General features: G+C 43.7%; 6 protein-coding genes across 8 annotated transcripts; 5 read left to right on the forward strand and 1 right to left on the reverse strand.

The window, feature by feature from the left end:
* Nucleotides 1–21,635: 21,635 nt before the first annotated feature.
* si:dkey-246i14.3 (ephrin A4) lies at nucleotides 21,636–55,071 on the forward strand. The gene is made up of 5 exons (XM_061081164.1): nucleotides 21,636–22,150; nucleotides 41,599–41,897; nucleotides 45,793–45,861; nucleotides 52,372–52,398; nucleotides 53,104–55,071. The coding sequence occupies exons 1-5, from the start codon at nucleotides 22,032–22,034 to the stop codon at nucleotides 53,187–53,189; spliced, it is 600 nt and encodes a 199-aa protein (XP_060937147.1). The 5' UTR covers nucleotides 21,636–22,031; the 3' UTR covers nucleotides 53,190–55,071.
* Nucleotides 55,072–65,145: 10,074 nt separating this feature from the next.
* On the reverse strand, nucleotides 65,146–74,953 carry flad1 (flavin adenine dinucleotide synthetase 1). The gene is made up of 11 exons (XM_061081507.1): nucleotides 74,667–74,953; nucleotides 73,351–73,424; nucleotides 72,969–73,131; nucleotides 72,121–72,498; nucleotides 69,741–69,854; nucleotides 69,024–69,291; nucleotides 68,543–68,690; nucleotides 68,135–68,233; nucleotides 67,759–67,948; nucleotides 65,598–65,671; nucleotides 65,146–65,513 (listed from the first exon to the last, which is right to left on the reverse strand). Exons 2-11 carry the CDS (start codon nucleotides 73,356–73,358, stop codon nucleotides 65,378–65,380), a joined length of 1,578 nt encoding a protein of 525 aa, XP_060937490.1. The 5' UTR covers nucleotides 73,359–73,424; nucleotides 74,667–74,953; the 3' UTR covers nucleotides 65,146–65,377.
* A 1,919-nt stretch (nucleotides 74,954–76,872) lies between these two features.
* On the forward strand, nucleotides 76,873–97,106 carry shc1 (SHC (Src homology 2 domain containing) transforming protein 1). 2 transcript variants are annotated; one of them, XM_061081188.1, is made up of 13 exons: nucleotides 76,873–77,047; nucleotides 88,980–89,144; nucleotides 89,355–89,425; nucleotides 90,024–90,087; nucleotides 91,156–91,275; nucleotides 92,468–92,521; nucleotides 92,896–92,947; nucleotides 93,961–94,087; nucleotides 94,192–94,339; nucleotides 94,587–94,644; nucleotides 95,080–95,196; nucleotides 95,984–96,240; nucleotides 96,363–97,106. In XM_061081188.1, the coding sequence occupies exons 2-13, from the start codon at nucleotides 88,983–88,985 to the stop codon at nucleotides 96,489–96,491; spliced, it is 1,359 nt and encodes a 452-aa protein (XP_060937171.1). In that variant the 5' UTR covers nucleotides 76,873–77,047; nucleotides 88,980–88,982; the 3' UTR covers nucleotides 96,492–97,106. The 2 variants fall into 2 exon arrangements, with proteins under 2 accessions (XP_060937171.1, XP_060937170.1); XM_061081187.1 differs by lacking the exon at nucleotides 76,873–77,047 and having other exon boundaries at nucleotides 88,462–89,144.
* A 3,171-nt stretch (nucleotides 97,107–100,277) lies between these two features.
* Nucleotides 100,278–100,472, forward strand: lenep (lens epithelial protein). The gene has a single exon (XM_061080475.1). The coding sequence runs from the start codon at nucleotides 100,278–100,280 to the stop codon at nucleotides 100,470–100,472; it is 195 nt and encodes a 64-aa protein (XP_060936458.1).
* A 1,733-nt stretch (nucleotides 100,473–102,205) lies between these two features.
* Nucleotides 102,206–111,199, forward strand: pbxip1b (pre-B-cell leukemia homeobox interacting protein 1b). Of its 2 annotated transcripts, XM_061081278.1 has the most exons (11): nucleotides 102,206–102,279; nucleotides 103,859–103,935; nucleotides 104,127–104,202; nucleotides 104,494–104,567; nucleotides 105,100–105,526; nucleotides 106,487–106,726; nucleotides 106,896–106,919; nucleotides 107,495–107,547; nucleotides 107,863–107,976; nucleotides 108,121–108,226; nucleotides 108,540–111,199. In XM_061081278.1, the coding sequence occupies exons 2-11, from the start codon at nucleotides 103,885–103,887 to the stop codon at nucleotides 110,042–110,044; spliced, it is 2,670 nt and encodes an 889-aa protein (XP_060937261.1). In that variant the 5' UTR covers nucleotides 102,206–102,279; nucleotides 103,859–103,884; the 3' UTR covers nucleotides 110,045–111,199. The 2 variants fall into 2 exon arrangements, with proteins under 2 accessions (XP_060937261.1, XP_060937262.1); XM_061081279.1 differs by lacking the exon at nucleotides 106,896–106,919.
* A 5,044-nt stretch (nucleotides 111,200–116,243) lies between these two features.
* On the forward strand, nucleotides 116,244–121,593 carry si:ch211-105c13.3 (uncharacterized protein LOC325758 homolog). Its single transcript, XM_061081320.1, has 3 exons — nucleotides 116,244–116,398; nucleotides 120,869–120,990; nucleotides 121,111–121,593. Exons 2-3 carry the CDS (start codon nucleotides 120,871–120,873, stop codon nucleotides 121,252–121,254), a joined length of 264 nt encoding a protein of 87 aa, XP_060937303.1. The 5' UTR covers nucleotides 116,244–116,398; nucleotides 120,869–120,870; the 3' UTR covers nucleotides 121,255–121,593.
* Nucleotides 121,594–123,551: the final 1,958 nt, after the last annotated feature.

Raw genomic sequence — 123,551 nt, forward strand, 5'->3', positions numbered from 1 at the left:
GAGCCGACTCGGGGCGGGTGGGGGCTGGCTGGGGACGGTTGGGTGGTGGAGATGGAGCTGAGTATAGGGCAGAGCATTGGAGGAGGAAGAGGAGGAGGAGGAGGAGGGGGGGAAAGAGAGACTGGAGGATGAGGAGGAGAGGTGCCACTAAGATTGGATGGGAGGAAGAGAACGGCGAAGAGATGGGGGAAGGTGGGGAGGGGGATGAAAAGAAAAAGAAAAAAACCCAAAGAGGTGCAAAAAGAGAGAACAGGGCTTTCTGTGTGTTTTCGTGGAAGAGCAATCCGAGGGGGAAAGAGAAGGAGGCGAGAGGGGTTAAGGGAAGGAGAAGAGGAGCTGATACTTTCGAACAGTCACGCAAACTGAGCCATGCAGAGGGGAAGGGAGGAGAGAGAGAGAGAGAGAGAGAGGAAAGGAGGGGAGTGGGGGATGGAAAAAGGAAATGAAAGGGTGGAAGAGAGTGTAAGTCAGGTTTGGGAGAAAGAGTTAGATGGGGCACAGAACATTAGGAGTGCAATGAGATATAGAGACGGGGGGGGGGGTGGAGAGAGATTTATAGAGGTACAGAAGGAGGGAGAGGACAGCAAGAGTGATGTGTGGAGAGAGGGTTTTTTTTATAAAAGAAGACGGGAGGAATGGAGGAAGAGAGGGCGTATATATGTAGAAAGAGAAAGAGAGAGAGAGAGGGAAAGAGAGAGAGAGAGAGAGAGAGAGAGAGAGAGAGAGAGAGAGAGAGAGAGAGAGAGAGAGAGAGAGAGAGAGAGAGCTCAGAATAGATATGCTCTCAACACCATGAAATATTGAACGAAGGAGACTGAACACAAGGAGGGGCAAGGAAAATGGAGGGACTGATAAAGACAAATACAATCATTTTGTGTGTGTGTGTGTGAGAGAGAGAGAGAGAGAGAGAGAGAGAGAGAGAGAGAGAGAGAGAGAGAGTCAGAAGATGATGAGAGGGAAGAAGAGTAGGTGACAAGAATATGAAGAATAGTTGCTAGTGGCTGGAGAGCACTCACACACACAAGCCTGCGCTGACGCTGCTTTGAGTTGAGATTACTCCCATGTGTGGGGGAGATGGTGCGGAATTTGGTGGTGTTGAAAATACCACACTGCAGAAAAAAACGTTTCATCACACACACACACGCACACACAGACACACACACACACACACACACACACACACACACACACACATAAGCATGCCCTTTGATCTTGCCGCTCACTGATCTCCTCTCCTTCCATGTCAAATATTTAGGCTACGTTTGGCAGGTTTGATGAAAATTAGCATGAAGAAATCATTTTATTTATTTAACTTCCACATCCAATATCAGTAGCTCCGAGAGGATGAACCCGAAATTCAACGAGAGGAAACCGGCACGGATCCCAAAACCCTGGAATCTGCTGAGTTGCCAATTTCATTGCATTACTTTGAACAGAAGGAATCCCCTTTTTAAGAAAAGTAAATGGGAAAAAAGTATGAGGAAGTTTAGATGGTTTAAGGAGATGCCACACTCTCTCTACCTCTGTCATTTGGTATTATAGTGTCATGGCGATATTTTAATGTCTCTTATTTGTGGAAATAAATGTATTTTTAAAAATTAATTCAGACTGTGCATCCCTGAAGGGAATTTTTAATCTCCAGCCCAGCTTGAGGCCTATCATTCATCCAGAGCACCGCTAGAAAGATCCGACTAGAGTCAGACACAAAGAACGACGATATAGAAAATCTCTTTTATCAAATCTCTCTTTTACCCTTCCCTCTCTCTGTCACTATCACAGACACACACACACACACACACACACACACACACACAAAACACACACACACACACACAGACAGACCTGTATTCACTTAGTCTGCATTTTTATCCCATGATCCTGACATAAATCAGACGGAGTGAATCAGTGAACAGATACATTTGTTTCTAGCAGCTGGAGGAAAAAGAAGACAAAGGGGAGAAGAAGAGCTGCAGTGATGATGTGCTGGGCTGTACACACGAAAATGACTTACATGACTTCTGGATGGCCATAAGTCATTTATACCTTCTTTATTTTCTGTGGATAAATACAAAATTGTGGAAAGATCAAAGTTATGTATTTTAAAATACCTAGAGAAATGTGTTCTCTTTTTTTCTTTCAGAGATATCCTCTCATTTGAGTTAGGCCCAATCCCATTTCACCCCTCGGCCCTACCCCTTCGTTTTGTGATAGATCAAATTATTTTCAGCAGCAGTTCACAAACCAATTTATGGGGCATGGTGAAGTTACTACTTTGTGGGACCATCCCAAAAATGTGTCAAAGCTCCCTGGGTCCAGACTAGGGATGCAAAATTCCATGAATATTCAAACTTGGAAACTTTCCATGGGAATTAACGGGAATTAACGGGAATATACGGGAATTAACTGGAATTAACTGGAAATGTTGTGGGTATTTTATACTAACTGTATTTACCTTGTCATATACAGACATAAATATAAACATTTTGTTTTGTCATAGGCTGATTTGAGCCCTGAGGAACCTTTGGGCACTTGACTATATGCTTCTGCATCGTTGTGTCATTCTTAACATAGGTCTTTGCACAGTATTTGCAAATGTACACAGCCTTTCCTTTTACATTGGATGGGGTGAAATGCCTCCACACATGAGATAGTGCACGTGGCATTGTTCTGTAGAATAAGATGAGAAAAGTTTGTAACAACACTAATGCAATGCCAGAGATATAAATAGTTAGCCAAACAATTGGAATCGTCTGTAAAAATATTTTATAATTGATGGATAAATGTATGGAAGTAGGCTAGATGAACAGATGAACAATCCTCAATCAGCATGCTAATATATTTTCCCCAGTATTATCATCAAAACTTACCGGACTAGTCCTGCACACTACAGCAGGCTTCAATAGCCCTGCTGTAGTGTGAAGGATGCTGGGAGTTATCTGTGCATGTGATGGAAGAATGCACAGTGGAGGGTTGAAATTCAACGTGCAGCGTGTGCTGCATTCCATACATCTTTAAAATAGAGTTTTGAATGATGTTTTTATTGCTCAGCGTTCAATTTGCTCATTTTTTTTTTTTCTTTTCAAAATTCCCAAAATTCCCGAGCTTAACTTCCCATGGAAAGTTTCGGGAAAGTTTCCAGAAATTTACCGGAAACTTTCCGCCCCTTTACAACCCTAGTCCAGACGTGGTGACTGTGATGACCGTAGAATTGTATTCTCATTAAGTCTAAACTCATCAAGCATTTCAGTGACCCCCCCACGCAGTGCAGGTGAGAGGTTAGGCACTCTAGAATAAATCACCTTCCCAAATTGTTTCACCAAAGAATGAATTCAGACCTTTAAGTCACTGTATATTTATTAAAAAACATTTTTCAGCCTTTTTAATGCATCATAGGAGAGGATGTGATTAATTAATTTGGTTATCATCCATTACACTTGCATTAAGGCATCTTTGTTGTGTTTTCCACTTATTCATTTGAGTGTTTGTCGTCCGTCCCTACATTGCAAGGACCTGGTGAGAAAATACAGAGTTTAATCCCCTAAATCCCCTTGTGTGTGTAGTTGTGTACTTTTGAGCGCACACATGCATGTGCACTGGTTGTGTCTAAGAGTAGTTGGTATTTTGAGGCTATTTAGACAAATGTTCTTGATGCCTCATATATCACAAGTCTCAGCACTGTATCATCCCCCCTGAGTGTACTCCTGCATGCAGACGGCAGAGAAACCCTGTAGACAGCCAGCGCGCACACACAGACAGACAAGCGCGCACACAACAACAAACACACACATGTACACACATGGATAGAGAACAGGTGCAGGTTGAAAAAGCCAGCTGCCAGCCGTTCTTTGTAACATCTACATTTCATCAGCAGCAGCAGCAGCACAGGTGACGCTGAGCCCAGTGGGCTCCCAGATTAGGGGGGTGGGAGGAGGTTTAACTTACGCTGTTATCTAAGGTCAGATTTGCATTTTCCTTTTATTGTTAAAGGTTAGGTATTCCAGTGACTACGCTGATCTGACATCAGTACCCAGAGCCACCTTGCAGCACCCCGCAGCTCCAGATGGTGACATCATATCTGTAACGGGAACTTAAAAGAGCAGTGGGGAGATTTTTTTGCCGTTTTGGACGATCGTGATTTGGTCGACAGTCGGTGTCATCTGCGTCTGCATCTCTGCAGGTCGACCTCTTTCTTCTTTCTCTCCCTCTGTCTGTTTCTTTCTCTCTTGCCCGTAGCTCCCTCCTTCTCATTCTATCGCAATCCCCTTATTTCTGTCTCCGCTGCTATCTCTGTCACCCTATTGCTCCTGGCTTCCTCCTCCCTCGCTCTATCTCTATTTGCCCGCCGCTGCCGGCCTCCCTCTCTTCCCTCGGCTCAGATGCTGTGAGGGAATGCTGTCAGGTGAAAACCAGGCAGATTAACCTCTGACCCCTGGCAGGAGGTGGGGACAGATTGGCTTGTAATTGCTATCAATGTAGCGTGTGTGTTGGTGCGGGTTCAGCATTTGTGTGCCTTTTCTCCATCTGGGCAGTGGGATGGCAATCTGACCCGGCACAGGCAGCCATCAAATTTCAAGGATGAAATGCATTCTGGGTTGTGATGGTGCATTATGGGTGTAAGTGGGTGTTTGGTGTCAATACCAAAGAGGACGAGGGTGGAAAAAAACCCATTACTGCTGTTCTCAGCAAACTGCAGCTTACTGGTGTGTCCAGAACATCAGTACACGGACGTGTTAACACACACACACGCACAAATGCACAGACAGACACACACATATACAAATGAAATTTACTTTTTTGACTTTTGAAAGGCAACTGATTTGTGCAGCAGCGTGTGTTAAGGGAACTCTACCGCAGCTTATCTCATTGGGTTTGTGTGCATGGGTGCCCATGTGTGCAGAATATTTGCGTACGCATGTGTGCAAGTGCGTGTGTGTGTGTGCGTGTCTGTGTGTGTCTGTTTGCTGTGAGACAGAGGCTCTGACTCCCAGCAGTCCTTTGTCACTCTGACTGAAAGGCTGAAAGCAGGGAAGCCATTTCAGATTGTGTGGCTAAATGATGGCAGGTACTGGGATCCATCCGCCGCTCGCTCCAATAACACAACAGCCCCGTCATCTCCATCCATAAATGCATTTCACGCAGTCCCCTCCATCTCTCCTCCTCCTCCTCCTCCTCCTCCTCCTCCTTCTCCTCGTCTGCCTGCCATTCAAACCCTTGTGTAAGTGCTCCCTAAATCCAGGTGGATTTAAGGGTTTAAGCTGAAGTAGAGCCAGATTCAGTGAAAGCATTTTTTGTCCCTTGTCTCCTTGTTTGCTGTCTTCATGTCGTCCTCAAATTGTTTTTGAGTTATTGCAGAATGTATAAGCTAGTGGTTTTTGGTGGTGGTGTGAGGACTGTGCCACTTGGCTTGGATGTATGACTCACTCGGAGTCGCCATGTATTCCTGGTGATGTCGCTGCCACTTTTGAGCCCACTGATGAAATTAATGAGCAGGGCGGCTAAATGGGGCGTCACAATACTCAGCGCTGGAGACTCACAGGGGCGTGCGAGCTCTCTCACCGGCCGAGGAGCTGCCAGAGAGACGGAGAACAAGAAGTGAAAACAAGAGGACTGCCGAATTTTCTCAAGGTGAGTCAGGAAAGGAGGAAGCAGATGGAGAGATGCATCAGATAGCAGGAGAAAGCACTGAGAAGAAAAGGATGGAGAGAAAGGAAAGGGGAGTAAAGGCGAGGGGAAGGGAGGGAAGGAGAGATAGTGAGTGAGTAAAAGCAGGTCTGGTCCAGGTGGGGTTCACACAGTCAGTATGTTATTTTAGGAGGGAGAGAGAGAGAGAGGGAGGGAAGGAGGGTGAGAGAAAGCGATGGATGGAGGGAGGGGAAGATGAATGTAGTTAATTAAGATGAGCAGGCGGAGGAGACAGTGTGGAATTACACAAACACTAATTAGAGTCTTCGTTAGGGGGCACAAAATGAGAGCAGCGCATCCATCATCTCAACCCTCCATCCCTCTTTTCTTCCTCCTTCTACACCTCTATTCTGTGCCACCCTTACGTTCACGTGGCAACCGTATTTCCTCTCGCGGTCCTCCTCGCTGCCCTGGCCATCTCCACTCCTCCTCTGCCACTCTTCTTCTTCCCACACCTTCTCTCCACCTGCTTCATTTTCTCCATTGATCATATATCAGCAGTTAGGTGCAATTTAACATCTGGAATCATAATCGCCCTGCACACCTTTCCTCTTTTCCTCTCTCTCTCTCTCCTTTCCAATTTGATGTCTCTTTTTTGTTTTCACATCATTCCTTCTTCTTTTTTAATCACTGCTCCAGGAAGGATTTTTATTTCCCTCTCCCACTTCCCCTGGTTACATGCTGACAAACACACACACTCGCACACATATTAAATGTACTATGTCAGCACTATTTTTATTGTCAGTCCTGCCGCTCCTCTTTTACTTCTCCTACATACAGTAAACACTGCAAAGCACTTACCTCTTCCCATCACACTTTCCCTCCCTTTGTCTCTCTTTTTAGCACCACTCTCTTTATCATTTCACTGTCCTCCTCCGGCTCATCCCTCATTCTCGGCTCGAACCGGGGAGCAGCTCTGCCTCTCATTGTAGTCGCCTGGGTCCCTCTCACCTCACGAGGCCGTGGGGAATAATGAGGGATAAGGTTGGATGGAGCTCAGGGTGGTCCGTGCCAGTTCTCGTGTTCTAGCACTTGATTACACAACATAACACCATGTCGTCACAATACAACTGATTGCAATTATGTACTTGAGTGGACTATTTACTGACTTTACATGTTCTAGCCGATTATCTGCACATTTGTTTTGATCACGTACGTGCTCACACCGAGTTGCTTCCTCTCACGGAGCTGTTGGTTCCAGTATTTAGTAAATCATTTCCATATTGTATAAATAAATCAACTTATAGACATTAAACTTGCAGGAATCAATCACAATGATCATTTATTGAACCTATTTCTATGTTATCAAAACACGTTTCACATTTTCACCTCTTGTCAGTCTGTCAGTTGAGGTGCCTGATTATATTAAACCTATTTTTATCACAATTTATTCACACATTTTTTTCTTGCCATATAATGAATTTTGGAGTTGAGAAACAGTCGAGGAATAAAATGCAAAAAAAGGTTCAAGGCCAGATGTTGTATTTCTTTAAAAAAATGTTTGTCTTTCTTTTCTCCCTATAATCTTGTCACAGACGATCGATTTCAAAGATCCTATCCAGGCACACTTTAAGACATAAAAATACTAATTGCACGTCTGATGCAAGTCCAATTCTTAAAGGATAAGCAGTAAAGATAATGGATGGAAATATAAAAGTCCATTCTCAATGTTAAATATGTGCACTGAAGGTTTCAAGTTTCAATAATAAACGTGTAAGTTGCAGACGAGACCATAACTGGCATTTTTAAGTTGAAACATTGTGACCTCCTTCAGCTGACCTACTGGAAATCCGCCTTGTATTGTCAAACTCTGTGCACGCACACACACACAATTATGAAATAACAACCAGCAAAACAAAATATTTGTGTGATTTTCCTGCATTGTCCCACAGAGCAGAGTCCACAGTGACAAGCTGCTGCTGGTGATTTGTATTTATGAAGATCTCATTATATCGAGTAGAGAAACACAAACACACACTCACGTTATTCAGCACCATGCTGTCATGACTCAACAAGGGATCTGAATGTGAGCCAGAGAAGCTTTTTGGTGTTTTACTAAAGTTATTGTCTGCATTTGTTTAGCCAAAAGGAGTGGTGAGCTAATAGCAGTCAACAAAGCACGTCCAAATATAAATATTGTAAAATGTTGTTCAACAACCTTGTTTCTTCTCTTCGGGGCTCCCTGAGTGAACAATTATTATTTACTTCTCGCTCCCTGACCTCTGACCCAGACCTGGTCTTTGTAGGAGCGTCTTGCTGCAGGGTCACAGACAGACAGGGGGGGACAGACAGGAGGAGTACGGGCTGTCTTGTGTCAAAGGTCACGGCCCGCTTGCTGCTGTAGCCTACTAACAAGCTGCTGTCCACCTGACCATCATGTCCAGGCGACTCCCATGAACACCCACAGCATGGCAATGCAGCAGGTGAACCATTAACACAAAACAACTACACACAGATTATCCATGTAGACTGGTGAAGAAAGAGCAGTGGTGTGAAACCTGTGGAGCTGTGACGTAAAAAAGCCAAATGTATATTCATAAGGAAAGATAAACTTTATTAATCCCATGCTAGGGAAATGCACTGCAGTACATCATCATACATAATAGTTTTTCTGCCATGTTAGTGCTATGGGAGACTGCTGATCCACCACGCTAAATATCTCAACCACTTTTGGATGGATTGTCATCAAATTCTGTGTTGACATCCATGTTTCCCAGATGATGAATCCTACTTACTCTGGTGAGCCCCACTTTTCCTCTAGCGCCACCACAGGGTCGCCATTTCAGTTTTTTGATTTAAAAATTTGATGCAGACATTAACAGTTCCCGGATGATTTGTTATGACTTGAATCCTCTGACCTCACAGATAACTAGCGCCATCATCGGGTTTATGAACAAAACTAAGAATGCAAATAAGAGCATTCCCATCAGCCTTGGTTGTGCTCATTAGTGATAATTCGCGGGTGTTAGCATGCTAATAGTCAACATGTTAAACAAACCCGCTAAACACGAGTAGGGTAACATTGTTATTTGCATTCTGCTGTGAGATTTTAGCTCAAAGCACCGCTCTGCCTAATTACAAAGCCGCTAGCATAGCGGCAGATTCTTAGTCTTGTTTCTAAACAGCTTATAAAATATTTGCATTTGTATGATGATAAATGTGAATTACAGTTTTAGGATATTGTTCCCATCTGAAGGCCCAATCACTGCAACAGATCATGTTGTAAAACTAAAAGCTTGCTGTAATGGGTGGATCTCAAATCTTCATCTCACCCCACTTACATTATTGCTCTATATTTCCTTGTTCCTATGCCCTTAAAGGATATTTACTTTATGATTCATATTCCTCCATCTTGGACTAAAAAATTTCTCCAGCTGTCCACAGTCAGCAAGGCGTCTTGTAGCACATCACTCAGTAAGACCTGTACCCTGAGCCTCACCTTGTCATCAGTAACCACTGTGGTACATTGATAATTCCTCCTGGCCAGCACAACGGCAGCATGCAAATGTAGTGTGAAACGCACCGTGGTGTGTCCCATCACTGCACCTCCTGTAATCCCTGCAGGTGAGAGGGAGAGAGGCAGAAATGGATTCTTGAGTATTTGATTGAGCAGCGCACGAGATGAATAATTGATATGTAGGTTCTCCATGCCAATGAATAAATACGCACAGATGCACAAACAGCAACTGTCTTACAGACCATGCTTTCACCACTCTCTCAGGCTAAGCTAATCCTCCAGGAAATGTAATACGTGATTCAATTAGTAGCAGCGTATCGTGGCAGCTACCTTCTGTGTGCGACATGGCAGCGTGTGTTGAAGTACAGAGCTAAGTCCATACTTAATGTAAATCCATTTATTTATATATGGTGCTTGCCCACATCTGTTTCAGATCCTTGATCGCGAAGACTTAAATATGTTCATGATGAGGAAAGAAGAACGGATATACATGTGGTAAAATGTAACTTTGGAGGCTAACAAGTAAATTGAGATTCTGAAAATATTGAAACAAACTGTGTGATTTTGCTTTGGAATCGGCCGAAAATACAAGCTCACGAATCGACAGTACGGCAAACAATAGCCTAAGCCTGCAGTCTCGAGCTAATGCTCCCTCCAAATGATCTCTGTTTGCTTCTCCATTATTCATCGTCTTGTTTTCATGCACTCAGTTTCTTTCTCTCCTCCCTCTTACAACAGCAGGATGATGCCACTGTCTGTTAAATCCATTTCGAAAGGGTCAACTCCCGTCTCAGACCCTGGAGTTGAAACCAAGGGCAAGACCGGGGAAAATAAGTAATAGACGATTCCTTGACATTTGAATTGCTCTGTATTTCAAAAATGCTGATTCCTCCTTTTTACTGAGTGAAAAAGATTAAAAATAACATTTCTCTTTGAGATAACAATAGTTTAGGTACAGGTGGTATAGTTATTTTCTGATATACCTTTGATTAGTCACCGAATTGAGTGTTTCATTCTAGAGAAGACAGGGTTAGGGTTAGGGTTAGAAGACAGTACTACAGATCATTTAATCATCACAATAATCATATATCAGCTACAAGTTGGGAGCAGAAATTATTTTTCTGTTATTAAAGGAGAAGAAATGTCAAATCTGTGAGTCCTCGTCGGAAGTTTCCCTTGCACAATAGTCTTGGCTCCATCCATGATACATTGTTTGGATCACTTACTCGTTTTTTTTACAACGGTGCCATAAATTAGCTCTCATTTGGGTGATTCCTAAACTCTATATTTTTTTATTATCAAGTCAGATCTTCACAGTAAAAAATAAAAGACTGCTTTTAAAACACGGCCCTCCGTGGACGCTTGTTAAAGATTAGATAATTACTCTCGGATTTGGCAAATAACAATTGCTTTCTTCTTGAAATGCACGTGGTGAAACTGAGCCCATCTCATGGTCCAGTGGGGGAAAAGATGGAGGAGAGAAATCAACGGTGTTATTGCTCCATCTCTCTTTCACGCTCCCCGAATCTCTCTATTACCCTGCAAGTCTCCTGAATCTCTAAAAGTGCACACACAAGCACAGTGTCCATATGTGAAAACTACAGAGTATACAGCATGTGGAAGGGAATAATGAGTGTGTGTGTGTGCTTTTCACTGTGTATTTGTGTGTCTCTGAGTTATGATTGATGTCTCTCTTCTCACATTAGGCATTTAAAGACGAATGGGGTAAAGGAAGGGAGCCTGGGATGAAGGAGGGAAGAAAAAACAGCCACTTAAGAGGGTCTGAACCATTTAACCACTTAACCTCGGAGCCCTCTCAATGTCACGCTCAAACTGCCCCCCCCCCCCCCCCCCCCCCGTCTCCTCTGCACTGCCCCTGTCTCACACCCAGAGTTGCTTTATGGCCACGATCATCATTGATTAAGTCAATTATTGCCACAAAGTGTCGTACAAGGTTAAGAATGTGCACTGAGGAGAATTTGATTTGAAATGTATGTAAAGACAACCATAGTACACTAGGTGCTGTATTAATCATTGTATGCTGCTTAAAAGTGAGATGTTACTAATATTAATCAATTACTGTCAATGCCAACTTTATCCTTTAGCACATTTTAAACAACTTGGTCAACCAAAGTGCTTTATAAATAAGTTTTGCCCTATTTTTTAGATTGAACAATAGATCCCAAAAAATATAAACATGTCATGTTTCTTATGTGCGCATAACAATTGTTGATTAAATAAAAAAATCAAGAATAAGAGGTAGATTTTTGTATATAGAGAGCGTAGCATCCCATCAAGTCCATGTTTTCAGCCCTGGTGCATTCATGTCTTGTTCCAGTAGTTGACATGAGGTTGCCATGGTTCCCCAACACATCGCACACACCTTGTTGACCAAGTCTGAGCCGGTGAGTAGCCACACCCTGACCAGGAGTCAAACCCGGGCCTTCTGTACGAAAGTCAGTGTTATGAGCGAAGTTGCGTGTTCATACAATTTGTCGATGAAAGTTTAACAATCGAAAAGAAGTTGCTGATTCAATGACAAGGTCATTTCCTCCCTCGAGTCAATATTGGATTTAGTTGTGGGTTGATAATGAGTCAGACTCTTTGTAGTTGAGTTTTATTTTGGTGAAGAAGTTTTCTCTCCCCTCTTCATGCAGGCTGCAGTGGAGAACCCTGCATCAAGAACCTGCATTTCTACCATTTGTCGCTGCAAGTCCTGAGATTATAATAAATAAATATAATTCTGACAGGGTTCTGAGTTTGTATGTCAGCAAGTGAAAATGTAGGTGTACAAAGAACTGTGAGCATGGATACTGAAAACACCAGATTGGAGGGTTATGCAGAGTCTGTGTAACATAATATCATCATCATCATCATCATCATCATCATCATCATCATCATCATCATCATCATCATCATCATCATCATCATCATCATCATCATCATCATCATCATCATCATCATCATCATCATCATCATCATCATCAAATCTGACACTCCCACAGTTTTTTAACATCCACTCTTTCATCAACTCTTCGACTCCACCCTTCACATTATTTGGAGCTGAAGTCCCATTGGCCACAACCTGTACAAATATTTACCTTGGTCTTGACAGTGAGTGACGGTGAATTAACCCTGATTGGCCGGCCTGTCTGTCTGTAATCAAAGTGGATGAGTCCAGGTCCGGCTTCAGACCCCCCGGATGAGACTCATTATTTTACTCTCTACTTTCCTCTCATCCCTTACATCAATTTATAATATTGCGCGTCTCCTCTCCCTTTCTCCCAAGCCTTCTGCTCGTCAAATCCCACTCCTCGACTTCTACATTTCCTATTTTTCATTTCCACGTTCTCTCTCTCTCTCTCCTTTTCTGTCTCTCTCCTCTCTTTCTCCCTCTCTCTCCCCTGGATATTTAGTTTGATTTATTGCCTCTAGTTGGAAAGGTTGGCGTTTTAATAACTCAGCTCCTCCTCACGCCGAACGCAGCGAGAGGGAGAATGTGCGAGAAGAAGAACTTTCGTAAGCACAAAATAAACGTGTGGACAGACAGTGAGGCTTCTCTCTAGTGCTTGTCTTCGCCGTACTCTCCCGCTCTTTCATGTCTTTTGGTTTCTCTCACCGTTCAGGATAGCAAGAGTATAAAAGCTAAATGTGCAGTCAAAACGGAATTCAATTTAAGCTCCTCTCTGATCTGTGGAGAGAGAAATATACATATCCACATGCACCCGACAGCTTGTAATGGATTGAGGATGAGAAACCCGACAAGTACATACAAAACAGCCAGATGGTCTGTTTGAGGAAGAGGGAATCCTGGGAGAAAAAAGACTTTACCTACTTTAACTAGAGGTTCAGTGATGAAAGAGGGATGCACAGTGATAAAAAAGCTGAGTTAGAGATGTGGAAATCAACAGAGAGAGAGAAGAAGACGAGGCTGGAAAAGTAGCTAATGGGCCGGGGGAGAGTAAAAAAGAGAGGATGAGTGAGGCAGAGAGAGAGTGAGAGACGGACTGGGAGGTTTCTAGCACCAAACGCGGCCTTTATTTAGATGGCGATTATTCACATTGGTCATTAGAGAACCATATCACTTTCCCTCATTTACTGAAAGACAGCGAGGGAGAGGGGGCGGGGGGGGGGACGAGAGGGGTAATCATTAGAAGATATCACTTTCACCCATCCTCTGATGAGGGGAAGAGCGGCACAGCAGACACAGTCTGAGAATCCACATCCTCAAGCAATAAAACAATAACTAGCGTTTAATAATTCAAATCACAAAGCAGCGACACGTGGGCGCTGGGAAACCTGTCAACAGAATCCTGATCCCCTCCTTTCATTTCGCTCTCTGCGTGTGTGCATCCGAGGTGAATCTATGAGATCAGGGTAATTATGTAGTCTTATCTATAGGCTGGGAACATTGTTTGTTCTTTTACAAGAGAAATGAAGTTAAAGTGTGTGTAGAGTTAATTACAGGGCGTAAAGTGGGATTATTGGAAAACACGTGTGCGTTTCCCATCTAATTAAATGTTTGCAGGTATTCACTGTGTTGTGATGTAAGAACAGCAGAGAGGAGGCGTTTTAATGACACACTGATCCACAGTCGCACAATAAACACACAGACACACACACACACACACACACAGTCGATTCCGCAGTAATAATTTAAAGGGAAAATTGTTGATGGGAAAAAAGTCATTGACAGGGAGAGAGAAAAAAAAACCTGCATTTATAATTTGAAGTGGTCCGGCCTGTTTCAATGTGTCCTAAGGGAACAATTAACTTGCTTTTAGTTCCTACCACATGAGCATGTCTGCCAAATCCCCCATCAGATCACTGCCCACAAAAACACACACTGACAGTCAGAGATTACAGACACAAAGACACAAACACTGCTCTCAGTGAATAAAGCTACTTGCAAGAAATAAGTGACTGCACAGAGGTTTAAAAAAAACAAATGTAGGTTTGTGTGTGTGGCTCTCGCGTCTGACAGCTTTGATTCTCCTACAAGCTTGAAACCGCTTAAATGTAGATATTATGACTTTACATCAAGGTGTCAGTGTCACCATTGTGGCTTCTCTGTATTGATATCTAAAGCACGCATTTATAAAACACACAAAAAGACACGTCTGGGCTTGTATCTGTTGGCCTCTCCTGTCTAAAGGGCACATGCAGCTAAAAAAAGATGGATATTCTTCTACTCTCTGTTCTCTTTCATTCGGAGCCACATGACTGAGCAGGAACTTTGATGGGGTTCAAACCGGAATGTGTTGTAGCGGGACAGACCCTTAGTTTTTTGACACTACTCCTCTTTGACTATATTTAAATGAAAATTTGTTGTTGGCACTGAACAGAATTGTTCTGAGACGCCAGAGCATGAACTGAAGACGCTGCGAGTCACAACAGCCAAGTGTCTTGGCAGTAAATACATCAAGACATAACCTTCAGTGCACTTTTTGGCAGAACATCCCGCTGCATGTGCAAAAACCCGTAGCCTCGTTCATCTCAAAGTTAATTTAGCTACAGAGAGTTCACTTGGTCCATATGGGGCGGAGAGGGGGGGAGTGGAGGGAGATGCGACGCAGCAGTTGGGACAGAGAGGGAGAGGGGAGGATAAATCGTGGAGGTGTTCGGGGCAGAGGATGACTGTTGGCTGGCACGCAGACAGGATGGAGAGAACGCGGACAGAGAGGCGGAGAGAAAGTGACTGCAGCGAGCGGGCCCTGGTGAATGGAGGGAACAGAAGGACAGATGAATATGCAGAGCGGGCCGCGTGTCCTCATCTTGCTTCCATCTGACTCTACTAATCATCCACAAATGCCGTGAGAGGACAGCAGGGGGAGGACAGGGGAGACAGAAAGTAGGTGACTGGGAGGAGAGTGGAACTATGTAGAAACAGAGCATAAGAGGGATATATGATGAAGAGGAGAAATGGATACCACTTGACATTTTGTGATACAAGTGGACAGATAACAGTTGAGTTAAGGTACAAATATTTAAATATACTTTTTGATACTTCCCATTGAGGAATAAGAAAAGTTTCTCTATTAACATTAGCAACAGTGCAATAATATCCTTTTCCAACATGCTGCTATCGTGCATGCTGACTCACTTGTTCTCCATCAACAGCTTATATTGAACACTTGATTAGAACCATAGACAGTAAATTAGTATTTTCGTTGTAATTTTTTGTCCTTGAATTTATGTTGTAATCATATCTTAGCAATTTTTGTGACATTTGTATTATTTCTTTTTTATTTTATGCTGCCATATGTTCAGGTTTGGGAAGGTTCTTGTATGTATGTAAATTGATGGAAATGTATAAAACTGTATAAAACCAATAAATATATGTTTAAAAAAGAAAAAAATAACCATAGACAGTATCTAGGGATGGACAATGCATTACCATCATCCTGTGCATTTGGAGCCAGAGTCTGGCTGACAAAAAAATTATTTTGGTTTTGGTTTTGTTCTTGTCTCATCCACTAACATGGAGGAGGCCAGGTGGAGATCCTGACACTTTGGGCTTCGCTTTTGTTGCGCTGTCATGTGGATCATCTTTACATACAGTGTATCATTGGGACTGAGCCATAGTTATTTGTAATACTAGAGTGAATTTCATACTGATAGTGTGAAGATAGTATCTAAAGGCCTTATTTTGTATGCTGAACATATTCTGTCAATAAAAGTACATATACAACTTTATGTATCAAACCCTGACCTATATGCATTGTTGCATCACTTGTCAACCAGATTGCAAACCTGTGTAAACTCAAATGTAAAATATTACTCTGGAAAGTGGGTAAAAAAAAGTCATTTTAGAAAGGTTTTATTGCACAATCTTTCTCTTCACTTGGTCTGGTATATGACCAGTAGCTAATGGTGACTAATGTAATAGCCCTTTGTTAAAAAATATCATTAGTATTACTAAGTCATTCCACTTAAGACCCATTTCTACTCGTGCTACTCCCCCACTCATTTTTAACCTTTACCTTTATCCTGACAGTTAAATATTCACACTCAAGGTTGCTGTCAGACTGCCAAGAACAGAAACTGTGCAAGTATTTGACGGAAGCCTCCGGTACAGCTTGCTGGCAGTTTAACAGACATATTTCCATTAGACAAACAGCTGGATTTCCACCTGTATTGAACATATATTGCAAGAGAACATCGAGAGAATGAGCTGCTTTGGAAAGGGGGAACGAACAAGCAGTGAAAAGAGAATTACCTGTGGAGAAATAAAAAAAAGCAGATGGGAGACTGTATCTGTGATGATGAGGAGTAAGAGGAGAAGCCATCTGACTGCTCGCATCACTGATGGTTGTATTCAGTCGGGGCCACTTGCACAGTCAATAATAATGGAAAGCACATGACATACGAGTACAATAAGACACCATCCCTGGTTTATCTGCTCAAATGCAGTGCATGGCAACAACAATAGCCCCAACTCCTGCATTGAAAATCTATCCAACATACTCATCTCTTTCTTTGCAAGTAGCAACTATTATTCACCAAAAGAAGTGGATGTGATGCGGCGGACGACAAAAGAGAGAAATGAAATGAAGGCAATGACCATCGATACACAAGGGTGTGAGAGAAGAGTAAAAACAGAAAGACAGGTGGAGCTGAGGAAAAAATAAAAAGCGTGGTGAAGGCAAAGGGGGCTTCAGGGGGAAGCATGAAAGAGTGGCAAAAAGCATTCAATAAACACGTCTCTATAGTAACCAAGATGTAATTTGCTTGGTGAGAAAGAGAGAGCGATGGAGATTGCGGGAGAGTGATGGAGAGAGGGGAATAGAAAAGCATTTACCATCACTGCTTGAGTCCAGAGCTGTAATTACGGAAGTGAGACGCAGCGAGAGAGAGGGGGAGGACAAAAGGAGCGGAGGTACACACACAAGAAAAGAGCTGCACACAGTGTACTTTCACAAAAGGGAAAAGGTGAGAATGAGAAACTCATACAAGTAAAGTGACGACCTCATGCAGTAGGCGTGAAGAAAAAAAGAAAAGCAAGGGAGGAGAGCGGCTCCAGAAAGTGAACAATGACAAACATAAAGTGGAGGAGAAAGTTGTGAATACGGGCTAATTTTGTAAATGTCTGTTCATAAAAACCACTGTGGATGGAAAAAAAACAAATTAATCCTGACTGTTCTGATTAGGTCCAGATGAATCTTAATGTTGCAGAGAGAGAGAAACGGACGGATGTGAACAGATGAACGAGAGCATGTGGAAGGGAGGAAAAGTGAGTGAGAGGAATGAGTGACACGGTAAAACGAGATGTTTTATGGGAGGAAGCAGCGCTCAGATGATGAGTGATAGAGTGATAGACAGGCCAAGATGTGTGCATGTGTGTGTGTGTGTGTGTGTGTGTGTGTGTGTGTGTGTGTGTGTGTGTGTGTGTGTGTGTGTGTGTGTGTGTGAGACATGCAGGCATATGGCCGATCAAAATAAATAGCAGGATTACAGAGTAGATGGAGAACGGGGCCAGTCCCAGTGTGTGTGTGTCTGTGAGTGTTTGTATGTTTGAAAAAGTGATATAACTAGAGGAGTGTGTGTCTTCGAGCTGTCTGTGTGTCTGTGTGTGTGTGTGTGTGTATGTGTACAAGAGTTGATTACAGCTCTGGCGAGTGGCTCGGTGTCAGCCTGTATATGTGGAGATAACAGGATTAAGAGGCTACTGACACTACTGTACAAAAGCAATGGAGAGGAGAAGAAGTGATGAGAGGAGAGGAGAGGAGAGGAGGAAACAGTAAGAAAATAACAGTAAGGAAAACATTCCGTTGGTTCCCAATATTTAATAATGGGTCAGACAATGATGCAATAGAACCTACAATTTAGAGATACTGGGTATATGTGGCAGGGATTATTGTTTCGGTGGCCCTTACACCTCATATTGCCTGTTCCCTTAATCTGTAACCCGTGCACGTGCCGACCAGATACTTCCCTCATCCCATAACACAAACAGTAGATATAAAATATAGATTAGTGACAGAAATCAATTCTTCCTTTCAACATGTTACAGAAAACTGGATTGAATCAATACAGAGTTGTTTTTAATGGATCTAAAAAATCCTTCTTTTCCACAGTCGGCCTCATACAGTATGAGGCTCTCTCATGAACATGCAATCGTCTGCTATCGTTACAACAGCTCGGGTCATATCAGGAGAGATTATACCCACACAGCCTCAGCGAAGGAAGGAAAAATAGTTGTGTTATAATTTATTCAATTTATAAACTGGAAGATTTCATACCTCCACCGAGCCGCTGCTGTCCCCTTATGAAACCACATTTAAATTCACAGGATTCAGATTTTTATTTGGATCCGCACCAACTTGCACACACTCATCGATATCAGTCCCCCACATCTGCTGGATTTTTCATCCATGAATTATTCTCTGAGAAATCAAGGAAAATGTTGGTTAAAGAAAGTTGGGAAACAAAAGTCCTGGATGCGCTCCCTGATCCAGATCCACACTGAAATTCAATGACTGACCAATTCTGCATCTTCCAAGTTTCGTGGTGATCCATTTTGTAGTTTTGGCATCATCTTGTTTACAAACAAACAAACAAACAGACAGGTTTTATGAAAAAATAACCTCTAAATACCTTCAGATCCTTTCCCACCAAATCTAAACCTACCTGCACATTTAGTCGCAAAGCTATAGAGGAACAGTTTATGAAAATCGTGATGTAATTTAGTGCAGATTTCCTCTGATGTGACTATAACAGAGAATGTTTACTGAGATAAAATGTGCCAGGAGACGGTGGAGAGACAAAAACAAACATATTCGACCGGTAATGAGAGGATCAATGAGAGCAAAGATTAGCATGGATGATGGATAGAGAGCAAGGAACAAAGAGGGAAAAGATTCTGGAACGAGGGATGATGATGATGAATAGCCGACACGCGGGAGCTGAAACTTATATTAAGGAGAAAACAGAAAGGAAAGAGAGAGAGAGAGAGAGAGAGAGAGAGAGAGAGAGAGAGGAGGTTCGAGGCAGAGGAAGACAAGGAGAGGAAAGTTGTTTTGGATTTTTATATTTTTCTGCCTGTTTAGTTTAAAAAGACCATTAGTACGTGCAGAATTCATCAGCCGTGCAATAAACAGAGCTTTTAAATTAGTGCATCTTAACTGTAGCGCTCTGTGGGGGGGGGGGGTCTTCCAGGAGGCAAATGAAAACACTTTTCTCTGCAGTTTTCTGCAAGTCAGGGGGAGGGAAAGTGGTCAATCTCAAATAGTGTGCGACAGAACAGTGAGCTTCGGGGCCACTGAATATTTAAACTGTTCTCAACACATTGCCAAATTGAAAGTTAGAATAAAATGGATTTTCACAAAGCTTTATTAACCTCTGGCTCTCCGACAAACTTTGTTAGCGACTGTCTGGTCCCGTTGATCAATCAAAATGAGAGAGAGAGCGAGTCCCCCCCCCCCCGCAGAGTGAGTTACTCCACGTTCGCTGAGGGAGCGCTAGCACACCAGGGACAAATTAGCCACACAGGAGCACCGCGGCATCATGGGAAATTAATGATCGGGACCTCCAGGAAGTGAGCTAATGAGTCCTAGTACCGCACACATGTGTGGACTGTGAACCGCACGTACACACTCGTGCATTAAGCAGGATAAAAGATGGGTCAGGCAAGAGGAGGAGGAGGAAGAGGAGGGTTGGGGTCCTTCAGAGAGGAAATAACCAGATGTGCATGTTGCAGCAGTTAATAACACAAAGCTATCGGTGTGACATTGTCTGAATGAGCAATAGTGTTGGTGCTACAGCGGAGTTAGTTATCTTACACACACACAAACACACACTTAAAAGAATAAGATAATTAGAGAGGACCACCAGTGGCTTTCTCCCATGGAGGCGTAGTGATTACTGTCACTACACCCTCCCCTGGGGCCGCTGACAACAACCACTGAATTAATACCTATCAACACACACACGCACACACACAGACACATGTATACACACCTCATGTAGCCAAGTGTGGCTGAACTAAATGTGGATCTTCCAGACGACAGTCAGAGGTGCTGTGTTTCTCTGTTGTTTGATTATCTCGTGTGTCGGTGTAACCGATGGTGTCTAGCGTTGCGTGTGTTGTGTTATGATGAAAGGAGTTGCACCATGAATGCCGCGTTCAGGCAGTCATCTCTAGCTGCACCGCTCTGATCATGTGACATCACAAGCGCCATTTCAATTTGGCGGTCTATTTAAACTGCAAAGATCTCTCATCCCTCCATTCGTTTGTGTACAGAAGTTGAGTCCCTACACAAATTAAACAACCTACTACAGAGTAACTTAAAGGTAGTAAGGTAATAATTACAGTGAGGCCAAAATGTGGACATATACAAACAAAAAGTCAAGGGGAGAGGTGAAGTGGGAGTCACACCTTTAGAAGTGAACAGAGGCACAGACACTTTCTCAAACGATCCTCGTGTTGACTACGGAGGCTTAGAGATGTTAGGTAATACGTTAAACTGATGTTTGTGAGAGTATAACATTAAATATTACAAATGTACTGTGGCCCTAAAGTGCAAAACACTTCAGGGCGGCTGTGGCTGAGGGGTAGAGTGGTCGTCCTCCAACCTAAAGGTCGGCAGTTCGATCCCCAGTCTGACCCATCTGCATGCCGAAGTGTCCTTGGGCAAGATGCTGAACCCTGAATAACATAGAATAACAAAGTGCTGCGAATAGATGCACTCTATGAATGGGTGAATGTAAAACTGTACTGTAAAGCGCTTTGAGTGGTCATAAAAAACAGCCAATGAGAAAAAAACACAAGGGCAAATAAGAAAGACAACAAAACAAAGGTGGCTGCTATTGACAAGACTCATCGCTGATTTTGTGATCTGCTGTTGTGTTTTCTTATTTGCCATTGTGTTTTGTGACTTGTTGTGATTTGCACTTGCAGGGCCAGCGCACTGATGTTTAATGGACTCTGTTATTATATTGTTGACATATTCGTTCTGTATAACAGTCACTGATTTCTTGAAAAACACAATTTGGCCATATAATAACTCTCGGAGCTACACTGTAAGTATGAAGTGTAGGGGCATGAGGTGGGTGTAGGAGGTGCTGTATATATTGTTGTTTTGTTTTATGTACAGTGCACCCACCCAACCATGGCAATTTCCAATAAATGCAAATATACATGGCAATAAAAAGAATTCTGATTCTGATGAAGTGGGGATATGTCCTGTCCCTAGTTGTGTGTTGGAGCCTGTTGCATGGAACCAGTTCCCAGCCCTCAGCTCCAGACCAGTGGTCTGAGAGGGGACGAGAGGGTCTTTCCTGATCCTGAATAACTGGATCAGTGACAGACTGGTCTCCTCACACCAGTCGGCGCACCTCCCAAACATTTAACCGTGCACTACACTCACACACACCCACACACATCACCACACCCATGTCAAGGGATTGGTCCAAAGTTACCCCTGGTCCCGCCCCTCAGCTCGGAGGCCCCTCCCTCCTGGCGCTGTGCAATCTGTCGCTGCCAGTTCCCATTTACTATCTGACCCACCGCTGCACTGGGAAGCTCATCCTCACCTTTAAACTCCCCTTTAAACCTCAGGTTACAGTGTGGGACGTCATGCAGAATGATGGATAAACTCTGGAGAACTTCTCCCAGTGGAGGTGCACTCCTTCACCTCCTCAGCCTGTGACTGGTTAAACCTCCTGAAAGCTACTGGACTCACTGGTGTCCGTGAGGCGAGGCTGCAGCGGCAGGTGACAGAAGTTTGGAGCCGGTTCCTGAGTTGGTGAAGCCGCTGAGAGGAAGTGGTTTACCGGGTGTCTCCTGCTCCTCCTCCTCCTGCTTGGTTCTTCTCCTCACCTGAGGCAGCCAGGCCCCGGCGCACAGCTCTTCTCTCCGCGGGCCTCCCCTCCCTCCTCCTCCCCGGTCAGGATGGCCTCCGTGACCCCGGGAGCTCTGGCCACTTGGAGAGCCACAATCCTACTCCTCCACCTCATCTCAGCCGCGGTGGCAAAACGACACGTCGTGTTCTGGAACTCCACCAACACCAGGTGAGGAAACCCCCGCCCCCCCCCTCCCCAGGAGAGAGCACTGTCTCTGAGCTCCTTCTCCCCGCAGGCCACGAATCTAGGATTAGAGGTGAAATAGGGAAAAAGTGCTTCAGTTTCAACACTTTGCATCAAACTGAAACTGGTCACAACTTGTGCTGCTTGTGCTGTTGCACAATAATTGCTGATGACTCAGGCTCCTGTGAAGAATCTGTGCTATGCAGCAGATCACGTCCCTGTGTGCAGGAGCAGGTCTGATCACCTGAAACCTGCTCCTGAGCCAGAAGTCAGCCCCTCATGTTTCCTCCTTTTTAGAGAGAGAAGCTTGATCTCTGGGGCCTCCTGGTCTCCTCTGAGGAGAGAGCGGCCTCCTGCAGGAGATCCTCTGGCTCATAATGACCACATTCTAACCCGAGCTTTCACCTACACTCTGTCTTTTGGCGTTTAGTGATTATGCTACTTAAAGGAAAGCAGAAGTAAGGGCTTCGTCTTAAGTGTACTGAATGGTGCCCTAGATAACATTCTTAGGACACAGGTGTATATTAAAGGGAGTATGTTGGTGTGTGAGTGTGTGTGTGTACGTGTGTTTTTGTGTGTAGTGTGTTTATTGGGACCACTAGCAGGCCAGAGCCAGGCTCACCTGCTGATCCAGGTGTTCCAGTCTAGCTAATTGAGGGGTTGAGGTGGGAGGCCTGCAGGGCGAGTCGGGCCTGATGCCCAGAATAACACGTCCCCAGACCGCCTCTCTCTCTTGACCTGCACAGTTCCAAACTCCCGCCACCAGGCCTGATTTCCCCGACACTCCTTCACATGAGAGTCCCCATTACTTGATCGCCACCAAGACCACTTTGTCAGTCACAGCGTCGTCTTTTTTCTACATTTCTGGTGGCACGAAATGTGAAAGAAGTATGAAGCCCAGGATTTATAATTTCCCAAAGGGCTTTTTTGTCGGACCTGCAGGACTTTCCTGTACTAGAGTCAGCCGGGGTTATATCCAGTGTGTCCAGCTGGGTAAAACCCAGTCTTGTAATTGGGATCCTACAGAAATGCGCTGTGGCGAGGATTAGGAAGCATCTTCTTGTTCCCCTGAGGTTCAGGGATGAATGGTCGCACAGCCTGTGGCAGGGCCACACAGTCGAGTGCAACACCACACAATCACAATGCCATCAGCACCGCGGCGGAGGGTAACCCACTGTGGCAGAGAATCACTCTCATCAGCTACACCACCCAATCACAAAGCTATCAGTGGAGCCGTGATGCTGCAGCCGCTCCACCATCCCCTGGGTTAACCACCAGGACTCACTTTTTCCACCTCTCCTCTCCTCACCTCTCTTCTCCTCTCTCATTCATTACCTCCCTTGTTACATCCCACTCACCTTTTCATTTTTTTCCTTGCTCTGCACTCCTCCTTCACCCGTTTATCTCTCACGACTCCCTCCTGCCCAGTGATGGATATTGGCGGTGTGATTAGTTGAGCTTCATTCATTTTCCCATACCATATTTTCTATTAGCTGCCAGCCAGCCAGCCAACTTGTCCTGAGGCCTGTAAACGCAGCCTGGCGAGGGTGAAGGAGCACAGGGAGAGAGAGGGAGAGAGAGAGAGCTGAGCCTCTGTTGGCATGAGGCTGTGAGGCAGAGTCCAGGGCTGGAGTCCAGGCTCTGGGCGCAGAAGGCACATTATCCAACCGAATAACCACTTTTGGCTTTTTGGTTATTTGTCCACAATGTTCTAGTGAAAATTAAACCATTATTATTTACTCTATAACTCCCTTCTTTAAGCAGCTCATCATTAGTTCTATATAAACGAGGGATCAGCTGAATCCCTCAGCTTCAAAGAGCACTTTATCATCTTTCAGCGCATTGTTTTGATTTAACAGCCAACGTAACTGTTCCGACTCAGTTTCACTTTTTACATCAGCTTTGTTTATTGCAAAAATAGCTCGGACTAACTAGAGCTGGATGATTATAGCTAAAAGTGTATCAGTAGAAAAATTTCAACATTAGTCGATATCGATAATTTTCACAATAAATGTCACATTATCAGTTCTTTTAGGTTTAAAGAAAGATTTTAAGTCCTGAGTGAAGGATGTGGTTTTCACTGTTCTTATGGGAAGAGAATGACATTATTTTATAAGTAGAACATAAAAACCGCTATACATCCACTACATGCTTGAACAATGCATGAGCCATGTATAGTTATATATTTAACTTTTGTGATATTACTATTTTTTATATTATATTGCGATAATTATTGATATTGTTTTATCGCTCAGCTCCTAGACTAACTGCTACCTGGGCAGCATCAAGACATTAAAACTGAATAAGTATTTTATATATATATTTGTCTAACCAGCTTAATAACCAGATATTTCCTTCAGGCATTGATTGAGTAAACTAAATAATTATAATATAATAAGTACATCAATGCTATGTTGATAATATCAATTAATTTAAGTAAGTTTAAAGAAATCACCTTTTAGATTTAATGGAACATGTTGAAAGGATGTTGTTGCTGTTGTGGCCCCTGTGCACCTTCTCATTGGGTCAACCCCTTTTTGCAAATGTTGGCCATAAAGCTTTCAACACCTAGAAGCTAAAGAACAGCGCAGAACAGTTTAATTGTGCCTTTACATGAGAGCCAGAGCTCGTTTATATACAGTATAGATCGAACACAACTGTAGCTGCTGAGCAAACAGGCTCTTATTTAATACGGGTGACGGGAGACATTCTCTGGCCGTCACCTTTCCTTCGACATCTAGATTTATGGTTTTAATGAAGCCGGGGCAGTGAAGTGGAGACTGAAGGGTCTCGTTGCTCTGGTCTTTGATGGCTAATATGGCTGTAACAAAGGCTCAGTGAAACACTTTAACTGGCGCACATTTAGCACCCTCCAGATTGAAAAATGGAGCTGTGAAATGGATGTGATGGACCTGACTGCCGGGTCAGCGTCGGGCGCCGTGGCATCAGATGCCCGGCCTCTCTCATTGTGGGGCTCAAGTGGTTCGATTGCCCTCTTTTTTATGATTTTATGGACGGAGTTTATGATCGCTTTCATTTTACAACCGCGCCTCTCCCTCTGTCTCCATCTCTCTCCGAGCAATAGATCCTTATTAGATGAGAAATTCTTTTTTACTTCCTAGAGCAGTTAAAGGTTAGTAAAATATCATAACCTCAGCTTGGTTTACTGGTGTGTTCAGCCCCCTCGCGTGTGCTTTGAAACCTATTGGAGCGAGCGGGTCGAGCAGCCGACTCGCTGATTCAACAGTGTCTGCATCCCGTGCCACATCCATCCTCATAGATTTACTCCGAATGTGTCAGGAAGTTTACTCAGAGGAAACTTTGCATCGAGCTGCCTTTTTAGATTTAACAAGAATAACTATCACTCATACCTGAACCTTCAATAAGCTTCTCCGTTCCTCTGTCCTCTTATTGACCTTGTTCTTGGCTCCTCGACACCTTTTACCTTTTTGTTTTTATCCGTCGTGGCAGGAGTTGAGCTTGTTACAGCAGTTTCCCTGGATCGCTGCTCAAACTTGAATCTCCAAATCTTTGCGTTCTCTACTCCCACTGTCTGTCTGTCTTTCCAGAGCAGTGGATTTGTGGGGTTTCAACTGGAGATAACAGTATGTTACCATATGTGCACAGTAGGAATATTATAACCAATGTTTCTTAATATGTATGCCCTGTTGCTTGTACTTGAACTCACTCTTCAAGTCTGGACACGGACCTTAAAGCATTAAAACAACATCAGACCCCCTCCTCTGCTTCTCTCTCTCTCTCTCTCTCACTCTCTATTCTTGCACTCTGTCTTTATCTCGCTCTCCCGCCCCGACAGAGACTGAGGTCGAGCTCAGGAGCCAGTGGAGCATGTTTAAACGGTGCGTGCAGCAGATGAATATTTGTATTGGTTTCCCTGTATCTTTATTGAAAGCAGCCCTCATAAGTCTCCCGTGTAATCTCCGCTCTGTTTATGCATCGTTTCTCTCCGTGCGCGCTCACCGATGATCCCGTTTTAAATACCAGAGTAAATCACATTCTGCATACCATACCTGCAGACACATGCACGCACACATCCGGCGTGTGGGCTCGTGCAAGCCGACACCCCCAGTATACAGTAAAGTGAAATCAGACACTGCCTGTAATTGTGTCTTGTCAGGGGAGATGATGGCACATTAAGACTGATTTCTGTTTTAATTTTTTGTCTTTTTTTTTTTTATAAATTCTGCACCCGCAGGTCTGACTGTGTCTATTTCTGCTCCGTCGTGTGTGTGCATGCAAATGAGTGTGTGTCTCTCAGTGGCGGCTATCTCTTCTCTCTGTGTCTGTTTCTATACTAATCTCCGTCTTCCCTTGGTAAATGATTAACATGGAGAACCTGGCTGAACTATAATCAACAAACCCACAGTGAGGTAATTACCACTTTATTCCCTGTCCTGCTAACAAAGCAGCCCCCCCCCCCGACTCTATCTCTCACAGGTTCTCTCTCTACTCATCTGTCATCAGGCTGTATCAGTGTCTCTCTCTCTCTCCCCTCTTCTGTCTTTCTGTGTCAATGCTTATTGTCTCTGCTGTTGTCCGCGTTAGATGCAGAGATGTGTTTGTGGGTGTGTTTGCTCACCTTATCGCTCTTTGTAAATGTGCTTTCTCTGTGTGTCGGTGGTATTGAGCGTATTATCTGGAGGTAAACTGCGGATGAGTTAAGTTTGTGTACACTTCAGCTTCTTCATCTCTGTCGGAAAACAATGCGGGTGCAGTGATTTTAGTGATTTGTCTCTCTGTGAATTGACATTCGGTGGCATTGTTGTCTGCTGAGGTTTGCTTCAGTGGAACTGTGTGTTTATGTGTGTGTGTGTGTGTGTGTGCGTGTGTGTTGTTTATATTTTGCATGAAAGGAAAGTCTTTGGTTCCGTGAGAAGAGATGGTGTGATAAATTTCAGTTCTGGAAAAACAAAACCTACAGGAGTAGTAGGTTACCCGGCTCTATTCAAATACTTTATTTATTGTTTCTACTACTTTCCTTCAACTTGCAGAGAGTAATGCAAGTCCTCACGTCCGGCCAGTGGCGTGCGACAGTGGGAACATTTACTGAGCCCTGTTTCGTCCTCTCGACTAAATAGGTCATTGTTTTGTTTCCACTTGCTAGTTGAATTTAGGTGTGACTCAAGTGTTGGAGGGAACAGGCATGTTATTGCCTTTGGATGCTTGGTGATTTGAAGGTGCGGCGTGCTGATAGAGTATTGTGCAACTGTTCCTTTTGCTCTTAAGTGTCACATGGCCTCATTTTAAGAATAATTTCCAGAGAAACTACACAAATGGTTTCCGAGTCACTGACACAGCTTCCTGCTTTATTTTATATGTATATTTGTTTATCGAACTACATAGAAAAGCTTTGCAATTGTAGTGAAAGCCAAATATATTCTCACACACACAGGAAGACATAAGGGCACGGTCTAGAAAATGAGGTTTGGGCAGAGGCCTGGACGTCTGTATTAAAATGGATCAGATAGTCACAGTGCAGCTTGGAGCCGTCGCAGCAGACATGGTGTACAGGCATGAAAGGACGGCCGCTCTCTCTCCTCCTGGTCAGGATATTTAGTAAATCGATACCAATTTAACACCCAGATATTATCGCCGGCTTCTCGCATTATCGCCAGACTGCATATGGGCCCATCTCTTTCCCAATTTCTCCCCCCACGCTGCGCTGTCTCTCTGTGTACACACATGCATCAATATTAGGGCTGCATTAAGCTGTAATAAGTTGCATTGTACGAATGTCTCCGAGTGAGGTGGAACAGCTGTGGAATGAAATGAGGTTCGACATCGTCTGCACCTCGGGCTGGCACGGCACAGGCAGGGCTTTGGCACAAAATGGCTGCCTGTGCTGCCGTACGTGTGGGAAGAGGTTATGGTGGTTAAGGGGCCGTTGGTGAGCGCCGGCTGGGAGCGCATTCATTCATCCATCCATTCATGCGTCCGTCCATGGCACAACAATGAGCTGGCATTGTTGTAGGTGTCAGGCCAACTGTGTATTTCTCTGACACACAAAACAGCAATTACACTGTGTGTGCGTGATAAGATATGAACGGAAAATGTGGGAAACGCTGTCAACACGAGCTTGACCAAAACACCGTCTGCTTGTTGTTGAGCCAACATGTGCATTTTAGCCACAGACACTCTCACGTACATAAAGAGCTCACACAATGCTCTTCCACTCGGCTCAGAAATCTTGCCAAAAGGCGACCAGGGAATTTCCTTGGACAGAAATTGAATTAGTATTGACCCAGACAGAGCAGAAGGACGTACAGCAGGAACCTGGATTATTGTACCGTACAGGGTCCTTGCTGCCGGGAGGACACCGAGACGTGTTTGCCATCATACCTCAAAGGCCTCAAAGGTGCTTAAGGACAGTCACCTCAAAGTTCTCTCCCTGAATTGCCTCTGTCTTCTCACGTATAAAGTTCACTGTAAAACAGTTTCTGCAGTTTTTATTTCCTGATCTGATATATTAGAACTTCAGCAGAATTTTGTGCAGTGATTGTTTTCCTCTGACATGATGACTCGTGTTGTCGTCACCTATCGAGAGGGTGCTCTTAGGAATGTGTTCATCTAGGTGTTGGTGCTCGATTTGAACAACTGTTTTGTTTTTATTAAAGAAAACCCTCTTAGCCATAAATCTTTAAAAATCTAGAAGGACTCTGACCTTGGTTTAGTGCATCTCGTGTGCAGTAGATTGACCCAGTTAGATCAGTAGGTTGAGAGAAATACAAAAACATGTTTGTCAAGTGTTTAATTTCCACTTCAAGGTAGTGCAGTTTGTCTCTGGATCAAACTTCAGACTCAGGCTCCACTGTTCTTTTTAGGTAATTGTTCATGTCACAAAGCGTCTTGTATAAAACAAGACCGATGTGATTTTAAGAGACATTTCTTAAAACTTGAAGAAATATTATAAATGTGCATGACGTACCTTCATAATCCTGCCATGGAAAGAAATGATTTGAGGATACACAGGTACTCAAGCTTTTAAATTAAATCACTCAAATCCACTCACAGAAGGAAATGGAGCAATTCTCTAGAGTTAGGGAATACGCTGCCTTTTTACTAATGTTTGACATTTGCAAGTCTATATTCTATATCATTACTGTCCATGCCATGTACAAGCTGCAGTACAGTTTGTGGTAAGTGTGTGAATCCAGAAGCCATATGTCAGAACTTGATGTTCTTACAAACCGAAGAGAAAAGTGCAGCTCCTCTACACTAAATCTCCAAGGAACATTTTGATCAAAATGCTTAAAGGTGTGTGGGCATATGTGTGTTTAGAGGGAGTCTACGTCAGTGTAGTGCACCTTTTTTTTTTTTTTTTTTTTTTTTCTTGTATAAACAATTCTGCTTATCAGTATGACCTCATTGCCGTAACATACAGAGCTTCTAGTTCTCAGCTTCCTGTTCCTAAAAACACCTTTCATCCCGTACTTTGTGCTTCCCAGAGATGACAAATGTTTCACCATGTAGATCTTTCGACTCCGCTGTATGATTTCTGGAGTCTTGGTGGAACGAAAAAACTAATATTATTTTGGCAATTGCCTCCCAGATGTATGGCAGCACATCCCCCAATGATGCGAAACACACTCTTCTCAGCTTCTTTTTGGCACACACACACACACACACCATATGAATTCACACACTCTCCATGCCTGCTTCTTTTCTCGTCGGCCCCCAGAGATGGTAAAAACATTAGACCTGCAGTGGAGGGAGCGAGGGATGGAGAATACGTTGAGAAGCGGCTGGGAGGGAAAGAGTCAACAGATTTCAACTCCCAAAACAGCTCGGAAAGGCCCCTGGGGATGGAGGGATGAGGTGAGAGGGAGAGAGGGATGGAGGGAAGAAAGGATGTCAGCAGGTATTACTATCACTGTCACAAGCAGGCAGTGAGGAGTGGACCCTCCCCTTAGCCCCTCCCTTTGCACCAACACACACAGACACACACTCCCACACACACAATCTCTGTGACGCATGAACTTACACAGGTGTGGTACAGATATCTACACACATACTACTTATAGTACCATTGCCCTGGCTGCATATATTACACACACACACATCACTCCAGGAAGTTTGTATGACCCCATCGTTGAAAGCTGGCACTGCTTTCTTTCAAAACATGAATGGAATGTGGTATCAGACGTTTATTTAAACATGCCAGTGCTCAGATTGTAGATGATAGTCTGTGTGTACACCAGCAGATTTGGTTGTTGTTTTTGCAGCAATAACCAGGACCACATGATTTTGGGGTTTGCAGTAAATGCAGACACAGCTGGGTCTCCTGGTTCTCTTGACTGCTATTTTTTTCTTCTTCTGTACTTCTTACTTTCTTCTCAGATTTAGTTTTTTGATCAGCCTGCAGTTGTGCAGCTACAATGAGTGGTATCTGTCAGCGTGTAGCGACTGCAGGAGCAGATCCTTCACTCACTAGGGGCTCCTACTGGGCTACGCTTTGGCTTGACCGCAAAATTAAACCATAAATTTTCTGTATTTCTACAGTCTTATCAACCCTCCAAGATCTTAGGGGGTATTCATGCATAGATTCATTTATGAAGCACTTTTTCTATTGCACACCATCCAAACAATGTCGGCAGGAGCAATTTTGGTGTTCAGTATCTTGCCGATGGACTCTTCGGAAAGCACTGGAGGAGCCAGGGATTGAACCACGACCCTCTGGTCAGTGCACAGTCCTCTCTACCTCCTGAGACAGCCCATAGTGGATATATATTTCCTGGCTGACACTAACTGAGTGAAGTAAAGCCCAATTCATGCTTCTGCATCAAATCTACAAATAGCTCCGGTGTAGTCTAAGCGTAGACGTGTACCTTACGCAGAACCCTGACGTGCACCTCCCCAAAACTTTAAATACGAGTTACAAGTAGTCGGCCAACTAACCTGTAACTGAGTGATGTTTGTGATGTAGCTAGGTCTTTGATTCTACATGTCTAACAGTGGCTAACTATGAGGCTAGCATCTTTCTTATGTTTGATAGGCTTGTTGTGATGTTGACAACTGTCTAATTTATATTTGTAAATTAAGTTATTTGCCGACGCACGTAGAGCGCCACATGCTAGCAACCTGTTTTCTTTTTCTCTTATTTAAAACAAGCTTGTCTGACACTTTGACTTCACTCTACGTTTTTATAGACATAGTCTCCCTCGGCACAATAAGTGAATTGTGTATTTGCGTCTATGGATGTGACCGTAAAGAGTAACAGCTCTTTTATTGCGATTAATTTCAAATGACTGTCAGAGGGGCCCCTCAAGAATGCTCTGCCCCTTGTGTACTGAGAGTCTAGTTGCACCTCTGGTCATATGAATTCACCCCCTATAGTGATTGTGTCCACCTTTTGTCACAGAATGATGCTTGTTACTGATTTTACATGATCACGTCTATCATCTAATGTTGCATTGACAGAAGTTTGCCGTTTTTGACTGTAGAGTAGTGCCTTAAATATTGTACATAGCATATAAACTTTCTATAAGGACAACTTTCTTCCTTGTCAATCAATTCAAATCTTCCATCAACTCTCCGCCTTTATATTTATTGACATTTCTTGAGTCATTTTGAAACCATCTTTGCCCAGCCACTGTCCAAACGCGTGTTTTGTTATATTTGTCAGAATTGATCAGATGGTTGTAATTCACCGTCTGGGAGCATCAGGAGTAGTGGTTGTATTTTGTGTTGAATGGGAAAAGGTGAAATAGCCTTGTCCCAAATCTCCATAGCTCTGGCCTTGTAGCAGCAGAACTCATGAATCTCATTGCTCTCCCATTCAGGTGGAAATGGAGTTCTTCTCCGCGGCGCACTCCTCCAAACCCCGGCGCAGATGCTCCCTGTTTATGATTGTGGGAATTAATCTGTGCTTTTCTAACATACGCCCAGTGACAAAAGCATCATCATTGAAGTCAGAAAATCCCTTACTCGCTACATTTTCTTTTTCTTTTTCAACATTTAAAGAGGTTCCCTGGCTCCTTTCAGAGCAGACAATTATTCTGTGCAGTGTTGTTCCTCATCAAAGGTCGATAGTGAATAGCTAAACAAGCGGAGGCAGTTTTTGTTGTATTCGCAGCTTTACTTCGCAGCTGATTAACACTGGACTTTTTTTGTTACCATGAAAACACACACACACAAACAGACACACATGCTATACCTCCTGTGTGTTAATCTTGTAATTTTTAGGTCATTACTTAAAGAAGGGACCAGTCATCTTTAATCCCAAATTAATCAGTTAATCCCTGCAGTCCAGTGTGGGGCTGTTGTTGGTGCGATGTGAGACCAGAGTCTCCTCCTGACCCTCGCTACTTCCTTCCCCTCCACTCCTAAACCCCCCCCCCTTCCTTCTTATTGTGCCTAACCCTTTTATCAGTTTTGTGGAACTCAACTGGCATTTCTAAGAAATCCAGGGGCATCCGGCCATGAGGTGGACCATGCCATTTATTTCTATCACACAAAATGTCCAAAGCATGAATTTTATTTCACACCGTTGAGCTGATTAACTGAAAGTACTGTAAAGAATTTCTTTTAAAAAAACATATGTTCAGCACAGCAGCCTTGAAGTCAAAAGAATATTTAGTTTAGATACTTCAGTCATTTTCTTTTCAGGATTTTGTTGATTAGTGGTACTAGACCTCAATGTGACCACCTCTGGTGTGAATGTGTTCATGTGTGTGAGGGCTGGCACGGGGGGGGGGGGCGACTGTGCGTGACTAGAACAGGACAAAGCTGGCTGCCTTGAGGGTGAATAGGGGGGACCTTCCCTACCCCTGGTGCACAGTGCGATATGAATCTCAACCGTTGTGACGGAGAAAGATGGAGAGGGAGAGGGAAGCACGGATGGCCTGCGAGCGAGAGGCGAAGGGGCCAGTTTAGACTCCTGGGATTCCAAAGCAGTGACCGTGAAAGTGCTTAGATAAACACAGAGAAAGATGGCAGGGGGTGGGAGGGAGGGAGGGAGGGAAGGTGAAGTGGGCGAAATGGTGTTGGGAAAGGCGATGGAGGGAGGAGAGGACGAGGAGGAGCAGCCATCCTGACAGGGGAAGGAAATGAGACCCGCTGAAGATGGGGTGAAAGAAAGCAGATGGGGATGAAACCAAGTATAGAAGTTTTTTGGAATAAGTTCACCGGGAGTCAGACGGACTGAAAGGGAGCAGCTTTACCTCTATTTACTCCTTAACTCGCTCTCCTCTCCAATCTCTTCCCCTCCATATTCTCCTTTCCTCCTCCTTCCCACTGTTTAAATAATTCAGGGCTGTTGGCTGTATTAGAGCTGGTTTCCTTGACATGTCGTGTGTGTGTGTGTGTGTGTGTGTGTGTGTGTGTGTGTGTGTGTGTGTGTGTGTGTGTGTGTGTGTGTGTGTGTGTGTGTGTGTGTGTGTGTGTGTGTGTGTGTGTGTGTGTGTGTGTGTGTGTGTGTGTGTGTGTGTGTGTGTGTGTGTGTGTGTGTGTGTGTGTGTGTGTGTGTGTGTGTGTGTGTCTGAGTGATGGACTGAAGGACAGCTCCAGTCCTCCCAACTGGCCATATACTCCACTAATAACCACCAGATAAACACACATGGAGGGAAAGGGTGAGGAAATGCACACCTGGGATGTATAGTTTGTGTGTGTATGTGTGCTCTGCCCATCCAGCACTGACCTTCAGATCATGGAGAGACGTAAGCAGAACAGAGAAAGAGATGGTGTCTACAGCATCTGAATTGTGACCCACTTAGCAAATAATGGATTCTCAAAGCCAAGTCTGATTTATTGTTTTGAGTGTACTTGCCCTTTTCACTACGGTCAAGAGTAGATATTTGTGTGCTTTTTTTTGAAGGGTGTTTCTCTCGTGTCTTCCGTAACCCACTGACACAGAACTGTACTTTACTGCACCCCAGAGACACAGAAAAGTATAGTATAAAGTAAGTTAATATAATAGATGGAAGAGCAGGGTAGCAAGCAGGAATACTTTAATAAAGGGATTAAAACATTTTATAATAAAACTAAAATGCATTATTATGTAGAGTAGTTTATGGTGTGATGTAGAAGAGGACACCAACCGTACGCATCCCATGACGAATCCACTTTTGCGGTTTTTAGGTAAAATATATATATTTACACAAATTTTTTTTTGGATTTGAAGGCGAAACAAAAGCTTTAAGGTAATGACAGCATACGTAGAAGTTGAAACCAGACAAAATAAGATTGCAGCAGATTATTAATTTCTTTATATAAATCAACCTGGTTAAATGAATCTTGTTCAACAGTTTGTGTTTAAAATCTAAGTAAATTGTGAAAATGTTTCCCAGAGCTCAAGGTGAAATCTTTAAACTGCTTGGTATCAATTTTAATAAAAAGCTGGAAAACCGGAATGTTAAGAATTTTTTAAGAAAGTTTGTTATCAGAGTTGTTGCAATTAATGTTTGTCTTTTTTCAGCTTCTTCCTAAACCATTTGATAACTACTTTGTCTCAGATATTTGTGTACTTTTTTAAATAGAATATTTGTCCCAGTCCCCTCTTAACCTTACACCTGTCTCATTGGCCTGCACCCAATACAACCCTCATTATGCGTAAAGTTAACATTAATCTGTGTTCACTCTCTATTTAGCGACGCCTATCGCTCTGGCACCGTCAGCAAACATGGAGGCTCCCAGCAGCAAAGTTAGTCCATAAACATGAGACGAATGATGTTGACACAGTAAATAAGCTCCACTGCCACTTGGTTGCAATACACTTTGATAGATTTCATCAGTAGTTTGAATCATTGCTCTTGGTGTCCACCCATCACAGCTGTCTCCCTGCCCGCTCCGTCCGTCCTGTCAGCGGCGCAGCGAGTGAGGCACTGCAGCTATATTCAGGTTTATGCATCCGAAGCCTGGCACCTGCACAAATCAGCCCTGTACTTATACTGCAGCTCCATTTAGACTGCAGGAACATGGAGAGCAATCATTACTCTGAGGTTTTAGGCTGTCCGAGAAAAAAAAAAGACGACCGTAGTGAAGGATGGATGGGCGGGGTGTTGGCTTGGCACCGATCCCGCCACCGGATTGGTTGTCGCCCTGGCAACGGCACGTCTGACCTTATTTACCCCCTCGCACACCCCTTCAGCGTACGCACACCGCGTTCTCTCGCCCCGGCTCATTTCTTTTGCCGCACACTTTCCTCCGTCACTCCTCTCAGCGTGAGAGCAGAAACTCTTCTCCTTCTACTTCTTGTTGCCCTCTCTCCTCGAACACTTTTCTCACAAGCACGGCCACCTCCACGCTGGGCAGGTGAGGGAGTCAAATCAGAGAAACACTTACACTCGGCGCCGTGCTGGTCGTCGTAGCGAGGCAACCTGCAGTGTTTTTCGGTCAAACCAGCGAAAAATACAAATGACTCGTCCATTTCTGTTTTGGACGGTGATTTCGTAGCTTCTGGAAAAAAGTCACTGGAAAGCTTATTTTAGGATCAGACCAGACCACACATGGAGAGCTGCTTCGATGCATGACAGAGCTCCGCCACAGAGGAGGAAGATGGTTTCCACAGACCTGCAGCCATATCAAAACGGCTCCGATAGATTTTCGTTTCCATACTGATGGGTCCTGTGCACCAGAATCATGCAATTTCCCTTCAACTCTGACGGCCTTAGCTATACATCCTGTTGTGCTGCTGAGTCCCACAGAACGGAAAGACACACACACACACACTCTAAAGGAGGACATAACAGGCAGAAAATAGGGTCTGTCTTCACCTAAGGTTTGGATTCCTTTAGGGCCTGAAGCAGCAGGTGTGTGTGTGTGTTTGTCTGTGTGTGTGTGTTTGTCTGTCTGTGTGTTATCTTTATTTAAATTGATGGGGAGTAAGGGTCTGTGAGGCGACCTGCTGATTCACACACACTTTGAATCAAGGGCTGAGTGGTGTGTGTACGCCCTGTGCCTTCTGGTCCTTTAATGGAGCCTGCAGGGCAAGAAGGGTGCAACCAATCACTTCATCTCAGTTACACACACATCCACGGCTATAATGGCCGACGCTTATCCACAGAATTCCAGCTGTGTGATGCATTGCAGTGTGTATACGTGTGCACTTGTGCATCTTCTGTCCGTATGCGGGCAGTAACTTTTGATTTGTCCGATGGCAAAAGGCTTTTCTCCAGGAAATTGTGTAGCAGGGACGGTAAGCCACTCAGACCCTGATGCATATTAATATAATGGGCGAGCTCAGAACCTATATAAACTCTTCTGTGGAAATGGAAGAGGGGAAACAGAGTAGGAGGGAAGTTCACGTAACATCCAGGTTTGGTGATTAGGAGTCCTTGAAAATAAGGATATGGTCTGATGTAGGGCAGAGGTTGACTTCCTGCTGACCTTGAATGAAGTCGACACACACTCACACACACACTCACACACACTCACACACAGACTCACACAGACATACCAGGCAGGAAAGAGCGGATAGGAGCAACAGCTTGCCCCCTTTAAGGCGCTCGCTCCTCCCCGAGAAGGAGCCGTTGATCACCGGCCGGGCCACGGTTTGATTACACAAAGAGACGGTGTATCTGAGGGGTCTCGGGAGTGTGGGGTTCCAGGAGAGGGGAGGGAGGGGGGGGGGGGTTGGCTGGCGGGTAGAGGGATTTCTCGGCCAGCTGGGCATGTGAGGTGGTTGGGGGGGGCCCCAGATGGTCAGAGGTGGGGGGGTGAAGTCCTTGTTTGTGCGCGCCGAGGGGGAGTGAGCGCCAGGTTAGACACAACACTGTTGTTTGGGCTCGGGTGGATGGGTGGAGGGGGGGGCAGGGGGTTGTATCCCCTGATCCTGCTCTGTTTTTACATCCAGAAAGATCATAGAGAGGAACTGGAGAACAGAGAGGGTTTGAGCCTTGCAAGTTCCTGTGGTAATGAGTACCTGAAGTCCATTTCCTTTTGTTGTATGATTCCTTTTCCTGTTTTCCTCTGACCTGAGGAGCAGGAGCGGGTCACAGCCGAGCTCCAGGAAACAATGCCCTGGTCTCGCTGTAGTTTTCTGCCTTGTTCCTTATTTCCTCCTGCCCCGTCCTCAGGGTCTCTCTGTCAGGAACTCCTCTCGTATACTTTCCCATCAGTTATTCTTCACTCTACGCTGCTGCCCATTAAAAAGTCTGGTTTTATTCACCTGCTCAGATCAGTTTTCCTTTCTGTCTAGCCAGCGTTGGAAAACACTTTTTAAAAAATCTGTCGGTGTGCTCTGATGTGAGATGTTTTTTTGTGTTTGTTTGAAGTCTTTTCTAAAGTTCCTTCCTGACACTATTATGCAAAGAACTTTTTTTTGTGCAGAATCCCAACATTTTCCAGTTATTTATAAAATGATCCGTTAACAATTTGTTAACACCGTAAACCGGATAGCTTAAAAACTCTTTTCGGATTATGCACTTCCATGAAACTTGGTGGAAGGATGGGACATGGGCCGAGAAAGAAGCCATTAAATCTTTGGTGCGCATTTGGATAAAAGGGCAGATCCAGTGTATTTTGTTTTCAATTAGTTTAACATTGCATTTTGTAAATTGTTCAGGAGATATGTGCGCTACTGATTATCATTAAATTCAGAAATAGTAAATATCACCTCTGTAGCTAAGAAAAATGCCAATCTGGGCTTAAAGCATTGTGCATTTCTTCAATGTAATGAAGTCGCTTTGACTTCACCACAAATTATTTTCACATAAACAGATTTTTGAGGTGACTTGATTAAACAAACACTATCGTGAAGCCCAGAGTACTGAGGTTTGTCTTTGGTTTGTTGTTTCATTGAGATTAACGACTTTCTGTAAATGTTCTTATCTGTCAATGTGCCGAAAAAACTGAAATAAACAGAAAAATTAATTCACACAATCATCGTCTTATAGAGCCCTTAACATCCTCCCGTGTCCCCATGCAGTGTTACTTCAGCCCATAGAGGCTGAAGCTGTGTCATGCTATGCCCTGCCAAGGAAGAGCGACCACAGCGTGCTGTGCCCAGTCACCATGGTGACCAGAGTTAGTGGTCACCATGCTGTGATCGACCACAGACAAACTGAGACTACACCGAGCCGGTTCGGCCTCCTGTCGTTGCTACGAGGAAGTAGAAGCCTTTTAATGTGGGCTGGTTAGCATACCATCACAGGCAGGAACGTGTATATTAGAAACCGCTCTTCCCTCAATGTACATGTTCCGAATTCATTGGGGATGCACAGCACGGTGTAAGCATGTTGTTAGCATTTTCATTGTAGTAGAATATTCTATCTCCAGTGTTTATGTGTGCGTCCAGGGCCCCAGCATGTTCAGTATGCGGAGAGTAGGAGAATCTGTTCTGTATTCCCGAGGCCGTGTTGTAGGATTGTTGCTCCTTTAATTATTCTCTCATATTAAAGGATCAAAGGTCTCTGCCACAGTCGAGCCCCTGAATTTCATTATAACAGTGCACACACACCTTAATAGTCTTCTGTATGCATGTACATTTACATGGACACACATGGGGAGGGGGATCGGCTGTGTTCACTTTTTTTGAATTTTGAATGTGATTTCCTTGTGATTATAGAAGGGGGTAAACTCTGGCCTTTTCAAGTTCCCCACTGAAGAGCCCAGCGTGTTGGTTTTGATTCGGCTCCTCAGTCAGAGTTTTTCTTTATCAACCGAGAGCTTGCACCAGAACTCAGAAGGGTGTCACTGATCACCCTCTGGCAGCAGGAGGAGCATGTTTTATTCTCCTCAAATACTTTCATGTCCTGGTGTGTGTGAACATCATGTGTTTGTGTGTATTCAGGCCCGCACATGCTTAAATGCACATGAATTTGCCTGTGTGTGTTGCTCTGCGTCGTTGCCCTCTCCCTCGCTTTTGCGGCACTGGACCAAACCAGTCCTCTCCTCTGCGTCCAGAGAATTCTCCCACTGATGGCTGGCTGCACCAGCGCTGTGTTCTTTGACACTCGCGGCTCCTCGGTGCTCCCACGATGCCCCGGTGCTGTCACCACCCGGCTGCACGGTGGCTGGCAAGGATGGGAGTGTAATTAGGGCGTGTACCCAATCCTATACCAGGGCCAGAGAGAGGAAAAGGGAGGAAGAAGAAGGGGAAGAGGAGAGGGGGGGGCTGACAGTTTGACATCACTGGGGCACGCCGTCTCTGTAATTGCTGCCGTGCATATGGCGCGGGCCGATGTCGGAGGCTTGTGGGAGAAAGAGAGGGGTTGGAGGAGTCAGGAATAGGAGGGAGAGCACAGACGGGATGCAGCGTCAGAAGAAAGGGATGGGGGGATGAGTTTGTGTCACAGAAAGTGGGGAAAAGGAGGAGAAGGAGGGAGTGAGGAGGAATGCAGATTGGGGGGGGGTTGGGTGGTGGAAACACGACCTTAGAAGTGAAGAAGAAGATGGAGGTGAATGACACGCGTAGCAGGGGTGCAGCGTGTTGATACAGCACACGCCTGTTATTACACACATGCACAAACACGCACATACACCTACACACGCTTTTGTATTGTGTGTGTGTGTGTGTGTGTGTGTGTGTGTGTGTGTGTGTGTGTGTGTGTGTGTGTGTGTGTGTGTGTGTGTGTGTGTGTGTGTGTGTGTGTGTGTGTGTGTGTGTGTGTGTGTGTGTGTGTGTGTGTGTGTGTGTGTGTGTGTGTGTGTGTGTGTGCACACATTCTCACACTGGATCATGTGCTATTGTGTTCTCTTAACCAACAATTTAGTGTCTCTGTTTGGCTGTAATTAGTGCACACAGGTAATAGAGGTATCGTACGTGGCCACACACACATTCGCCGGGGGGGGATATTGATCACAGGAGTGTGTGTGTGTGTGTGTGTCCACGTGTGTGTGTCCAGAGCAAGGGACCCTGATCGATTGTGTTCTGTCCGGTTGATAGATCACCAATTCTGCACGCTAGCTATTGAGCAGGAAGCAGCTCCGGGGATCCCTGCCCCCCCCGGGTCTCACCTACAACCACAGGACTCCTTTTTTTTTCCCATTCTGAAGAAATAGACAACATCACAGGTTTTAAGTTAACATGGATTTCTGTTTCAGTTTTATTTATTATTTGGTCGCACCATCCAGCCCCACCCCTCTCCTCATTGCTCCATCCATCTTTGAAACCCTCCGCTGGAGCATCTCACGGCTCCCGTCACGTCTAACTCTTTCATTTTCGGTTTTCATCTCTTCTGTCTCCTCCTTTTTCACTCAATTCTTCCACTCATTGATCCTTTTGGTCTCCTCTCTGTCCGCCTACTTAACTCGAGACTCGTTTGCCAACCGCCGCCACCGCCGCCTCCTCCCCATTCCACGGTCCTTTTCCCTCCTGTGTTCCCCTCCGATGGTTCCCAGCACTCTCTTCCTCTCTCCTCCGCTCTGTCACCCCTCCATAAAGACTCCCACTGACAGACCAGCACCTTCTGCCCAAGCCACATTCGGCCCCTCATTCTTCTTCTCCTGCGCTCCGATGTGAAGAAGAGACCAATTAAAGTCGGATTCCTCTCCTCTTCCACGCCGTCGTTGCCCTCCCTGTGTCTCTCACTCAGACTCTCTGGGGTCGCTAATTAAAACACTTCACTTTCCTTTTTATACTTTTTTCCCCACCTGTTCATGCAGCATATCTCCTCCTCCTGACTTTCTTTATTCTACCTCTCTTCTTTAACACCTCTCTTTACATCAGTCTCCCTCTGTCTTTCTCTGGGCCTCGTCTCACTTCGCTCCATCACTCACATTTTTCCGTCCATTTCTCTCAAGTTTCTCTCATTTCTTGTCCCCCACTTTTTCTCGTCATGCCGCTATAATCAATTTACCATCTACGTACCTCTCTGTCTTTGTCCTACATGTGCCTCCCCGAGTCCTTCTCTCATGCTCCCTTTCTCCATATTAGTATTTACATGGGTAACTCTTTATGCCGTTGCTGACAGGAAGTCTAAAGGAGCATACATTATGCAGCCCTTCTGTTCTAATGATGCGGTCTTGTCCAGAGTTGTTGTTATGCCTAAAGCCAGTCAACCTTGACTGGAGACGCGGTTGTGCATGCACACGCACGTCCGCTTCAGTCCGTACACGCCTGTGTGTGTGTGTGTGTGTGTGTGTGTGTGTAGAGGGAGAGGGGGAAAGCGGAGCGAGTCGGCTTTATTTTACACTGAATTCCCCTCAGATGTTTTGATTAGCATACAAGGATTTCTATCTGTCTCTAAACACTGTTCCCCTGCCAGTCTGGAAATGAAATGAACATGTATCATTGTGCATCAAATCCCAAAACATCCTTTAACACTCGCACTCCGCTTTATGACCCTGTGTAATTGTTATATGTAATATTGATGAACGATCAATCTGCTGGAACTATCCACATTCCTCCCGGCGCAAAGGAATTACCTTCTCTGTCTGTCTGTGCTTAATCACCAACTCGCTTTTCCCTTCAGTCACGTATCACTCGATGTAAGCGCCACGTGAAATATTAACGACGTTGTCATTCTGCGTTCCAGGTTAACGACAGGAGATCTGTCCATCCAGGTGAATCTGAACGACTACCTGGACATCATCTGCCCCCACTTCCCCAACAAGGAGACGCTGGGCCCCCGGCAGCCGGAGACGCTGGCCCTCTACCTGCTGGGAGAGGCAACGTTCCAGGGCTGCGTGGAGACCAAAGGGGCGATCAAGAGATGGGAGTGCAACACCCCCTTTGCTCCATTTGGACCCGTGCGCTTCTCTGAGAAGATCCAAAGGTTCACACCCTTCTCTCTGGGGTTTGAGTTTCTCCCAGGGCACCACTACTACTACAGCTGTAAGTAAAGTGTACATACATACATCATATATACCTCCACCAAGGCCCACAAATTCCCTTTAATCCAACCAAGCTGCACCAAATTTGACACTTTCATAGAAACTGGATATTTTTTTTCAATTCATGAATTTTTAAAAATAACAAAAAATCCCTGGATCCAGCTACGGGGTTTTGCACCAAAATGTAATGGCTCCTTTTCCATACCGTATCCTTCTACCAAGTTTTGTGGAAATTTGTCCTGTAAATTTTGTGTAATCTTGCTTATAGACAAACATACAAAAGTGGACGCAATATTGACAATTACAATTTCCTAAAGCTCGAGATGACACCCCAAATAGCCAACAGTCAAATACCCAAATGGTTTCAGTTTCCCTCTACCAGATGTTCCACTCACCGACAAATTTTTGCAACTCACTGACAAAAGCCCCAGATCAGAGCCCAATCTGCACTTGCCAATCACTATGAGTGATCTCTTCAAAGACGTGATTAGAGAGGCTCGTCAACACAGCACTTCCTCTAGCAGGCGGAATATCGAGACGAAATGGCGACAACAGCAGCCAATCAGAGCAGAGCGCACGTACTAGTTGTGTATGTAGTCTGAAGTTGAACTTGGCAAAAAGGCGAAAAAAAACTTCAACGACTTTAATGGCTTATTAAACAAAAATCAAGCTTTTAAACCAGCTAACTGATGTCAAATCCTAATCGGTTCATAAAATTATGGATTTATTACAACAGTCCACGTTCAAAAAGCACTGAAGTTTAATACTCAACCATGATCACAAGACCTGTGTGATTCTAACGCGGCTGAAAAAGTGTTTTTTTAAGATTTTTCGTGATAAATGTATTTTTTAGTGAAACAATGATCATTCGCTCCAGGCTCCATATCCTGAGAGCCGAGTAAAACGGCCCAAAAAGAGAGAAGATGTGTAAATATTTGATGTTTCACTTCATCAGTCTGTGCAAAGACACCGGTGTTAAAGCGTGTGACCAGGCAGCTCCAGTCTTTTAAGGGGTGAAGCGTCTTTAGCCAGTGTTGAGTTCTTGCAAACAGCAGCATATGGATTTAATATTTTTCCATAAATTCACATTGAATCACATCTTAAACCTTTTAGGCTCTTGCACAGTTTTAGTGATGCTCTCCTGTTTCTCCAGTACAGCGTCTGCGCTCTTCACTCGTTTATTTCAACCCAGTGGAGGAGCACAGGGAGGGAGAGAGACAGAAGATGGCTTAGTGGCTGTAAAATCAGTTTACATTTTCTTTTTACCACTTTCTACAACTCCTGGTGTCAGTCCAACCAAGAGGGGGGAGGACATGAAACAAGGCAGAGAATGAAAGAGTCAAGTGAAAGCGCACTATGGAGGGGTGACAACAAAGAGACAGAGGGGCCGCAAAGTGTAGGAGGAAGAAATGGAGATCAATACGTGACGACAGTGAAGGGGAAAGAAAAAAAAAAGGCAGGCAGAGAAGCAGACAGAGGTAGAGAAGCGTGGAGGAGTGACAGAGGGAGAGAAAGAGCAAAAGATGGACACAGTCTGACAGTACAGGAAGGGGAGGGGGGAGAGAGGGATGAGAGGGACCAGATGAGTGGAATCCACACTGGATGAAGAAAAGGGAGAGCAACAAAAGCGACGGAGAAAAGGGATGGATGAGACTAAAGGAGAGAAAGAATCTTTACATAAATTACTGTTGCGGTCTGAAGGACAATGGAGCATTGTGAGGGCATGAGAGCGTGGTTCCACACACACACACGCTAACACACACTCATGTATATATGTACACATACACACACACACACACACTGGGCTATTGTGGTTGCTCAGGCCAGTTCACAGAGAAGCAACAATGGGTGCACCCCCCCCTGGTCGGGCCGCATCAGGCTCAGAGCGATTGTGTGTGTTTTGTCCACATCAAAGATAAGGCCTAAAGTTGGTCCAAATGTCTGGCTCTGGGGTCTGTGAGCTGAATGGGCCTGCAGCACTGGAGACACTATAAGGGCATTAGCCGGGGAGAACAGTACAATAGTATTAGAAACACTAATGGCATTAGTTGGCTCAGTCTGAGCCGGGCTCAGCTCCTCTCACTGGCTCCCACAGACTGTGACACTGACAAGCCACTGGGTCTGCAGGTCTCTGACCTACTGCCCAGTGGATCTGCATGTCTGGATCCAAAGAAACAGGAAACACCTCAACATCCTCTGACAGTCAGCTGCTGAACCAAAGAGTTCAAAGCTCCAAAACATTTTAGTTTTAGCATATTAAAATGCCGCAAATAACTAGTCCAATGTTGTCGAAAGTAGATTTACAGGTGCACACAACAAACACAAGTTTCCAGGACACACTAAAACCTCATGAAGACACCAGTATTTTGTTAAGGGCTAATGCTGAATCACAAAGGTGATCAGAGTGCAGTGATATTGTCGGTGACGACAACGTCCAACAACGGTAACTCCTCCACTTCAGGCTTCTGCGTACTGAGTCGAGCTTCACCAACCTTTGGTCAAGCAGGTGAACATCTCTCTGTGCAGCAGCGGTGGCTCCAGGTTCCTGTGGTTCCTGTGGACTGAGTCCTGCAGCACTTTTACAGCTCTGATAAAAAAACTGCTGAATCAATCCCTGTGTGAAAGTCTGAATTCTGAGTTAATAATCCACTAGTGCCCTCAAAATGCCACAATGGAACAAAAAGCATTTCTGCCAATGACAATACACCTGTCAGTAATGACAGGAAATGACAGTGATTAATAAGCTGAGGGTTTGAAATCTTAATTATCCGCTCACTGTACCGTTAACTACTAATTGTCGATTATACTGGGAGTGGGAACTGAATGAGTGAATAAGGGAGTGATCAAGAGTCTGGGTGTTTTCAATCCATTTTTAATTTCCTTTCTGGTGTGATATTGTTCTGCATACAGTAGTTCTTCATTATTCTGCAGTGTTAGTTTCCTAAATACAATATATTAAACTCCTCCTTAAAGTATTGATAATGTTTTTATGCCTCTGAGGCTTGTCCGTCTGTCTGTCCCATTCCTGTGGACCTGATATTTCAAGAATGCCCAAAGGGAATTCCTTCAAACTTGGTACAAGATTCAGTTTTAACCCGTAAAGTGTTATCTTAAGAACACCAGTAGAAAACCCTTTCATATTTTGCACAAATATTCACTTAAATTTACGAATGAACTAATAAGATTTGGGTGGTAAAAGGTCAAGTTCAAGGTCGTCTCGTTTTTGTCGCATGCATGCAAAGATTTTATCTCAGGGGTCAAAGGTAAAGGTTATGGTGACCTCATATGAGTCACAATGACCCATGAGTTCTGTGCACGTGTGTGTGTATGTGTGTGTGTTATCTCACTGATAACCAGAAGTGAGACAGACTGTTTGCCATCATATGCTCAGCTTGTGCACCGGGTCCCTGTTGAGTTAGCAGCTGTTTGTGAATTATTCAAATATTAAGCCCCTTTAACTGCACTTTCCAGACAGATTTGTTTTGTAAAAGCAATGCTAGACGGACAGGTAATATAGTTGATGTTTTCCCATGTGAGCCGTGATCAGAACTGATATCGGAGCTGTTGCCTGCTTTTATGGCTGCACTCTCAATTGTGTGTTTTATTGTTTTTATTTAGCTGCGTAGATAAGTGTGATGTGTGTTAAGTCTCCGTGACACAGCGAGATGTGTCATTCTTTATCCTGATATCATGAGGTATTGATGTGGTGAAACCAGGAAAACAACCTCGCCGTTGGGCTCATAATCAGAATTTTTCAAAAGTAGCATAAGCGACTCCAGAGATTTGATGGAAGCTCTCCATCCAGCAAATATCTTTTATTTAACACTTTTAGAGTATATTTTATTGGCTTTAAGTTGCTTATCTACACCTTTTTCTCTTTTTTTTGTTCCTTCCAGCTCTACCCACAGATGAAGGCCCTCTTCTGCCATGTATGAAGTTGCGTGTCACTGTGTGTTGTGAGCCCAGTGAGTACACTCCTCTTTTCATCTGCTCCTCCTTTCATGCTTCTCCTCTGTGCACCGAGAAACTCTCAGCAGCTCAGATCTCTGCTATCAGGACGGTCCAGCATCATGCATAAACCGCAACTTATCACGTTACCCTTCTCTCCTTTTCACAAATTCCGAGGCTCTAATGCTCCATGTTTTTTGCATCAACATCACCCGGGGGGATGAGTCTTTTAAAAACAGCACTCATCTCTCCATTTTGGCTTTTTTAACCTAATCAGATTGAATTTGTTTGTATTACTTCCCTTTTAAAGTGCAACCTTCCACTTCTCTCTTCGCCGCCCCTATACCTTTTTTTTTTTACCTCCTAGTCCCCCACATTCTCCCACCCTCCATCTCCCTGTGTGAAATTCCCAGAGTTGATATAATCCAGAGCCCGCCTGGAGCAACGTTAGTCTTCCAGTCCAGTGAGCTGCCTGTTCCGGTTGGGAATGTTGCCAAGTCACTGTGGGAATCCCTGTACAGTCGCTAGTGTGCGTGTGCATGTGCGTGTGTGAGTGTGAGTGTGAGTGAGCATTTCTATGACAGGTCTTGTGTCTGCGGACCTCCTGCATGAGTCTGTGGTTCTTTGCGTGTGTCCTCTGGCAGTTTAATTTGTTCAAGTTGGTGTGTGTGTGATTTCCGAGACGTCTGTCCCAGTTCCCATCGCAGTGCTGTCTGCAGGGTGCTTGTCGTGCTGTCCCACCCTGACCTAACACACTTTGGTTGTGTGTAGGGTTGCAAAGGGGCGGAAACTTTCCGGAAACTTTCCATCGAAAAAAAAAAAAACGACACAAATTAAATGCTGAGCAATAAAAACATAATTCAAAACTCTATTTTAAAGATGTATGGAATGCAGCACACGCTGCACGTTGAGTTTCAACCCTCCACTGTGCATTCTTCCATCACATGCACAGATAACTCCCAGCATCCTTCACTCTACAGCAGGGCTATTGAGGCCTGCTGTAGTGTGCAGGACTAGTCAGGTAAGTTTCGATGATATTACTGGGGAAAATATATTAGCATGCTGATTGAGGATAGTTCATCTGTTCATCTAGCCTATTTCCATTCATTTATCCATCAATTGTAAAATATGTTTACAGACGATTCCAATTGTTTGGCTAACTATTTATATCTCTGGCATTGCATTAGTGTTTTTTAAAAAACTTTATTCTCATCTTATTCTACAGAACAATGCCACGTGAACTATCTCATGTGTGGAGACATTTCACCCCATCCAATGTAGAAGGAAAGGCTGTGTACATTTGCAAATACTGTGCAAAGACCTATGTTAAGAATGACAACGATGCAGAAGCGTAAAGTCAAGTGCCCAAAGTTTCCTCAGGGCTCAAATCAGACCAAACGAAACAAAATGTTTATATTTATGTCTGTATATGACAAGGTAAATACAGTTAGTATAAATTATCCACAAAATTTCCTGTTAATTCCCGTTAATTCCGATGGAAAGTTTCCAACTTTGAATATTCCCGGAATTTTGCAACCCTAGTTGTGTGTCCCTACAGGTGTGTGTGTGTTTGTACAAGTAATCACTACTTTCCCACAGCTATCAATAGCAAATTCCTCCCAATCCCACCACCTTGATTAAATGTGAGTCAGTTTGGCGTCAAGGAAAAGAAAATATTAAAAACCTGGAGTATAAAAAAAAGCCAGATCCGTCTCCTGTGGATTTGTAAATGCCATCGCGGTTGCAGTGCGAGACGAGGAGTAATTTGCTCAGTTATTACCAGAGTGAAGGCTGATGACTTTTTTTTTTATATGTTAATTATCCTGCTGTCATTAATTAGAAATACCACAGATAGTTGTGCAGTGTGAAAATGCTAATGTGATCTTGACCTTCTGACAGAATTCCCACATCAGCGTATCTGAGCCGGAATGAATCAAAATATTTGATATCGCGTGGATTATGTATGCTGAGACACACACACACACACACACACACACACACACACACACACACACACACACACACACACACACACAGACACACACACACACACACGCAAACACACACACACTTGACTTTAAAGCTGACACCCTTTTACGTTAAAAAAAGACTTCTACCTACAAAGACGCTCAGACTTCTATCCACTGTTTCCTTTCTCTCTCTCTCTCCCTCTCATCCTCTGTCCCTTCACCAAAACTAATCCCAACTAAATTTGGGGTTCTCCCTTTTCTCGTCCTCCCCCCCGTCTGTCTCTCTGTCTGTCTCCCCCCTCCCCGCTCATCCTCCCTCACCCACCCACCCCCCCGCCTCCACCGCTCCAGCCTCCTGTTCTTTCTCTCCACTCTTGTCATTCCTGAAGTGGCACTAATCCTCCCCTTCTCTCTGTCTCCTCGGCTCTAACCTCCCTTCCTCAGTTTTTATGATCTTTCGCTACTGGAGCAAAACTAATCTAGGCACCATCCATGGCGAGTCTCATGCACTTCCTCGCCGCCTAGCCCCCCACCCCCCATTTGACTCCGCCCCACCCTCCTCACCTTCCCCCATATCTGTTTTACAGCTATTCACCGACTCTCTTCGGCGCTCCATCTCTGTCGCGGCGAGTGCGTTGGGACGAGAATACGCGCAGCTGGAGAGGAGAGAGCGACTGAGATGGATGAGAGAGGTGATGAAGGAGAGTTGGAGGGTCTCTCTCTCTCTCTCTCTCTCTCTCTCTCTCTCTCTCTCTGACTGTCCATTAGTGGCAGTTTCCCCACAGCTGTTGTTGTGTTGTTCCCTGTGGTAACACCTCACATACTCCCTGGTTCCTTCCTGCTCAGGTTCCCTTTTATCTGACAGGCAGCAGGACGCACCGTGCCTGTACATTCAGTGTGTGTCTGTGTGTGTGTGTGTGTGTGTGTGTGTATGTGTGTGTGTGTAGGAGAGAGAGGGGAAGGCAGCGTCTCTTGTCCTTCAGCTGTATCTCGTCTCTTATCTGAACTTCAAAACGTGCACCTCCCTCCCTTCTTTTCTACCCAAACTAAAAAGTAGTTCCACTTGGGGATGCCCTGTTGTTAATTACCACCGGGTACACACATAGACACACACACACACACACACCTGCTTCACACTGGTCTGAAGGACAGAGTGGTGACAGTGTTGGGCCCGTCAGGTACACTGTCATTGCTCGAAGGTCATGCTACCTCTCTCCGGTCCCTCTGCTTCCTCTCCAGTGTGTGAACGTGTGTGTTTATCGCCTTAATTTAACCCAAGAACACGACAAACACCAGGCAGGAGTCAGGACAGTTGCAGTCACACAGGAGGCTCCTAATGACATTATCTGCCTGTGTGTGTGTGTGTGTGTGTGTGTGTGTGTGTGTGTGTGTGTGTGTGTGTGTGTGTGTGTGTGTGTGTGTGTGTGTGTGTGTGTGTGTGTGTGTGTGTGTGTGTGTGTGTGTGTGTGTGTGTGTGTGTGTGTGTGTGTGTGTGTGTGTGTGTGTGTGTGTGTGATGTTCCTTGTTTTTCATTCTTCCCATCCTGGCTTTCGCTTGGAGTATTGTGAAACTATTTCATTTCTTTTTCGTTAGGTTTTTCTTTTAGCGATGTGAGTGAGGATGTGATGTTTATTTGAACTCCACGCTGTCATGACTCATGCCAAAGAACCAGGCTCTGCTGAAAGGTGCTTGAGCCTGCGTTGCGTCAGAAAACAAGCCTCTGAATGGGCAGAGTGCTGCCATGTGAAGTCTCCGGCCCCCTGCAGCCCCTCTATTGCGTCTCTGACCTGCTCGCTTCTCCTCTTACTCCACACTTACCTCTTTTTTTGTTTTTTTCCACTGTAACTTCTCCCCAAAACTCCTCCTGTTGTTTATCCCCCTGTTCTCCTTGTCACTCTGTCTTCACTCTTTTGCTGCCGTCCCACTGCGAGAAACCATTACGGACCAACTCTCCTCCCTCTAATTGATTCCCTTTTTCCCTCCATCTCTCTTCTCGTGTTTTTTTCCTCTCGTTCCCCCCGCTGTGAGAAGTCCATCGCTCTCATTTAAGTTTGTAGAGCTTCACCGTTTTCCCCACTTTGTGTCTCCTTTTTCCTCTTGCAGCTTTTTTTTTGACTTTCCTCTCTGCCCTCCTTTACCCCCTCCACTCTCGCCCAAATACCTTTGTACCCTCTGAACCTGACACACACACACACACACCCACACACACACACACACACACACACAATCACACACATACTTTAACACACATGCAGGCACACAGTCCGGCCAGCCGAGCTCTCTAAGACCAAGAACTCGATAAATTGGACTTTCGCCGCTTTTGCCGACTCGCTTTGTTATTTTGCGGTTCTTCTCTTTTTGCAAATGTTTCTCTTTTCGTCTGGTTAGCAGTCAAGCTGGGTTAGCATTAGCTCCTGTGTGTGTAAAATGGCGGCGTGTGAGGAGAGGTGGAATGGTGGAACAGTGTCTGTCTCTGCAGTGGGGCGTTCTGCTGACTGGAGATACACACACACACACACACACACACAAGCGCGCGCACACACGTACACACTCACACACACTTAGCCATAGTTGTGCATGTACAGTTACACAGGCTGCATGTTTCTGACTGCAGTGCAGAAAAAGGCACTGCTCTCACAGTCACGCCACCGCGGACGCCATTTTGTGGTGGAGCTCGCCACGTCCAAAATTAAGACGTTGACACAAATGGGCGTTCTCTGATTTTTGCACAAATGATGAGATCAAAGCCGGATCAAAACACACATATCACTCACAGCCGGGTAAACACGAGGCATTTTTCATGAGCGGGTTCGCGTTTCAAAAATATATTTTTTATATAAGTCTTATATAAAAAATATATCTTTGATGTATTTGTATACAAGCTTTTTTTTTAAAATTAGCATAACAATCGTTTGCTCATCCAAAAATCTACGTTTGAACTTATAAATGTTATATTTATATTAGTTTTTGGAAGTTTTATTAATTAAAAAATATTTTGTGCAAAAAAGTAAGATTTGACACTTTCTACGTTTCTGTTTTATCAACACAATTTGAAATTGAAAGAACTTTTATTTAACTTTGGTGATTAAATTGCATTAAAATACATTTTGATATCAGAAATACTTATATTATTAAAATTTAACCTCATTGACGTCATTGACAAAATTTTTTGTTTTATTTTATGCAAGTACAGCAGCCGCTCTATTACGCAGGAAGTGTTTCAGTATTATCTTTTCTGTTTGCTTTGATTTATTTTTTCCCCCACAAACACGCACACAAACCCTCAGACACACACACACACACACACACACACAGACTGTGGCCCAGCGAGAGGCCCAGACGCAGCATGCTATTTAATGCTTCGTTAACCCCTCGATGGTCGTTAGCTGTACAAAACCTGGGAGTAATTTAGTGGCTCATGTCTGTCGGGGGGGGACGTGTTGCTGCCGGGACCTGTAGCTACGAGACAGACATGATAGAGACAAACGCTGTGTGCTCCTCTGCTTAGCCTCCATTTCATAAATCCTTGGTCTCTGCTACTGTTACAGATGAGATTGGAGCGTCCCATTTCCTCTCTCCTAATCTCAGTCCATCGCTATGGGATGCGGAGAGGTGGTGGTTGTCTCCGACGTGTGTGTGTAGGTGCGTGTTTGTGTGTCTGTGTTAGGTTGGCGTTGTTGGAGGTGGGCTCGGGGCTGTAGATCGATTTAATAACAGCTGCGATTGTGCAGCCTCATCCGTGTTTCCTGACCCCCCCGTCCCGTCCTCTCTCTCCCAGACGCTTCACGCCACCTCTCCTTTCCTTTCTGAGGAGATTTAAGCATTTCCTCTCTTTTCCAGCCTCACTCTATACCTGCACTTTTCTCTCCAGCTCTCCCTCTCCGCCGTCCCACCATTCCTCCATCCGTCCCCCATTATTTCCTTTTAGTCCAGCCCCCTGCTGAGAAAGTGACGCCCAGACACAAACAACCCCCCCCCCTATCCCGTCTCTTTCTCTCCCTCTCTCCCTCCCTCCCTTCTCTCTCTCTCTGTCTGACCTTGTTTCAATCTTTCCAACCTTCTTTTTTCCTCGCCGTACTTTTCTCACTTGAGTCTCCACCACTCTTCCTTTCATCTTCTGTCCACTTCTTGGTTTCGCTCTGTCATTTTGAATTTTCTTGTTTTTCTCCCCCCCCCCCCCTTTTTCTTTTTCATTTCCTATATCCGCTCTTTATAATCTCGATCACTCTTGCTCCCTCGCTCATTTACATAACACTATATTTTCCTGTTGCCTTGCTTCTCAAGCTCTTTTTTTATCCGACCTTTAAGAGAATTTGCATGGGGGACATATTTAGGATTGCACAGCCAGTCAGTCCTCATTTTTCATGGCGTTAGGCCGTGAGTAATGGTAAATACCTTCCCCTGGTCATTTGTCTGTTTCTTGCTCCTTTTTGTTCCACAAAGCAGAAGCTGTGTACAGAAAGTTAAGCATGCAGAAATGACTAATCAGCAACTTGTTTCTTTGCCTCAACTTTATATGACTCTCTCTCTCTCTGCCTGCTCTCTCTCTCATTGCAGCATTAGAGGGTTCGAGACAAACACAAGGTGAGATGAAACCTTTTGAATCCAATTTTTTATTCTTGAGTTTCAGAAGTTTTAAACGATAACCCTCTTTATCGTCGATTACAGTGAACGAGTCTCATCTGGCTCTCTGGTCTTTTTCTCTGAAGTTCAAATGTGCTTTATTTAATCACAGCCAGGGCAGGAATGTGGCACATAACACGCATAAAGAAGAAACACAAACATGCATCAAGCAAATGTTGCCTAATGAGTAACAGAAATAGGTTTTAAACGGAAAAAACATCCCAAACGGAGAATGTGCACAGCCACTCATTACACCCACATGTGCTTCTTGAACTCATCTTACCAAAAACCAGGAGCATTAATGCACTGCAATAACAACCTCCTCTCTGCTGGGAAGTTTTTCTACAGTAATTTAGACCCTGGCTGCGGAGATCTTTGATCCCATTCAGCCACAAGACACATCAGTGTGGTCGGCCACAGATGTCGGGCAATACGATGTGGAGCGCAGTCAGTGCGACGGAGAGGATTGAGGTCAGGGCTGTGCGCCGGCCGGGGCAAGTTAGGAAATGAAGATCCGTCCCCAGACTATTGACGATTTTCAAAAATAAGATGCTCGTAATTTGGAAAACAGCCACAGATCAGAAGAAACTCGTGTCTAGGTACTTTATATCAAACGCTGTATATCACACACACACGGTCTCATGCAAGTTTCCATCTCTCTTTCAGTGACCGCACCTCAGAGCAGTGCTTCCTCACTGCGGACAGCTCCACTCCTCCTCCTCATCCTCAGCCTTCACCTGCTGACTACCTGACCCCCCCGCCTCATCCGTCCTCGCCACCGACCTCGGCTCCTGCTCCTCCCGTAAGGATCAGGAGTCGCTTCTCAGACGATCAAGTACACAATGCAATCTACGCTCAGACAGCGAAATGACACAATGCAATCTACACTAAGCTATTGCAAATGACCAACATTACCTTGTGAGTGTTTGACCTGTGAAATTCCAGGAAGAATCATGTTGGGGATTCTTCTTCAGGAAACGCGGGCCACAGTGACTCAGGGACTGATTTACCGAATCACTGTGATTCATTTCTTGTTATTTCCTTCTGTCACTTGTTGTGTAAGTAGCAGCTCAGAATAATACACACAGAGCTTTGGCCTATTCGTGAGACTCGTATCCCAGTCTGCCTCTGCCAGAAGAACAATGAGTCTGTCCGGATGTGTTCCAACAAAGTTCTTTCACTTTTTCATTTATGTTTCTTATTCTGTTTTTCCTTTTCTACTTAGTTTCTTTTATTCGTTTTTTTTTTTTTTTTTTTGTTAAAACCTGTCTCCAGTTGAGAATTGGCCAAATAAACACATTCTATTGCACTGAGTGGCTCAGGGTGGAGGTCGATCAGTCAGCTGGTGACTTTCTTTTCTTTCCCGTTATGCTGGATATGGGCAGACGCAGATAATTAACTTGTTTTAAAACTGCCTAGTTTACATCTGAGAATGTTAAATGTGTTTTAGATCTTATTAGATTTCTTTGAAAAGGCTTTTTAAGAAGAAATAAGGAATATTCTGGAAAAGTCAGGAAAAGCTCCTGCGCCCCCTACTGGGATCAGACTGGTTTAACTGGAATTGGACTGGGTTGGCCCTGAACCCAGAACTTGGACACTAGATCTTGGTGGTATATGGTAATAATGGCACCTGGGACTAAGATTGTTCCTCTCTGACTGGACCCCCTGTTGTTCTGCCTCCCCAGCCCTCTGTCTGCTCCAGAACAGAGGGGGTTATGGGTAAACGGAGAGCGCATCAGCATGGTGATCTTCACTGAACACACTGCAGACCACTGAGGAGGCCGACCATGTGTGTAGATGTACACACAAGTATTTTGTTCCTTTTATTGTTTTCATGGGATTCTTGATGTTAGCTTTTACTGTATAGTTAATATATTCTGCACAATAAGATGTATTAACTGTACAAGTCAGTGATTTAGTAAGATCTGATATTTGAACGCAAACATCTGGAAATAATTGCTTTTTTACCTACACAGACAATGATTTATATTCTGGGTTAAATGGATTTACTGGATTCTTGTCATTATGCTCTGCTACAATGTATTTTCCCAAATGAAAGGATTTAACGGTGGAATTTATTTAATTTGGACTGCCATTTAGTTTTTTATTAAGAAATGGCTCTAAATGACTGTCATTGATCAAGAAAATATTAAAATTAATTCAATATTAATTTACTTAATTTTAAGATTGTTATTGAAGAAAATAAATCAGTGGATTTTCTTAATGAAATTAAATGAAGCTTATATATCTATATATACGGTAAAATAATTATTTCCACACAATATTTGAGTGATTTGAGGTCAGAAAATCTTTAGATTAAATATATAGTTTATTAAAAAAAATACTACATTGTTAGCACTTAATATATATTTTTTCCTCGAATCGCACCAGTCATGCCGTTGTTTTGTGTTTTTTTCCAAAATGGGTGATGAAAACCGATGTTTGAAAAATGTTTAATTTGAACTATGTAGAATTTTACAATCATGTACTTGTAGGATTATGATGTTGATTTCTTTGTGTTTGTGTAACGCGTTTCACATTTTCGTGAAAAATGTAGCTTCTTCTGTGAAGAGCCAACCGCAATCTGAGCCTTTTTTTTTTACGTGGCACGTCAAAATAAATTCGATTGCATTAAAACAATGTGTCGGTCATAATTTAAATGTTGACAGTGACAACACACTCACACAAATAACTTTGTTTGTGGAACACACACTTGAGTGCAATACACAGGAGTATGGAGATAAGGAGACTACGGGGACTGGAAATGACCTTGTGGTGTAAGAGTCCATTGTAATGTGAGTAACCTCGTCGAATATTGAGCTGAGTTTTTTATCTACAGGCCGCCTGATAAGACTCAGATACCCAATAGACTCCCGGTATTAATAGACCCTGAACACCAATACACAGATCTTAAAGTGCTTACTGTATTTATTTTCACCAAACACAGGACCGGGGGCTGAATACAGAGCGAGTGGGGGAGGTTTGCGATGTTTGTTTTGTGCTTTAAATATAGAAGTCTATGTCCAAATTAGCTGTAAATGCATTTCCATTTATATAGGCTGTAATGTTGAGCCTCTTGTGAAGCCAGAAAGGCAATTTCCTGGATAATACAGCTAATGCTCCTATTTCATGGTTTATGATCCCTTCTGATGACATGTTTGTCACTGTGGAGGAATGTTGTTATGAACTGGCTTTGATTCTGACCTTCATGTATACATTTCCCAAGCCCATGTTTTCATTCTTTCTCCGTCGCGAAGGAGGAAGTCAGCGTATAACTCATCGGGGGGGAAAGGACTTTAAACGCAGCGGCAGTCCACTCCCACCTCGTGTGTTGTGCAACTGTTTGTTCCAGCAACAGCATGAACGAACCTTTGGATGAATCTGTGACAGAGTTTTTTGACGTTTTAACTTTGATTCCCAACAGGAAATGTTTACCAAAGGTTTTTCTCATGTTAATAACTTCTTCTCTTGTAAAACTTCTGCCGAAGTAGCTTCCCCTTCAAAATAAACTTCATAATTATAGACAGATGTTGACCGATTATTTAAATTTAGAAAATCGTAAAATTCCCACGTCAAAAGTTTCCTGGGACGACTGTGATCATTAACAATTTCTGGTAAAAACATAATTAGTTTTAAACTGTCTGACAAAGAAAAGAAAAAAATCCATATTAGATATCCACACTGCAGATCTCTTCTCCACAAATTACACTGTAATTACGCTGCATCAGATTTCAACACAGCAGGTTCTGTAGCCACAAGTTTTCCTGTATTTAATTGCTCCTCTGAATATTTAAGGCTCAGGTTCCTGGTGTTGATTACATCTTCGGAAATACTAAACAGTGGCTATTAATAGAAGCTTATTATGTTTTTAATAATTTGTGTGAAACTATTTTATGTGTATTTATTTTGAGTAATATCTTTTAAGTTGTTAACATAAAAATCAGTTGGTTTCAAATCATTGCAAGGATAAAAGGATTCTCATCTTGTAGTGTTCAGTAGTGAGTAGACATCTCATGACACAATTTTCTCAAGCTCTGCCTTGAATTTTAATTTTGGGTGCATGTTTTTGAGTCTCTCAGTGTATAATCAACATCTTGATCAGAAGAGATTTTCCTGCTGTGAATCCTGACTAGTTAGTGTTTGACATTTTGCAGAATCGGGGTGAAATGAGGTGAAATGAGGTGAATTGAGGTGAAATGAAGCGAGGCAGCTCCCACACTGCAGGAGCTGTCCTTCATAATGCTTTACAATTCTTCGAGATGCCACAAGGTCCTTGATAGAAATAAGATGTGATAAGACTTTTTGAATTCATTTATTTTTTTATTCTCATTGTTTTTATTGAAGTCGCAGCATCCCTTTAGAAAACGCGCCGCTGTCCTCTGGGTAGTGACGTGAAGGCCGCGCTGGTTTTCTGTCCTTAGAAGTCGTCATCGGGTTCAGCTGAACAAAAAACTAAAGGATGTCGAAAAATATAGTGCAGCCAGTTGGAAATGCAGCTTTAAATACATAATTTCAAACCAGAGGAATAATTGGTTTTGATTGAATTAGTGAAAAGGCTTTCTTTCTACTTTTTTCAATCTAAATACTAATACAGTTTTCACCGAGATTGGTTTCGTAAACTAATTGATGACCTTTGTGCAGCAAAATCAGCTCCACTTATCTCTCCAGCTCGGTAATGTAATCTACGCTTGTCATTTCTGCTCATAAGTGTCCACATCTGCCAACTGCCAAACATCTCTCTGCCTCACACGGGACTGAATCGCAGTTTCAAAACCCTCTGACCTCTCAATCTCCCCAGAATGTAAAATGTTGTGTCTCCGAGCGTGGACAAGCAGAACCTCTGTGAACAGGAATGTTGGGTGTTATTGACTCCTCATGGTAGCGTCTCAGCTCTGTGTGCAGGGATCAGGATCAAGCACCATGTTCTCACCAATCAGCATAATGCCACTTGACATCTCTTGCACACATTGCGTCTACTTTTTCAAAACTTTATAATCAGACACTTTATATATATATATTTCCCACAGAGTGAATATTTGACCCATCACGCAGTGGAGGGTAAAAAACGGACTTAAGATGCTAAGTCTGTGAAGTGGGTTATAACGAGAGGAACGTCCACTTTCCAAGAATATTCTCCTCTTGTTAGTCTCTGAGGTTTTGCTTCACTTGTCTTGCCACAGACAAATTTAAGACCATTTTATACTACCCTTAGAACTTATCAATATATATCAGAACGGACATGATTAATACCACATGTTACTTCACAGATATAAAGAACTAACCTAAGGACAATAATCCATTAAAATATACAAGGTCAGACTTCATTAAAGATTTCCCATCACAAGAGAATCGGCTTTGAAGAAATCAGCTTTTCTGAATGCTGTAGGTTTTTTATTAACTTAAGAGTTTATAAGGTGATTTGCTGCATATGTTTAATATAAGATAAACAATACAAATCTGTTAGAAGTCATATTTTTCTTGCTGTTCTGTTTGTTCAGCAATTTCATTTCCAGGTGATGAGTAATAATCCGGGTTTTTATTTCCTCTCAGGTTTAAATAACTTCTAAACTAACTTGATCTGATTAAGTCAAACGTCTGTCCTCGATTCATGGGATTAATAACACTTTTGTTATTTCTGCTATATGCTCATGATAAAGCGTTTCCATCGTGTCACATAAACAGTGATAAATATTGATGGGACTGATTATGATAGAATAAACACCCTGGTTAGTTTTTCAGGTCAAACAAGATGTCCCCTGAACAGGGGCGGGTCCGGGGGCTGGGTCAGGGTGGCACCGGCCCCAACTGAAATCTGATTGGCCCCATGAATTACCCCTTCCCTGTCTGTCATCTATAAACATAAACATTGAACAGGAAACAATTTTCAAAATCTATTCAACGATGTGTGGCTTTGCTCAAAGCTCCCGAGCTAACACTAAACAAGCAATGACTTTAATGGGCGTCTCTCTGAATAAGGAGTTGTGCATGAATGTTGGACATATAATGATAATGGTAAATAACGGTAATGATCAAGAAGAAAAACATAATGTCCAGTACGTATCTATAAAAACAGGAAATAGTTGACACGAGTTTGGCCTTCCTGTTAAACACCTCCTATTTCCCCTGCACCATGTTGAAGTTATTGCTTTCCAGCGCAAATGAGATCCAGTCGAGTGGAGCTGAAATTGTCCTCATCAGCTTTCAGTTTGCTGGTCGCAGCTTCACAGGCCCTTTACATTAAAGTGAGCCCCCCCTGGGTGAAAGGCATCTCTAAATGCGTGCCATGTGTGCGGCTACCAGCAGGGGGTCTTGGTTCTATGGACCGGACGGCGGGCTGTGACAAACTCAGGATTATTAGCCTGGCTTTAGTACCCGACACAAACGAGGTGCAGTCAGTCACACTTTGCATGGCAGCGAGCAGAGCAGACTCCCTCTTCATCCTCCCTCCCCTCCTCTCCCACTCCTCTTCGCTCTCACTTTCATCCACTTTTAATGTGAGACACTTTGATACTGAACATCCTATTTCCCGTGTTCTGGTTGGTTGACTTTACATGCAGATGGGTTGGTAATTTGCATAGACCCTTCTCTCCTGATGCCTTCTGACAATGGAGCGTCTATTCATCCTCTGTGTTAAGCACCCCTCCGAGGACACCGGCTGAATTGCTGTCTCATGCTGCTTCAAGTCTCGTTTTACACTGCGGGAACTGCTCAGGAATTGGATTAGGAAACATATTCCTTCAGAGGAAAGCATCGCGTTCGCCGGGGCGGGCCCTCGTATGAGCCTCGGAAACGGATAGTTCACTCCGATATCGAGGCTTGTCACGTGTTTTTTCGCACCGAGTCACGCCACGTGTGACCTTAAGTCGTGCTGAGACCGTATCACACACACCGTTAGCTCTGTGGATTCTGTTCTGACTTAGTCCCACCTGGGAGATTTGGAGAGAAATGCCAGGAGTGTACCGAGAGAGGAGCAAGGAATTATGGGCCCAACGCCCAGGAGGAAACTCTGATCACCCCACTTCTTCTTATTCTCCCATCACCTCAAGTGGCTGCTCTGATCTTACTCCCACCACCTGAACCAAACCCGTCTTTGGAGAACCAATTAAGTTTAAATATGCACAGGAGGGAAAAAATAGACTCTTTTTTTTATCCCTGCTGGTTCCACTTGCTCTCAGATGACACAACAGTTGCTGTATCGGGATTTTAAGAATGTTTTATTCGCAGATTTCAAACAAACCCTGTTTCAATCCGAAGCTGTGCAACATTTTACAAGAAATGAATAAATATGCAAACAAGTAAAATTTCATTCCAGACAATTTTAAGCCCGTGCAAGTCAGTACCCATTTCCTCCCACTATGTCACCCCGGATGTTTCACTGGCTCTGTCCTTCAGGTTGAAATCAAAATATCGATTTAAAATTCAAGAGAAGAACTGAGCAGAAATGCAGAGTTACAGTACAAGGAAAGGCACCGAGGAAGGAAGTGGTGCGATGACTACGGTGGATCGTGATTGGATAAAGCGGTGAAGCCAAAAACAGGCATGAGGGATGAAACAGCCAAGTGAGAGTGATGGAGTGACAACTGAAGGAGGATGAAGATGAAACTGCTGGAGACAGGAGACAAGAGTAATAAACTTAAGACAGATATCATGCAATGTCTCTGGATTGACAGCAAATACAGTAACAAAAGAAACTAACACCACTCGAGGCACCGAAACTCACTGAAAGGTTCAGATTTAGGTGAAGGGATCTATTGAATATAAAATAATACTAGTAATGTTTTCCCTTCTGTATTTCATCTAAATTGTAGGAATTGTTGTTTTCTTTACCCTTGAATCTAACTACTAAATACTTAATATTTTCGGGAGTAGGTCCTCTCTATGGAGGTGTTTTTTACAGTAGCCCAAACTGGACAAACTAAATTCTTCTGACTTTTTATGACAACTGAAGGCTACCACAGGTTCCTCTGTCAAGTTTGGAAGTGGAGGGTGAGGTGAGGGGTCTTCAGCTGTAACATGCAACTTGACCACTAGATGTCACTAAGCTGTACACTGAACCTTTAAGAACAGAATTATAACAAGGTCAATATACTTTAAGTTTAAAATGAACACATGATATAGAATATATATCTGTTATAATGTTACTATATTTGTTATACTACAGTATAGTGAAATATACATGTATCCAAGGAATAAAAAGCGTTTTACTTTATTAGTTTCTACTACTCAAGGGAGAACAGTCCAGGGATTCCCCCCCTCGGGCTCGGCCCCAAAGAGTCAGACGATAAATCTCAGAGCTCCTGGGATGATTAATAGGGTAGAAAAAAAAATGTCCTGCTATAATTTTCTGTTCTTTTTTTTAACTTGGGGTCATTTTCCCTACCTGTAGGCCTAGAGTGTATAAATGAAACCTTTGGAAGTGCTTCGAAAAGCTATACAAAGGTGAACTGTTAACAGGGGCAGGAAGCCCAACCCTCGTTGTTGCAGGTGAAAGTTGGTCCGTGAGGTCGAGTCCCACTTAAGAACTACTTAAGTACAAAATGCAGAGAACAATAATGCTGTCTGTGACATTAAGCTGTCAACACACAGTGCATTGCAGTGTGAGGTGCTGTGAGGCCACAGACCAGTCAGAGAGCTCATGTTGACAGCAGCACACCACTGAAAGTACATGCAATGTGTTTTCTTATACATGCATCACATGGATGACTGGGTTCACGTGAGTCATTTACCTGAGGAGGAGACAAACCTGGCATTCATGTGAGTTTTACTTCCTCGTATAACAACATTGTTGCAGAACAAGTACATGCTGTCACAGCCAAAAGTATTCCCTGAAGGCTGTGGCCTATTTCAGCAGGATAATGTGCTCTGCCACACGACGGAAATCTTACAAGGAAAAGTAGAACAAGCTTGATTTCTTGCTATTCACTCACTTACATGAGTAGGCTTGTAAGCATCATTTATAATTTATAAATCCATGCTCTGCTAGGTAACTGGTTACCAATGTTTTCTTGAAACATTCACTTTCTGCTTCGATTACATGATGTAAAAGTCCCAAACTGCCTAGAATAATTTCTTTTTATATATTTAGACATATTTGTGTCAAAATGTATTTTGATGCACGGTAAATACGCAAGGAAGACAGATAAAGGATAAATATGTCTTCCACCCTATGCTCGAAAAAATAATATAATGTTTCAGGGGCTTTATGGAAATATTTGGCTGCAACCTCTGCTGCACCACAACCTTCTACCTGGTCAGCTGACATGAGTCATCAGGCACTTCACAGCGTCTCCTCCCTCTTCTGACGTGACAGCAGCTGCAGAGCTCGTAACAGAGGCACCACAGGATTCTACATCCTCTCTCTGGGTGTGTGTGTGTGCTTGTGTGATTTGGTTGCTGCACTGGCAGTGTTTCGGGGGCCACAATCAAAAATGTTGCTTAGGGCCACCAAAATCCTACAGCCGGCCCTGGATTAAGCATCTGTAGGACCCAGTAGATCCCAAATCATATATTAGAGGGTTTAATACACTGAAGCACTTTGTAAGCTTTTTTAGATAAGTGTTATATATATAAAATTATATTATTTTCATTTTTTTTTATATTATTATAATATTATTATTATAGAACGGTGGCAGACATTAGAGCTATACAATAATATGTGATTATTAACATTGTGGCTGATCAATATTTAGGCTAATCATGATAATGCAGAAACAACAGAGTAAAAATAATCAAACTAGAAAATTACAATAAACTAATTCGATTTAAGAAATCAACTAGAGAATTTAGAACAGTTTTCCTTTAGTTTGTGAATCTTTTTAACAATGTTAACATCAAAACACTGCATCAGTCCCAGTCTAAGCTGAATATGTACACAGGACAAAGTTTGGGTCACATAAGGGGAGTCTATAGAAATATGATTTTCTACCACACAAATCTCATCATCCCTCACAATGTCCCGGTGTGTTTATCTCTCCAACAAAACCCACCCCATCACATTTATTCTGTGATTATTGCCTCTTTTATTACTGTTATTATTAATAAATCAAGCCGTTTCGGGATCCCCAATCAAAAATGTTGCTTAGGGCCACCAAAATCCTACAGCCGGCCCTGGATTGAACATCTGTAGGACCCAATAGGTCCCAAATAATATATTAGAGGGTTTAATACACTGAAGCACTTTGTAAGCTTGTTGAGAGTGCTATAGATATAACATTGTGTTATTTTCATTGTTATTTTTTAATATTACAATATTATTGTTATTATAGCAGGGTGGAGTTGGACCTATACAAATATGCGATTATTACAATATTATTATTATTATAGCAGGTTGGAGTTGGACCTATACAATATTATGTGATTATTAATATTGTGGCTGATCAATATTTAGGCCGATCATGATAATGCAGAAACAACAGGGTAAAAATAATCAAACTAGAAAATTACAATAAACTAATTCGATTTAAGAAATCAACTAAAGAATTTAGAACAGTTTTCCTTTAGCTTGTGAATCTTTTTAACAATGTTAACATCGAAACACTGCATCAGTCCCAGTCTAAGCTGCATATGTACACAGGACAAAGTTTGGGTCACATAAGGGGAGTCTATAGAAATATGATTTTCTACCACACAAATCTCATCACCCCACACAATGTCCCGGTGTGTTTATCTCTCCAACAAAACCCACCCCATCACATTTATTCTGTGATTATGAAGACTCTGTTCATTGCCTCTTTTATTACTGTTATTATTAATAAATCAAGCAGTTTCGGGATCCCCAATCAAAAATGTTGCTTAGGGCCACCAAAATCCTACAGCCGGCCCTGGATTGAACATCTGTAGGACCCAATAGGTCCCAAATAATATATTAGAGGGTTTAATACACTGAAGCACTTTGTAAGCTTGTTGAGAGTGCTATAGATATAACATTGTGTTATTTTCATTGTTATTTTTTAATATTACAATATTATTGTTATTATAGCAGGGTGGAGTTGGACCTATACAATATTATGCGATTATTAATATTGTGGCTGACCAATATTTAGGCTGATCATGATAATACAGAAACAACATAGGGTGAAAAATAATCAAACTAGAAAATTACAATAAACTAATTCGATTTAAGAAAACAACTAGAGAATTTAGAACAGTTTTCCTTTAGTTTGTGAATCTTTTTAACAATATTAACATCGAACATCAGTCCCAGTCTAAGCTGCATATGTACACAGGACAAAGTTTGGGTCACATAAGGGGGGTCTATAGAAATATGATTTTCTACCACACAAATCTCATCATCCCACACAATGTCCCGGTGTGTTTATCTCTCCAACAAAACCCACCCCATCACATTTATTCTGTGATTATGAAGCCTCTGTTCATTGCCTCTTTTATTACTGTTATTATTAATAAATCAAGCAGGCAGTGAGGCCCGGACAGGGAAGTTAAGGGGGGGGGGTGTGTGTGTGTACGAGGGGCCCGGGCTGGAGGTGGTAATTGCTGGTGTAACAGTGTGTACAGCCCCGCGGTGGCCTCATGAGCGACCCGCTTTATTAGATCGGCCGGTATCGATCCTCACTGCGCGGCGTTGACTAATCTGCAGGCGAGAGGTTGGGAGGGGTGGGGGGCTGGGGGGGGGCAGCGGGTCGATGGGCCTGGATTCAATCATGTCTGGAAACAGAGAAGGTAATTTGTTGTAATCACGGGCCGCTAAATGGAAAACGTGAGAACAACGCGCCCGTGAGGTGCGTGGAGAGAACTACAACACATCAAGACGGTGGAGCTTTTTCCAGTAAAAAGGCCTGGACACACACATACAGACACACACACAGACACACACAGACACACACAGACACACACAGAGACACAGAGACACACACACAGAGACACACACACAGAGACAGACACAAACACACAGACACACAGACACACACAGAAAGACAGACACACACAGACAGACACACACAGACACAGACACACACAGACAGACACAAATAAGACACACACAGACAGACACAAATAAGACACACACAGACACACAGACACACAGAGACACACAGACAGACAGACAGACAGACACACAGACACAGACACACACAGACAGACACACAGACACAGACAGACACAAATAAGACACACACAGACACAGACAGACAGACAGAGACACAGACACAGACACACAGACAGACACACAGAGACACACACAGACAGACAGACACACAGACAGACAGACACACACAGAAAGACACAGACACACACAGACAAACACACACAGACACACACAGACACACACAGACACACAGAAAGACACAGACACAGACAGAAACACACACAGACAGACACACACAGAAAGACACAGACACACACAGACACACACACACACGCACTGTGCTCTGCAATTATGGATATGCAGCCTGAGTCATAGAGGAATCGATACGCGCCTGCTGCACGACCTTCACTTCTCCGCCGCACGCACGCAAGTTTCGAAAAGCTGATTTTCTCACCTTGACAGAAAACCTTTTCACATTATTTACTAATTCATTTTGATAGAGGCTCTTTTTCTGGGCAGATTGGTCTTTATTGGATTTGGAAAATAAGACAAATGGATTCACGCGTGAGGTAAATCCAGAGCAGCGTCGAGAACCCCCCCGCAGGCGGCCGTCCCTGTGTTGAGAGAGTTCCTCTTAAAATAGTAACATGACAATAGAAAAAAGATGAGACGGATTGATGTTTTATTTAACAGCGCGGAGCCATTACTTCAGACACACAAGTAACACACACACACACATAATCTCATTCTGCAGGTACACGAGTCAGTCTCCTGAAAATATTCACATGAAGACAACGACAACAAAAAGTCACATTTGTCTTTACCACAGAGTTTAAACGCAAGTGCAAGTAAGTGATTTGTGTCCATGGGCAACAGGTAATGAGGTGTGAGGCGTCGTCAGGCCCGGGAGTTCCGCTCCTCGTCCTCGTTCTCCAGGAGGTAGGCAGGCCGGTACCGAGTCACGCCACGCGCGTCCACCATCTGCAGCGCCGTGTTCCGACAGGTGTTGTCCATGCTGCCCAGTGAAGTGTACCTGCGAATCGACAAGGGGAGTTTAAGACCCAGAGGTGTGCGCTGCAGCTGGGATGTTCAGGTAAAGCAGTGGATGTGTTCTTACCCTTTGTCGTAGAGGATGCAGTAGGGAACGTACAGCGTCCTCAGGAACGACCAGATGTCATGATACGTCCAGTCCTGTAGAGCGTTAGAAGACACTGAATTGAATTGGTTTGTGACTGATTCGTGATCAGTTCAATCTTAAGCAGTGGTTCTCAAAGTCTCAAAGCGCGATGTCACAGAGGGAGAAAAATAAAAAAAATAAAAAATGTTAAATACTTTTTTAAATTTTGTATTCATTGGTTTATAAACAGTCTTTTTAAAGACTCACTCCTTGTAGAAAAATACAGCAGTTTTGGCAGGTCATAGGGCAGGAAATTAATAAGATTCTGTCTGACCGAGGCGGAGGCTGATGATGGATACTAACTGGCGGCAGTGGACAATGACTGTGGACCATAGTGGATCCCATCTTGATGCTGGATCGTGATCTTGCTGGCTGCTGACCAGAGACTATGATTGCAGCAGGACTGCTTGACATATAGTATTGAAGTTATCCTTCAAAAATGTTTACCCTCATCGATGCTGCTAAAAAACTTTAATCCTAATGATGTTTTCCTACACTTGACATCTATTGCACTTCTGTCCGTCCTGGGAGACGGATCCCTCACATGTGGCTCTCTGAGGTTTCTACATATTTTTACCTGTTAAAAGGGTTTTTAGTAGTTTTTCTTCACTCTTGTTGAGGGTTAAGGACAGAGGATGTCACACCATATTAAAGCCCTATGAGACGAATTGTTATTTGTGAATGTGGGCTATACAAATAAAATTTGATTGATTGATTGATTGATATTAACAGTAATAATAACCCTTTATACCTGCTACTTGGTATATCTGACATGTCCATCACTGACAAATTTAGACTTTATCAGACACTTGCTTTTTGTGCTAGAAAGTGTATTCTTTTGAATTGGATCACAGATAAAGCTCCATCTAAGGCTCAGTGGCAAAGGGTTGGACCGTTTGACATGTAAACTTCACAGCAATGATGATGCCTTTCGTAAAACATGGGAACCCTTTCTGTCATATGTTGGTCTGAATGTGTCCACCATTCTCACAAGAGGGTTTGTATCATAGCTCAGAATGCTCTGCCTCAAAAGAGGCACTCTGTTTTACCATTTAATCGATTTACTTTTATTTCTGTATACTTTTATTTTACTTGTCTGTTTTTAATTTTTTCTTACTTGTATAGGACGTGACCCCTGAATCTTCTGCCTGTATGGATTTGAATATGTGTGTGAGCCAAATGTTTGTCTTGATTTTGTTTTGTTTTGTGTTGTATTACCTGTTGGAAAACTAATAAACATATATGAGAAAAAAAAAAAAAAAGACTCACTCCTTCCTTAGTAATACATTCCTGCACGTGCAGTAGGCCTATTCGTAGCCTGATCTAAGGAGTAATTTGCTCCACAGTCTTTTTAGAAAGCTCGTAGCCCCAAGAGCTAGCCTTCTAGCTAGCTAACTTCTTCCAACTGCAGCTAGCCCTTTTCTCCTAACACTTACCTTAAACATCGTCAATCATACACCGTGTTGCAACAAATAAAACACCAGCACTTGAATACTATTCAGTGCTATCCCTGTCTACATTGTGTACTGTTTGTTTTGTTAGGAATTACTGCCTAGCACAGGCTTATTCATTATTCGTGTGCAAGTCGCTCACAGCCACACATACAAACTAACCAAACTACCCCTAACCAGCTTTGGGGGGGGCCCAGCTTGCAAAAGTTTGAGAACCCCTGATCTAAAGTGACTCGTCCTCCAGTGCTAAAAGACAAAATATGTTATTTGGAGCTGGAATCAACTGCTAAACGTGCCTGTGTTTCTTCTATATGCATCTGACCGTCTGAATAAATCTACAAACTGATGCTCTGAAATTATATGTCTTTTCTAAATTCCAATAAATCAGATGACATTTCTTTTCTTCAACGACACTGGAGGGTGTTACCACATGTGATTCAACATCCAGAGACCTGCAGTAACTTATAAAATGTAAAGTGAGGTTTCACATTAGTTGTGTATGTGTCACAGGCGTGTGGACTGGGATTCTTGAGAGAACTTCCTGTAGGGGGATAAATTGTATTGACCCATTCCATGTGCTTTTTAAGCAATGCTATATTAGGGGACATAATTAAGTAACAGTATCTCCATGTTATTTGAGTGTGTCTCACTAGTAAGGGGTTGACTCTCATGTAGTCTGGCCAGCCGGGGTCTGTGGGACACATGGGTGTGAGTGTGTGTGAGTAGGGGTCACTCCTCCTGGTGCCCATCAGGACGGCTTTCAGCTCCGGCTTCCTCTCCTGGACGTCGCTCAGCGCCTGCCGAATACTGCCCTCCACAGAGAACAGATCCAGGTTGTATCTATAGGAAACACATTGCCAAATAATGACCCGCTGTGTTGTAATGCAGAGAAGATTAGGAACCTGATTTTGACCACAAAATACAATAATATGCATAATAACACAAATCATGTTGACTGGCAACTATAAAAAAAATACAAATAATAAATTCACTGCAATGTGTTGATTCAAGGAAATATGATTTCACCTTTTGATTGTGTCCTGGAGGAATCTCTCCATTTCTGGGAACGGAGAGACGACACGGATATAGAGAGCTTTCACCTTGTCTTTACCATCTGGATACCGTCTGAGTGGCAGGAAGAGAGCAGTGGGACATTTAAACAAGATAAATAACAGAAGGACAGAAAATGATTAGATAAAGAGTCCATTCTCCTTATCAATATGTCCCACTATCTGTCCGGTGCAGGTCAAGAAGAGTGAAAACAGATCTGTCTAGCTGCTGCTCTTCCTCCTTCACTCATTTCTTACTGTTACACCCGACTGTGCAGAGGTGGCATCATCATGTTTTTAATTTGAATCTCCCTTTAAACTCTTTTCTCTCAGGTAATTTATTCTGTCATGGTTATATTATTCCTGCCCCCCCCCCCCCCGTTACCGTTTCATTGCAGCGTAGTAGAGGTGCAGCAGTGCCGTGCAGTCTTTGCCTCCGTTGAAGCCGACACAGACTTCCTCTGCCGAATACTGATCCAGTGCCGCCTCTATCGTTTTCAGAGCATTCTTAACTTTGTCACCCAGCGGTGTGTCTGTTGGAAATCAAACCCACAGTGAGAGGAAGCTTTACAGGGGAAATAAACCGTTTGTAGAGTGTAATATCAATGATCCCTCAATTCTACGTCAAATCAAACAAGTTAAAGTAAAAATATCTTCTTGTCCTTTGTTAAAGATTCATGACTCTATTCTTTATTCAGTCTAATACCAGATTATATATTTTTTAATCCACAATGATTTAACAGCTTTAATTACTTCCATGTCTATGCTTCTTTTACTGGTCCCAATGCCTGTGTGAAGTGTACGGTTTTCTTCAATATTCACTTCATATTAAATTGCCATCATTTTACAGTCGTCTCCCCCTTCACCTTGATTGGCCAGCATGTACACATCGGCGGTGGCGATGGACACTGGATCAGTGACTAAGGGCACCATGCTCCCCTTGGGCAGCTCGTCCAGCAGCTGTGCCCGGGCTTTGTCCACCTCTTCCTGGCTGTTTGAGTCCAGGACCAGCCTGACTCGATGGTAGTTACTCAGCCAGTCAGGGTAGGAGCCCAAAGCCACCTTCTTACCCCAGCCCGCCTGCAGCTTGGTCAGCACGGGGGCGATCGCTGCTTCATCTGCATCCACAAACACCTACACACAACAATATTAAGATTAAGATTAAGATACATTTATTTGTCCCAAACACATGCACAGACATGCACAAGCACACTCATGCAAATGTAGGGAAATGTAACCTCTGCTTTTAACCCATCTGGTGCAGGACACACAGAGCAGTGGGCAGCCATGTACGGCGCCCAGGGAGCAGATGTTAGGGGAGTAAGGTGCCTTGCTCAGGGGCACTAGACAGGGTAGGGAGAATCCTCTTGGATTTTTGGACAGATCAATCCAGGTTCGTCTTTTTGTTGTTTCTCCGTGGAGTCGAACCAGAGACGAACCAGAGACCTTTTCTGCCCATAGTCCAAGTTTCTGCCCACCGCCTCTCCATAATGTATATGTGATGAGTTTACCTGTATCATGAAAACGCAGAATACAGTAGCACATTTTTCGTAAATGATCGGTCGGGTGGTCCGGGTGTTTACCTCACAAGTGTGAAAAGTGATCCCTGAAGCAACAAAGAGTTTCTCGAGACCACAGAAGGCCCTCTCCAGCAGAGAAGGGATCCCAGGAAAGATGTACACGTTACGAACACTGACCTGGGGACAGACACATTATGTACAGTAAGAATATGTGAGTCAGTGTTTTCCTGAACCTACAGGTTAGAAGATACTGTGGTTGACATCTTTATCCTAACAGCAGTGTCCTTGTTGCAACATAGTTTTTAAGCGTGTCAAAAAGTCTGTAGCTCAAATACTACTATGCCTTTCACTCTTGTTTTCTGTAAATGTTGAAGACAAGTATTTCCAAAATTTGCAGAAGATGGTTTTCTATCCATGTTCTTTCAGGTTAATGGTAAATGCCGCAATCTGTCTTGTCAAAATAACCCTAAAACAGGATTGATCAGAGAGAATATTATGGGATTTTCAATTAAAATCATTGTGAAAGTTGTGTCAGCTAAACAATTTTGTGAAAACCCAACTGAAAAGGTAACACACACGGGTACGGAGGGTACTGATCCATCGTGTATAGTATAATTGACTCGAATGTAGTTTCCTGTAACATGAATCACTGCATTTGAGACTTTGCTTCCCCCCCCCCCCCTCTCCCCCGCCCCCCACCCTAACAACCCACAGCACCCAGCCCCCGTCCCCCAACGTGTCCTTCACAACTGCCCAGGTGAGGAATGAGCTGAGCAGGATGAAGGTGAGGAAGGCCACGGGTCCAGACGGGATCAGCTCAAGGCTCCTCAGGTTCAGCTCAGCCCAGCTGTGTGGGATAGTGAGGCATGTCTTCAATCTGAGCTTGAGGCTGGGGAGGGTACCACAGCTGTGGAAAACGTCCTGCTTGATACCAGTCCCAAAGACCCCGCGACCCAAAGACTTCAGCAGCTTCAGACCGGTGGCGTTAACATCCCACCTGATGAAGACGCTAGAGAGGCTGGTCCTTGTACACCTACGCCCCCTGGTGAGCTCATCTTTGGACCCGCTCCAGTTCGCCTACCAGTCTGGCATCGGGGTGGACGACGCTGTCATCTACCTGCTACACAGATGCCTTTCTCACCTGGAAAAGGCTGGAAGCACGGTGAGGATCATGTTCTTTGATTTTTCCAGTGCCTTCAACAGCATCCAGCCTCTACTTCTGAGGGACAAGCTGGAGCAGACCGGAGTGGACCACCACCTCACAGCATGGATCCTGGACTACCTCACCAACCGTCCACAGTATGTGCGTATACGGGGATGTGAGTCTGACCTGGTGTCCTGCAGCACAGGGGCCCCACAAGGAACCGTACTAGCTCCAGTCCTCTTCACCATCTACACATCGGACTTCTCATACAACTCTACAAACTGCTACCTGCAAAAATTCTCTGATGACTCTGCAATCGTCGGCCTCATTTCCGCCGGTGATGACAGGGAATACAGAGAACTGAACCAGGACTTCATTACATGGTGCCAGCGGAACTTCCTCCAGATCAACTCTGGAAAAACCAAGGAGCTGGTGGTGGACTTCCGCCGGAGTAAACACTCTCCTCCGACACCAGTGAACATTCAGGGAACGGACATTGACATTGTGAGATCATATAAATACCTGGGTCTTCACCTAAACAATAAACTAGACTGGACTGATCACACACAGGCTATCTACAAGAAGGGACAGAGCAGACTCTATCTGCTGAGGAGTCTGAGGTCTTTTGGGGTGCAGGGAGCACTCCTGAAGACCTTCTTCGACTCGGTGGTGGCATCAGGCATCTTCTTTGGAGTGGTTTGCTGGGGCAGCAGCATCTCGACAGCAGACGGGAAGAGACTTAATAAACTCATCAGAAAGGCCAGCAGTGTGCTGGGGTGTCCACTGGATACGGTGGAGGTGGTGGGAGACAGGAGGATAGTTGCTAAGCTATCCTCCCTGATGGCCAACTCCTCCCACCCCATGCGGGACACCCTGGCAGCTCTAAACAGCTCCTTCAGCCACCGGCTGATTCACCCCCGGTGTGTGAGAGAGAGGTATCGCAGGTCCTTCCTTCCCGCTGCTGTCAGACTGTATAACTAGCTGTGACCCCATTAACACACAACACAATATTTGCAATTTAATTTATTTAATTATTTAATTTAATTATCTAATTATTTAATTGTATTGTTCCGTTGTTCTACTACTTACTATTTATTTGCTTATTTGACTGTTTACTTTTTCTTTTTGCTCATTGTTGTTTTTTTGTTTCTTACTTTGTTGTTTTGCTCTTTCGTTTGTTCTTGTTGCACTGTGCCTGCGCTGCTGATGTAAAACCCTCAAATTTGCCCAATGTAGGACTAATAAAGGATTCTATCTATCTTGAACCAACTAAACTTTCCCAGCTCTGCACTCTCTCACCAGTGGGTAGCGGAGCAGTTTCCCAGTCTGAGCATCAGTTCCATAGTTGAGTTTGGCCGAGCGAGGCACCATGGCCAGCTTCATGGTGGCACTGCTTTTGTCCGCTTCGCCGAAGAATTCTTTAACCAGCTGACTGAGCTCCGGGTGGAGATACAGCTCCTCCTGGAACGCCATGGCGATGCTCTCAAAGGTGACATCATCGTGGGTGGGGCCTATGCCTCCCGATGTGATGAGGTGTGTGTACTGAGGTGAAAGGAGGGCCACCTCTTTGGCGATGACCTCCTGTACATCTGGTATGACTGTGATTCTCTGGACGGACACGCCGAGCCTCCTTAGCGCTCGTGTCAGAAAGGCACTGTTTGTGTCCAGCGTGTGACCCTGGGCCGGAAAGAACAAGAAAGGACTGTTAGTTAATTTAGTTTCAATCCAGTGTTCCCACCCTCACTGTGGCAAAACATTCAAGGACTTGACAATGACTTCAATGTCTTGCTTGATGATATTGAAATGACTCACAGTGAGTAAATGTCAAGCTGAGAGATGACATTGGATAAAAAGAAAAGCTTCATGTTTAAATCATGATCAAGTCAAGAAATAACAGGGAAAATGGCATTTTTTTTTTGAGAATATAGGATGAGACGTTAAACACCGCTTGTACGATTCAAGGTCTTCTGCATGGGTAAACTGCATGGCCGTTGGTGTCGTGTTACCATTTATGTATTCACAAAAATCACACTTTCAAGTGTCCAGATTTATTTAAATATTCTTAAATCCACAAACTCTCAAGGATTTTCAGAGGGCTGCTTTCAATCGCAGATTCAAACCACGAGCATCTATCAAAACTAAATTACCTTGAGTATCTCATCTCCGATGATGAGAATGGCCGCAGTGGGAGCATCCCCATTGTGAAACAGACTTGAGCCCTGCTGGTCTGTGGACATTGTTGCTTTGGTGAGTTGAGCTGCCAGTCTCCTCGCACGCACCACTGCTCTACTCAGGCTGGGAAGAGCAAAGCTGGGAGACAGATCCGAAAAATGCATAAGGCAATGTATACATGCATTTAGAGTTTCTGGTCATATATTTGAATTTAAACTGTGAACTGCAGTTATATATGAAGGTGAACGTAACGTATGTTAAACCATTTATACATTTTAGTACAATCTATATCATTTTGGAGCTTTACTGGCAAGATGTCCCTACTAGGATTAGGAAATGTTTTATTTTTTAACTCACATCAACATGAGGAATCCATGTATACTATCCTTATTACAGCTCAGGCCGTCTTCTTATCTTTGATCAGGAAATATCTTTAAAGAGACACATGAAATTGCAGATTAGAAACAGAAAAACATAAAAAAGGATAAGACAAGAATCACAGCGAGCTGAGTTAGTGTCTCTCAGCAACCCAGACAGAGCATCTATACGAACAATGATCATTTCTTGATGCAATTCAGCAGCAAAGACATAGTAAAAGGACTGTTTTTATTAGCGCTTTTTCAGTCTTATCACCCACTCAAAGTATTGTTTGGGGTTCAGTGTTTTGCCCAAGGTCGCTTCAGAATACAGGCTGAAGGTCGAACCTCCAACTTTCTGATTGGTGGATGACCCTCTCCACCTCCTGAGCTACAGAGCATCGACAAACTAATATAATTTCCTTCATAAATATTTACTGTCGGGCTTTACATTGTGTAGACAAGACTGTCAGGGCTTGGAGCTTACGTTGAATAGTTGAGGGCGAAAAAACAGAAATCAAGAGATAGTAGGACACTGCATTAAGATTGATACAATTGAATTAACTCTATAAAATGAGTCTGTGCAAGACTTAAACGGAGGACAGTGCAAATGTGTTCTCTCGATAGATAACCAAATGTGACACCTGCCATGCCTCCTCGAGTATCTTAGTTTAGATGAATTGCATGAAGACTTAGATGTTAAAAGGTGAAGCAGACGGATCGATGTGCACTTTGCCACAGTTCTGATCAACAACGCTGGAGAGAGCAGAAGCGTTGCAGACAACAGGGAATCAAACTTATTCTGTGAGTTGAAGCTCAGTGTTCAAACAGAGGGAGCAAAGATTTAATGGACGGATGTTAATATAAACTAGCTGATCTACACTCTTTAACGTAGTGACAACAATGAGACATGTTTGCCCACAGGTAGAGGAGCAGCTTGCTCAACACTGATTTTAAGTTGCGCAACACTTACACATACTGTCGTGGAAACTAAAAACGAGGAGCATGCACATTCAATACCTCTCATAAAACTAACTACCACAGAGGAATGATGAATGATGACTACACGTCACACACACCAGGACTTCTGTAGCAGATCCTCGCTAGTTGTGCAAGTCTCCTTGTTAGCTTACTGCAGGAACACAAGGAGACTCGAGCTACGAGCGAACTGTACGTCAGCGTACAAGCGCAGTGACGCAATATGTTGTGTTTACAAAATAATAACGATATCCCCCCCACTATCATCTGCTGCGGAAAATCTAATGATTTATTATATTCCTTTATAATTCCATAAGAAACTCATTAAAACCAGCGAACCTTGCTCCTCAGCCGCTGGGAGTCCTCGCGTTTGTAGCTATGTCACTCAAATGACAAGTGTCCAATCACGAGCGAGATACGCCTTCTCGAGTTGTCCGGCAGCCAATCCGGGCTCATTGAGGCGGGGCATAGCTCGAATCTGTTGTCACTGAACCCGGAAGTGGCTAAAATAAGCTCCGTGTTTCTCTCGAAGAAACGAAGCCGATGTGGATTAATACATATGTTTATGAAGAGGAGTATTAGCTACAAGAGCTGCTCTGATAACTCGTCCCTTGGAGGAGATTCACTCTGCAGCGTCTACACTCGACTACCATGATGCACAGCTGCTAGTGTCACGTTCTTCTTCAGCCTGTTTATAAATAGACTAGTGTCACGCTTCTGCCCCTAGTGGTGGGAGGAGGCAAGTACGGGATACACGGACAATCTTCCAAATGTAGATATTACTTCTCTGGCCTGTAGGTGGCGTGTTTGCATGACTGCAACTGTCCAGCTCAGTAAGCAGCATGGAATGTTTAGCTGTTTTAATATTTAAGTCTCAATGTTATATTATCAATGATGTGTGAAATGAAACAAGAGGTATTGCAGATTTTTATTAAAACATATACAGAATAACTTTTCAAAACGTTGGAGAGGTTAGACTTTAATAATTAGAATAATTTAATAATAACTCAGAATTAAGACAAATAATGATATGATTATATAAAATAAGTCAAATTATATAATATAATGAACTTACATAATTTGAAGAATAAAAAGTATGAGATACTGTCTACATGTATTATATTTATTTATTTATTTTAAGTTTAAGGGTAGGCAAAGCAGACAATTTGCCCTGGGCCCTAAGTTGAGAGGGGGCTTCACAGAACAGCTGATTGCATCAGTCAACAGTGATGACGATTTTGTGAAAACCCCCTTTGATTCTGTGATAGGCTGTTGCAACGTGTTCTTGTGGTTTTGGCTGCAACACTGTTTACCCCTGAAACTCCAAAAGTGCTTTGTAAACTGAAACACTTCACCCATCCCTCCATCAGCATAGAGGTGAATGGATATTGAGTGAAAGATAGGTCTTAACCTGAACTTAAACTCAGTTGTAACAGCGGCAGGAAGGTCAGATGAGGACGAAAAGAGAATAACAAATATAAAGGCAATAGAATAAAAATTGTACTCATATATGTATATCTACCAACGGCTGGAGAACGCTGGACTGACAGACAGCATAGAGGCGTTAATCATGACTGCACAGGAACAGGCCCTTCGAACAAAAGCCATAGAGGCGGCAAGGTTTACCACATCAGACAAAACCCAAGGTGCAGACTGTGCAATGACGCCCCTGACACAGTACAGCCGTTAAGATCAGGGTGTAAGATACAATCAGGAACAGCGTATATTGAAAGGCACAACCAAGTAGCTTGAAAAGTGTTCAGGAACATCTGCACCCAGTATGGATTAGAAGGGCCCAAATCCCGATGGGACACACCACCGAAGCTTGATGAAAACACCAGGGCTCAGGTCCTGTGGGAGTTCAGACTCCAGACTGACAGACCACTACTGGCTAACCAACCGGACGTAGTGGTGATGGACAGACAGCAGAAGAATGCAGTAATTGTAAATGTGGCAATACCGGATGACAGCAACATCAGAAAGAAGGAACACAAAAAGATTGAGAAGTACCAAGGGTTGAAAGAACAGCTGGATGAAAAGTTCGAAAGTCAAGACCAATGTGATCCCTCTGGTAAAAGGAGCACTGTGACCCCCCCCCAAACTGGGAGAGTGGCTCCCACAGATTCAAGGATCCACATCTCAAGCCTCAGTCCAGAAAAGTAAAAAAAAAAATAATAATCATAATCATCATAAAGTTCATAATTAGGTAATATACAGATGTTTAAGTTTTTTTAATGGACAAGTTAAGTGACATAAATAGGAATATGAAAGTTCACTTTCATTTATTGAGGGTAAAAAATAAACCCGGTTCTGTTTGTGGCTCGCGATGTGGAACATTTTACTTTTGCGCAATCTGCATTGAATAGGCCAGGTGCAAAACACACACACACACACACACACGAACACATGCAAACACACACACGCACTCAACCACACAGCCACACACACGGGGCCAGATGACGTTGCCATTTGTTCGCGGAAGTGGCTTCTGTCGTGGAGGGAGGGAGGGAGGAGGAGGAGGAGGAGGAGGAAGGAAGGAAGGGGAGAGCAGAGAAGAAGTTTCAGAGTCAGCCCGTATGAAAGTTAATCTGAAGTGTTTGAGCGGAATAAGAAGCTTCGAGCCTGAGATCTGCTGCTGGATGCGACTCATCTGAAGTGGGTCTGCCGAGGAGGAGGAGGAGGAGGAGGGAACCATCGAGGCGAAGGGAGGAAGAGAGCTGGTAAGTTGAAGTTGACCACACTTTGTCGGGGCACGGTTTCGTACGTGGTGAGCGCCTGTTCACCGCAGTTATTGTACTTGTAATAAATAAATACTAGTTTGGAGGACACGGTTCGACTTTTCTGGTCGTGGTGCCTTCAGGGACCCATTGTTCTGCTGGCCGTGTGCAGTTTGGGTTCCAGGCTTGTTCGGGACAGTGGAGTGAAAAAGCTCATGATCACACTGGCCTGTGAACACATCTCCCTCATGTTGTGTGTGTCCGTCCCTGTGCTCTCACACACACTGAGCCCACAGCTGCCTGTTGAGCCACACTGCAGGGTCACAGTGTGCTAATGTGCTGAAGTTAGTTATGAGATATGATGAAGAGTCACCTGAGTGGCCCCCAGCTCGAGTCTCCCTCTGGAAGTCACTAACATGTCTTTGGGTTTGTCAGACACAGAGATGTCCTCCAATCAGGTCAGAGCTGAAATGATGAGGCTATTGATCAAGGATAGGCAGTTATAATTCATAATCCCTTATCTATGGTGGCCCTGAAGTGCATATGGCAAATAACAATAAGGATTTTTAAAAAGCCGCAAATTACAAAACACAACAGTAACATTAAGTTCTAAGAGATCTTGCTATTCATAAGATTGTCATTTTTTTCTTATTTGCTCTTGTGTTTTCTTATTTTTTGTTGTGTTTTTGTAATTGCCTTTTCTCTCACGCCCCTTTTGAGTTGTGAGTTGTCACATTTTCTTATCTGTCGTTGTATTTTTTTCGTTTGCCGTTAAAATGTATGACTGGTTGTTCCCCTTTCTTATTTGTTGTTGTGGTTTTTATATTTGCAATCGTGTTTTCTTATATGCAATAATGCGTGGTCAGTTGCTGTTTTCTTTTCTGATTTGCACTTCAGGGCCACCGTACTTAACTTGCTTCTTCCACCTTCTTCAAGGTGACGATTTTTCTACTTAAGCAGAATATGTGTGCATTTCAGTCCCACAAAGAAAGCATTTCAATTTGTTACAGATTAGAAACATAGTGTAGATACAATTGAGATAATGTTTGGCAAGGAAATTATAATAAATATCAGCCCTAACTTAATTCCATAAAGAAAATGGATCCTGGTAGTGTCAGGGTCAAGCTGAGTCTCTGCAGGTTAAGTAAATTATCTCTGAGATAAGCTGCAGAATACATTGTTGCACACACACACACACACACACACACACACACACACACACACACACACACACACACACACACACACACACACACATACGCACACAAGGATAACCATAAATCCATACACAATTCCACCATAAACCTTCAGTCCAACTGTTTTCTCCGTATCCATGGAGACCGCTCAGCTAAACACACCTTGGATGTGTTGAAACGGGGTCACTGTGACAAGAGTTAAAGTTCACCGTGAGCGAAGGACAAGCAGACCATTATGGAACCAGACTCAAGGGCATGTGGGATGATTGAGGTGACTGAAAGCAGTGGGCTCAGTTCTCCTTATCAGGGTCAGCCACACCGTCCAGAGCGGCAGCCCCTGACGTGATTGGTGGAAGTCATCTCCCCCTAATGAAAATTGGAGGTCGAGAAAACGAGCTCCGATCAACAACCGATCCGAAAAAATGGTAGATTCGGACGCATCAGGAGCCAGAGGAACCGGACATGGGTGCACCTACACACACATGCACGAGGACGAAAAAACATCACAAACCTGAGGGACAGCTGGTGACACAACCTGCCAGTCAGAGCGCAGCATCTCTGTCACTCTATCACTGCACCGGCACGGCCCAAAATCCACTTGATTAAAATTGGATCTGTCCAGTTCGGCTCAAACCATATCAGTCCCAGATGAAAGCGTTAGAGAGTGACAGCGGAGTGTGACACTTGATTGTTACAGCCTCACTTTGACAGGTGTGTTCTCACCCACGGGCGAACATGCAGCCACACTAGAAATGAGCTTTTCAATTTTTCTTTGTAACTGGGGAATGCCAGTGCCAATATTACCCTTGAATTAGTCTTGTGATGCTTGAAACTTTGGTATTGATAGAGCACAGTGGAGTCTGAGCTGCTGTAAACACGTCCAGGCTGCTGCTCAGGACACAATGCAGTTTTGTGTGGGTGTGTGTGTGCACGTAAGAATATGTTGGTCTGTGTCTTTTGTGTCTGGTGTGTGTGATACTATGTCTCTCTGTTTGTGTGTGTCTGCCTTTGTGGGTCTTTGTTTTTCTGTGTGTTTGCGTCTTGTGTTTTCTTGTAACTAACGTAGGAGTTTGTTTTTGAGGTCATAGCGTGTGGTTGTCCGTCTCTGTACCTCGACACAATGGGAACGCGTCTCAGATCTGTTTCCCCCCCGTGCTGCTCGGGTCAATTGCAACAGCGTTTTAAAACCCTCTGTGAAATCAACAATGAAAATCGAGTGAAGCTTGGGTGTAGTTAACAAAACACAAAAGTTAAAACGATTATAACTCTCAATGCTCTAGTTGGGTTGTGTATTAGCTGGTCCTGCTTGTTACTTTAGCTTTGACATGAACGTATCATGTACTTCGAGCTGCAATCATAGTCTTCATTGTGGTTTATCTCTTCTATTGCCGAAAGCTGTGATTACATAAAAAAAAGAAGTTACCTATTTTGCAAAGCAGGGCTCCCTACACCCTTCCTGAAGCTGGGGCCAATGTGTTGGTGTGAGATTGGACTTTTGCGTCCGCCATACAAGGTCACTTAAGGTTAATATCAAGTCTGGAGCAGGCCAAATTCCCATTCTTAGAGCTGTTATCGCTGTGTTATTCTTTCGATTGTCCCCTACTGATTGCGGAGAATAGAAAATAACCAATAAGAGGTCATCAATCAATGAAAACCTAATGTAAATGCCAACACACACACAAGCAGCCAAACAGGAAAAGTTGGGACTTAAATCAAAAAGTATTAGGATCTGAGAGTTATTGTGTTCAAGGCCTGACAAAGCACACCAACACCAACACCAACCTAGTGTGGAAGTCAGAACACGTGTTACTCAAAAAGTAAAGAAGTGAAGTAACACTGCATATGACAAATAAACTGTATACCGAGGGGGAAGTTGTATGTGGAGAGAGGCAGTGGGTGGCAGCAGGAAGGGAATGATGGAAGGAGATAGAGATGTGGGAGTGTGGTTAGAGGGGCTGCTTGGGGGGGTTGGCACAACCCAAAATAGCCGGCTCACATGTTTGCTGTGTGCGTGGTGAGCTATGAAACCAGCAGAAAGGCCTCCTGCTGAATGCCTGGCTAATCTAATGTTCACTCCCACCCTCTAATCTTTGAAAATTTGATCGCCATCTTGCTGTCCATGTGTGTTTGCATGTCTCCTCATATCAGAGACGATTGGCTCTTTTAGACTTTTTCTCTCCGTCCCTCTGTTTTCTCTGCACTCATCATCTTCATCTTCATCTCCCTAATGTGAACTGTCTCCCAGTCAGGAAAAGGTCAGCCAGTTAACTTATTGACGCTCATTTTTTTGTTCTAGAGAATGCAAAGGGGCTGAAATCAGATTACAAACACCAACACACACACTCGTACACACTCGCACACACACACACATACAGAATAAGAGCAGACAGCCCATGTGGCCCTGCAGCGTGTGCATTAGATCCAGAGCTCTATCTCAGCCTGCCTCTTACTGTTCCATCTTATAAATACTGACTGGCTGGAGCTTCCACAGAGAGCTAATACATCCGCTGCATACACACAAACAAGATGCACGCCCGCTAACTCACACTGGGCAAGCTGAGACAGTAACATCCTACACACGCGGCCCTTTCAGTTGATTCCTCTCATTCCACTGAGTGTGTTTCAACATGCTCAAAGGATTATTGCCCATTCTCTTATCACACTTGCTCTTTCTCTCTCCCACTCTCTGTCACTTTCTCCCGCTCTATCTCTGTTTAATGTCCATGTTGTGTGTCTGCGTGCTTGATCAACTGGGCCATTTATATCAAGGAGGTCCCATGACCCTCTCCACGGCTGATCCCGGGAGCAAAGCATGCTGGGAGTCCAGACGTTGCAAGGGGCGGCATTGGAGCAAGCTGTAATTTGCTCCTTGAGTATTGTGTGTCTTCCTGTTTTTGTTTTATCGTGTGCTGATGTGCACTATGGTGTTTTTAGGATTACGGACTCACAGGCAGCCTGTGTTGGCCGAGGGAATATATGGTAAGACATGCAAATGATACAACCAGCTCATCAAAAACACACCGAGACACAGTGGCAAAGGGGTTTATTCTTCTCATTACAATGAATCATCAATTTTATAATTATTTAAACATAGATATGAGTTTTAACGAGTTAATTACAGCAGATAGAACCTCCTTAAAATAATCATTCAAGGCTGCATAACTTCAGGAAAAACTCTCTAAATTAGATATTGTGAAAACAACCTGCCAACTTTAATACAGGGGTGATAGCAGGTACGGCAAGACCTCTCACATGATGCAAAAGATGTGCCGAAACCACAAAAAAATACCATGTTATTGAGTGCAAATTTGTACACTGTGTGTAAAGAATACTTTAAATAGCCATGTTTGCATAATCAAATAATTTCTGTTTTCATTTTGACAAGTCTTTGAATATCAAACCACATCTAGGTTCAAACATCATCTCAACGACAGTTCTTAGTAGGGATGTAATAACTCACAAAATTGGCCGGTTACTATTTTCTATTCATTTAAATAATTCTACTAATCTAAACTTGATTGACTTTATTATAATGTTTGAAACTTTTGACGAATTTTTGAGCAGCATACAAAACAATTTGAGAACTATTCAATAGATTTATACAAAAAGTTTAATAAGGAACAGCACAGTATGATGCATTATATTGTCTTACCCCTATGAGGGATTTCAGAAAACAAAATATTTTTACTGCATATTTGGTTTCCTGGGTAATTTAAAAGTTTTCCCGGCAGCAGATAAATAATTCAATATTCAGTAATCCTATGAAACTGGAAACTCACGTGACAACATGTAATATTGTGCGAGTGACTGTGCAGTCCTGTGTATGTAAATTTATAATGAATTGAGTGAGTTATTAGTTTATTAGGTCCAACCAGCTAAAAGTAATACTGTCTAACTAACCAATCCTGCTTTAAATTCTGTCTCTGTGATGGTTATAATGGTCAGTTCATGTTTTGGAGACTGTCCTTTTTGAATTGTGACGTTCATAAACTAAAGATTAATATCATGGAGGTAGAATTATTTGCAGGGTTGTTATTAGTTTTAGTAAGATGTACTTAATAAGCTAGCAGCTGAGCGTGTATAAGATATGTATAATATATGTATAATATATGCAAAATGATTTCTTAGAATAAATCCAGAAAATATATCTGTCAGCTCTGAGCCACAGTGTGTCATGTGTTTCACTGGGTACAGGTTTCCTGGTGCAGGCTGTGGGTGGGGGGGTCTGTCTTCACCAGTCACAATGAAACCAGTCACATCTCAGTGTGGTGCACAGCGGCACATTTTACCTTGAATGACATCTCAGCAGTTCTCTTGAGTGTCTCCCCCCCACGTCCCTGAGTGCACTCACTGCACTGCTAGACTACACAATGACGGTGTGGTGGTCAGACACAGTACTGCAGGGAGTTTGGGGTGTCATTTGAGGACTCCTTGCTCTGCACTCTGCTGGGTTCCTGTTGGCGCTCTGTGGGTGGTTTCCTCTGCTTTCCGCTGCACTGCCTTCTCATCAGACACGCTTCAATGTCTTGACCAATCGCTGGGATCTTCACTTTATGTCTGTCTCTTCAGAATCACTCATTTGTTTTTTGTGGGTGCCTGCTAATAACCTGCCTTTAGTGTTGCGTTAACATGGGGGTATTTATTGTAATGGGAATTTCAGTCTTTTTTTATTTTCTTTTTATGCCTCTGCACTGGTCGGAGGAATTTATATTTTCGGGTTGTCCATCTGTCCGTCCGTCCCATTACTGTGAACGCAATTTCTAAAGAATGCCTTGAGGAAATTTCTTCAAATTTGATACAAATGTTCACCTAGACTCAAAGATGAACTGATTCGATTTTGGTGCCTGGAGGTCAAATGTCAAGGGACAGTGACCTCATGTTACTTTGAATGTGACATATTAGGAGTGCCCTTAGGGAATTTCATTACCTCTGACACACTCCACTTGGATTCACTGATAAATCATTTTGATTTCAGTGGTCAAAGTTCAAAGGTCAAGGTCAGGGTGCCTTCAAAAAACATATTTTTTGCCTCTTTAATGTAGGTATGGATATCTCAAGAATGCTTGAGGGAATTTCTTCAACGTTTGATCAGTTTTCCCTTGATCTCAAAGACAAGTGATTATGTTTCAGTTGTCAAAGGTTACAGTGACCTTTATATGAATCTGGAAACTTAAATCATTAAAGATTACATAGAGTGACCTCATGTTACCCTCTGTGCAGCACCTAGGGGGAGGGTGAACACTGTCTGTCCCCTGTCTCCATCCTCCATCTCTCCCTCTCTCTCTCTCCCTCTCTCTCTTTCTCCTCCTTTCACCCTTTTTCTCAGGTTACCAAACATGAACAAGGGAGGAACATTGAATAGCCAACATGGTCAACCCTTCCTCCCTACACATGCACACACACATATCCATCTATCTATCTAATAACCCTCCCTCCTCTCATTTTCATCTCCCCTTGGAGTGAGTGCATTAATGTGCAGGAGCAAAGCATCTCACTGTGCATGTATGTACGCTGCTAAATGACTGAGGCTGCAGAGAGGAGGTGGGGGGAAGGGGAGGAAACAGGAAGGAGGTAGGATGGGAGAAAAAGAGGTGGGGAGGGCAGAGGCAGCAGCTGACATTGTGTGTGTGTGTGAGTGTGTGTGTGAGAGAGAGAGAGAGGGGGGGGTAAGAGAGAAAGAGAAAATGGGAGGCAGAATCACCCACCCAGACTAGAAGGAGGGGAGGACAGACAGTGTGCTCGTCCCTCTAACAGACAGAGGTGGAAGGAAAGTGGGAATGAGAGACAGGCGTGAGGGGGAGAAGAGGAGCACAATGAAGGAGTGCCATTGTCCATCCTGGCAGCACTGCCACTTCACCATCTGCTGAGAGAGAGAGAGAGAGAGAAAGAGAGAGAGAGAGAGAGAGAGAGAGAGAGAGAAGAGAGAGAGAGAAAAAGAGCGAGAGAGAGAGAGTGGAGGGAAGAGAAGAGAAGAGAAGAAGAGGAAGCCAAACGGAGGAGAGGATGGATGGAGAGGAGCTGTCGGCAGTGACTTTGTGAATTAATCGAGCGGAAGAGTGTATCAGAGGAGAAGCACGTTTTTCAGGGAGTGGACGGACGGAAAGCCAGGGAAGAAGAAAGAAAGGACGAATGCGCGTCTGTTGCTGTTTAAACATTAATGTGGTTCTCATGTGAAGACTGAGCCCGGCTTTAGATGAATCAACATGGATTATCAGCTACATGCGCTTTAAACCAAAAAAAAGGGAGCTATTCTTGAATAGAAGAACTTTGAGATAAATTGATTAGACTTACTTTTTACAATTTGAGTTACTTTATCATTGTGTAAATATAGACTCTTTGTGACTTCTTCTCTGCAGGGTGCTATCCAGTCTTTGTTAGCTGCTGCACAGAATATTCAGGTTGTTTTTATGCAACTTTTCTAAACACAAATGTTGTCTTTTAAAAGTAAGTGGTTGATGTAGTTGTTGTTTCTTCTGTAGTTAGAAAAGTGATAGTTGTTCTTTTTAAATATTGTCCGATACAGAGATCTACACTCTCTAATTGGAGTCGGTGCATGCAGCCGACATGGGATGTCAACATTGATCGGTTTTATGTCTGGCGCGACGCTGGGCAAACTTTGATCATTTCCTGAAACCTATTGATTTTTACTAGGAGTCTGTAGTTTTTCCTCCGGTTGGATGAAAAAAAATTGTCTTTTAATGCAGCTATTAATTGCTGCCGTGTGACTTGATAAAGTAGTTATCTCTTTGTCTGAAGATTTCTGTCGGTGTCGGGACTATCCTCCGCAGGCATCTCTTTTAATGTCTGTTGCCATAGCAACGGGCAGCAGCTGCAGACAGAACAACATGTAAAGTTCATTTTTCTTGTCTTAGCTTTAAAACTGGTGCTGTTCCATTAGGTAATTGTGTATTTTTAGGAGATAAGAAGCAGTAGACCTTAATAGTTGTAGAGTCTCCTTCTTAGACAGGATTTTTTCTTTCTTTACTAGACAGTCTTTGTCTATGCGGCGCTCGGCAGACTCCGAGAATCAGGGTTGTTTCAGGTCACCTGTCTCCCCCTCCCCATTCTGTGTGCTGGTCTGGTGCGATTCAGCTCAGCGCTGCTTGTCCTGATCTCACCTTTATCTGCCGCGACTACGGCAACGTGTTCATCAGTCAAGCTGATGTGCTAGAATCAGGAATGGCTGCATAGATTTGATTATCTTACTGGTTCCACTTGTGCATATCACTCTGTGCAGCTGCTTGGCCACATGGCCACTTATCACTGATTATTAGGTGTTCTATGTCTGTGACAGTCTTTTTGCAATTGCTGTCTGTGTGAAGGTGACTCAGGACTTCACCTCATGTAGAGGGTCATCTCCTCTGCAGTCACCTGACCTACACTGTGTGCTGTCTATTATAACATCCTCAAGTAAGACCAGGGTTATCTCTGCTTTTAGAGCATTGCAGCATCTCTTTGTTTAAGAGACCACATTGGCCCTTTTTCTCTATCTGTGTTTGATTTTTACACTTTTTTAAGTGCTAATTCTCTCTTTGGACAATTTTTTTGCGGTGTTACAGACTGTTATATTTGGTCTGCATGCTCTCTGATTGGTCAACTACAGGTGTCTTTTGTGACTTTTCCAGCCATACTTCTTTACAGTTTTCTGGAGATCATCCCAGCCTGTCTGGCAGTGCATGCTTATGACTGGATCCTCTATGGCGCTTTTGAGCCAAGACCAGATGGATGACTAGCTTGAATAGCTAGACAGTCCCTCTGTGGTGCTAGACTAGTGTAGGCGACTGTTCCTTTGCCACGCATCCTGCACCCACTGCAAGCTGGTGCACAATCGTGTTATGAAATAGTCTGTTGAAAGATTTCTGATTTCACAAGGTGTCACTAAAACATTGGTGCCAAATTTACAACCTTGTGCAAGAGGTATAGTCAAGGTGCAAGTGAACCTTGCTCGACTTTGAGGGAGTAAAGGTCAACAGATTGTATATGTGACTAGTGCCTCAACAGCACTGAGGTGTCAGTTTGCTGCAGGACTGTAGGTGTAGACTGTCTGCAGGACTGTAGGCGTAGACTTGCCTCCTGCAGAGGTCAAACTGCTGCAGGACTGTTTGTGGGACTGTGTGTTGTGAGAGACTGTTAATGTCAGCCGGACTGTTGTTTGCCTTCTGGGTTGGACTATGCAGAATATGAGCTGATGCGTGGTGTCTGTACTGTTTGAATTATAACTGAGAGTTAACCTGCTGCTTGATAAGCCCTGCCTCAGATAAGGAGGGAAACAAGTCTAGAGTAACACTTGTCTTAATTAAACCATATCGGGCCGTGTCAGCGCTCTTCTCTCAGGTAACTGACTATTATCTGGGCTTGTTGTTTGAACCAGGCAGTAATAAGTAACAGGGTAAGAGCAGTCGTGCCTAGAGAGGTGAAAATATATACATAGTGCAGATTTATTTGAGCATTTCCAGCATCTCTGAGGATCCTCTATCAACATTCAGGGAACCTTGGGTTGGGAGTTCAAACCAGACCAATCAGGTCTCATTACCATCACTACAAGCCCGACGGTAGTCGTCAGCAGCCAATGACCTATATTCTCTAGTGTTGCATCACCACCGTGCTCCTGCAGTGTGTGTCACTGTACCAGACACAGACAATATCTCAAACTACCAGTTTCTAACGGTGCTCCGGAGAAAAAAACGAACAAAAACATCCTTAACTGAGGTGGCCAGGTTTTAGGGAACACACTTGAACCGAGGCAGCCTCACTTGTTTTAGCCATATCAGAAACTACAGTCAGGAACGGCCCAACCACTGCTGGGCCAGTCTTAAATACTAACTTCTTTTCTTTGTTTTCTACTCGTGTCTAAATAGGTGACCAAGCCTTGCCTCTAGCAAACCGTAATATTACAGTGAGAGGCCGAACGTCAGGGGTCACCATTTATATATTTGACAGGGGGACTGTTATAGCAGCAAGCCTGGAGAACGGGCGAGCACACGAGGGAGGGGGTAAGGGGGAGAGAGAGATCATCTGGAAGAGGAGAGAGGAAGTGGTGGCGCGGGAGAGGGCAGAGGCGTTAGAGAGACAGAGGTTGGACGAGTACATTGTGTGGAGGAAGAGGGACGACTTCCAGGAGAAGAGAGGAGACAGAGACAAGGGAGTCAGGAGTGTGGAGAGAGTGAAAGAGAACGGGCCAGAAGTGATCTGGAAGAAGAGAGAGGAAGAGGAGGGAGACGCGAGGGCCATTCAGAGAGGACATGACATTTGGAGGAAGAGAGAGAGGGAGTAAGAGGAAGGGAGCTCAATAAAAGGTTTTAAGGTATCAAGCATTTGAAAAGTAGGTGTTAAGAGAGGCGTGCTGCTACTGAAGACCAGCCATACATCAGTAAGCCTTCTCTCTCGTCTTTAACAGGTCTGGGCTTCATTGAGCTCTGCAGGTGCTCGCTGTAGTATTGACCAATTGGAGCTCAGTAGTGTGTGTGTCTGTGTGTGTGTGCGTGTGTGTGTTGTGGTGTTGGTGCTCACAGTCCCCTTGTGATCCCCTCGTTGGCTGCTAATAGGATTTTTATGGGGCTGTGTCAAGCAGGTTATAGCCGCCAAGGGGAGCTGCTTCACACGTGCATGCATACGTGCACGCCAACACACATACACACACAGATAATCTTAAGAGACACTGTGGGCAGGGAGGGTTTATTCTCCCTCACATGCATGTAAACACATAACGCGCAAATGCCCGCTCCCCCCCGTGCAGTAACACATGCGAGGGAGTGTTGAGAGAAATCCCTTGTGCTGATTCTCCATGGTGCTGCCGACAGCTGGATAACTGGAGCTCACTGAGAGGCTGTCGCGTTGGGACAAGATTCTCCCAGATATTGTTTTTACATTGTGGCAAAAACACCAAGACAAACTCTAAGACCACAGAGCTAAGACCACATCGTCGTCCGTCCCAGGGAAACACAATGAACATCGAAGCAGATTTAAACTGAGCCGATGACAACATGATCTGCGCTGGTGCACCAAAAACAAACTTTCTTCATCTGCAGTCCATTAACTGGGACACCGCACTTCTCCTCTCCACCTTTTCTCGTTTTTCTCTCATTGTGGATGGAGCCCTTTTTGTAGCAGTTTGGTTTTTGGCTGCATGGTAATGAGTGGAGGACAGACAACCAGACAGATGGATGCAGCTCTTACGCCGAGCAAGACAGACAGATGGCTGTGTGTCCTTTTAGGGGGAAACTTTGAATCCTGAGACAAAGAGACATTGAAGGAATCACTAGAGCCTGTGTGGACTGTCGGGCGATAAAAACTGACGCTGCAGATTCATCATGGAGCTTGTCCCAAAAACCAAGTACACACACTTTCGGAGTGAATCGCTGAGCTCTAACGATGAAACAAACTCCAATCCGTCACCGTTCCCTCCGTCCAGTCCTGCGACCCCACTCACTCCATCCCCTGGTTTACCCTCTTCTCTCTCCTCCTCATCGCTCACCCCCATCTTACCCCCCTCGTCTCCCCGGCGAGCCGAGAACAGCCCCACCACCCTCTGCTCCTTCTTCCCCAGGATGGGATCCCTGCGTCTCGGTGTCTCTACCATCCTTCTCCCAGGACTCAAGGCCTCGAGCAGGCTGCAGCCGCCCCAAGCGCCTGTCGAGTCCTCTTGGGATGACAGGGGCAGCTCTAGCTCCTCCTCTCCGCTGCTTCACCCTGTTCCCCCTCTAATTGCTCCTTCTCCTCCTCCCCGACCTCCTCTGCAGGACATGAACCGGCTGGGAGGGGCGTCCAGGAGGGCACGGGTGGAAGGAGGGCAACTGGGAGGAGATGAGTGGACGCGCCACGGCTCCTTCGTCAACAAGCCCACCCGTGGCTGGCTGCACACTGACGGTGTGGTCAGCACCGCCGGTGTTTCTTACACTGTACGGGTAAGTGACCGGCACAAACTCACTGACCTCTGACTGAAATATTGAATTACACATCTCTCTTTCCAGTCTTTCCAGTCTATATATATATATACGCTCCTTTCACATTTTTTGAAACTTATTGCACTATTCGTTTCCTCTGTTTTGTTTCATCTGTGAAATGGGACTGTGATGATGGAATGCTAACGTGTTGCTTGGCTCTTTCCTGGACAGTACATGGGTTGCGTGGAAGTGCTACAGTCAATGCGAGCCCTGGACTTCAACACTAGAACTCAGGTCACCAGGTGAGAGGACACACTGCTCATCACTGGCTCGCCACTTCTCTCATTTCAACTCTTTGGTTAAATGGGTCAAATCTCACACACACACACACACACAGACACACAAACTCATTGCTCATATTTTTCTTTATCTACTTTGCTTGCTTTTTGTCCCAATTATACTCCTGCTGCTTGTTTCCCTGCATTATTGTCTGACTGCATCATCTTGTGTGTGTGTGTGTGTGTGTGTGTGTGTGTGTGTGTGTGTGTGTGTGTGTGTGTGTGTGTGTGTGTGTGTGTGTGTGTGTGTGTGTGTGTGTGTGTGTGTGTGTGTGTGTGTGTGTCTGTGTCTGCGTGTCTGCGTGTCTGCGTGTCTGTGTGTGCACGCATGTGTGCAGCTCTCTCAGACCCTAAATTAGAATGTCCTGGAATCCTGGTGGTTTCCCTCTGGTTTCCGTAGCGATGTTTGTCTCCGTGGTGTAGACGAGTATTGCTGCCAGGGATGAGAAATTCATTCACCCGCTGCCAGATCTCAACTTAATTCACATAATTATGAATCCGGAGAGGTGTGGGGGTTAATGACATGCCATTGCAACTTTCGCCTGTGTTTTTAATGTTTCAGGGAGGCAATATCTGTGGTGTGCGAGGCGGTACCTGGAGCCAAAGGAGCCCAACGCAGGAGAAAGGTACACACCATGCACACTAGCACAGACCCTTACAGGGCATTATTTATTTATACAGCTTAAGTGGGCGGCCATGGGAAGGGTTTTCTGGATAAGAGCTAGATTTAGCTTGACTGTCCACTCTGTGGTCAGCTGGCTATTTAGACACACTCACACACACACACACACACACACACACACACACACACACACACACACACACACACACACACACACACACACACAGACACACAGTTCTTGATTTAGGCTGATTGTACACTTCTGCGGTTAATGGGCTACTCGCAGGTAATTACCAATCACTCTCTTGTCTCTCTTTTTCCTCCCTCTGTTCACAAGGGAGGCTGGAGAGGTAGAATTGTTTCTCCTGTGGAGCCAGTGTCAGGCCAAGGAAGCAATTCAGACTGGTAGACACAGTCGCCAGTCTTCTGTAAAGACTTGGTGTGTCTGCGCGCTGTGTTCCTGTAAAACGTACAAAAAAAACTCCACCCAGACAGTCCATAAAACAGGTGGCTAAATCCAGTGGCCAGCTGCCATCGCAGGGTTTGACCAAGGACCGTCTGGCAGCGCTGCACAGCAGTCAGAAAGCAGTTATAGAATGCAAACTAGAATAGACTAAACACGTCTCGTCCCTCGGATTTGGCCTGGCGGAGGTAGATGTGGCTGGGCATGTGCCTCTTGTCTTGATGCTGCTGTTCTCACACTGCACTCCAAACATTCGGGAGCAGATGTGGATGCGAGCCATGAGAACAGGCGGGGTATCGGGCGGAGGATCGGGGGATAAACAGGCTGGCACAATAGAGTTGGCGTGGTCTGCCTGATGCTCTTGGCACAGCCTGCTGTATGTGGACTCCTGTCTGCTCCCCATTGGTCACAGTCGGCCTTCAAGACAGGATCACTTTCACAATTGCAGCTGTTCTCCCACTCCCACACGCTCAGGCATTTCCACACATACACGCACAGTTTTCTCGTGTACAGGCAGGCAGCACTCGCGGCAATAAACATACCCTGTAGGCTTCTGTTTGTGCAAGTTGTTTGTTTATTACCCATTGACCACTTCCCTCTCCATTGCAGCCTTCCTCTCGCAGCATGACGTCCATCCTGGGAAAGAGTAACCTGCAGTTTGCTGGCATGACAATCAGCCTCACCATCTCGACCAGCAGCCTCAATCTGCAGGCCCCCGACTGCAAACAGGTTAGACTGAAAAGCAACTTCCTCTCCACCAAGCTGCCGTCATGTTCTTTTTTTAAAACTCACTAGGTTTTTGGTAGATTTGTCCCTGACAGCTTGAGACTTAACTATGACTCAGAGATGCATCTGACTGTTAGAGCTCTGCTGTAGCCAGTGAACCAAAAGCCTTTTAATTTTATTGAGGTTGATTAAACCTGAGCATCTCTCAGCTTTAGGGATTTCTTGTGTTTTTTAAGACTTATTTTTATAGATCAACTTTAACGACAATTTAAATAAAGATGGCAATTATTTTTATTTTAGTTTTAAAGCTTATTTTATTGTCTTAACTATTATTGTTTAGTACATCTCCTAACCTGAATTATCTGTCCAGAGTTAGTATTGTTATTTTATTGTATTTCAGAGAATATCCACATATGAAAATGCTGTGCACTGCTGTATGCGCACTCATCTGCCAGAGAGCTAAGCTGGAGCAGGACGATTGACTAGAATTTCCAGTTTACACAGGGGATGCTAACATTTCAGAGACAATGTTTTGGAATTCTTTTTCCCCACTGCTTTCAGACTGTTACTTAACAAACTGAAAATAAATGATACTTCAAATATTGATTTTAAAATCAAGAAATCATCTTTCTATATCAAAATCTAACCCAGTGTATTATATTTGTGGCCTTTTGCAAAATTCAGGGGATTCCCAGATCATTTTAGAGCTTCTCCACTTTGCAGAAATCCATCTCAACCAACGTGTTTGTTCCTGCATCAACACAGAGTAGAGAAAGATCCTCCTCCTACACCTCTAATGAGTTAATATCTACTGAACTATGTATAGTTCTTTGCTGTATACAGTATAGCAGTGCATACATTTGAACAAGTAGCACAAAGAAACCTGCCGTGCACATTTACCCATTCACAAATGCAGCCTCAGACACAGACCACACGTCACGCAGAGAGCATTAGCTGATGGTATTGATCGCACATGGCAGACTGTTAAAAAAGTGTTCCATCTACTGTCCGTGCTTAGTTTTATCTCGGCTGCAGTTCATGGCGCTCAATGGGAGAAAAAAGCACTTTCCTCAGTAATTAATCCATATTTGTCTCCCCCATCCACACGCTTCCATCTCGCTCTCCACATATTCATGTCACCCATGTGCTCTCCCTATCCCTCTCTCTCTCTCCATCTCTCTCTCTTTCTCCACAGATAATCGCCAATCATCACATGCAGTCCATCTCCTTCGCCTCTGGAGGAGACCCAGTGAGTCACCCAAAGTCAGCTCAAACCTCGCTCTGGACATTTTCTATCTGCATTTCCTTCCTTCCTTCCCTCCTTCCTTCCTGTCCTCTGTCATTGTCTGTTCCTATGAATACCACTCACTCCATTGCTGCCTCTCCGGTTTGCAGTGCCTCTCTTCCAAACCTGATCTCACTACGACCTGTTATCTCTCTTTCAGCTTGGTGTCTGTTCTTAACTTCTTGTATGACTCAAAGGCTGCAGCTTTGCTTGATCTCTTTCTTCTACGTCTTCTTGTTCTCAACCTCTCTATTTGAAACCAGCCCTCACTTTTTCCTCTGATCGATTTCCCCCCCCCTTCCCCTCTTACCCTTCCCATCTTCCCCTGTCTCCCTCAGGATACGGCTGAGTACGTAGCATATGTGGCCAAAGACCCAGTCAACCAGAGAGGTGAGCAGAAACGGCAAAATGACACCTTCCCTCGAGCAGCATCTGCCAATATCAATCTAACAATTGAGGAAATCTCTGTCTGCCTGTCTGAACTTGGCTTGTATCTTGAGAACCGTTCATCCCATCAGCCTCACAGCTGAAATATGTATTGTTTAGGACCCAAGGAGGTACAGTGTTGAATTTGCTGCTATTTGGACACACAATATGATCCATATTAATAAATGTCAGGCAACGACTGATTCTCCAGTTCGGGTTGAGCTTCACCAAAATTTGAATAAATGGCTGAATAACCCTTTGTGCAGCAGAGGTGTCACAGCTTCAGGTTTCTATGGAGCGAGTCCTGCACCTGGTCTTTAAATGCCGGCGCTCAATTACTGCAGGTCACAACCACAGGCCAAGCAAACACCCCATTCCAACAGGCATGCTTCCAATGGGAACTGCACAAGTTTATATATTTTTTAAGTTTTAGGGTTAACTGTTTTGACCATAATCCTCTGATGCTAGAGTTGCAAATCCCTGCATTCACTGTCACTGCATAGAGAAACAGGATTTGAGTTTGCACCACCAGCAAATACTCTGAATATAAACAATCAAAATTTAAACGAATCCTGTTAAATAAATCAAATGGCTCTATTCATTATTTAGTTTTGAGTTTGACACGCTGCCAACTGCAGACAATACTGACCCAGAATGCAAATTCAGCATGAAAGGAAACACTGTTTTGGGCTTCATTTAGTTTTATGTGCTAAATATATGAACATGTGGCTTGGTTTTTCAAGATATATTAGTGAATACAACAACACTCACAGAGCAGAGGAGCAACTGAAAAAATACACTTACATTCTTCAGGAGTAGTTATTAATGTTATTCATGTAAATCTGGATATTTGAGGGGAAACTACACTGAATGAAATGCAATATCCCTTTAGAAGAAGTCCACAATTTACATTAGATACTTATTTATTCCTGCAGCTGCCTTGATTTCCTCAGTCATTTGTGTGTCCTCTCTTTCAGCATGTCACATCCTGGAGTGCTCAGAGGGTTTAGCCCAGGAAGTGATCAGCACCATCGGGCAGGCCTTCGAACTGCGTTTCAAGCAGTACCTAAAGAACCCACCCAAACTGGTCACACCCCACGACAGGTAAACGTTGATGTGCTTTCTCACGTGATCCGAAAAGTGTGTTTTTTTTTGTTTTTTGTCACATGTTTCTTAATCTGGCTTTGTATCACCCCTTTCTCTCCCAGAATGGCTCCATTCGACGGCTCTGCCTGGGAGGAAGAAGACGATGACGCCGCTCCGCCTGCTGATGTCCCTTACTATAATAATTTCCCTGGCAAACAGCCTCCCCCTGGTGGACTGGTTGACATGAGGACCCGCCCAGGGGCAACGCTGGTGAGAGGAAAACACACTCTACACACGCTTCAGCACATCCAAACACTGACACCACTGCAGCTAAGCGATGATACACAGTGTATAGAAAGGAATGCTCAGGTTGGAGCCGAGAAAAAATAAATCACATCTGTGACCCTGCTCTGTTTGATATAAACACATTATTATTGACCTCTAAAACCCTCTCAGCGGGTTGAGTATGTCCACATTGTGCAGTGACTCATTTGTTTGTGTGCCTCTGTGTTCGCAGCCTTATGGACAGCCGGGACAGAACGACATTCACAAGCAGCCTCTGCCGCCTCTACCAGGTGAGATCTGTCTCTGCCTGTCTGTCTGCCTCTCTCTCTCTCTCTCTTGTATCTGTGATTCACTGTGAGGCTGAAAGGAAATGACTCAGGGTATATTTCAGGCAGACTGATGAGAGACTATGACACACCTATTTCCCCCCCACCTCTTTTTAAGATAAAGAGTTATTCTCCTCAGGGTAGAATGCTGCTTAATCATAATGAGTTTTTTTGGAATTTGTCAGTAGGTGTGCTTGAGGTCAGTGCTACAATTAAATACCTTGGGCATTTTTTTGGCTCTTTAATGTTGCATTTTTTTGGCTCTTTAATGTTATCACTCACTTTTTCTCTGCTCTTTTGTCTTTGTTGCTATCGTCTCGTCTTTAATGTGAACAGCTGAATGGACACAAGGGAAATGCCAAGGTTACTGATGTCTTTCTCTTTTTATTTATTTTTAAGTGGGTGCCAAAGAAGGAGGGAGGGAGCTGTTCGATGACCCCTCGTACGTCAATGTGGATAAACCCCGCCCCCCAGCTGCAGCAAATGGAAACGCTCACCGAGATGCTTTTGACATGAGTAAGTGTCTAACTCTGTATTTCTGTGTTTTTATATTACTGTGATGTTTCATCTAGGTTTCATGAATCCAGGAGACTAACTTAATTTCTTACATAATTTCTTGTAACTGAAGAGATGTGTGTTTTGTAAACTAAATTAATCAAAATTGCTGGTAGAGGAAATATGTAAAAATTTCACCATTTAGCAAGCTAACGGGTTAATCAATGAGTAAAAAGTAGCTGAGCAGAGCAGTGTGTCATTTACATTCTATATAACTAGCGGAGCTGCACGCTGAAGGCGGCCTTGAGGAGAGATAAGAGAATTAGAGTGCCTTTGTCCATTACAGGGGGCATTTTATGTAACATGATTGGCTAAATGGTTAAAGCTTTTCATGTTAAAGGCACAGTCTGCTCTAAGTGTATAGCACACATCTGTCAGAGGCCACGTAGTTCAATAATTTGTATGCCTCCGCTTCAGCATACAGCCACGTCCATTTGTCCCTATGTATGCCCCTATTTATAGCACAGTTTAAAGCACATGTCTAATGGGATAAAGTGATAAACATCCCAAAAGTCAAAGTTCAACTTCAGTGTTACATCATAATGTCCTGCAAAAACACTTTTCTGCACATGAAAGGCAATAACTCAGGAACAAAAGGTGAACTTTACTGGTTGGATTCTACATTCTGCTTAAATTCAACATGTTCTTAATAGAAACAGACAATAGTAAAGTACAAAAGAAAAAAAATATTGGATTGACACATAAAAGAAACACAACATTTTACATTTATCCGTGTTTGTTTCTAAAGAGCCATTTGATGACGCCCTGGGGGTTTCCGGGCACGGTGGACCGAGCTCAGGGACAACAGCGCCCCCTCTGGTGCAGCAGTTGCAGTGTGAGGCCTGGTTCCACGGAAGCTTGAGTCGCAGGGAAGCGGAGAGGCTGCTGACCCGAGATGGCGACTTTCTCGTGCGGGAGTCCGGGACCACGCCCGGACAGTACGTCCTCACAGGGCAGCAGGGGGGTCAGCCCAAACACCTGCTACTAGTCGACCCAGAAGGAGTGGTGAGTCAGGGTGGGGGGAGGAGAAGAGCGAACAAGCAAGGGACAATTTAAAGTAGAGTTTTCCTAACACATGGTTGTATAAGTGTGTATGCAGTTAACCAACATTTTATTTTGTCTTTCAGGTTCGTACTAAAGATCATCGGTTTGAAAGTGTGAGTCACCTGATAAGCTACCACATGGACAACAGACTCCCCATCGTATCAGCTGGCAGCGAAGTGTGTCTGCAACAGCCAGTGGAGCGCAGGGCCTGACGCTGCAACGACCAATGAAATACACCACCAAATACACACGCACTCCTGCTGCAATTCAGCACACAATCAAAACATCCACATGCTAATAACACACGCAGCGACACTGCATTTAACAGACTCAAACATACACAAGAGCACACATCGCAAAGAAAACCAAAAAAGTACCCCAAAAAAAATCGCCATTTTCTCTGCAAAAACACTTACTTGCTGCTGTTGCCACATGTTCCTATCCTCTTTGAAAGCCAAACTGTGATCTGCAGTCCTTCCTCCACCCCCGTCAGGCCAGCGCTCCACAACGGAGAAGCACTGCTGCAATTTCTCATCAGCCTACTGTGAACCAGGGAGAAGCCCTATGCTTATTTCAGAAAGGGGCCGAAAACAAATGCAATTTTTTTTATTTAAGAAAAAGAAAATCACATCGTTCAATTACGAAAAACAAAACAAAACACTTTACTAAAACGTGAAATTGTGTACAAAGAAATGATGGAACTGAAGAGTGAAGAGACGACGTGACGTGGAATAAGCTTGTGTTCTTTTCATCTGGAGGAAACGATCTCCCTCCTCAGACTGTCGCTGGAGCGTGTTTGGCAAAACCCAAACTGGATGGCAACAGTTCTTTGTACTGGATGGCAACAGTTCTTTGTCATTGACACTGAACCAGGCTTGAACATAAACACTCCCTTCAGGTGTCACGTGAGCTTTTTGGCTGCAAACCTGACTTTGACGTAACTCTGCCTGATGAATATGCATAAACCAGTCGGCTTCCGATTCAATCAGGAAGGCCACCCTACACACAACCACTCTCCCGTTAGAGACTTTTGAACTTTGAGGTGGAGCTGATGAGGAAAGCCTGTATGCAAAACTGGGACTCCTAAGCCAATGACCATCATATATCTGTTTATTTCATGTGTTTTGTTCTATCTTGGGACTCATTACTAATCGGACATTGGGGGGGTTAAGAGGATCGTAACAGCTGTACTGCCCTAATCCCTCTGTCAACACACGTACACCTTTACGCCACACGGTCTGCACCACCTGTCACACCAAAGAACATGAACTTGATCGCTAACAGCAGAAGAGGAAGCCATTAGAATTATCAACTGTTATCTGTCTTCTGTAATAATTGCAGCTTTGGGAGCTAATTAGATGGATGGAATTGCACATAAAATGGGCCTGTGTTGGAAGGAAGAAGAATCAAGGTGCTCGTGCCTGAATACATCGTCAGAAGGGCTTTGCTGTCACTTACAAACACAATAACAACTGCGTGTAGAGAAGCATGGACCAGATCAGTCTGAGCCACTGCTTCTCGTTGACATCTAAGTGTTTGCATTGACAATCTATAGTTTATATCTTCACAGAGTAAACTGAAAGCAACGGAGGTGAACCCTTTAAGCGGCGGCCAATAAGAAATGTTGAGCAGTCTAAGCAAAGAATTTCCCTCTGCAAAAAATGATGCAAAGTATGTGATAGTAAGTGGTTAGCTAAAAATGTTTGTATATTGTGATGTTGCTTTACTTTTTAAATCACTTGAGGGAATCATTTTGTAAAAGCTTGTATCAAATGAAGTGGTTCTGGGGTAACAGAAGATAAGGACATGCATGTTTTCGGAGCGTTGCTGATGATGAAATGTTGAGCCCAACGCTTCTCCTAGTTGAGCTGTTTAAAAAAAAAAAAAAAAAAAAAATGGAGGATCCGAAAGGGAGACGTTCTCCTCTCCTCTTCCTCCTCCCTCAACTCATGACGTTGTTTTTTTATATCTTTTTATATCGTGCCTTGTTTCTTCGATGCAGTCACGTCACTTCAATGCAGTCACCTTATGTACTTAATTCAAATGTAGTCGCCTACAGGAGAATCTCACACAAGCCTCTCCGTTAAACGCAAAGACGCAAAAATGACACTCCAGTAAACACACCCGATCCGATCCAGTGATGGCAATCTCCTCTGCTGCATTCAGCAGATATGTATAGTCAAAGATACTTGATGTCACCGTAGTGGGGATACTTCCTGACCACCTGTACATAACATCAGCTTTTAATCGGTAAGCTTGGTAGTTGTTTCCATTGTTGTATATTTGAAGACCGATTTGATAAGTACCGCCAGACACCACAGCACCGCGGCAGCTCTCTAAGCCAATTGAACGCGTTAAAGAGATTGTGTCCAAACTCCTGCAATACGAGAAGGGATCTTTTCAATTTTTACCCGAACTTTTAACTAGTCCTCAAACCCAGAAGTGGTCTCACGTGTAATCTTACCATGCACACGCATACCAGAGTGATGGCTGAGTCGGTCAAACACACACTTCTACCTGTTGTGGTGTTTGTAGGTCGGAGAGAGAAAACCAGAGCTTTAGGTTCTGTGTGTTTGGGTGTGTGTGTGTGGGGGGGGGGGGGGGGGGGACCGACCCACCTGACCCTCTGCATTATTAGACACCAGGTCCTGTGTTAACATTGTTCATCACAGTTGCCTTTGTTGCATGAAAATCATGTCAAATGTTCTTGGTGATGGTGATAGTGTTGTTGATGCTGTTGTACTTTTATTTTTTTATTTGTTTTGAAAGCCAAAGATTACTTTCAAATTGCGTGCACAGATATTGATTTTGACTTTATATATATTTCTGTTTTAATACTTTTTTTGTCTGTTTTTAGGGAAACATGTCTGTTTACACCTGTATCTGAAAATATAGATTGCATATATAAATACATATATCATTCATCTTTCTTTGCGAGTCTGACTTTTGGTATAATTCCATGACCTGGGTATTTATTTTCTTGTTGGCCAGAGTTTTCAGATTCCTTTAACCTTTTACCTTTGTGTCTGTCCTATTCTTGTGAACACGTTATCTTAAGAACGCCTCAATGGAATTTCTTTAAATTTGATTTAAATGTCTAGTTGGACTCAAGGATGAACTGATTATATTTTGGTAGTTAAAGGTCAAGGATACAGTAACCTCATGTACTTAATGTGATACTGTTTATAAGGAAGACAAGTAGGGAATTTCATTTCACCTGATGCAAACATTATCTTACATAGCCCCAAGAGAATCCTTTCAAATATTTCTTAACATTTTTACCAGTTATCATTTGGACTCAAAGATGAACTGATACATTTGCAGTGGTCAAAGGTAAAAGGATCCTGTGACCTCATGTGAGTCTAGAAAAAATGTACGTAGACTGGAACCGCAATGGTTAGTGGAGGCGTACAACTGTAGTGCGTTAATTCTAGTGATATCATTGTATATTTGACCGGAGTACTTAAAACCAATGTTAAACAGGATTTTTCTATCAATTAAAAAACTTGGACGGAAAATTCACCAGCACAGCATACAATGCTAGAAGCTATAGTATGATCCCTGTCACATTCTGTCCTGAAACAATGTAGGGGGATGTGGTGCTGGGGTGTGACTGGAGCTGCTGGAACCCTCCTGTTTGTGGGCAGATGAAGCTGTAACAGAAGGGGGCTGATTCAGGGATTGTTAGAGCTCGGAGAGTCTGTGGGGTGGTGGATGGGGGGGCACTTTACAAAAGAGTGGGGGGGGCAGTGCACAGAAAAAGGTAAACAGGGCCTTCAATCAATCAGCGGATGTTTGAAAGCAGAGGAGCGTCTAGAAACAGCAGGATGTGAGTGGAGGCTGCCTGCTGTTCATATAGGAGGTTATAAGTAGAGGAGCTGACCTTAGCTGTCGCACGAACCTGGTCCAGTCCCATCTGTCAGACCTCCTATTTTCTACTCATCGACCGGCCTCCTTCTTGCCTCCTGCCTTATCGCTCCCCTTTCCTCTGCGGAGCCATGCATCCACAGCGTCCTCTTCCACAGGCTATGCCCTCCTCCGGTATGGGACAGCAGCTGCGGGACATAGTCATGGGTCTGGGACGGGGCAAGAACTTCCTGGGAGGAAACTTTGCCTTCAGTTTCATCCAGTCGGTGAAGGAGTGCCTCTATTTCCTTCTCTGCTGCTGGTGCATCAAAGAGATCCTGGACTGACCGACCGGCTGAGAGAGAATAGATCAAGTATTGATACTTTGATTTTTCCCTGTGTCTCCGTTGGCTCCTGTCAATTTCAACCATCTTTAATTTCGTCAAGAATGGAGTGTTTGATCAGCAAAGCATTGGCAAGTATGAATTTTGTCTTGTATGAAGATGATGGAATAAAATTTCTGATATATACCGGGGGTTAATAATCAAAACCGGCCTGTACAACCCTCCTATAATCAATGAAATGCATGAAACATATTGATTGCTATAAAACATGATACAGTGATTGGTTTTCTCGATTTAATTTAATTTGTGGCACCACAAAGAACAACTTTTTCCAGCCCAATCTTTTTGTATCTACTTTTGCTGCTAGCTAGTTGGTATTATCTGGTAAGTATATATATACTGGTTATATATAAGGTACATCGGGCAATGGTTCATTGGTAAGAAATAATCATTTATAATTTTTTGATAATGCATTTTGACCTCAGTCTCCCTCAGAATGTTCAACACATAGTTACGCCCTTGAATATAAATGATGTGATCACCTACTTAAAAAAAGAGGCTCTCAGTTTTATTGATGAATAGTTTGACAAAATCAGAATCAGAATCAGAATCTTTTAATTGCCAAGTATATTTGCACATACAGGAAATTGCCTTGGTGTGGTTGGTGCATTCTACATAAATAACAATCAATCAGACATTAAACAACAATATATATATATCTATATAAATACATATAAAACAAAACAATATATATATAGTGAGAGAGTTATGGGCACGTACAGTGCTAAGGTGCAGAGATTTTCTGGAATAGGCGTTGACAGGGGAGTTCAACCTGTAGAGTCCACACAAATATTCATTAACAAGGAAAACAGCGGTGTGTGTGTGTGTGTGTGTGTGTGTGTGTGTGTGTGTGTGTGTGTGTTGTGTGTAAAAGTAACTCTGGTGACTTGTAAACTGAGGTTGAACTAAGTTAATCTCTTAGTAAACTGAACAGTTGCATATATTGGAAATTGCCACTGTACATAAAAACAAAACAACAATATATAATGGTCCAATGCGCTTACGCACAGATCTATTGTGTTATTTCTGTTTTTCAGGGTCTATAAACGATGCTCCTGTTGGGTTTTCAGGAAACACACTTGCGTTTTCAGATGTTCACTGTGGAGTTGGTAATAGTTTCTGGAAGTAACCTGAATAATCTTAGATCTGGACGACAGGATGACACGGCTGAATTCCACTGTACACGACAAACTGCTGTGGACGTGAATAAAGGAACGAATAAATAGAACAACTATATATTGTCTGCATTTTTGTTCATTTTATTCTGATTAATTTAATTTAAATGCCAGTTTAGGTGCACTCTTTTTATTGAGACTATGACTTTATGTGTTTAATTTAAAAAAAAGTTTACAAAGCTGCATTCCTGCATAGTGTTAAAATGAATGATTTATGTGTTTAAAACAACATAGGATGGATTTTACAAACTGTTAAACATGTGAAAAGAGGATCTATGTATCTTTCTCAACCTGGACACGTGTGGAGCAGCAGTGTGAACTTCTCCAAAAGGTCTCTAAAAAAACTTACTGACCTGAAGTTATCACCTGCATGTGTCAATCAACCTGGAAGCCTTCCCTGGTGACGCCGCGTCGCCATTGGACGAGGCGCCGTGCAGGGGGCGGGGCCGGAGCGAGCGCCGCCTGCGATTGGACGAGAAGGCGGGTGTCAGGGAGGAAAGTTCCCCAAGTTGGATGAGAAGAGTCAGACTCGTGTTTGAGTTCCTGCGTCAGACTGAAGGAAGCGACGCTCCACGGTGAGAAGAACTCTGCGTTCTAATGCTCTTTCCCTCAAACAGGAAGTGTTCACCTGGTCGGGTTGTTTATATTCTTCCTTCCGTTGCGCAGGTTCTCCCACTTTCTGATTTCCTGGTGGCTCGACCGACTTGTAACGTGGGAAAAGTTGTGTATTTAATGGCGAATGTCAACAATTCTTTATTTTACTCGACACATGAGGTTATTTGCCTCATTAGCTGCGGACGCCATTTGTCTGACTTTAATGTAAGACGTGGTGTTTTTCTTTCTCTGTGACATTTCCTGTCCCAGTTTGATAACCTGTGTGTTTTCTGGGTGATGCTGTGTGTGGGTGTGTGTCTGTGTCTGTGTGTGTGTGTGCGAACGTGGTGCCTCCTCCTCTGCTCAGCCTTATTCTCTTGACCTTTTTTGGTGTTTTTATCCCCTTCTCACTCACAAGATGATAAGAGCCTGCAGCTGTTCCCGACTGCTTTTGTGCATGAAAAAAACTGTAAAAAAAAGGAAATTGCAAAAGGAAATGAACAAATTTTGAGCAGAATCATTGTGTTAATATTCTAAATGGTTGTTTGATCAGTGCCCTAAAGCCACACCCACTCATAAAGATCAGATGGTAGGAAAAAAGAGGCAGTGACACTTATTTCCCTCTGTTGAAAGCTGCCATCTCTTTTAGAACTGTCATTAGATCACATTCCATCACTTCCATTCCCATCTCCTGCTCGCCTCCTCTTAATGTCTCAGCTCAATCTCTCTCCAGCTATATTTAGCCGGTATCTATTTAAACCTATATGCTCCACAATGCTCCCCGGGCCTCGGGCTGGATTCAGTAGACCTCTCTCGGGAGCCACTTGATTAGGAGACCTAAATTGCCGAGCGAGGAGAGAATTGAATCTGGGGAGTGATGTGTGTCATTATCCACCGCGACGTCGGCTGAAGTGGTTTTGTTCTTTCCTGCGTTCACAGAAGAAAGCCAGATTACACGTAGTTAATAATCTCTTGTTATGTTATCCTCTGCCGTTGTTTAAAAACACTAGTGCAGTTGCAGACAAGAGAAAAATGGTATCTTGTAATTTTGGGATTCATGTGCTTTCTACAAATATACAGTTTGGTCATTTTGCATACATCTATTCAACTAACTTGGACATGGACTGCCCATTCTGCTGCCTGTATCTCCAGTAGTGAGCCGGCCTTAGTTACCCGTGTCTCCACTGAAACATTTCCCAGCCAGTCAAAAGGCACACAACACAGGCAAACTACTAATGAAGAACTGAATGCTTCAAGCGGATTGGGACTTCCTGCACACTCACACACTCATGTACATACACAGAGCAATCTGTTAACACCGTGTTACATTAGTCCTTTATTTCCAGAATGGGTGAGGCATCGCAGCAAAGCACATACTCAAATCCTGTACATGTGTAAACAAAGGACGATCATGTCTTAAAGCTGCAGGACTGACACTGTGACAATTCTCTGAACAATCCGCTCACTTGAGGTTGTTTTATCTTGTCATCAGCATTGACCTAAAGGTTCTGAAGGCAGTTAATCATATAATCTGTTCTGTTCGTTCTTCTTGTGTTGCAGGAGACAGGAAACGCCTCCAGGGGGCCATGTCTGGCAGCAACAGTGAGAACAGCAGCTGGACCGTCCTCGCTCCTGAGGTATCACCACACTGTAAAGAGCGTAGGAATATACAGAGTCGTTGTGCATGAACTCAATGACAGCGCATTATTTAACACCTTGTCCCAAATGATTTATTTTGGGTCACCTGAATGTTAACTAGGTTTCTATGATAAGACTCTGCCTCTCCTTCCTTTTTTTTTAAAGAAAAAGTTTATCTGTTTTCTTCTAGGAGACTGTCGCTGAAACCCTAAAGCCCCTGGCAGAGGAAACAGAGAATCATGATGAAAGTCTTACATCTGCAGCAGGTGCTCTTCACAATAAATCTGAGGTTTACTGAGGGGTTACTAAGGGATGTCTCCCATACTAACGTATTATAAAGTTAAGCTTTTATTTATTTTCTTACTTGCCTTCTTAACATTCTCAAAATGTCACATCAAACCTAGTAAAATGAAAGTGAAGTGATAAAGAGTGCACCTCATCACCACTGGTCATCACTCTGCATATACAGTGCATGCTGTTGTCTGAAGTCAGACTTGCTCCATTGCAAATGTTTCTTTAAATGTTTCCCTTCTTTCCTCCTGTGTCTGCGTGTCAAGAGCCAGAATCTGGAGCAAATCAGGCTGGAAGGGGTGAAGACTCCACAGAGGGCTCCCCTGTGGAGAAACACCTGGTAAGACAAGAATACACATTTTTTAACCCTTTTTTTCATGTATAATTTTTTTTATTATGCCAGAGTTGGGTCCTTGTGTCAGAAGGATTTGCGTCTGGAAAGTCACAGGAAAAGTCGTTGAATTTGATGTTAAAGAAGTTCGGGGAATCCTGTATGAGGAGAGAGCAGTTAGTTATGAGTCTGCATGGTGCCCAGCTATTGGTACAGGTCATAGTTATCTATCGCTTTGGCAGGCCTCCCTTCATGCAGATGGTCCACACTGCGATTGTGCGTCTAGTTTTCAATAACACAAAAAAGGCACATGTCGGTTCTGTTCATTGACCTCCTCTGGTCACCAGGATCGAATTAAGTCTATACAGTTGTATCAATCTTCTTCCTTTTCATAACCGTATTACCCGTAACCGTAGTATGTTGAACATTTGTTTTTGAATCCGTTGCTTTCCTACAGTTAAAACCAAAAATGCTTAAATAACAGGTGCCCTTACCTCTGAGTGGCAGTGTTATGAATTAAGGAATTTGAATGACCTAACAGGTGTCAGAAGAAAGAACAGTGGATCTAATTGGAGACACAAGCACAGAGCAACACACCTCCGTGCCGCCTGCCCTCAGCGATGCCGCTGTTCCAGCTTCTTTGGAAGACTCCAGCAGCTCTGTTCCAGGCAGCGATGCCCTCGACCACTCTCTGGGCCCCCCCGAGGGCCCACCCGAGGGCCCAGCACCGTCCAGCCCTGACCCTGATTCTTTCTCTGACTCCTACACCCACATAACCCCCTCCCCTGATGAGCCCCCAGCCTCACTGCTGACAACAGAGACTCTGGGAGGGGGCGAGTTTACACAAGAACAAGAAGAAGAGAGGCTCACAGAGGAAAGAACGGTGCACCACATCAATGGTCAAGAGATACAACAGGAAGATGAGTCAGACCTGTCTCCAAGAACGAGTGACTTAGGGAAACAGGCAGGTATGAACAGCAACTCAGACGCCATTATAACATTACTATTTGAATGACCCCATCAAGGTTTTTATAATTTTGTGTATATTGTTAAATGGGAAAGCTTATCACCTGATATGCCTTATCCTTTCCTCTCTTCTTTGGAGACTGAGCCATTTGTACTTATTTATGTTTGAAGTGTCCTTGGTGGACCAGCTGGTTCAGGACTTGTTCAGTATCTGGGCCAAGAGGTTGTCTGGAGAGGCTGTGGTCGGTATGAGGAAGGGAGCATGATGTGACAGAGTAACTCTGCATGTCCTCAGCAGCGAGGCTGCATGACACCCTGCAGAAGTAAATTGGCTTCAGAGGGACCGGGACCTCCTAAAAGTTTTTTGCAGCGTGGTGCTTTTGGTCTGTAGCTCTTTTCTACAGCATTAAAATTCTTCCTTAGCTCTGCTGTGCATTCTTTCACTTGCTCTTTGTTTACCAACTCGAGTTTAGTGTCAACGAGTTCTTTGCAGTGTTTTTTTATAGTCGCAGAGCTCTTTAACAGCAGTGTGGGATGCAAATAATTTGGAAAGCTAAAACACTGTTTTCAGGTGCCAGGAATTTCAAAATGTAGCATTTGAATCACTTGCTTATGCAGCTAAATGGAAACTAAGGAATGGCATTTGGGCAAATTAACTTGTGTGTTTCTAATGTACAGCAGAGCTACAAAGGAAGCAAGTCTTGGGTCCCATGAGATCTCATACTGCAGAATCAGACCAGTTACAGCACCATACCTGCTTTAATCCATCTATGTCAACTCTGTTCAAGCAAGAGCAGAGTTGTACCCTTTAATGTGCAACAGTTTTGCTTTAAAATAATCAATACATCATTGGACAAAGTAAATGATCTTCTGGTTTCACATTTACTTTGTAAATGGTCAAAATGTACTTGTAGAAATGTAAAATCAGCTTTTTTATTCAGATTTTTCCATTTCTGCTCCAGACTCCCCCGTGGATTCCGAGGTGGGTGAGGAGAGGAAGGAAGAGGAGGCAGGGCCAGAGGTGAGGAGGAGGCGGACGTCTCTCTTAGCGGCTCTGGACCGAGCCAGTAGGACTGAGGAGGAAGAGGAAAGAGAGGAAGAGTTTCAGGTGCCGCATCGAGACGACGACAGCGGATTCTCTGTGAACAAGTGCATGCTCGCTGCCGTCATCCTGTTAGGCCTCGGCACCATCTTCTTCTCCGGTAGGCATCGCAATTTTGACCTGTTGCTAAGGAAAGCATCCAGTCCTATTTCATAAATGTCATTTTAGATAGATTTCAAGATGTTTAAGTAAAGTCAGAAAGAGGAAAGTGGGGCTGGAATTGGAATAGATGACAGTCATGTTGCAATTGAGGTGTATTGTATCTGCAGGTTTCTTCATGGACTTGGGTCAGGGTAGGTTGTTTGGTTGTGTATGCATGAGGGAATAAATGAGTGCTTTCTTGCCAAGCATGTGTTTGTATGTGTGGATGTGCATGCAGGTAAAACAGTTTTGCATCTGACACCTATATTTACAGCACTGCATGATTTCAATGATTTTAAAGAGGGAAAGAACACATTTTGCACATGAGGCATATTTGCTGTTGAGAATGAAAACCTCGTACAACATCACCACAGTGTAAACCATTAGCTTAAGCTTGACCTGCATGCCAAGTAATAGGTTTATCCGTGGCATGAAAACATTTGAAGTACATCCAAGATGAGGTAAACATTGAAATGGAAAAAGAGCTAATTTGAAGATACAAGGTTTTCAACTAGCAATGAACATATTGTCCTTAACCTTTAATTTCATTGTGATGAAATTATGCAGTATTAATGTATATGCCTTTCCTAAAATGAGGAACACCCGTCTCATTATCTTGATTGGGTGGATGCCACATTTTTCAATAATAAGCAAAGAAGCATGTGCTTGTGTTCTTTGTCACTGTATTTTTGCATATTGAAATAAAGCTTTGCATAATGGTTTCCAGAGAGTGACTATGGGACAAGGGAGCTGAAAGATTCAGAAGCTCCAGGAAAACAGGTCAGTGTTACGTCAACTTTTCATTTCTTTCTTTCTCCCTTTGTTCTTTCTTGTCTTACTTTGATACATTATACATGCCATGTTGTAGACGAGAAGCAAAACATTTTTAGTTGGATATGCTCAGTAGGAGTCCACCCACAACGCTGGCAGTAATATGGCTATTTTCTACCTCCTGTGCCTCTCTGGATTTGTTTTCCCCATTTCATCAACTTGTACTGTTCTCTCACTTCTCGACTAATCCGTTAGACTTTAATGATGTTGACAAGTCCTCGAAAGCCCTGACACTGTTGTACTGTGTTTGCAATTTGTTGACAGGAGTGGCTAAATCCAGAGGTTCCTCCACCTCCAGGAGATGCTGACAGTACAGAGCTGCTTAATAAGCCGGCTGAACAGAACCAGCAGATTTCTTTGCTACAAGCCCAATTTCAGGTGTGACTCTTTTCTTTCACTTAGTTTCTCCCCTGTGTGTTTGTGCATGTACATACACATACAGTATATACATCATTATATGTCAGTGCATATAAGCATGTCTCTGAGTCACAGTCTCACAGGATTGTCTTTTTCCTTAAACAGGCAGAGCAAGAAGAGCTAAAAGTGGCCGAGGGACAGGCAGCAGAGGGAGCAGAGGCAGCAGAGGGAGCAACGGAGCGTCTGTGGGAGGAGGTGGAGAAGGAACACAGTAGGTTGAAGACAGAGATGGCATCTCTCCCTGTTCTTCAGAAAGAGAATGAGAGGATGAAGTGGGAGCTGGAGTCTGTCCTGGCCCTACAGAAAGAACTAGAAACACAGAGATTGACTGGGACTGAATTAAAACGCCCCCCAGATACAAAGGGATGGAGGCAGTGAGGGGACGAGGTGCAGGGTAGATATAGAAGATGATAGCAGAAAGTTAGGGAATATCTGGTACTTTTCTGGTATTATCCTTCTGTTTTCTCATTTGACTGTTCACTGTTCACCTCTGAAGCTGTAACGGCCACTTGTGTTTCCCTCAGATCCCACTGAAGCAGCTCAAGCACCTGTGCAGTCCACAACATCGCCCTCAAGTGGTCAGCCCGAGGACAGCAGGCAGGAAACAACTCAAGAGAGAGAGGACAGGAAACCATTGAAGGACAAGAAAGAGAAGAAGACGGATTGGAAGAAGGAGAAATATGACACTGGTGAAAAGAAAGAGTGGAAAGAGAGAGAGAAATTTGAATTGAAGGAAGGAGAGAAAGAGCGCAAAGATGGAGGTAAAACAGAATGGAAAAAGGGAAAACAAGAGCAGGGAAAGTCTGACAAGGTGAAAGATAAGGAAGGTAAACAGGAGAGGCAAGGCGACGTAACAAAACAATACAAGGAGAAGAATAAGAAGAAAGAAAAGGTGAGCCGAGGTGATGAAGGAAAGTCATGGAAGGTTAGCGAAGGGAATAAGGAATGGATAGAGAAGAGTGAGAGAAAAGATCGGAGGGAAGTGAAAGACTGGAAAAAGGCGAAGCATGAGAAAGTGAACGAGGGTAAGCAAGAGAAGAAGGATTGGAAGAGGGGAAAGGACCAGGGAGAGAAGCACAAGGGGAGGAAAGAATGGAATGGAGAGAAGGAGTGGAAGAAAGTGAAAGATGGCGTCAAGGAAAGTGGCAAAGACAAATGGGAGAAGAAGGATTGGAAAGAGAGAAGTGAGAAGAAAGAGTGGAAGAAAGATGGTGAGTGGAGGGCAAAAAATGGCAAAGAAGGGAAAAGAAAAGATGAAAGGAAACAGTGGGAAAAAAGTGAAAATCATAACAGAAATCATGGTAAGGACAGGAAAATGAAGGATGAAAAGAAACAGTGGAGAGAGAATGAGTGGAAGGGTAAAGATGATAAGGAATGGAAGAAGAAGGATGCGAAGAAACAGCGGGAAAAGGAGGAAGAATGGAATAGGGGGCAGAAAGAGAAAGTTCACAATCATGACGGGAAGAAAGTCAGATCAAGCTCTGGGAAAAACAAAGATGAACACCACCATGAGGAGCATGTGAGAGGAGATGGGAAGGCCGCTCACACACACCGCAGCCCCCCCCTCGAACAACCCGAGTACTGGGTCCAGCAGAGAGACCGGCTCCAGCACAAAACCAAACCCCCACAGAACTGCAACTCATTGGAGACCTGCGCTCAGAGTGAGGGGCTGCTTCCTGTCCCCCTGCCTGAGTTTGAAGCCATCCTCCAAACTTACCTGGCCAAGGCGGAGGAGGCGGGAGTGGATGCTTCCAAAATAGAGGAGCTCAGAAAGCTGGCTCCGGAGTTCTTCAAGGACGGAGTCTTTGGTCACGACCAGATGAGCTTTCATGAATTTGTGGAAGACGTGGGGGATATTCTGGAAGATATGGTGGAAGAGGATGACAACGGGTATGAGACGGACAGCGAAATCGAGGAAGAAATGGAGGAGTTTGAAAGAGAAGTGATAAAGAAGTTTTCAGTGCCGGAAGCTGCAGAGAAAATGGAGGGAATCCAAATGGAGAAACGGAATGTGAAAGGACGTGGCTGAAATGGGCGGGTGGGGAATTGATGGATCTGTTAAAAGCAGCAAAGAGGAGCAGTGACGGATGAAGTTATTCAAAGGGAACATTTGTTTTTGGACCACAAAAGCTTATAAAGGATGCATTAATCATCCTGTCCTTTTTCTCAGAGCATGTTATATCACCACCTCTGCTTGTTGTTTCGGTGGCGTTTCAACTTACAGTTTATTTTGACTGTTTTTGGGAAAGCTTTTTATTTCACCTGCACACAGCAGAAGAGAAATGGTTAACTTATAAATCATAACATTTTTTAGTTAGGAGAGTTGAAGAGGCTGAAACCCCACATCTAGTTTCTTAGTTTTATCACTGACTGACCACCAATGTTATTTTCTTCCTTCTCTGAATCCTGTTAGATTGAGCTGCTTTGAATCTCATCTCTGTAATAACCACTTTAGTCTTAGTCACCCATTACACCTCTTCCTCTGCAAACAGCTCCGTGCACTGTTCATGTCTTCACTTATCAGTTCCGACAGTACGTCATCTTTATGTTGTCATTTCTTAAGCCTCTCTCCTGACAGATTTAAAGAGTGAAGTTTAGTTGCATAGAGAACAGTGAGTGTGAACTGCTGAACTGGTTTGATGAATATTTATGTGAAATTAGAGAGAATCTGCTTTGATTTTGGCTTTGAATGTTTTGTACATATTGCTTTAAATGTCTTAAAACTATGCAGATATAGTTAACTTATTTTATAGAAGCAGGCATGATATAGGTGAAATAAAACAGTTGTCAGGCACTTAAAATATTGACATGTTGAGCATCTATGTTTCTTTTCAGGTACGGAACTTGTGTTGTGCACTAAAATGTTCTTAATTATTGTTTTATGTTGAATGTAATAATTGTTCTTGATATGGTTGTCGAGGCTCTTAATTAATGGGAAATAGATTTCAGCAATATCACTTGGACAATAGTGTTCAAACAGATTTATAAAAAAACAACTAACTTATGAAGTGTTGTTGATCCAAGGCCCTACAGCCGCACAGAGATTATTAACAATGCAGAACTACAGATTGTGTCGGCTTTTTGGCAGCACAAGACAACTTTGTATGTTTGAATGTCCATATTTGCCCATACTGTATGTTGTAAGAGCAGAATAATAAATTTGGTGCATCCATTTGATGAAAAACTGTTTTTCTCTTCTTTTTACTCAGTCTATGAAAGTAGTTTTACCTGCAAACATCTACGTATTGTATTAGATGTCACAGGTATTAAATACACTTGAATTTGGTCGAGTTGTGATAATTCTGCGATGTTGGAAAGAAGGTGAGACTTTATATTTCTTTTAATATCAACAATAACTGATGTTAACTGGTGAAAGTCCATAATAGGCTGTTGCTTGTTTGTGTCTCGATACACGGAGCAACAAGTTGGCTGATGTTGGCAGAAGAGAGGAAAGACACAGATTTAGGATTCAGGTTTAGTTGAAGACTAATAATCTGTTTACAATACTATACCTTTACATTTTTTATCAAATACAGATATCCATTCTTTATTATAATATTGTAAAACTGCTGTACCTTTCTGTCCATATCCTGCTTCCTCTGTGTAAAAATAAAGTTTCATGCTGAGTTATGTTCCCTAACGTACACCTTTCTCTCTCTTTAATGGCTTAACTAGCCAGTGAAGCCTGTTAAAGGCCCCGAAGAACAGCTGTATGACTTTGAGGCATTGTAAGTTTCCCCAGTTTTCTCATTCCTTTCAGAGGGTCAGGGTTAGGAATCTAAATTCTCTGTCACGATGATGGATTTCGCTCAGCTGGATTCCAGAGAGGAGAGAGGTATGTGTTCAGGGCTCTTCCTTGCATGCATTTCCAGTCCTGACCTCCAGTGGAGCTAATGTATAGCTGACCTGAGAGCAGCGCCTGCACCTGACGGGATCCCACAGAGGAGCCCTTCAGATAGACCAGTCAGACAGAACTGTTCAGATCTGAGGTAAGAGAAGGTGATGGGAGGCGAGTTTGACACATTGACTCAACCCTGCGGGTTTATTAAACCGCTAGATATAAAACGTAGGCTTTATAAAAGGTAAATAGACAGCTAGTGAACCAAACTCAAATACTCATGTAGGCTTAAGACGTGTCGCCTCACTGTTTTCTTTTTGATCAGTCACTGTAAACCTATGAGGTGAATTCACAGTAGAAAACAAAGCTTTTTATCTTTTTTTATAATTAAGCCAGACAGTGTGTACTAGCAAAGGTGTTTTGGCCACCGGGTTTAGGACTATGTCCAGTTGACCTTCAGGTTTTTAGAAGCCCGGTCAGTCTCTTCACTAGCCCTCTTTCTGTGCTTCTCATTCAGAGTTCTCATGACGACTGTGGAACTTACAACCAAATGAATGTGTTAACGCTCTTGACTAATGCAACAGTGGCACACAGCAATCAACATGTAATTTACCCCCACCAACCTGACCACACACACACTTCCACCCGCCCTCCTTGAGTCAGAAGATTTCTATTAGTTGGATGAGTGGGTACAGCAAGCAATCAACGAAAATAGACAAACAAGTCCTTGGACACAAATACACCTCCAGCTGAGCATCCATCATAAGACCAACTAGCTGCATTACCCCATGGACAACGCTGATGCTCATATACAGCTATGATTACTGAGTCCTCTCTGTGAGCCATTTATTTTGTCTTAGCAGCTGCACTTCCTCAATGATGGTCAAGGGAATGGAAACCGAAATATAGACCGCTGTGTCAGCAGTCTGTGTGTGTGTGTGTGTGTGTGTGTGTGTGTGTGTGTGTGTGTGTGTGTGTGTGTGTGTGTGTGTGTGTGTGTGTGTGTGTGTGTGTGTGTATGTGTGTATGTGTGTGTGTGTGTCATAGAGCTGAGACATGAAAACAATGCATGGATATATCCGGATGATAAAGCCGTTTTGCTTGTTAGCACCAACTGTCTCCCTAATATGCCAGTTGTGCACATTCTGTCAGAGGTTTGACTTAAATATTTTCACTTTCTGAGGTGAAACCCAAGTGTCTCATTCTTAGAAGTTTTTGCAACAAAAACAGGATGATTATACCTGATTTACTGCATTTTCTCAGCTCTACGGCACAGCCTCCCCCACAGTTTCACGCTCATAAACCAATGTGGAAAATGTCTGTCCATCAGCATTAATTGAGCAAAACATTAAGCTGTTTGTGCACAGAATATTTTGATGCCTTTAAACTGTCCTAATTAAAACCTAACTTACCCACTCAATTCAATTTTAATCGTATTGCAAAGCACTCTCAAGGTACATTAGAGGACTGATAGGCCAAAATGATTCTGTCTGTAAAAGTGCTTAATCAACAGCAGCCTAGTGATAAATTTGCAATTGTGTTAAAAAATATTTAAAACTATACAAGATGAGTTCAGACAGGATTTATCTTTGTCTCATTTGTTTACATCACAAAAAAATTGCATTTTAACAGGGGTGTGGAGACTGTTTATATCCACTGTATTGTATTGTATTGTATTGTATGTACATTTTGACTCAAAGTAACTATCGTATAAATACTTAATATTAATAATTAATTAATAATAATTCAGTAGTTTTTAATTTCAACTGCATGGATACAGTATTTTCTTGACAGGAGAACACATTTTCAAATAACACTAAACTAATTCCCAACATTATAGTAAAGCCGTAATAATAAGAATAATTATTATTATTATTCACATTATCATCATTGTTGATAGTATTATTATCATCATGTACACTGAGCTCCTTCTTAAAATGTTATAGAAAGAAACCCAACAGTTCCCATAATGAGCAGCACTTGGAGAGAAATAAATTCTCCTTAAAGTCAGAGTTAATCTGGGCTCAGTAATCCGTAATTTCTCCTAGAAACTATAGTTACACACTGAAGTTACACTCAGATTATGGAAAAAGCTTGAGAATCACATCAAAATGTAATGGGTTCTCTCTTGACCTATGTTCAATCCTTTCACCAGGTTTCGTGGAAATCTTTTCTGTAGTTTTTGCATCATCCTGCCTACAAACAAACCAATGGACAGGGGTGAAAACATAACCTGCTCAGTGAAGGTAATAAGGATCCAGCCTGCAGGTGCTGTCTGTGTAATCAAAGCCGGATCTACTTTCGCTTATTCTGCTATTCCACAGAGCTGTTGTCAGGACACTATTAAAAACCCATTAATAAGATGAAATCATTGCATCTGGTGGTATTTTCCTTAATTACCACGAACAATAAGTTAAACACACAACCCGACTTCCTGCCATAACCACTCACACCAAGAAATGTACTATTTATGCCTTTTAAGTAAAGTTTGCTCAAATCTAAGGTTTCCTCCTTTTTCTGTGAGTCTCTTGGTCTTTTTTTAGTTTGTATCCATGACCTGTTCTTAAGTTTGAGCAAATGCATTTACCAAGAGCCAGTGACAGGCCTGGGACATCAGCCTATATTTAGAGATGGACAATGCCTTTCTGTTTTTATCTTTTCATGGGATCTTTTTGGTCTATAACTTTACATCTATCACCTCCTTGCTTTATTTGTACATGTTTGTGAGGAACTGTACTCAATTAAATTTGTTTGAAAGACAATAACTAGGAAGATAGTCTAAGATTTCTCTCTTGCTGCTAAAACTGCTTTGGGTTGGATTCATGTTGCATTATCTGGATGCCACATTGGCTCTTATTGCTTTGACCATGTAATTAAATGTTAGTCATCATTGGTCTGAGTTAACTAGAAAAGAACATGTGGGAGTATTTCAACAGTTTAATCTCCCAAGGAAGAGTTCCCACCCTTTTGCGACACCTTACGCTTCTTCTGTCTTGATCTGGTTTTGCTTTCTTTAACCAGAACACAAGAAAAGAAAGTAACCGTTACTGAGGCCTAACAGGAACAAAAAAACAAAAACAACAACTGTGCGGCCTCTTCCCAGGTTGGAAAATTCCATGTTTCAACTTGCATGAAAAGTTGAAATAAACAATGACCACTAGATGGTGACAGAGACGAGGATCAGCACAGATGCCAGACCACCTCTGCTGATGTTGCATGAATTTGTGAACTGGTGTGTCATGCCAGTGGCGCCAGCGTGCCTCTGCCTCATCTCACCACACGCATGATGAGTAATATCAAAGCTCTGCATCGTCCACTGTGAGTCTGGGTGGTTTTTGCAGCTTGAGACACGTTTTATTCTGTTTTTCCTGCAGAATCCTGGCGACGCCGCTGCTGTTGACCAACGTCTGAGCTCATTGGACAAGACAAATGATGGAGAGCTCAACTTCCTGGAGTTCTGGCAGCTGATTGGGGCAACCTTGCAAGGAAGCATAGAGGGTTTTCGGCCAATGGTGTGTCCCCAGATGCTCTTTTAAGGTTTTTTGTCACTGACTTGTCTGTTGGCCACACAGCTTTGCAAAAAATAGGGAAATCAGCCAAATGGAAAACACCCTAAAGTCGTTTTCAGCTCCACAACGCTGGGCTTTTATCAGTGGGCTGCTTTTTCTTATTCACCCTGTTCCCTCAGCTGCTGCTGCCAAACTGGCACTCACTCTGTCACTGAATACTATTAAACGGTTTCAGCAGTTTGAAAACTAGTCCAGGCTGTTGGCGATCACACACACACTCATACATTCCCAGCTGCTTGTGCTTACAGGTCTGCGAGGGTGTTGCAGAGTGGGAATTTCATTTTGTGAGAGCTGACAATGTGTGTATAAGCATTATGTGTTCTTGGCTGGGACATGTCTCTGTGTTTGTCATCTCTCTCCAGGTCACAACCCAGTTGGGGTGTTGGCACAGCTGGATTTAAGGCTGGAAAATAAAATCTAAATGAAATGCAAAAATAAAAAAAAAGTTATTCCTGCCTCCCTTGTCTTCATTTGAGACTTTGATCACTTTGGATTCCTTTCTGGTGAACATTGTTTTCCCTGTCTTTGCACAAGTGAGTGAAGTTTCAGGGTGTGGCTTTTGAATACATGTCTTTTGGGAAAGCGCTGAACGCTCGCACTCAGACATGTTGAAAGTATGTGTGAAGTCAACTTGAATGTGCTCGTATAAAACAGACCGGGAGAAAGAAAAACAACTGTGAAGATTAAAACCACATTGTGTTTGTATCGTGGAGCTTTGAGAGGGAAAAATGCTGCTGAAAAGCGCTGTTGTTGCTCAAGCTGCTCCTCTTTCCACATTCCTTCTCTCTCAGGCACACGCCCTATGACAATGAAAAAAAAAAAAGGAGAGAGAGAGCGAGCTGGATTGGAGTGAGAAGTTAAATCACGGAAAAGATATGTGTTGCTGCTTTAATCCAGCCCAGGACTGAAGAGGAGGATCACTGAGAGAGAAGGAGAACACACACTCACACTCGTCTTTTTGTTCCCTGACATAACGGTGAGTCTGCTTTATTCCCATTTTCTCCTCATCCCTCTCTTTCTGGTTATGTTCTCATAATGAGTCCAAACTGCTTCAAAGTGACATGTTTAGCTCATTTCCTCCATCGTGGCATCAGTGTTGGGACCTTAGGGAGCGTCTCTCTCTATTGTCCCTGCCCAGCTTGGTGGACACAGGGATCGGGTTCCTCTTGGTAATCTAACGCCAGTGCCTGTACACGTCCAGAGAAACCGGAGGCTCCAGGAACGTTGACTTATTTATTTGTTGTGTGTCACTCCTGTCCTGCTTCTGGCCGCTCTACAAATTGTCAGGATTAGTTGGGGCTAAATGTAAATGTAGGACGCGGACAACCCCCCACGTCCCCCTGAGATCTCTGGTTTTACGCACGGCGCGTACTGGCTCTGGTCCCGGGCCTTTACGCATAGCCGGGCCGGGCCGAGCTGGGCCGGGCCGGGCCGTTACCACCCCGGGAATCAGTCACCATGCGTCGGGCTGCTGTGGTTTAGTCACCGCGGTCTTATATGGGATTATCAGTGCGAGTGATTCACGTTGAAATGAGACAGGAGTGGCCCGTGACGCACAGACAGGTAACAGGACGGTGGGGGGTTCAGTCCCACCTGATGCGAACTGCACGAACGGATCTGATCCAGGATCGATAGTGGTCCTTATGAGGACTCGTGGTGGTCTGGGGTCGTTAAGACAGAGGTGTCAGTACATGCTCCAACGTTCACTGGCACTTCGCCCCAGCTCTGTGGGAGGTGACCTCATCTGACACACTGGTAAACTGGTTTGTACGACTCCAGTCATCTGCATGTGCTCTATTGGGCAAGACACTGAACAACTGGATTGTACGGTGGCCCGAGAGAGCTCAACGCACTGCAAATGGGGGGAAAAAAAGTGCAAATGAAGAAAACAACCTCGATTGAACTTCTGCAAAAAGCCACAACAAAAGCAAACTCAGAAATGCAGATAAATGCAGATACAAATGTTTCCAGGGGAATCCAAGAAAAGTATGAACCTGGCTGTAGTTCAGTGGTTTGTGACTTTATTAAAGTCTGCGACTCATCAGTGGTGATGGAACTTCTCCTAGAAAAAGTGCTCTATAAATACAGACCATTTACCGTTTATAATATCCATGACTTAATAAAAATAAGAGTTTCAGATCACAGGCCCTCTGCTGCACCTGATATCCTGGTGGCTGCAGGCATAAGAGAGAGAGAGAGAGAGAGAGAGAGAGAGAGAGAGAGAGAGAGAGAAAAGTATTTCTCTCTGACTTTCCATGATACAAATAAGAGATATGATAAACCACAGAGCAACATGTGACATATAGAACACAACTCCCCCCAAGGTCCAAACAGTCTCCTTTTGACACCACATCAAAATGAACTACATCCGTTTTTATTTGGATTTGCACCAACTTGCACACACTCATAAATATCAGTTCCCTAATTATGCCGGATTCCCCCCCCCCCCATCAAAATCCATCAGTTATTCCTCACAAAAGTCTCATGGGTTCTTCTTTGGGACAAGCCTCTCCACATATTTTGTGTAATCCTGCTAACTGAATAACAAACAAACACAAAAAAACTTGGTGGAGGTATTTGTATATAAACAAATCCATCCATGCATGCAACCTTGGTTAGCTTGATTAAACCTTGTTTATCCTGTCAGGGTTGTGGGAGGAGCTGGAGCCGATAGAAACCGAATCTTAAAGCAATTTCCCTAAATTTGATATTGCTCAACTTTTTTCACCATATTACCATGAAATGTTTGTGAATAACCAAATTCCAAACCAGTTACAACAGCAGTTTCCAGTTAGGATCACAACATCCAGGCCCTTGGTTGTGTAGCTTTTACAAATTTAGGTTGAAAAGAAATGGTTAAAACTATCGCTCTTCTTGGTTATCTTGTGACCAGGTCTCGAGGCAAAAAGACAGGAAGCCACAAAGTGAGCCTGTGTTTGGTGCAAAACTTTTAAAATGCCACACATGCGAATAAACACAATGTAGCAGGCTGAACACAAGCTTTCACCACACTTCAGTCATTACGATGACAATCACCACTCTATCTGAGTGCTGTGAGGCTGCAGGAGAACTTCATCGCTGTGAGGCCGCCTCCTGCTCTTATCACAAAAACACAACTACATGCTTCATTCTGCGCCATGTGGAACTCTGAGGCTTCCACTTCTCACCAAATGGTTTCATGTTTATCTCAATACACAAGAGAATATCATGGATGGTGCCAGCCTGTCAGACATTTTGATGTATGGCCTGTACAGATACACACACACACACACACACACACACACACACACACACACACACACACACACACACACACACACACACACACACACACACACACACACACACACACACACACTCACACACACACACACACACACACACACTTACACGGACACACACACTGGTCTGCCTGCTCCTCTGCTGCTGTTTGTCTTGTCGGGGGTGTTTGGAAGGTGCTGGGGCAATTATAGTAACCTATTAAATAGTGATGAACAGCATGCTGATGACAGATGCTCACTTCAATGTAGGAAAGTGTGTGAGTCTGTGTGTGTGTCTGTGTGTGTGTGTGTCTGTGTGTGCGTGCGTGTGAGCGTGCTGGCATGGCAGGGAGACATGAAACCCAATCCAGGGTTTCGGTGCCTGCTCTCACTCACCCAGTAATTAGGTTAATGCAACAGAAGTCCTAATTTGTGTTGGACTTTTTAGATATATACATGTGTGTTAGTGTGTTTGTGTGTTTCTGTTTGTACGTATGTGTGTTGCACAGTGTGAGCATTGAGGCGTGACATCTGTGTCAGATGGAAGATTTACCAGCTTCTACAGTTCTCCATCATCATTAGCCGTCCTGTAGATGCCTTGTGGTAGTTTCCGATACACACTGGAAATCCGGCAGCAAGGTCTCGCCCCACGCTGATACCGATCAACTCAACTCAAGTATCCAGAGCGTGAGTCGCTGCCAATGAAACAACACAAATTAGCTGTGCTGGGTTCTCCGATCTGTTCCCAGATCTGTTCTTTATTATCGAGCTTCAGCAATTAGTTTTAATGTGTTGCAGAAGAATGTCACAGTCAATTCAACGTGACATGGAGAACGCATTTGTGCATCGCTTTATGACTCAGTACCTCATATATTCCTCAGCAGATATTAGTCATGGTCTAACATTAGCAATGGCCGGCATGTTGGTCAGGACATTGAAACAGAAGCAGCTAAATGGAATCCAGCCATTATCAATTTAATTTTTTCTCTGTGACAAGTCAAAACTTTCCCTGTGTAGGTCGATCAATGTTAATCAACAGTACGTATACACAACGTTTAGTCACTTCTCCGGTGTGTATGACAAACTGATAAGGTGCATGGAATCGGGATGTGGCCATTTGACACCAGATGAAAGCATAGATGTTGTTCCTGTGCATCCAGCGTGTCCAGGAGTGAGTGACGTGAATCAAAACTTCAATCGGCCTCGAGTCAGTTCAGACGAGGACGTTGGTTCAGGCTCACAGCTTCTCTCATTTGTGCTCAGACAAGTTCAACCTAACAGATCTCAGCTGATAGGGCCCCACGTCACGTTTTTCAGCTCACACACAGCCCAGTGTGTAGTGTGTTCCCACAGTGTGAGTGGGGGGGGTGGGGGGGGTGTGTGCTGCAGCAGACGGACAGCAGGCAGCAACTTGAGCCCCCGGCCTCCCGCTGCCTTGTGGGGATTAGATGTCCACCGTCAGAGATCACAGCGCCCATTGTGCTTACCTCAGAGACTCTCCTTCTCTTCATCCTCCCAGTGCTCCCTCTCTCTTGCTCTGTTTACCTCAGAGAGCCTCCAGGCCCCTCCCCCTCTGCTCCTCTTCCTCTACCCTGACATCACCTGTTTGTCTCACCTTTCTGACATGTTTGTGTTCGGAGGACAGATCCAAACAGATCCAGTTCAAAAACACTTTCATCATTTGGTCTCACTTACAACAAAGATTGACATGTTTTATCACCATTTGTTGGTTAAATAATAACTCTGATTCTTTCACTTTTTAATTGCTTCATTAACTGTTATTATAACAATATTCTTTAAATGACATTCAATTTACTGTCAATATTAATCCATTCATGAATGTGTCATAGTATACTAGCACTCAGTATAACTATTTAACACAATATAATGATTGCATATAATAAATTGTGAATAATCCCTAATCTCAATCATTCAGCTGCAAGCATTCCAAAGTAATTCTGAACATATCTCGGTTCTGCAGTGCAAACAAATGATGCACCAAATAACTGAAACAAGCCGTTTATCCACCCGCAGCTCAATGTTAATAAACTTCATCAAGACTGCTGTTATAAAAAAAAAAAAGGATTGTAATAAGGAGCCTAACGGCGCGATGCCTGAGCGTCTGAGATAAGAACCTATCTCAATTCTCCCCTCCACTTTTTGTCCTTGCCTCTCACTCTCTGTAGATATGGAGTCTGCAATTAAGACGTTGGTGACCACTTTCATCAGTTCTTCCAAGGGTAAGGGCAACCTAGACAACAAATCCTTCCAGAAGATGGTGAGTTCACAGCTTGGCAACATGATGGAGGTAAGGACCTACGGAGTTTTTTTTTTTCTTGCACACTTTTTGAAGGAAATTATCCAAGAAAGTATTTTCCTATGCAATAATTCCTGTCTGTGTGTGTCTGTTTTTGTTTGTTTTGCTCAGGACACAGACAGCAGCTCTGCCATTAAGGAGATGCAGCGAGGCCTGGACGCAGACAACGACGGAAAGGTCAGCTTCCAGGAATACCTCACGCTGATTGGCTACGTGGCCAACAGCCTCAGTCAGAGGAAGAGTGGATCCCCCTAGGATGCATTGAAGCTGCTGCGTTTGATGGATTTGCAAATGATCCGCCTTTGCTCTCTCTTTTCTGCACCTTTTAAGTATCTCTGCTCCATTTGAATGTTCCAGCAACCATCCAGTATACCTGTTCACCGTCCATAATCATCTCGACTCGCCTAAATCTAGCAGTTGTGTAACGCTCTGACCTTGAATGTCTGCCCAAGTCTATTTCTTCAGTCACATCATACTGGAATCCTGTGTCAAGGACACACTGAAGGACTCTGAGCTGGGCGTGTATTTTTCAAGCCATTTTACACAAAGGATACCGACCATATTTTCCAAAATAAAAGCTTTATATTAAAACCACGTTGTGTGTACGTTTTCATTAGCATTTCATCAATGAGCAGCCTTTTCCTGTTCGCTGTTGTCTTCCATTGTAATGCTCCAGGGAAACCAAACACAAACACTGTACTCATGCAGTGGTTTTCCTGACATGGCTGAACAATGACCCACAGGCACCGCTGATACCTGATGATACCTGCTCCGTCCGTAGCTGCCGGCAACACTTGCTAAATTTAGCCGTGACAGTCAAACTCAGCAGCTTTTAGATGCACCAGCGAATGCAACCGGATCCCGACAGTATACGCTTCCCATTGTGTGCCATCTTCCACTCTGCAACACTATACATATAGACATATGGTGCATTCAAGTGTGCACACAACACTGTGCTCCCCCACCCACAGACACAATACAGTGCAGCAACAAGAGGATGCTCTTATACAGTCGATGGCAGATTCAAACGTGCGTTTCAGGACTTCTTGCAGCGACAGTGCTTCTGCATTAGATTCGATCATGTTTGCTTTATAATTACAGTCAGAGATCAGTCAATCAATTGAACACGAATATGTGTTTTCATGCCATTCATTTCCTTTTCATGCCCCTTTGGTTTTCACTGTATCCATTATATCGCTTTCTGATGGATAAATGACATGAATTGTTAGCTTGTCCAAATGTGTTCAGAAGTTGCGTGTGCTGTGTTGCATGTTTTAAGGGATTCGAGAAAGTGCGCCGGTGTGCGTGTGCCACCTTGGATGAACATGGTTGCCTTTGTGTGTTAGCCTTTGTATTAGGATTTTTCTGCATGGCTGCCAGGTGTGATGGATCCATTCAACGCCGCAACACTACTCCTTCGGATACTGTATCAGGCATGACTCGCCCCTCCTCCTGTAAACATCTCACCCCGGCACTCACCTACTCTCTGCTGATTAAAATCTGACACATTGGGAGCGCTGTCAATGTTGTTCATCTTTCTCTCGGATCAGTGTTTATTTAGGCACTCCCTTCGAGCTGTTCCTCTGTTTGACATGAGGTGATAAAAGTGGTTGCACAACAGCATAGCAGGATAATCCACTATCACAATAGCAAGCAGTAAAGCAAGAGATATGTCATTGTCACTGCGCTACAACTCAATGTGCTGCTGGTTCAGTGAGATTAAATCAACAAAGTAACAAGTTAGAGACTAATTCTTTCTGTCTGAACTGGTTCTTTACACCCAGTAGCTGCTGAGAGATGTACCTTCCACTCAAGGGAACTTTTGAGAATAAGAAGAGCTGGTTTTCTTTTGGCGATAAAGTTTGTGGGGTAGTCTTGTGCTCAAATTAAGGCCAGATCAATTTACCCAATGTCTCGCTGTGGTTACCGTATCATTAGTGCCATGTGTCAATATGGCTCTTGACATGTTCGATGGGGGGACGGCAGGTGGGTCTTACCTATGTCCGATCTGAGGTGTATGATGAGTAAATGGAGAAGGAGAAGGAGGGGGAGTGGGAAGGAGCAGAGGAGTGTCAGGTGGAAGGAGGGAGACGGGAGGAAGGGAGATGTGGGATGGGTGGAGTGAGGGGTGTATTTAAGACGTTGTCCCACTCATGCTCCTCATCATCGCCTTCACCTTCTCTCACTGCACCTGACCCGCTGGCCAGCACTCGTCCTCCTCCTGTCAGGTAAGAAACTCAGAAGGATGCAGAGAACAGATTTACACGCAGTACGTCTGTCAATGCATTCCAGCATTCGTGACGTATTTTAACTTAGAGTTAACATAGAGTATTAACGGGGGCCACTGGTGCAAGATGTTTAGCTTGTAGGTCCTCGTGCAAATTGACGACAAAGACAGGAACTTCAGGAACATTAAATAGCCGTGTTATCTGGACGACGGCAGGAAAAAAGCATATCTAAAAATCTCTTTCTTGAGTTTTTACATAGGGTGCATGAGGTTAGACTGAGTTAAGAAGTGACTGACAGTTAGGTACAGTTGTCACAGTTCAGAG

This window comes from Limanda limanda, chromosome 11 (genome assembly GCF_963576545.1).
Source record: "Limanda limanda chromosome 11, fLimLim1.1, whole genome shotgun sequence".
In the NCBI taxonomy this organism is placed as follows: domain Eukaryota; kingdom Metazoa; phylum Chordata; class Actinopteri; order Pleuronectiformes; family Pleuronectidae; genus Limanda; species Limanda limanda.

Bases quoted from the DNA above. Each gene is read 5' to 3' on its own strand.
- si:dkey-246i14.3 (XM_061081164.1), top strand. From the start codon at position 22,032: ATGGCCTCCGTGACCCCGGGAGCTCTGGCCACTTGGAGAGCCACAATC. The intron at 41,898-45,792 runs GTAAGTAAAGTG...TGTTCCTTCCAG, and splicing joins GCACCACTACTACTACAGCT to CTCTACCCACAGATGAAGGC. The intron at 52,399-53,103 runs GTGAGATGAAAC...TCTCTCTTTCAG, and splicing joins GGGTTCGAGACAAACACAAG to TGACCGCACCTCAGAGCAGT.
- flad1 (XM_061081507.1), bottom strand. The intron at 69,855-72,120 runs GTGAGAGAGTGC...GTCTGTCCCCAG, and splicing joins AACTGCTCCGCTACCCACTG to GTCAGTGTTCGTAACGTGTA. The intron at 68,691-69,023 runs GTGAAGGGGGAG...GATTTCCAACAG, and splicing joins GTACATGCTGGCCAATCAAG to ACACACCGCTGGGTGACAAA.
- shc1 (XM_061081187.1), top strand. From the start codon at position 88,551: ATGGAGCTTGTCCCAAAAACCAAGTACACACACTTTCGGAGTGAATCG. The intron at 94,340-94,586 runs GTGAGAGGAAAA...CTGTGTTCGCAG, and splicing joins CCCGCCCAGGGGCAACGCTG to CCTTATGGACAGCCGGGACA. The intron at 95,197-95,983 runs GTAAGTGTCTAA...TTGTTTCTAAAG, and splicing joins CCGAGATGCTTTTGACATGA to AGCCATTTGATGACGCCCTG.
- lenep (XM_061080475.1), top strand. From the start codon at position 100,278: ATGCATCCACAGCGTCCTCTTCCACAGGCTATGCCCTCCTCCGGTATG.
- pbxip1b (XM_061081278.1), top strand. From the start codon at position 103,885: ATGTCTGGCAGCAACAGTGAGAACAGCAGCTGGACCGTCCTCGCTCCT. The intron at 103,936-104,126 runs GTATCACCACAC...GTTTTCTTCTAG, and splicing joins GGACCGTCCTCGCTCCTGAG to GAGACTGTCGCTGAAACCCT. The intron at 106,727-106,895 runs GTAGGCATCGCA...TTGTATCTGCAG, and splicing joins CGGCACCATCTTCTTCTCCG to GTTTCTTCATGGACTTGGGT.
- si:ch211-105c13.3 (XM_061081320.1), top strand. From the start codon at position 120,871: ATGGAGTCTGCAATTAAGACGTTGGTGACCACTTTCATCAGTTCTTCC. The intron at 120,991-121,110 runs GTAAGGACCTAC...TGTTTTGCTCAG, and splicing joins AGCTTGGCAACATGATGGAG to GACACAGACAGCAGCTCTGC.